Source organism: Camellia sinensis, chromosome 6, assembly GCF_055761805.1.
Source record: "Camellia sinensis isolate YWXY chromosome 6, ASM5576180v1, whole genome shotgun sequence".
Lineage (NCBI taxonomy): Eukaryota > Viridiplantae > Streptophyta > Magnoliopsida > Ericales > Theaceae > Camellia > Camellia sinensis.
In genome coordinates this window covers 203,815,588-203,959,766 of record NC_138966.1, presented here as the reverse complement: position 1 = coordinate 203,959,766, position 144,179 = coordinate 203,815,588, and the positions used below count along the sequence as shown (strand labels likewise).

The 144,179-nt window shown below is 36.2% G+C and overlaps 9 protein-coding genes, 1 long non-coding RNA gene and 1 pseudogene across 13 annotated transcripts in view; 7 read left to right on the top strand and 4 right to left on the bottom strand.

Annotated features, from left to right (window-relative positions):
- The first annotated feature begins 27,235 nt into the window (after positions 1-27,235).
- LOC114269807 (protein MAIN-LIKE 1) lies at positions 27,236-28,696 on the top strand. Its single transcript, XM_082876944.1, has 3 exons — positions 27,236-27,894; positions 27,989-28,376; positions 28,472-28,696. The coding sequence occupies exons 1-3, from the start codon at positions 27,236-27,238 to the stop codon at positions 28,694-28,696; spliced, it is 1,272 nt and encodes a 423-aa protein (XP_082733070.1).
- A 324-nt stretch (positions 28,697-29,020) lies between these two features.
- On the bottom strand, positions 29,021-30,666 carry LOC145794020 (uncharacterized). Its single transcript, XM_082876943.1, has 4 exons — positions 30,578-30,666; positions 29,515-30,327; positions 29,283-29,355; positions 29,021-29,185 (listed from the first exon to the last, which is right to left on the bottom strand). The coding sequence occupies exons 1-4, from the start codon at positions 30,664-30,666 to the stop codon at positions 29,021-29,023; spliced, it is 1,140 nt and encodes a 379-aa protein (XP_082733069.1).
- Positions 30,667-30,765: 99 nt separating this feature from the next.
- LOC145794019 (PKS-NRPS hybrid synthetase cheA-like) lies at positions 30,766-31,931 on the bottom strand. Its single transcript, XM_082876942.1, has 2 exons — positions 31,899-31,931; positions 30,766-31,764 (listed from the first exon to the last, which is right to left on the bottom strand). The coding sequence occupies exons 1-2, from the start codon at positions 31,929-31,931 to the stop codon at positions 30,766-30,768; spliced, it is 1,032 nt and encodes a 343-aa protein (XP_082733068.1).
- Positions 31,932-32,388: 457 nt separating this feature from the next.
- On the top strand, positions 32,389-83,170 carry LOC145794018 (intermembrane lipid transfer protein VPS13-like; annotated as a pseudogene). The gene is made up of 7 exons (XR_014333973.1): positions 32,389-32,397; positions 34,272-34,358; positions 56,115-56,218; positions 64,642-64,736; positions 64,870-64,917; positions 81,320-81,370; positions 82,128-83,170. The product of XR_014333973.1 is annotated as an intermembrane lipid transfer protein VPS13-like (transcript).
- On the bottom strand, positions 46,262-48,276 carry LOC145792211 (uncharacterized). The gene is made up of 3 exons (XM_082872982.1): positions 48,140-48,276; positions 46,984-48,014; positions 46,262-46,883 (listed from the first exon to the last, which is right to left on the bottom strand). Exons 2-3 carry the CDS (start codon positions 47,268-47,270, stop codon positions 46,442-46,444), a joined length of 729 nt encoding a protein of 242 aa, XP_082729108.1. The 5' UTR covers positions 47,271-48,014; positions 48,140-48,276; the 3' UTR covers positions 46,262-46,441.
- Positions 66,551-71,526, bottom strand: LOC114304615 (uncharacterized). 2 transcript variants are annotated; one of them, XR_014331599.1, is made up of 4 exons: positions 69,960-71,526; positions 67,626-67,677; positions 67,254-67,316; positions 66,551-66,908 (listed from the first exon to the last, which is right to left on the bottom strand). XR_014331599.1 is itself a non-coding variant. In XM_082872983.1 (3 exons), the coding sequence occupies exons 1-3, from the start codon at positions 70,182-70,184 to the stop codon at positions 66,660-66,662; spliced, it is 537 nt and encodes a 178-aa protein (XP_082729109.1). In that variant the 5' UTR covers positions 70,185-70,532; the 3' UTR covers positions 66,551-66,659. The 2 variants fall into 2 exon arrangements, 1 of the variants encoding a protein (XP_082729109.1); XM_082872983.1 differs by lacking the exon at positions 67,626-67,677 and having other exon boundaries at positions 69,960-70,532.
- A 2,791-nt stretch (positions 83,171-85,961) lies between the features above and the next one.
- On the top strand, positions 85,962-89,853 carry LOC145792510 (uncharacterized). 2 transcript variants are annotated; one of them, XM_082873186.1, is made up of 3 exons: positions 85,962-88,072; positions 88,172-89,202; positions 89,302-89,853. In XM_082873186.1, exons 2-3 carry the CDS (start codon positions 88,328-88,330, stop codon positions 89,741-89,743), a joined length of 1,317 nt encoding a protein of 438 aa, XP_082729312.1. In that variant the 5' UTR covers positions 85,962-88,072; positions 88,172-88,327; the 3' UTR covers positions 89,744-89,853. The 2 variants fall into 2 exon arrangements, with proteins under 2 accessions (XP_082729312.1, XP_082729313.1); XM_082873187.1 differs by having other exon boundaries at positions 86,688-88,072; positions 89,302-89,851.
- A 1,550-nt stretch (positions 89,854-91,403) lies between these two features.
- On the top strand, positions 91,404-93,098 carry LOC145792213 (uncharacterized). Its single transcript, XR_014331601.1, has 3 exons — positions 91,404-91,604; positions 91,698-92,112; positions 92,209-93,098. It is a non-coding gene; the product is annotated as an uncharacterized LOC145792213 (long non-coding RNA).
- Positions 93,099-105,667: 12,569 nt separating this feature from the next.
- Positions 105,668-121,631, top strand: LOC145794017 (uncharacterized). The gene is made up of 11 exons (XM_082876941.1): positions 105,668-105,715; positions 105,810-105,851; positions 105,950-106,068; positions 106,587-106,679; positions 106,851-106,935; positions 107,044-107,219; positions 107,433-107,447; positions 117,605-118,796; positions 118,922-119,032; positions 121,341-121,434; positions 121,561-121,631. The coding sequence occupies exons 1-11, from the start codon at positions 105,668-105,670 to the stop codon at positions 121,629-121,631; spliced, it is 2,046 nt and encodes a 681-aa protein (XP_082733067.1).
- Positions 121,632-122,305: 674 nt separating this feature from the next.
- LOC145792207 (uncharacterized) lies at positions 122,306-124,168 on the top strand. Its single transcript, XM_082872975.1, has 3 exons — positions 122,306-122,512; positions 122,600-123,031; positions 123,124-124,168. The coding sequence occupies exons 1-3, from the start codon at positions 122,393-122,395 to the stop codon at positions 124,030-124,032; spliced, it is 1,461 nt and encodes a 486-aa protein (XP_082729101.1). The 5' UTR covers positions 122,306-122,392; the 3' UTR covers positions 124,033-124,168.
- Positions 124,169-143,023: 18,855 nt separating this feature from the next.
- LOC145794016 (uncharacterized) overlaps positions 143,024-144,179 on the top strand; it is a 3,707-nt gene continuing 2,551 nt past the window's right edge. Inside the window, exon 1 of the mRNA XM_082876940.1 lies at positions 143,024-143,809. Within this exon, the coding sequence (XP_082733066.1) occupies positions 143,024-143,809 (786 nt within the window). The remainder of the gene's footprint in view (positions 143,810-144,179) is intronic.

Sequence of the window (144,179 nt, the reverse complement as noted above, 5' to 3'; positions counted from 1 at the left end):
TTGTGTTCGGGAGCCTAGTGTTGCTGCCCAGAATTTTGGACCTTCGCTCGAGCGAGGAGTTGGTCGCTCGAGCGAGAGTAGGGTTCGTGTTTGGTGGGTCGAGCCAGAGTGGCTCGCTCGAGCGAGAGGTTGCACCTGGTTCTGGACCTGAGAGCTGTCTTTCTTGGCTCGAGCGATCTTCCTTCGCTCGAGCGGTCTGGGTTTTTCTTCGCTCGATCGAGAACTTCTTGGCTCGAGCGAGAGTTTTCTGTGTCTGGTCGCTCGAGCGACCAAGCCTTCGCTCGAGCGAGCGTGTTTTATATCAGCGGACAGTAGCGTCTTAAACATCACTTTTTCAGTTCCTTTCTTTGAGCAAAACCTAAATCCGACACTCTCTCTCTCTAAACTTGCACTCTCTCTAAGATTTGATCTCCCTAGGGTGTGAATCTAGCCTAGAGCCTTTGTTAAAAAGATAGAGGGCATTGAGAGCTTTGATTTAATCTGAAAAAGTTTGGATTTGGAGCAAGTTGATCTTCGAGTCTTCATCTCCTTTTTGGCTCAAACTTCGAGGTAGGGATATCCTACTCCTCTCTATGGATTTTGTCTTTAAATTTTGGTATTTTGAGATGTTGGGCTTGGTTTGGTAATTTTGTGAAAGCTTGGGGCTTTTGTGTAATTTTACAAAAGTTGGGGTTTTATTCATAATAAACCTGGATGCATGTTTGGCATAGAGAAATTGAATGAATGTTAAATCATTGATGAAAATGGGACCTAAGGGTTGAAATGGTAATTATGGATAATGACCTAATTACATTATTGATTAATTGGGATAATTAACGGCGAGAAATGAGAAAATGAAATGTTGATTGAATATCCATTTGTGCATTTATTTTCTGTTTAGAAATAACTGCTTTGGGCTATCGGTGGAGGATAGTCGTGATTGTTGTAGACAATGCATGATGATTAGGCAAACTGAAACTAATCAATGAAGTATGTCATGGAACTTGACGGTTGATAGAATACATTAACTGTATGTATTGGGTGATTGTATATAGAACCAATGTGTTTATATACGTTATGTGTAGAGGAGGAGATAGGGGATGTACTATGCGGTTTAGGGGAAGATAGGGGATGTACCTCTAAATTGGATAGTGATGGGAGAAGATAGGGGATGAACTCCGTAGATACAGCTCATATGCTTGTCTAGAGAAGTGAAGATAGAGCTTATATGCTTATCTTTGTGATGTGTGGATATAGCTTTTATGCTTATTTGTGGATATTGTAGTTATACATATCTGTTGTAGAATGTAGATATAGCTTATTTGCTTATCTGAGAATGTGGATATTGTTGTTATACATATCTGTTGAGCATGTGAGTAGTGCTTATATGCCTATCTGTTGAAAAAGGGGAAAAGAAAAGTGATTGGGACTTGTAAGTCGTTTGACATAAATATATGATTTATGTGATTGTATCAGTGTTGGCCATCTATCAATTGCTAATCTTTTAGTCATTGTTCATGGTTGGTTTAGTATATTTCTACTGGGCTGTGGCTCACCCTATATGGGAATATCATTTTCAGGTGCAGGAAGCATGCCACCTCCAAGGACATAGCTGGAGGCTAGAGGCGGACATGTTTTGTCGTTTTACTTTTGATGTATTACATGTAACTTCAAGCCAAGGGCTTAATGTGTAAACGAGTTAGTACTCTTTTGTTGTAACCAAGTGTTAACTTGGAAAGCTGTAAGCCCGTAGGGCATTTTGTTTTGATGTTAACATGTAATACTTATGTAATGAGACTCTAATGAATAAAAGAATGTGGCTAGTTCATATGTCAATGCATGTCTTATTTGATGGGTTTAATGTTATTATTTTGAGGGCGTTACAATTTCCATCAAATAGTGGTGGCTTATTGGTGGCTTGTCCTTCAGCAATGCTAGCTAAGGTTGTCATAAATCAAAACTCTCAGATGGTTAAATCTCAAACAAGAGTCTAGGCTTTGATACTAATTGTTATCCAAAGGCCAACCTAAGAGGGGGGGTGAATTAGGTTTTTACAATTAAAAATTAATAATACCCTAATAAAAATTATGACTAGCACAATAGATAAATATTGTTAATGAAATAAAAATAATTAAAACAAGTGTTCTAACAACTATGTCAGTTAATGATTTTAGCACTGTGAAAATGTGAAATATAGTTACAGTAATTTAAATAAAATAAAGAGATAAGGGAGAGAGAGGCAAACAAATTTATAGTGGTTCGGTTTCAACTTGGCCTAGGTCCACTCCTCAAGCTTTACTTGAGATTTTCCACTTTACTCTAGCTTCACGGGGGTGCTAGCAACCTCTTTACAAATGGAGCAATCCTCCACGGATTTTACACAGACTTTCTAAGTCAACAACACTGAGTGTACTACACTCTTACAAGGTTGAAAAGAAGGTATTTTTACTTTCACAGAAAGTTACAAGAATTATCTCTCAAAGATAGATATAAAAATGAAGCTCAGGTTTTTCTATAAACCTCACACAAGAAAGATGGGCTTAAAGCTATATGTCTCAGTACATAATTTTTGAAAGAGGATGTAAAAAAAAATTGAAGAACACTTCTCAAAGAATTTTTTAGAGAATAGATGTGAGTGATTATAGATCAAAGAATAATTTCTGATTTTTTTTTTGTAACTAGTTTATATTAGAAGTTTTGGTATATATAATGAAACTTATAGCCGTTTATAACCGTTGTATTCATTTGAAACTTAAAACCGTCTATAACCGTTGTATTCATTTGAATATCTTCCATTCCATCATTACTGATTTGAATATCTTCCACTTGAACCTTCTGGCCTGCTGCTGCGCTAGGCTGTTTGAACCTTTGCTTTGGGCTGTTTGAACCTCTGATTTTTGGCTGTTTGAACCTCTGTTTTTGGACTGTTTGAACTCCTGATTTAAGCAAATATTAAATACATTCTAACAACCTGTAGGATAAAAATTTAGGTGATAAATAATGGGACAAAATAAATTTTGATTCTATTTTTCTCTTTCAAAAAAATTAAAACATAATTAAATAAATCATTAAAATAAATGTTGATTCTATTTTTCTCTAAATAAATCATCAAAATAAATTTTGATTCTATTTTTCTTTTTCAAATAAATTTGATTATAAATAAATTTTGATTATATTTTTCTCTTCCAAATAAATTAAAACATAATTAAATAAATCATCAATATAAATTTTGATTCTATTTTTTTCTTCCAAATAAATTAAAACATAAATAAATAAATCATCAATATAAATTTTGATTCTATTTTTCTCTTCCAAATAAATTAAAACATAATTAAATAAATCATCAAAATAAATAAGTCTAACAATGGTGTTGTAGAACAGATTTGGGCCAAGGAATTTTCGGGGTCGGGGAAACCCGATCCCCGTTAGGGGACGGGGAGGGAGACAGTGATAGGTTCCCCGTCGGGGATCGGGACCGAGGACGGGGAGTGTAATCCTCAGCCCCGCCCCACACCGTTACCATTTCTAGTGATGTGCCCCCTAAACGACGTAGTTTGATAGATATTTTTGAACTCCACGTTAGGTCTATGTTCGTAGGCCAAATCCGCTGCTTTTGGCTTATGCTTACTTCCATTTGTTGTCCATAATGCCAAATCCATTTTATGCCAAAAATTTTGTGATTATTATATGGAAAAAAGATATTAATACAAAATGTATTTACAAAATTTTTGATAGAAACAATGTAACTGTGACAATTTTGAAAATATAAACCATCGTAATGAATTTTTTGTTTTAAAATTACAAAATCGAAGTGTTATAAAACTGTGTATTCATTTTGGGTAATGCTATATATGTAAGTTAAGACATTTGTAATGTTACTTATTACAAATGTTATAACAAAATCTTATTAAGTTATGACTAAAAATAAAAAATAAAAAAAATAAAAGTTTATAACCAAACGCCACATAAGACGTAACTAAAGACCTTTTGGATCACCACTATAATAATGTCATCACTAACACACAATAGGTTATCACCAAAAATCACAAATGTCGTAACTAAGGCATATGATACATATATTTTTAAAGAGTGTGTACCATATAATTCTCCATTGGTTTTATATACAATGTTTATATTTCTATAGCATTGCTCTTATCATATATGTACATAATCAAATACAATTGTGCCACGTACCCAAAAACATTATCCAAAAATTAAATATGTAAAGAAAATTTATTTTACATATAACTCACAACACTTTAAATCTAAACCTTACGTTTTACTTTTAGGATAAATTTTGATTACGTTTTACTAACATTAGGATTGAGTTGAAAGGCACGTGGGGCTCAATAGTAATATCATTTCAATGATCTAAATCGTTAATTTTTTTAGACATTTTATGTATTTCATCTATAAAAAATTACATTTATCTAATAATCGTAGCATTTTTATTTTATGGTGTCTGTGTCCAAAAAAATAAATGGTTTGTTTTCAAAACATGCATGTTGTCCATTTTTTTTAAGAAAAAAACGCAATAAAATAAAATGGTTACGATTATTAAATCGACTTAATTTTTTTTCATGGATGATATATATTGAGAATTCTAAAAAATGAATAATTTGAGTTATCAAAATATGATCTATAATAAACCCCACAGACTCGTCAATTGAACTTGTTAAAAACTTAATCCATTGAGCTAATCTATACCCAACTACCTAATTACATTATTTGAAGAATTTAAAACATGAAATGGAGTTAGCATTGACAATTGACGGAAAATGGACGTTAGTATGTTGCCGTTTGACAAAAAAAAAAATTAATTGATTTTTTAGAGTTGAGATTTTTTTAACTTGGAACTAAAAAGTTTGTTTGACAATTTTTTTTTTTTTTTGGACTTTTGTGAAAAAAAATGAAATAATTATTGTTTAGATGTAACATTTTGTTTTATTAACTTATTTAGTCTATTTTATTTTATTTTTTATATTTTTTTAATCTCAACCAACTTAGGCGCTGTTTGGGAACATAGTTTTTAGGTTTTTTTTGTTTTTTTTGTTTTTTTCACTAAAAAACAAATTGGTTACAAACCTAAAAAAAAATAAATCCAAACAAAATATCACATCAAATCCCATAATTATTTCATTTTTTCTCTCACAAATATCACATCAAACCACAAAAAAATCTAACTATCTTCCCAAATACAAAAAGTTTTCTCTAATAATATCCTACAACTAAAAAAACCTACAAAAAAAACTTACTTCCCAAACTCCTACAAACGAAACCAATATTTGTTTAAATTGGGAGAAGCAACAAGTTGGCCTCACCTCAAGAGGTAGACTTGAGGGAAGAGTACGCAAATATTCGACAAATTGCGTCGTTTAGGGACACAACACCAATGCTGTCAATCGCCTCACAGCACCCACCCCTCTCCCGTGTTGACGAAGAAAGAAAAGACGTGGGGGCCAGTTTTGTTGCCACATCAGCTTTCGGTACTCGGTTCACAATCGGCTTTGTACATATACATATTCTTGGGTGAGTTCGGATCCTCGGCCGCACTATTCTGCCGCCCTCCCTGCCACTCTCCAAAACGACGTCGTTTTGGAATATTTTTTTTTTATTTTTCTTGTTTTTCTTTCCCCTTTGCTATTCCCTTTTCTAATTTTGAACCCTAGCCTCTGAGATAGAAGAGCCGACGAGAGAGAGAGAGGCGACGAAGGCAGAAGCAAGGCGAGGCGAGGGCAGCAGAGGCGACGAACGGAGAAGCAACGGAGGTACGGCGAGGCAAGGAGAGGCGACGGTGAGGCGACTGAGGCAGCGAGAGACAAAGAGAAGGCGAACAAATTTTGGTTCCTGCTGGGGTTTTTATTTCTTAATCTGGACAACGTAGATGTGGCCTGAACAATTAACTAATTTTTTTCTTTTTGAGGATTTTCTGGACTAAATTTTTAGTAAATTTAACCTGTACCTACATATTTAGAATATCAACTAGTGTATACAAACATTCTGAAATAGTGTGGTGCTTTATTTTGTTGAATACTTGACAGCTGAAATTATATTTGTAAGTCATTTAACATTTTGGATTTGGAGCATCACTGTTGTAGGTGAGATTATTTGAATCTTTGATCAATAGGATGTGTGGGTATGTGGGGATCAAAGTGAAAGAGGAAGATGAACATAACATATGAGCTGTAGATAGAGGAAGATGAAAGTGAAAGAATCAAATTTCGGGAAGAAGAAGAAGAAGGAAAAGAAAAAAGAAAACCAAAACGACATCGTTTTGGCCAAAACGACGTCGTTTTGGGGAGGATCGCAGGAAAGGGCGACCGAGGATCCTGATTCATTCTTGGGTTTGTGTTGATTTGTTTCTTTCGTGCCCCTCCGCTTCTTCAATTCAAGTAATGTCGATAAATTCCATATATGGGGTTTTGAACAACCAATAAATGATCCAACCAGCTGTCGATGGCCCTTCGTAGCCTACTCTGATCACAACACACAATGATCGCACTTCGATCCATCAATTCATCGTGTTCGAAGCTCACGTAAGGGATTTGAATTCCAATTATTTGATTCCATTTCTTGCTGCACTCTTCGAATGTTTCATTTATGATTTATAATTGCGTAAAAGAAATTTAATTTCATCAAATATTTTTTTGTGGGAGATCATGCATTATTATTGCATTGTTGCAAATTTAGTCTGGTGTGTTTGTTATGTTTTTTTATTTTGGAAATATATGCATATGTATAATTGACTTGTTAATCAGTTGGTTTTGTGTTCTGTTGGACACTGGTTTTAAATTTAGGTCAGTAACTATATTTGGTGAGGATGGTATTGTTAATGCGAATTCAGTCTGGTGTGTTTGTTATGTTTTGGAGGCTTTTCCCATATTAAGCCTATTTTGTATCTTAATTCTCAAACTAGGCCTAGTTTGGACGGAATTCCCAAACTAGGCTAAAACGCTATTACAAATCGCGCTTTCACTGTTTGGAGCCCAAAATGTGATGAATAGTAAAAGCGCTATTGCAAACCACGCTTTTAATTAAGAAAGCGTGGTTGCAAATCACGCTTTTAACATAAATTTTTTTTCTAAGGTGTGTATTCGTTTTCTGAAGAAAGCGTGGTTCCAAACAACGCTTTCACTGTGCATATAATTTTTTTTTTCCTGAAGAAAACGTGATTCACAATCACGCTTTCACTGTGCATTGTTTTTGTTCAGAAACTGTTGATAAATGAAAGCGTGGATTGAAACCACGCTTTTAAAACTTATATAAAACACCCAAGCCCCCTCATTTGCAATCACGTTTTTTACACTTTGGTTTTTTTGACTCTTGCTCAATCTCCCTCTGCTCTCAGACTCTCTAGCTCTCGCTCTCGATCTCCCTCTGTTCTCAAACTCTCTCGCTCGCGATCTCACTCTGCTCAACTCTCACTATCGCTCTCGCTCTCCCTCTATTCTCAGACTCTCTCTCTGCTCTCTCTCTCTGTCTCTGCTCTCTCTCTCCATGGTATGGCATCTAGCTCTGTCTGTATCATTTGAATTTTATGTATTTATTTATTGTGTTTGTGAAAATGTGAATGTGTGGTTGAAAATGTGAATGTGTGTATGTGAAAATGTGAATGTTAGGGTTTTAAATGTCAATTATTAAATGTGTTAGGGTTGTAATGTGTTAGGGTTTTATCAGTGTGGTTATGAAATTATGAAATCATAAAATGTTAGGGTTTTGAATTGTGAAATCAGAAATTATGCTTGTGGTTTCAGAAATTAGGGTTTGGAATTTTTTGAAATCAGAAATCATGGTTTGGAATTAGGGTTTGGAATTTTGCTTCTGAATCAGAAATAAGAAATTATGCTTGTGAATAAACTAACCTATATTTGTTGAATTGGAATTATGAAATGTCTATATTTTGAAATTTGAAATCAGAAATTAGAATTTTGAAATTATGCTTGTGAATCAAAATGTCTATATTTTTTGAAATTAGGGTTTGGAATTTTGAATTGTGAATAAATCAACCTATATTTGTTGAATTGGAAATTTTATTTTTTGCTTGTTAAGAGGAATTAAAAGGAAATTAGGATTTGAAATTAGGGTTTTAAAAGTAATTTTTGTAACTAAGAATAAAATAAAAAAAATTGAAATCCATATAATTGATAATTGTTAATGTCATATTATGAAATTCATATAATTGAGAATTGAGAATTGAGAATTGAAATTCATATTATGAAATTCATGAATTGAGAATTAAGGTGGATTGACAATTTCAATTCGAGGTCCACATGCTTACATATATGATCATTTTTGTTTCAGAAAATAAGACTGTAAACTGTATGATTGAATTCAAAATCTGAAAATTGAAATGAATCTAAAAAAAATCAAAAGTTCAGAGATTTGAAAAAAAACATGAATTTAGTGCATAACTGCCCATATAACTGATATAGGGGTATTTTTGAAAAATCCAAAATATGAGACGTAAACACCCAGAGAAGACTTCTCTTTATAATAGTACTACATATATATACACCTTTATTCAGTATTCCACTTGGTAATATCAAGGTGGGGTTGTATACTTGAGAAATGGTATTTGAATATGTCGCCTATTATACTATATGAGAAATGGTATTTGTCACCTGATTTATTTCACTATACTATTTGACCCTCTGGGCGTATTTATTCAATTCAAGACATTATGCATATTTAATAAAGGGAAAATTTCACTTCAATGTGCATGTGCAAACTACCCATATAATTTGGAAATAACTATAATGTTCTTGTGGTTTGTGGACTAAATGAAGTATACCGTCAGACATTCAATCCAAGTTAACGTCAAGTGTAAAACATATGCTAGGTCATAAGGGGGTTATGTTCTTATTTTCAAATATCAGAGGTAAATCACACATGGAGTAAAGTAAAGGGGGTTAAAGTCAATTTCATCTTTCAAAAAAATGACAAATATAATATGAATTTCAATTAAAAATACTAAGCGTATGGAAAGATTAACGTTTTTTCATAAGTTAAATTTCATGAAACTAATTTCTACTAAATGAAATTATTAAAAAAAATATATTTAATTTTGACTCTATTTTATTGAAATTTTTTTTATTGACTTCAAAATAATAAATGAAAAGATCATGTTCTCTCAAATATTTAATTTTGACTCTATTTTATTCAAAAAAAAATATTTTTATTGACTTCAAAATAATAAGTGAAAATATTATGTTCTCTCAAAATATTTAATTTTGACTCTATTTTATTCAAATAAAAATATTTTGGTTTAGTTTCGTTTGGTTTATTTTACTGTATTTGGGGTCAGGCACCTAGAATATGATTAAAAATTCTTAGGATTTATTTTCATTTGGGTTTCGCTAAAGGTTTCCACTTAGTTGTTAACTATCTAAATCCATACTTTAGGACATAGTTACTGCAGGTGTCTGCATATAAGCACATAAGCACTTGTAAATTGTATGTAAGATCGGATTGCACTCTGCCCCTCCAAGCTAACCAACCAAAAAATTTAATCTTGGGAGGTGCCACATTCTTCCACAACCATTTGAAAAATCAAACCAAACAATTTATTTTTGTCAAATTTATTTATATTTTTTCAAAAAAATCAAAAAATAATTAAAAAAATCAAACCAAACCGCTATATCATGTAATATTTTTAATATACATTCAATAAAATTAATATTTTATATAAAAAAATATTTACTTTGATATGAGAATAATTTGAAGACATTTCATCATAAAATACTAACATTTAATTTTATAATCTTGTCATAGAAATTTTAAAAAATTTAATGAGCTGAATTTGTAATACATATAATAGCATTATAGTAGAAATTAAAATTTCCTCACAAAATTTAAGAAAATTTGAAAAAGTTTTTGAAATGGGTATTGAACGAAGTGACTTATCGCCACTTCCGCTTTGTGATTGTCCACCACCATTCAAAAGGAAAATTTGAACATTATGTTTTAATAATTTTTATTTTGATTTATATAATTAGAAGTCATTATTACAGTAGTTCTAATATATGCATGAAAAGAGTCTTAAAATATTCTAATTAATAGTCCATAGCAATTTCGTATGTAAGAAGGACAAAAAAAAAAATGACACTTTGATGGGTAAGCCTGTGTTTCATAATACCAAATAATTGGTACGAATGGCCCGATAGATTCACATGGATAACTATCCAAAATGTATTACATAGATTTAACCACCAACTTAAATTTTCTCTCTAATTTTTTGCCATTATAAATTATCTCTCTAATTATTTTTTTGTTTTTCTATGTTTAAGAAAAAAAAAGAGTAAATAAATTAAATTTTTTTCTTACTTTTCAGAACGAGCCAAAATGAGTTTTTTGTTTGAATTTCATAGCAAAGCCTCTATAACCTCTAAAAAGTGGACGAGGGTTACTAGTTCACATAGGAAATAACTTTGTCATTAAGGTCCCTAATGACAAAAGTTTGAGCAAATCAAATTAACTTATATGTAATTGTCCATAAATCTGAAGAATTGGATCACCAGTTTTAAAAAATTAATAACAATGTTTGAAACCTCTATTTTATATTGTCCAAATCAATCGAGTTCTTTCAACTCAATGGAACAAATATTTAATTATCTACAAAACTTACACTATGATTTAAGATGTTTGTATGATTTGTCTAATTTTGTCCAGTCTTACTGAATAAAAAAAATACTTGATAGAATGAAGTGTTTTTTAAATGTGTGATATATCTGTCTACCTTATCAAAATACTAAAAAATAGATCAAGATTTATGAAAAGAAAACAAAATAAGTGTTTTTAAAATTGGTCATGCTTACATGCGTACGATTAAATCATTGCCTAAATTAACGGTTGTGTAGAGTCATTATTATTATTTATTTATTTATTTATTTTCAGTGAATGCCTTTTAAAAATTGATCATATTGAGAGAGGGAGGCCCTTGCCGCAACGGTAAGGTTGTTTTATTATGCTGATAATAATATAAAATAAAATAAATCTATTATAATTCGAGTGTTATGGATTCAAATCATAGAAATAATGGGCTTGTTTGGTTTGTTTTTCATATAAAATGTTGGGAAAATTTCTCTACAAATAAATTTTCAAGAGTAATCAAACCAAACAAATTTTTTCAAATAAAATCTCAATATTTTGTTTGGTTACCTACTTTCCAAAATAACTTTCTCTGTCATACACATCAAATCAATCACTTTTTGTAAAACTCTCTCCCCAAAACAAATTTCCACAACCATTTCTAAAAGAAGGCAAACCAAATAAGACCGCATACTTTTTATCTCAAAAACACTCTAGAAACACAAACCAAACACACCTCTTTAAATACTTAATAATACGCATGCATGTATCTGATCTTCCTCTAAGTCACAGAACCTGCTCAAGCTGATGTACTTGCCACTGTTGAGAGACATTAACGTGATCGGCCAGTACAGCTGGGGCGCCGCGACTTTGGCATGCTTGTATAGGATGCTATGTCGAGCAGCTCAGGTGGGTGCGAAGGAGATCGGAGGACCCCTTGTCTTGCTACAGGTTAGTAAGAATTTTATTACATGTCAATTCATATTGTATGGCATATATCAGTATTGTAATTGCGTTCAAACTATTGCAGATTTGGGCGTGGGAGATTGATTCGCATTACCCCGTCTAGGTGGTAACTGGTTGCTCCTGGTGAGGTTCCCATCGGCCAGGGAGACATGCAGCTGTCAGCCGGACCTCGAGGTAGCCGGTGGAGGGTTGACATGGGCCACGAGGTCATATCGACTCATGTAGTCGTCGTGTATAGAGACCAGCTTGACCGAATGATAGAGGGCGATGTATGAAATTTAAATACCTAAATTTTAATTGTCATATAGAGTGTATATGTTCATGAGCGATTTTTAATAGACTTTTCGTTATTGTAGTTTATCTGGCAGCCTTATGCTGGGGTCCTCGGTACGCTCCCAGACTATTGTCGACTAGGTGAGGAGATATGGATGACAAGAGTGCCACTCATTTGTTTTGACGTGGTTGAGTGGTATCTCCCTGATCGCGTCCTCTGACAATTTGGTCGGGTCCAGTTTGTGCCGGATCAGTGCGACACCGAGTAGCGGTTGCATGCGACTTATAGACGTGGCCGAGCCGGCACTGACTGGAGTGTGTATTATATGCTCTACATACAGCTGTGGGATGCCCGTCGCAACAGTATTGTACAGGCTAACTGGAGCGATGGAGTTCTCCCCTCTCCCGATCCTTACATGTTGTGGTATCGGCAACATACACACCTACTAGTCAGTAATACGAGCCACCTGTCTGAGCTTAGATATCAGGGAGTTGGGCCTTCTCTCGAGGCATTGGTGAGTATCATAGTATGTGTCAGATAATTGTTAATATCATAATTGATTTACTTTCAGTCAACTATAGCCTAATATATTTGATTTTTTGTTCAGGTGGTTCAAGTTGGGACGTCATATCACTTGGCTGAGGACGCCCTTTTCAGACGTGATGGACAGCTTGGTCTGCAGGCCCTTGCAGAAATCCGAGAGTTATTGTACGAGGGGATCCATCATGCCCATCGGGTAGATCATCTGCATTTTGGGGACTACGGTGTACACAGTGTAGCAGCTGCTCTAGACACATCAGTCCCGTCCACGTCAGTGCCTCCCACTTCAACACTAGCCACAGCAGCTCCTTGGACTTCAGTCACCCCACCGCATGATACCCCATACATTTCTCCAGATTCCCCACACGTACATCCTACCCAGCATGCTGACCCTGATTGGACACTGTCCCGGTACATGCGTGATGTTGTTACCCCACCCACCCAGTTACCACTTGTTTTTCTAGGGACTACTTCGACTGCACCCATGAGTACACATGATGCAGTTCTCACTGACATCTCCCACATTGACGATGAGGCACATATTGAGCCCCCCCTAGAGAGAGAGGGAGAGGCCGAGGTTATGGTCGTGGCGACGTCGCGGCCGAGGTCGGGGTGCAGGCAGAGGCAGAGGTCCAGCTGCAGATTGTGATACAGTTGCACCAGATGAGGGAGTTTCACAGCTCATAGCAGTATCCGATCTTCAGGCAGAGACAAGATCAGGGGTAGCAAACGCAGGAGAGGGGGGGTCACACTCACAGGCTCCACAGGCAGTCAGTGGAAGGCCATATGCAGGGGAGGGAGTGCCAGATATTCAAAGAGTCTACCGCAGGAGACCGAGGAGGGAGGTCCACGGCCGGGGTTGTGGGACTGGGGGCAGTTTAGGGCATTAGCGGTTGTGATATGGACTGTATAGTTTTTTTTTTTTTTTTTTTTGTAGTAATTGTTATAGTTTTTGTAAATCAAACTTGTACAGCTAATGTAAATGTGCCATACTTATTTATTCGAAATTATAATTTCACAATTTTTTATTCTTACTTATTTTGATGAATCACACAAATCTTTTTCACATCTCTATCTCTCTTTCATTCTCCGTAGTCTCTGCATTATTTATAGTAATTTACGGTTTTTCCTCAAATTTACAAATTGAGACAACCATTTATAAACCAAAAAAATTATCGAACAAATTGAGACATCAATTTATAAAATTGAAGTTCAAATAAATTTTAAAAATTAAACTATAAATCCTAAACCCTAAAATAAAAATAAATAAGGTAGCATTTGGTAACGTTTAAGTTTTTTGTTTTTGTTTACAAAAAAATTAAAAATTGGTTTTTGTTTATTTTTAGAAAAACATAAATTACAAACGCGTTTGGTTTGAACAAAATGTTTAAACAACCCATAAAAACATAAAATAAAAAATATGTTTGTTCAGGCCTAAAAACAATTGAAATATCTCCCTTCATTGATAAGTCGTGGATAAACATTATAAATCCATTACAACATAAATGGTTTGGTCATTCATCCAAACAATTTCATTCATTATCATTATCATCTGACATCTCAATATCAAATTCATACATAACATCCATGCTTCAGTACTGGTGTGCATCATCCATTAACCCATTTTCGGCACGCTCATTTGCAGTCTTCATTAGTGAGGACCTTTGCAAACGTTGGGTCATGCGATTAACTTCGTTGCGGATACGATGCAATGTCTTTTGCAACAACTGTGGAGTGTCAATTGGCATGCGCATGGCTAACTGGCGATGAAATTTAATATTAACTTCACAACATAACTCAACGAGAACGTTTGCTCGAGTTATGCGAAATTCCTACTCAGCTCTCATGGTATTGACGGTGGCATGTGAGTAACGCAAATTTGGATTTAATGGGTATTGAAATTCATCTCCATCTGCAACCCAATAGCGACCCATTGTTGAATATAGATCAACCACCATATATCTCATGATAATATCGCTCGAAATAGCTGTAAAACTTTTGTTGTGGTATGATGCGATATTTATACCATATATACATATGGTAGCTGTATGTATGAAATTATTGTAAATAACTATGACAACTATGCATCAGAGTTGTCACATCAACTTTGATAACCTGAACAACTATGCATCAACTTGATAGGAGTTGTCACTTCGACTTTTATGAATTGCATAATTTATTGATATTTCAAAACAAAAAGTAAAAAATTTGTGAAAAAATATTTCAAAAAATTAATAAATACATAAAAATACAAAAAATATACTGAATGCTTGTATTTTTTTTAAAAATATTTTTGGTATTTAGTGAATTTTTAAAAGATTTTTTTTATAATTTTTTTACTTTTTAAGTGTATTTATGTTAGGTGTGTCTGAAAAGTTAAAAAATTGCTTAAAATATTAAAAAAATTTAGTAAAAATAAAAAAAAACACGAAAATTAAGAAAGTAGAATTTTCTGAAAAATCTTTTCTAAAAAATGAAAACAAGCAAGCTAATCAGCCGACTAAACGTCTGAATTAGTCAAATTTCTCAGCCTGAATTTTTTTAAAAAAAATAAATGTGAAATTATAATTTAAAAATCCAAAACAAACACCACGCCCGTAAAATTGGGTAAAAATGTATTTGACAAATATAACTGAACACAGCCTCAATTTTGACTACAATATATTGCATTGAAATATACTTATTATTTCAAGTACTAAAATATTTTAATTGATTATAATATTTTGTCTCAACCAATTTATGAGCATTTCTTGTTCGATCACATGCATGCCACTGGCCTTATACAGTGCATTCGGTTTCCAGGACTCCACTTTTGTCAAGTCATGAACGAATCAAAGGCCTGTAGCATCGGCTGTTGTGCCGCAGATGGTGTCAACCTGGCTACTGTAAAAATGTAACTTTACCTTCTTTCAAAGGCAAGTTGAAAATTAAGAGGTTGTTTGGGATGATCTAAATAAGTGTATTTTTTGTCTTTTTACAATATTTTTCTACAATATATTTTTCTACCCATTGTTCAAACCACTTTTTCTACAATATTTTTTACTTTTATGTATTTATTAATTTGTTGAAATATTTTTTCACAATTTTTTTTACTTTTTAGGTGTATTGAAATATTTATTAATTTATTGTTATTTTGTTCTAACACCTCCTCAAAATTTGTATGAATTGCATAATTCACATGGGCACAGTAGGTATGATACAGTAAATTGTAGCTCGGCGCAGTAATACGTCCAACATTTCTCAGTAATGCTCGCCAGCGACTTGAACAGACGTAATAATTTGGATGCTTTGTTTTTTCCTCAGATGTTATGTGACTTTGTGCAGCGATGCAGTGATGCATCTGACTTTGTGCAGTGATACAGTGATACATGTGACTTTGTGCAGTGATGCATGTCACTTTATGCAGTGATGCAGTAATGCATGTGACTTTCTGACTTTGCCATACTTGTATACGTTGTGACTTTTTCCTCACATTACATGATGCATGTGACTCTGTGCAGCGCAACTTACATGCTTTGTTTTTCCTCACATTTCAGAATTCATCTAAGTCACATTAATACGACTGTGAAAAGAAGCAGAAAATGCATAACAATGAAAATGGGATGACTGTGAAGTTCATTAAGTGAAAATAAGGTAAAATATAGGCTGCAAAGTTCCAATCGTGTTTACATATTAGGTGACCATTTATTATTTTGGTGAAAAAAACAACGATAGTTTTGTAGGTCGAAGTGAGTTGGACGGTTGTGTATTTACTTACACTCTGTTTCATAGTTGTTTATGAACAATATTACTTTAAAACAAAGAAAATTAAATCAGTTGTTTTATTTTATGATTTCATTTATAATTTTTTTAAAACACTTATGTGTACTGAAATCGTCAATTCCAAGTGACTACTTACTGTATTACAAAAGTAAGCATGAAAAAATAGTTTCATGTGGCGATGTGACAACTCACTGCTCGAATATGAAAGGATTGCATTGTGATTCTCTAGCCTACAATTATGATTTTATCTGACAACCACGTCCGTGACTACATCACAGGTACACAAAGTCACGGGTACTCAAAATTGCATGAAACGAATAACATAAAATAATATCACGGGTATCACTTCTTCCATAGTGCCCCAACATGCATTATCGTCACCAGATCATCTCTAGTTAACCCCCACTATGATGTCTATAAATAACAATACCCTCGGTATGATGTTTGTTGAAGTCATAACAATAGTAATATATCTACAATTACTATTATTATTAATTTTCTTATTTTATGAACAATGTGTTCAAGAGGTACATGAAGTTCACGCCGGCAAAGAAATCCGAAAGTGTGGCTGCTACCTCCATTTACCTATGACTACAAGAGCAAAAAGTACTCGAGTCTGAAGGATTATTATGCTGGTATCCGAGCAGAATGGGCGTTCAGGGTAACGGAGCAAGAAGGATTGTTTAATGATCTATGTAACTTTGGAGCACCGGTACCTCATCGTCATTCATTGACCATGGCTAGACGAAATATGAGTGACTATGAAAAAGCAGTTAGCAGAATTAAGAAGGAGAACAACAGAATGTTGATGCGGAGATGTCGATATTTCATGCTTCAGTTAGCCACCGAAATGGCAGAAGCAAGCAACAGAGATTTGACAGTGACTGAGCGAAATAATGTCTTAAACAATGAAAAATATCTCTCTGACTACTACATGTCAGATGAGGAATGAGAAATCAAACACCGTTATCTTTCATATGTGTTTGTATGTATGTTGTGTCGTATCTTCGTTACTGGAGTGTAAGACAATGTTGTTGTTCATCTAACGTACGGATGTATTTCATGTATTTGTTTTATGAACCTGAAGTTTATGAAATAACTACATTTATAACTACACATTTATTAGTTCATGACTTTCTTTATTGAATTGCAATGAGTTAATGAATGTTCTGGATTAATGTATATTGAATTATGTGAATACTTAAAACACATAAAACAGAACAGGTAGCTCGGTGAAAAGCTTCCCTTAACTGGGTCTCGTGAAATAGGGATCAATTTACAAAGAATTTCAATCTCCATCAGGAAAGAAGAAAGAGTCACCTTCCAATTCCTGAAAGTCCAGTAAAAATGATGACTCTGGTAACGAATGAGGGGTTGACAGAAAACTAAACTCGGCGAAACGAACTACCGCCTTTAATAACACATAAAACAGAACAGGTAGGTCGGTGAAAAGCTTCCATTAACTGGGCCTTGTCAAATAGGGATCCTTTACGTAAAAAATTTCAATTTTCATCAGGAAAGAAGAAAGAGTTACATTCCATATCCTGGAAGTCCAATAAAAATAATGACTCTGGTAAGGAATGGGGGGTTGACAGAAAACTAAACTTCAGGGGCTGGACAAACAAGCTCAAAGCCAAGTGGTTGGTCCAGTTAGGGGACTAATAAAGTTCAGACAAGCGAACTACCGCCTTCAATAACACATAAAACATAACAGGTAGGTCGGTGAAAAGCTTCCCTTAATTGGGCCTCGTCAAATAGGGATCCTCTACGTAAAGAATTTCAATCTCCATCAGGAAAGAAGAAAGAGTCACCTTCCAATTCTTGGAAGTCCAATAAAAATGATGACTCTAGTAAGGAATGGGGGGGTTGATAGAAAACTAAACTTCGGGGGCTAGACAAACAAGCTCAAAGCCAAGTGGTTGGTCCAGTTGGGAGACTAATAAAGTTCAGACAAATGAACTACTGCCTTCAATAACACATAAAACAAAACAGGTAGCTCGGTGAAAAGCTTCCCTTAACTGGGCCTCGTTAAATAGGGATCCTCTACGTAAAGAATTTCAATCTCCATCAGGAAATAAGAAAGAGTCACCTTCCAATTCTCGTAAGTTCAGTACAAATGATAACTCTGGGAAGGAATGAGGGGTTGACAGAAAACTAAACTTCGGGGGCTAGACAAACAAGTTCAAAGCCAAGTGATTGGTCTAGTTGGGGGACTAAGTTTAAAACCCAATTGGTTTTACTTGATTTGGTTGGGATGAATCACTATTTATAATTAATTATACCCAAACAGATTGTTTTCTGTACCTTTTTAAAGAAATTGACGATTCTCTTAGTATAGAAACTAGAATTGTAACCAGTTCTAATGACGCTAATTTGTTATTTTTCGAATTTATACCCAAAGAGAACAACACTTCTGAAATTACTGTGTAACACCAGTTTTCTGGATAGATTTGAATGCACCAGTTTTTTGGACAGATTTGAATGCACCAGTTTTTTGGACAGATTTGAATGCACCATGATATTCACAAACAGTGGTGGCCAAGTACTCCTACCTAACCCACGTTTGACTCACAAGATCCACCATTATCTTAAAGTTGATTTCAAAAGTTGAGATTGTAAATGTTTTTCAAAATATTACAAATTGAATATTCAAAAGTTGATTTTAAAATAATTCCAAATGACAACAAAAATTTAAATAGTCATACTTTTCAATAAAATACAAATAGTAGGTCGTAACAACCAGTGATGCATAGCTAAGTGAAACACAACATTGCCTACATAAGCTTCATTTTTTCATACATTGAGTAGTCAAATCGTGGAAAGACTTGTCAGTATATGCAGATGGATTGTGAAGTCATATGACCTGGTGCACAGGCTTTGGCTTTCTCGATTTTTGCTCGATTTTTTGAGTACAGTGACAACTCATCTCTTATTGATATATGTGGGATTCTCAATTCAAAAAGTCACATGGCAACAGTGAATTCACTGATTTACCTTACAGTGAGCATGCCCTTATTTTGTCCGTATATGTAGATAGATTGTCAAGTCATGTGACTTGGTGCAGACTTGGTGCACAGGCTTTGATTTTCTTGATTTTTTGCTCGATTTTTTTATTACAGTGACAACTCATCTCTTATTGATATATGTGGGATTCTCAATTCAGAAAGTCACATGGCAACAGTGAATTCACTGATTTACCTTATAGTCAGCATGCCCTTATTTTGTCCGTATATGTAGATGGATTGTGAAGTCATGTGACTTGGTGCACAGGCTTTGGTTTTCTTGATTTTTTGCTCGATTTTTTTATTATAGTGACAACTCATCTCTTATTGATATATGTGGGATTCTTAATTCAGAAAGTCACATGGCAACAGTGAATTCACTGATTTACCTTACATTGAGCATGCCCTTATTTTGTCGGTATATGCAGATGGATTGTCAAGTCACGTGACTTGGTACACAGTATTTGCTTTTCTCTATTTTTTCAGTCTAGTGACAACTCATACCTTGTTCATATATGTGGGATTGTCATGCAGAGGCATCTTTCTAAAGCCGTTCATAACCAACTATATAAATGACTAAAAGTAAAGACACAACCTTACAACTCATTTCGCCCTACGAAATTATCAATCATTTGTTTTAAAAAATTAGCATGGCTACACGATTTATGGGAGGGAGTGGGAATCGCAGAGGTGGTAGGAACTTGCAAAGGGGTGACAGTTCACGACGAGGATGGAGAAGGGGCCGTGGCGATGTTGAAGACGATTCATGGGAGGGAGTGAGAATACCTGTTTTAGATTATGTTTGCGGTTATCGTGATAGGTTTGGGAAGCGACATTTTTTGATGCTCAAGTATTATCCAGTTCAAGGAGGTTCATGTATGGAGCCATCTGACAATCAAACATGATATGGTTTATCTGACGCTGCTCGTCTCAAGTGGCCCGCACTATTTATAGAGCGGGTACAGCTGGAAACCTTAAGTCGGGAAAATCAACTTAAGGTGCCAAAAGCACGTTCTATTGAGATCCAAAAGGAAGATCCTGATAATGTTGATCGACTATGTGAAAGACTACAACGTGAGATTTCTCAAATGCGTCATAGGTTAGCCTATGTAACGCCCTCAAAATTAACCCATTATATATCATCGACATGCATTATTTAAAGAAGACAATTTATTAATTCATTCATCAGAGTATTACTAAATAAAGCATTACATGTAACATCGAATAAAATGCCCTACAGGCTTACATCTTTCCAAGCCAGCACTTGGATTCAAAAATATGAGTTCTAATCTCAATACAAGAAAAGCCCTAGGCTTGAATGTTTACATGCAAAACTATTAACTAAAGGTAGTCTTCTTCAATCCAGAAGCCAAACCCTCCCAAGCTAAGTCCTTGGAGGTAGTTTATCACCTGAACCTGAAAATGATGTTCCCATAAAGGGTGAGCCACAGCCCAATAGAAATATACTAAACCACATATAAGCAATGAATAAAGCAATAGCATTCAACAGATGGTTAACCAAAATAATCAATTACTTCATTTTACAGTCTCATGACACTATTGCCAAAGATACGTTTTACTTTCCAATTTTATCAACATGGCTCAGAACCTGGCCAAACTTACAACAGCGAATCACATATATCATATTCACATCCTTCCAATATCAACAAACAAATGAGACTCAAGCTCAAATCAAACACTTCATACTTCCAAATTGATACACATTTTAGTGCTGTATCAATAAAACACTTCTATATAAATAAACACACACAAAAGTGATGCTAATGGAGTCCATCCCCCATCTCCTCCCAAACAAAATCCGGTTTAGAGGTCCATCCCCTATCTTCCCCTAAACCGTGGAGTACATCCCCTATCTCCTCCCACACAAAACAATATATGCAAATGCAATGCTCAATCAATACACGTATTTTCTGTATTAATGCAATAGTCAAAATTAATGACTTAACCAATGTGATTAGTTTCAGTTATTCCTAATCCACATGCAATGTCTACAACAATCACGACTATCCTCCACCGATAGCCCAAAACAGTTATTTCTAAACTGAAAATAACTATGTCAACAATTCAATAGACAAATGATTCCAATTACATAATTATGCTATTTAACCAATGATTTCCCCAATTCCATGAATTTAACCATCTTTTCCCAATTCCATGAATTACTTATACAAATTAATTCAATAATACAACTAGGGTTTTTTCCCAAAATTTACCAAAGTATCCCCAACATATCAAAATACCAAAACTTAGAACAAAACTTATAGAATGGAGTAGGAAATCCCTACCTTGAAGTGAAGAACTCGAATGGATAAGATGAAGATGAAGACCCAAATTCCAAAGTACTCCAAACCACCAAACGTTCAGATTAAATGGAAGCCCTCGACTCACTCTATCTTTTTAACAAAGGACTTAGGGTAGAAATACACTCTAAGTAGATCAAACCTAAGAGAGAAGGTGTGTAGGGAGAAGGAGAAGACGGTTCTAGGGTTTTAAAATCAAAAAGGAGATGAAAAATAATCCTGAAAGTCGGATCTCGGATTTTTATACCAGTCGCCCCGCTCGAGCGTGGAAACCCCCGCTCGAGCGCCACTCACAGACTTCCGCTCGAGCGGCCAAACTCCAGCTCGAGCGGCGAATGCACTCTCCCAGAAGTTTTTGCAGACAGGTCCCCGCTCGAGCGCCCAACTCCCCGCTCGAGCGTCACTCACGACTTCCCGCTCGAGCGTCCAATCCCCCGCTCGAGCGGCCAACACTACACAAGACATACTGGATGGGTGTATTCCCCGCTCGAGCGTCCAAACCCCCGCTCGAGCGGACAAGCCAAAATCTGGGCAACTAGACTTGGTTCCTAAGCTCAACCAACCTGCTCCAAAACTTCCCAACACAACCCAAGACTCAAAATAAGAAAATAATGAATGACAACAACAATTATACAATGACGGAATCTACGGAACCTAAGTCCGGATACAATAATCAAATGGGAAAAGACCGGGGTCGCTATAGCCTACGATATGTAGCTTTACATAGTTAAGAAGGATGCCCAGAAGAACAAAACAGAACCAAATGTTGCAGCTATCAAGGGTATCATGGAGGACCCTGAACTTGTCTCTAACGCTGAGCTTTTGGATTATTCAGACTCTGAGCCACCTGCCGATTTAAGCGCGAATTAGGTGTTAATGTCTACACTTCGGCAATATTAGGTCATGCATTAATATGTAATGTCTGTGTTAGACTAAGTGTTTCCGTAATGAGTTTGTCAGATTGTCTGCCTAATATTTGTCTGTCTAATTGTTATGTTTATGTATTGTGTATTCAGTTCAGGGTGTCCAGGATGTAAGTAATGTGTGTTCAGTTCATGGTGTCTAGAATGTATTTTTGTGGGAGACTTATGTTTGTACTACCTATGTAACTGAAAACTATTACATTTGCAACTTCAGTTATGTTGTTTTCATGCCTGTATGAGTATTTAGTAAGTTAGTGACTTCGTATATTATGTATTAAGTTTTATTACAAAAATGTTGACATAATTTATTTTAGGAGCTCTCGCGGTGGCCTTCGTCTTCTTGGCCTACTTTGCGGTGCTCTTCGCGTCTCACTCTTCGTCATTGCTCGTCGAACTGCACAGTGTGTGGGTGTGCTTCAGACTGTAGAGCATGCATATCACCTTCTAACCCAAAACAAAGACGAAAGAAATTTTTTTTATTTTTTTAATGAAAACGGGTACAAAACGGTTTTACTAAACTGGTTTTCTGAATTACATTCTCACTTTCTAACCCAAAACGAAAACAAAAGAATAAATATATATATATATATATATATATATTTAAATGAAAACGGCTTTAGTAAAGCCAAAATAATTTTCTAAATGACACCTTCTAACCCAAAACAAAGACAAAAGAATTTTTTTTTTTTACATGAAAATGGTTTTAGTAAAGTAAAAAAAAATTATTAATTACATTATCAACTTCTAACCCAAAACAAACACAAAACAATAAACAAAAAAAATTTACATGAAAACGGCTTTAGTAAAGACAAAAAAAAATTCTGAATTACACTTTCTAAACCAAAACAAAGACAAAAGGGAAAAAAAAAATTTAACATGAGAACGGCTTCAGTAAAGCCAAAAAAAATTTATGAATTACATTATCACCAAAATAATGACAACAGAAAAAAAATTTACAAAAAAAAATTAAATATAATTTAAATGAACAGTGAAAGCGTGGTTTCAATCCATACTTACTGTAGTGAACAGTGAAAGCATGAATTTTGTAAATGAACATGATTGGCTTAATAATATCTAAATGAACATGATTTTAAAATTATACATATGAAAAATATTATGTAAAATTAATAAATGAAAAGTGGCTTTTCCCATAAAAATTTAAATGATATATAAATTGGCTTAATTCCCAAATGTTTGGTAATTAGTTAAAAATATTATGTAAAGTTAATATATAAAGAAGAGGCTTTTCTCATATGATGTAACACAAATTAATATATGAAAAGAAGAGGTTTTTCCTATATCATGTAAAATTTCTGAATTACACCTTCTAAACCAAAACAAAGATAAAAGAAAAAAAAAAATTAACATGAGAATGGCTTTAGTAAAACCAAAAAAATTTTATGAATTACATTATCACCAAAACAATGAGAACAGAAAAAAACAAAATATTAAAAATAAATAAATAAATGAACAGTGAAAGCGTGGTTTCAATCCACGCTTTCATTTATCAACAGTGAAAGCATGATTCCAAATAGCTTTTCTGAACAAAAAACAATGCACAGTGAAAGCGTGATTGTGAATCACGTTTTCTTTAGGAAAAAAAAAAAATTATATGCACAGTGAAAGCGTGGTTTCAGAAAAAAAAAATTATATTAAAAACGTGATTTGCAACCACGCTTTCTTAATTAAAAGCGTGGTTTGTAATAGCGCTTTCACTATTCATCACATTTTTTACTCCAAACAGTGAAAGCGCGATTTGTAATAACGCTTTAGCCTAGTTTAGGAATTCCGTCCAAACTAGGCCTATTTTGAGAATTAAGATACAAAATAGGCTTAATATGGGAAAAGCCTCTATGTTTTGTTCTTTTGGAAATATATGCATATGAATAATTGACTTGTCAATCAGTTGGTTTTGTGTACTGTTGGACACTGGTTTTAAATTTAGGGTAGCAACTATATTTGGTGAGGATGGTATTGTTTCCTATAGTTCTTACGACAAATGTCATTGAAAGCAGAATGGCTGTTGAAAATTTTCCCATATTTTTGGTAAATGTTAACTTGAAGTGATGGAATTGGAATGCTATACTTTTCCTCATAGTCCATGTCTCATGTTGCTCAATGCTCATCTAGTGGGTTGAATAGGAATCTTTGGAGATTTACGTGTCCTATGGTGCGCACCTATAGAGGGGTATTAGAAAAAAGTTGGGATGATTTCTAGTGTCCTTTGAGGTTTGTGGAGGGTGATGGGTAGAACCAACTTCCTTCATGAGCTGCATGATTGGGAGGTGGAAGTGTTGGTGAATCTTCTTGGAAAGCTTGATGAGATGAATATTTCGGGGTAGGAGGAGGATGCCCTGTTTTGGGTGAGGTTGAACTCGGGAAGTTCGAGGTAAAATCTTACTATGGTGCTTTATTGGGCAATAGAGATGGTCCTTTCCTTTAGAGAGCCACAAAAGCTCCATCTAAGCTGGATAATTTTGTCCGGAAAGAGGCTAATGGCAAGACTTTCACAATCGATAATTGGGGTGTTTGGTGGGATTTTTTTGAGCCAACTTATGGCTTCTGGCTTTTGGCTTTTAAAAAGTTATTTCGGACTGTTTGGTTAAACTTATTTCAAACAGTTTCTCATTCTAACAACTTATTTTAAGTAAAAAAAAACTGATTTTGAGAAGCTGCTCACCTCTTGCTTCTGATTATCAACTTCTGCTGTGAACATGTTAATTTACGGTTTTACTCTTAAATTTTTTTATTTTTTATTTTTTTAAAAATAAAAAAAAAAGACTCAAATGGACTATAAAATATTATTATTATTTTTTATGAGAAATGTAGACAAATAGTGAATAATAAAAAATAAAAATTAATTAAAAAAGCTACTTTACAGCTTATTTAACAAACATTACTCAACAACTTATATCTATAATCTAACAGGTATACCAAACAGATTAACAATTTTTTATTAAAATCATAATCTATAACCTGTTAAATTGTAATTTATAATCTATTTTAATAGTTACACCAAACACATCTACTCCAGTGGAGGCAGGTCCATGTCAATTGATGTTTCATGTGAAAGCAAGATGGTGAATCGGTGGATTACCTTTTTAATTCACTGTTAAGTGGGCTAGGAATTTTGTTCTTTATTTTTGGGAGTGCTGCCAAAGGCCCCCCACTTTTTTTCTTAGGACACCCCACTTCGATTCCCCGCCACCAACGGGAGCTTCTATATACACACACCCTTTCCTCTCTATACAAATCCTTCTCAATACACACACTAGAAAAATAAATCCTAATATATTTGACTCACTACACACACCTATCATTCCACATATACCCCTAAATGTAAATCATACACACACACACCCCCTCACACACACACACACTCGTCTGTCACTCCTCTCACACACACACCCATCTGAGAACCCCTCTCACACACACACCCATCTCTCACACTCTCCACCGTTCCTTTCCAAAAGCTTCATCCATCCATCTGTGTCATTGAAGTATTGGCATTGAAGTGCATTGAAGAGCATTGAAATCTTCACATTTTAGGTTAGTTTACATAGATTAGAATCTTCTCATTCCTATTTTATTTGTAATGTAGGGTTAATTTTTACCATTTTTCGTCCACCATTGTAAGTGATTGCCGTGTTTCCTCATTCGGAACTGGTTATTCGAATTTTTTGTTTTTGTTCGGCAATCTAGTTTCGAAAACAAAAATAATATTTGGCATTAGAGTTCCGAATTTTCTACTTCTATTCGACACTATAGGTCCAAAAATATTTACTTGGTTCGGCTTTCAAGTGCCGAAAATAATTTTTTTTTTCGATTTTCAACTTCTGAATAGTAGCTTTAGTTTCGGACAACAACTTCCGAACATAATAGGTATTTTCGGTTGTGAACTTCCGAACAGGTTTTTTTTTTTCCTTGTTAATTAAAACACTTAATTATAACACTTATTATAATTTAAAACACTTATTATTTACACACACACTCATTACACACACTCTCATTAATTTTACACACACTCTCTCATTATAATTTAAAACACTTATTATTTACACACACACTCATTACACACTCTCATTAATTTTGCACACACACTCATTACACACACACTTATAATTTAAAACACTCTCATTAATTTTACACACACTCTGTTTATTTACACACACACTCATTACACACACTTAGTATTTTTTACAGATAATATGGATTATGAATATCAACAACGTGTCCCACCTACTGCTTCAAATAGACGACGTCGTGAATTGGATATAGACCATGAACGGGGACGAGGGCGTGGGTGAGGACGAGGTCAAGGTCGTGGTCGAGGTCGTGATCCAGTTTTGGAAGAATATGATATTCCCAGTGCCAGTCAAAGTGGGGGCCGAAGCCAAAGACGAGTTGAAGGTTGTGATATGCCTGACATTGCTGTGGAGGATACCTCTTTACCTGATTCTCCTCTTGTCCAGGAAGAGTACCTTACTCATGCTTTTCCAAGTGGACCGACTGATCCGTCAATACTGCGGAGTTTCAATAGTCATGTGGCTGCAACTATTTGGCACGGGGAGGTAAACATTCCTCAGTAAAACTGAAATTCATTTGTATATGATTTTTTTTTTGTGTGTGTATGTGTGTTGTATGGTAGTTTGTAATGAGATATCATTTGTGTTGTAGGAACGAGGGCCCCTAAAGTGTCATAATCACTCTTCCAAGATCCTTGTATGGCCATGGTGGTTAGTAGAGAACAACACCAGATTCAAAGCCATTATTGAGCAGTCTGGACTGTCATAGTTAGCTCGTTGCACTTATCGGTTCGTCAACAAGCTTCTAATCTCCAGTTTTGTTGAGAGATGGCAACCTGAGACGAACACATTTCACATGACAGTTGGTGAGATAACCTTGACCCTGGATGATGTTGGCACTATTCTTGGCCTTCCCATTGTAGGCAAATCAGTTAGCATACCAGATGTGACAGATCATCATGGAGTTACATTACTCGTTTATGGCTTGGGGATTACTGAACGTGCAGCACATGAAGAGGTTTCTTCTGCTGGTGGCAATTCAGTCAGGCTTGAATGGTTGCGAAGTCAGTTTGCTGGTGTCACATATTCAGACCTCGAGGAGGCTATACAGTGCGCTGCAAGAGCTTATTTGTTGTTTTTGTTGGGATGTACACTCTTCAGTGACAAAAGTGGCGGCAGGGTTCCCGTTGTTTACCTCGGCTTGTTGATGGATTTGGGATCCATACATACTTATGCCTGGGATGTTGCTGCATTAGCATTTTTATATAGACAGTTGAGGTTTGCTAGCCGGTCTGGGGTTAAGCAGATTGGTGGTTATATGACTCTTTTGGAGGCGTGGATTTATGAGCACTTCCGAGCATTCCGACCTCATCAGAACATGGGCTACAATGAAGACATGCCACACGTGTACCATTGGGCATCTAGGAGAGATGCGGGTTCCTCCATTGACCATTTGAAATCTTTTCGAGCCGAGCTTGACAGTTTAGTAGCTACTGATGCAAGTTTACTTATCCTGTGATAATTTTAACACTTCCATTTATCTTACCCTTTATGTACTTTAATGCAAAAACACTTTACGTTTACAGGTTATTTGGGATCCATGCCACAGCTGCAGAGACCGGCATCCATGTAACCCGGTTACGTTCTACCATGGATGCTTAAAGTGCTTAGATGTTGTCGAACCCTATCATCCAGATAGAGTTTTGAGGCAGTTTGGCAGGGTTCAAACCATCCCAGATGCACCGCTAGCTCCCAGTCGTGATGTGCGAGGCAACATATCTGCACGATATACAGTCATGTACAGATACTTGGATAGGATCTGGGAGGCTTGGGATAACCACGTGTTATTTGAGCAACGGAGGAGCACACCAGTTCGTCAGCCTTGGGAATGTGTACCGGGTTATATGGATTGGTATAAGAATATCACGCACCTATATGTTGAACACACTAATGAACTGCATGTCCATGACCATCAGGATTTCAGCGAACATGCGGATGTAATCTATTATCCTCTCTTATGCATAAGTAACTTACTCTTTTTTTTTTTTTTTCTGATATGTTCCCTAAAATGTGATATTCTTTTCAAATGCAGCGTATTGCACTTGCACTGCAGATTTCACATCCTATTATTGACGTTGGTTATGAGGAGGGAATTCGCCATCCTTATCGACTTTACCAGGTTATCGAGAGTATGACACATGTTCTTGAAGGTCAGCACATTGACGAAGCTGGACCTAGTTCTGCTGGAGGTCGCTTTCCATCTTCGATATTGACATACAGTCATAGGCCTAGGCGTAGGCATACAGCTGATTCGTGACATGTTATTTTGTTACATGTTATTTTGTTAGTTGATGAATATTTTTTGGTGTTTTTTGTAAGATGACATTGTTGTAATGGTAACAGTGGTTAATATTTTCTTATTAGAATGGAATGGCAACAATGGTATTGTAATGACATTTTATTATTAGAATGGAATGGTAACAATGGTCGCTAATTTTCTAAATGATATTTTCTTATTACAATGGAATGGTAACAATGGTCGATAACATTCAATCCACATTGCAAAACATAACACATCAACATCAAAAACACATCCATTAATTTCTTCCATAATTCTAACATTGTCAAATGCATACATGTGTCATGCGACATCAACAACATCAAAAGTCTCTCGAGTAGCTACATTATCATGAATAATGTCCTTGAAATGTTGAATGCGACGCACATATGCATCATCCCAGTCGACAGCGCAAGGATAACGGTATTTTCTCCAATTAGTGGCAATAGGAGGAACTGGATGGCCTGGCTGCAACAAAACTTGCACCAAATATCAATTGACTTAGTGGTCATACCTCATAACTTCTTGTACATGCACAAACCTAATTGATAAGTTTCTGTTATACCTGGACGAAATAATTTCCATTGACAAACCCAATGGCAATCTCACGTCTGGCAAGTTGAGGTACTGGCACTGTTCTAAAAGGTAAAAAGGTGAGACATTGCTATAAAGACAAGTGGTATAACACAAGATTGTAGCATGATGCAACAAGATGCCCCATGTCTGGCATAGTCATCCAATGTGAGTATCCAGGACTGTCTTTAAAGTATGACAATATGCTTGTCAATTCTTCAAACCTTTCATAGGACCCATAAAGTGTAATGTATTCCTCTTTGTGTGTGTGCAACTCACCCAATAGGTCACGCCTAACTTGAGCCCAATCATCTTCTGTATGACCAATTGAAGCAGCTATAGCCCTGAAACCACAATTCCCATCTGCAGCTACATCCTTGACAAACTTAATGTATGGTTTCAACCCAGCAGGGAAAGCATCAACATATGCACCAGGTTTCACTGTTCTAGTAATGTATGCCTTCCCTTTCGGATTCACCTTCTCCTTTCCCTTAACAGGTCGCTTATTCTTAGTTTGCAGAGTAGAAGCTAATGTAGTGATTTCAGTGTCCCTAGGTGAGAAGGAATCATGTCTAGATTGCACTAACTCAAATGCACACGGGTCACGACGGGTAGAAACATTGATCTTCTTATGATCCCGAGGACGTGTTTTGGGCTTCACCTCCGGCTCAACAAGAAAAGTGCTTCCCGGATATACAATCTCTTTCAACTTCTTCAAAAGCTCCAACCACATGGATCTATCACTTTCATTAAACTTGTTCACAAACAACTCTATTTCTGCATGACAAGTCACCTCCGTTTTCTCTTCTTTCTTGCATATGGAGATATGAAGTTGCCTCCACTGTGAGTGTATGGTAGCAAGTGGCATAGGACGATCTTGTCTGATGTAGTCAGCAATCTCATGGGCGCAAGGTAAACCACGAGTGTGGCGAAGGATGCATCCACAAGCTTCAACATCAATACCAATGGAATTGGCTCTCTTACTCTTGACAAGCAAATACTCTAATGCAGAGATAGACACATTACCCCGTAGCTCCCTGAATTGAGAAGGTTTAAATTGATGTTGCACGTTAGACTTTTCTCAAATGAAGCCTTGATATCAGTGTGTTGCAACTCAAGCAAACTGTGTATTTTCTCAAATGATGCCTGAAATGAGACTTGACATGAACCCAATTGTCTTTTAAGTTTTGCATGTGCACTCTCAGCCTTATTCAATTCAATGTAAGTCAAAGTTAAAATCAAGTACATGGCACTTATTAATAACATTTTAAAGAAAAGTAATCTTACCGATTCGTTGTAACATTGCCACAATGCATACACGTGTCTGTCCATGCCGCCACAAATTTGTCCTTGTAAGGAACCAACCAAGTATCCATGACGTATTTGACTGCATCAGGATAACTACTGAATTCCTTAAGTAATGATTTAAGACGCTTCTCGTATTGAATTTCAGAAGATGAATACACTACAAAGTTCTACTCATGGTTGAACTTCTCCCATTTTTGCTGTGTCTCAAACATTTTCTTGCATTTGGTCAACACATTCTTACTGATATGCCAACGACATAATAAATGTCTGGCACTCGGGAATATCTTCTGTATGGCATTCATCAAGGCTAGCTCTCCGTCAGTAACAATAACTGTTGGCACAACAAACCCATCCATGACATCACGCAATGTAGCTAACACCCACGCATAGTTATCGACCATCTCATACTGTAAGTATGCAAAAGCTACAGAGAATGTCATTTCAGTTGATGTCACTCCCACAATTTCAAGAAGAGGAAGCCGATATCTGTTGGTTTTATATGTGCAATCCATAATTAATATACGTGGGAAAGACCGAAATAAGTCCAAACTGGTAGGATGTGCCCAAAACAAGTCTGTCACAGTCATCGTGGACTCTTCAGACCGATGGCGCTCAATGTAATTATGCTTGGCCAATTCACCCAATAAGTGTTGCATCTGTGATCTTCCAGCTCTCTGTACCACCCTGTTTCGATGGCGTACATTGTAAATGGTTTTAAGTGTGCTTACATTGAGGGCATCTCGCTGTTTCAAGGTTACTAGGATTTCTTTTGGCCGAAACATGCTCTTTGACATATCCATTAACAATACTTTCTCACCCTTTGATAGCCTCCCCGCATATGAATGTCCTTCGAGGTGCTCCGCAGGTGGATGATTATGCAATCCGCATACTACGGTCATTGTCCATTCATCATGTGTGGTAAACCTGTGAGCCCTCATATCAAAAGGACAACCACACTTCTTCGTATCGGTTATTCTTGATGTATTGTTGCCATCATGTTTTAACTTCTTTGTTGCTCTATATTGGCCACTCCTCTCACAAGCAAGATACATCCTGGATCTTTTTTTCCCTCCACCATAGTTTGATGTTTTGATTACAATGGCCAAACCATTTCTCTTTCCAACTTCATGTACCCAGTTGAGCAATTCATCCTTACTTTTGAATACCTACAAAGTTAAATAAATATTATCAAACATTTACATTTGGTGAGCAATTCGAAACATAATCGTTATAATTTCGTAGACTGAACCTGTTCAGTTGTGAATTGAGTGGTGTAATCTAACACAAAATCCGCGCAAACCTGACTTCCTTGAGTTGACACATATTCCTGCATGTTTTGTATAACATTACAAATTTTTAATGGCATTATAAAGATTAATTTGCAATTTGAAACTGTAAATTTGGTATGCAGTTTGCAAATTTGGAATATAAAATGGAAAAAAAAAATTTACTTCATTCGGAAATAGTTGTCCGAATTTTTTTTAAAATTTCGGAAGTTGAATGTTGTAAAAGTTACCTTTGTTCGGATAACAACTTCCGAATTTAAATATGTTGTTCGGACAACAACTTCCGAAATTTATTACTTTGTTCGGACATCAACTTCCGAAAATACATAATTATTTCGGTAGTAGATTTTCGAACCAAATAATACAATTCTGCTCTGGTTATCCGAACGACGCTGGGAAAAAAAAAATTTTAAACTCACATTTCTTTCGCTCTGCTTCACATGAACACTTATTTGCTGATTTTCAGAAGGCAAATCCTCTACAATAATGATGTTTTCCCTACGAATGACGAAGGTTGATGAACTTGGAAATGCCAAAGCCCTTTGGTTTCACTTCTACCTCAATGAACATCATATACAGAAATTGATGGAAGAAGCTATGAATGAGCATCCACAAGCTACACACACGATGCAATAGATGTGAACTCTGAGGTGTGCATTGTGATGTTTTCAATTAACAATGGTGTCTAAAATAGTAATTTCACTTAAGGATAAAATTGTAATAAAATTAAATATCATTAAATGTGTGTATTGAGAGGATTAGGTGTGTGTATATAGAAGCTCCCGCCGCCAACATTTGCACCCACCTTCTTTTTCTCTGCATCCCCACCATAATCTCTGAAATGCCCTTTGGAACCCACCCGTTCAGCTTTCCTCCAGCAGACCCCACCACCACCTCTAGTGACCTTCCAATAGCCCCCCTTCCCCAACTCCTTTCTCCCTTTAACAACCCCTTCCCCCTCCAGCTACTCTCCTCTAACCCCTCCCATATCACACACCCTCTTCTCCACTTCAACCACCACCTCCGTTGGTGTCACCAACCTCGCTCTCCCTCTCTGTCCATCTTGTCACTATGCCTCTCGTTTTCAATCTCTCTCTATCCTAATTAGGGGTCGTGGGAATTGGATCCCAAGGGTTAGGCATTGCGGGTGCCAGCTTCTGGGTTGGGTTGGGTTGAGGGATGTTGGGGAAGGGACAGGGATGGCAGGTTTGGGCTAGGCTGGACTGGGGTAGGCAATGGTGGGGAGGAGGGTGCCAACCGGAGTTGGTGATGGTGGGGGAGGATGCCAGCCAAAGTGGGGGTGGGTTAAAGTTAGACTTTGGTGGCATAGGAATGGGGATGAAATTGGAATAAAAAAAAGGGGAAAGGGTGGGGTGGTTCTAAGAAAGAAGTGAGGAACATTTAGCATCACTCTATTTTTGGCCTTATTTAACATGAATTGGGTCTTCTCACCTATAGTTTTGGAGCTCTTGTTTACTTGGAAGGGAGCTAGAGTCAATGGGAGGAGGAGAAGGTCTTGGTGTTTGGCCCTTTCCCCATTGGTTCTGTCACTCTGATGTGGAGCATTTGGAGGGAGAGTGATGTAAGATGTTTTGATGGAGTTGAGACTCCAATTTTTTATTTGAAGAATTAAATTTTGGTCATTTTGTATGATTGGCTTTCGGGTGGGGTTGATCCATACTTGAAGTAAATTTTGGATTTTGTTGAGCTTTTGGATTAGGCTTTGTATAGAAGTCTTGTTGTTTGCTTTGTATATGGGTGGCACTCCCTTGTTGCTCCTTTTATTTTTTATTTTTTATATTATATTTTATACTCTTTACTGATAAAAAATCATTTGACATACTTTATGGGAACAAAAAATATAAATGCTCTTGCTATTCATGGACAAAATCAACAAAAAAAGAGTTGATACTAGTCAAACGTTTTCCTCGTAAGTTTTAATTTTCTTTTTGCTTAAAGCAGAAACAGAAGAAACAACCGTAGTATATTGGGGCCCTCATATTTAATTACGTTATTATTATAAGTTGATGCAAGTTGATGAGTACATTTTTGTTGGGCATTTCCTGTTTTGTATTAAATGCTGATGACAGCTACACATGTTGACAATTGATGCATTGTTATTTCGGATTGTGGTGGCTAGAGCTGATGCAATCATGTGAGACCTTCCTTCGGTTTTGATTAGATTGATTTTTTTTGGAACTAAGACAGTTGATTTTGGGTAAATGCTAAAATCTGCACTTATCTACTATGTTAAGAAATGTTCATCAAGTAGCTTGCCATTTGGAAACTTATGTATGAATGCTGGTTTTTTGTTGAATGGTATGTTTTGTAAAAATAATTCCTATATTATGAAAATCAAGCAGCTTTTGAGATTCAAATGATTGTAGGTTCTGCATTTGCTTCGAAGATATTTGGGTGAATATGTCCATGGACTTTCAGCTGAGCAGAGGCTTTAAGAATCAGTGTCTGGAAAGGTTTGCTTATTTGATGTTTGTTCCTTATTTTATGATCCTTTTATCCTATCAATTTGAGCTTTAGATAGGCACATTATTGAGAATGATTTACTATAGAAATGATCTGCAATTTGAAATCCACCATGAAAAAAGTACTGCATTTCAGATATGTGAATCTATGGGTAAAAGATGTTTGCTATTTGACTTGCTGAAATGATTTTGGTGAATGATCCTTTTTTCCTATCAGTTTGAGCTTAGATAGGCACATTATTGAGAATGATTTTGTATTGAAATGATCTGCATTTTGAAATCCACCATAAAAAAAGTACTGCATTTCAGAAATGTGAATTTATGGGTAAAAGATGTTTGCTATTTGACTTGCTGAAAGGTTTGCTTCCTTATTTTATGATCCTTTTATCCTTTCAATTTGTGCTCAGATAGGCACATCATTGAGATATAGAAATGATCTGCATTTTGAAATCCACCATAAAAAAAGTACTGCATCTCAGAAATGTGAATTTATGGGTAAAAGATGTTTGCTATTTGACTTGCTGAAATGATTTTGGTGAATTTCCAAAGCAGTTGTTCAAGCATTTGTTTTGTTTTGTTCTTTTAATTTTCCTGTTGATGGGGGTGCTCATATTTCACTTTGAATTATTTATGGGTTTCATAGATAATATGAATAGTAACTAGGGGTTTAGCTCTCTCTCTCTCTCTCTCACACACACACACTCACATCTCTTCACCATCAGTCCACTTGGGACCATATCTTCTTAAGAATAAAGAGAGGTTCAAATGGCATATGTTGGAAAATGGATGGGCTACTTTGTTTTTACTTTTTATGTAATGTGAAACATCACACCACCAAAACCACTGGTTTTGAAACACTGATGCATGAACATCTAGGAGTTCTTGAGAAAAGCATGAAGGCCCCTTGCTGCTTGATCTAGCCATGTTATCATTCATTTTTGTTGGTTTATTGCTATGTGTTGTTTTTTAAGTTCTAGTATTTATCTAGATCAAGAAAAAAGATCATGTCATGTGAATTTTTTTGGTTTGGTTGTATTTTTTTAAAAGTTTAATTAAGGTAACACAAAACTGATTATGGGAGGAGCCTGTTGTTATTCTTATGTGAAAAGCTCCACTAATAGACTTTCTTGGTTCTTGTTTAAACCATATAATTGTATATAATCTTGTTCCTATTATACTAATTTTTGGGATTTTGACTTGTTTCTAGATATTGTGACCCATTTTTTTAAGGGAAATTCTATGGCACACTATAGTACATACCATTCATGCCATTCGGATATAAAGTTTTGAACGAAAGTCAAATGTTCGAACATATACTTCTGAATGAAAAACAATTGTTCGAATATTAACTATTGAACGGAATGTATATTTGAACAATTCATTTTTGCATGTCCGAATCTTTGACTTTTGTTCGGAAGTTTATACCCGAACGTCACAAATCATGTGTATTGAGATTTTATGTGGTGTGCAAATATATTAACCTATTTTGTTTTGGCTTTTAGGTTTTTTGCTTATCGGTAGTCAAGTTTTCAATTTATAGTAGTTGTTGTAAAGACTTGTGGGATTACTTTTTTAAGATCAAACACCATTCAGTCTGGTTTGTTTTAATTTTCTGGATTCTTTTTTTGGAAATTGACTTTTTTATTTTTTGTGTTTTTTTGTTTTTAGTGAATATTTTTAAAATTTTAAGTATTTTTTTACTTTTTTAGATGCACCTTACTTAGATGTATCTAAAAAGTAAAATATTTGTGAAAAAAAATATTTTAAAAAAATCAATAAATACACAAGAATACAAAAAATGTACCGAATTCTCGTATTTATTATTATTATTTTTTTTTGTATTTTTGGTGTTTAGTGAATTTTTTAAATATTTTTTTTACAAATAGTGTACTTTTTAAGTGTATTTATGTTAGGTATATCTAAAAATTAAAAAAAAATTCTTAGAATATTAAAAAAATTTAGTGAAAACAAAAAAATACGGGAAACAGAAAAATTCAATTTTTTGAAAAATGAATCTTGAAAATAGGAATCAAACAAGCTTATTTTTATTACAAAATGCTGTAATTACTCAAATTATATTAAGTGGTTCTTCTAGGTAGTACGGATTGGGGTCAGGGATTAACTAGAGAGTGGAAACACACATTGCTGGCATCGAGGACAACAAGGATGTCCAGGTGAGAGATAGTAGCCTAGAAGAGAGAGAGGTAGTAGAGCATTGTGATGGAGGCTTTTTCCATTGTATTTTCAAAACTAGGCCAACTCTTGACGGAATTCCAAAACTAAGTTAAAGCGCCATTACTATTCGCGCTTTTACTGTTAGGAGCGTAAAATTAGATGAACAGGAAAATCGCTATTACAAATAGCGACTTTAATTAAGAAGTCGCTGTTACAAATAGCGCTTCTAGCTTTAGTTTTTGTCCCCATAAAAACGCTTTTCTTAACAGCGCTTTTTACAAATTTCCTAAAAAACGCTATTTCTAATAGCGATTTTAACAAAAAAATTTTCCCGAAAAAACGCTATCTCTAATAGCGATTTCAGTTCAGATTTAAAACGCTATTGCTAATAGCGATTTTAGCAGAAATTTTTTTTTTCGGCCAGCGTTTTTAACATAAACTTTGTTAGAATAAAACGCTATTTTCAAGATAAAACAAAAGAAAAAAACATAAAACATATTTTAAAAAATATATTTACACTGTATATTTTAGTACTTGGCTTTACTAAAGCAATTATCATGTTAAAATATGTTTTTTTTTTCTTTTGTTTTTGTTTAGAATGTGTAATTCATAAATTTTACATAATGTTACATACTATTTTTCATATATATAATTTCAAAATCATATTCATGTAGATATTATTAAGCCAATCATGTTCATTTATTTGGCTTTACTGAAGCCGTTGTCATGTTACATTTTTCATTTTTTCTTTTGTCTTTGTTTTGATTTAGAAAATGTAATTAAAATTTTTTTTTCGTCTTCACTAAAGTTGTTTTCATGTAAATATTTTTTTTGCTTATTGTTTTGTGTAATTAATTATTTTTTTTTTTCGCTTTACTAAAGTCGTTTTCATGTAATTTTTTTGTTCTTTTGTCTTTGTTTTGGGTTGGAAGGTGTTATGTAGAAAATTATTTTGGCTTTACGAAAGCCGTTTTTATTTAAACATAAATATATATATTTATTCTTTTGTTTTGGGTTAGAAGGTGAGAATGTAATTCAGAAAATCAGTTTAGTAAACCAGTTTAGTAAAACCGTTTTGTACCCGTTGTCATTTATAAAATTTATTTTTTTGTATCGTCTTTGTTATGGGTTAGAATGTGATATGCATGCTGTACAGTTCGAAGCACACCCACACACTGTGCAACTCGACGAGCAACGACGAAGGGTGAGACGCGAAGACCACCGCGGAGTAGGCCAAGAAGGCAAAGGCCACAGCGAGAGCTCCTAAAATAAATTTTCTCAACATTTTTGTAATAATACTTAATACATAATATACGAAGTCAGTACTTTACAAAATACTCATACAGGTATGAAAACAACATAACTGAAGTTGCAAATGTAATAGTTTTCAGTTACGTAGCTAGTACAGACATAATTCTCCCACAAAAATACATTATGGACACCATGAACTGAACACACATTACATACATCCTGGACACTCTTAACTGAACACACAATACATAAACATAACAATTAGATAAACAAACACCTAATTCATGACCTAATATTGCATATTAATAGCCGTAACATTTGACAGACACAATACATAAACATAAACTTAAACATAAACATAAACATAACATAACAGTTATACTTACTCTAACACAAACATTACATATTAATGGAAGTTGTTATATTGCCGAAGTGTAGACATTAACACCTAATTCGCGCTTAAATCGGCAGGTGGCTCAGAGTCTGAACAATCCGAAAGCTCAGCGTCAGAGACAAGTTCAGGATCCTCCATGATAGCCTTGACAGCCGCAACATTTGGTTCTGTTTTGTTCTTCTGGGCATCCTTCTTAAGTATGAGTAGCTGCATATCGCGGGCCAATCTACGACCCATTTGAGAAATCTCACGTTCTAGTGTTTGACATAGTCGATCAACATTATCAGGATCTTCCTTTTGGATCTCAACAGAACGTGCTTTTGGCACCTTCAGTCTTCTTTCCCGACATAATCTTTCGTTTTGCACTCGCTCTATAAATAGTGCGGGCCACTTAAGAAGTCTAGCCTTTGCATAACCATATCCTGTTTGATTTTCTGATGGATCCTCCACCAAACCACATGGATCTCGATAGTACTTGGGCATGACAAAATGTCGCTTCCCAAACCTATCATGATAAGCACAAGAGGCATCCAAGAAAGGAAATGGTGTTTCATCTTCAGCATCGCCACTTCCCCTTCCCCCTCCTCGTCGTGAACTTTCACCCCTTTGCAAGTTCCTACCACCTCTGCGACCCCCACTCCCTCCTATGAACCATGTAGCCATGCTAATTTTTTAAAACAAATGAATAATAATTTCGTAGGGCGAAATGAGTTGTAAGGTTGCGTCTTCACCTTTACTCGTTTATATAGTTGATTATGAACGGATAAATGAGAATCCCACATATATGCATGCTGACTGTAAGGTAAATGCATGCTGACTGTAAGGTAAATCAGTAGATTCACTGTTGCCATGTGACTTTCTGAATTGAGAATCCCACATATATCAATACGAGATGAGTTGTCACTGTAACAAAAAAGTCGAGCAAAAAATGGAGAAAACCAAAGCATGTGCACCAAGTCACATGACTTCACAATCCATCTGCATATACGAACAAAATAAGGGCATGCTGACTGTAAGGTAATTCAGTGAATTCACTGTTGCCATGTGACTTTCTAAGTTGAGAATCCCACATATATCAATAACAGATGAGTTGTCACTGTAATAAAAAAAATCGAGCAACAAATCGAGGAAACCAAAGCCTGTGCACCAATTCACATGACTTGACCATCCATCTGCATATAAGGACAAAATAAAGGCATGCTGTTTGTAAGGTAAATCAGTGAATTCACTGTTGCCATGTGACTTTCTGAGTTGAGAATCCCACATATATGAATAACAGATGAGTCGTCATTGTAATACAAAAAATCGAGCAAACAATCGAGAAAACCAAAGCATGTGCACCAAGTCACATGACTTGACAATCCATCTGCATATAAGGACAAAATAAAGGCATGCTGACTGTAAGGTAAATCAGTGAATTCACTGTTGCCATGTGACTTTCTAAGTTGAGAATCTCACATATATCAATAACAGATGAGTTGTCACTGTAATAAAAAAAAATCGACCAAAAAATCCAGAAAACCAAAGCCTCTGCACCAAGTCACACGACTTCACAATCCATCTGCATATACAGACAAAATAAAGGCATGCTGACAGTAAGGTAAATCAGTGAATTCACTGTTGCCATGTGACTTTCTGAGTTGAGAATCCCACATATGTAAATAAGAGATGAGTTGTCACTGTAATAAACAAATCAATAAAATCGAAGACTGTGACTATTTGAATTGTTCTTGTCATTTGGGAAGTATGACTATTTGAATTGTTCTTGTCATTTGGGAAGCTATTCACCGACCTACCTGTTATGTTTTATGTGTTGTTGAAGGTGGTAGTTCGATTCACCGAGTTTAGTTTTTTGTCAACCCCTCATTCATTACCGGAGTCATAATTTTTACTGAACTTTCAAGAATTGGAAGGTGACTCTTTCTTCTTTCCTGATGGAGATTGAAATTCGTTGTAATTTCATCCCTATTTCAGCAGCCCCAGTTAAGGGAACCTTTTCTCCGAGTTGCCTGATCTATTTTATGTGTTTTAAGTATTCACATAATTGAACATACATTAATCCATTCATTAATCCAGAACATTCATTAACAAATTGCAATTCAATAAAGAAAGTCATGAACTCATAAATGTGTACTTATAAATGTAGTTATTTCATAAACTTCAGGTTCATAACAAAAATACTTGAAATACATCCGTACGTTACACCAACAACAACATTGTCTTACACTCCACGAACGAACATATGAAAGATAACGGTGTTTGATTTCTTATTCGTCATCTGACATGTAGTAGTCAGAGAGATATTTTTCATTGTTGAAGACATTATTTCGCTCAACCATTGTCAAATCTCTGTTGCTTGCTTCTGCCATTTCAGTGGCTAGCTGAAGCATGAAATGTCGACATCTCTGCATCAACATCCTGTTGTTCTCCTTCTTAATTCTGCTAACTGCTTTTTCATAGTCACTCACATTTCGTCTAGCCATGGTCAATGAATGACGATGAGGTACCGGTGCCCCAAAGTTACGTAGATCATTATACAATCCTTCTTGCTCCGTTACCCTGAACGCCCATTCTGCTCGGATACCAGCATAATAATCCTTTGGACTTGAGTACTTTTCGCTCTTGTAGTCATACATAAATGGAGGTAGCAGCCACACTTTCGGATTTCTTTGCCGGCGTGAACTTCCTGCACCTCTTGAAGACATTGTTAATAAAATTAAAAAAAATAATAATAATAGTAATTGTATATCTATTACTATTGTTATGACTTCAACAAACATCATACTGGGGTATTTATACACATCATAGTGGTGGTAGGGCACTATGGAATAAGTGATACACGTGATATTATTTGATGTTATTCATTTCATGTAATTTTGATTACCCGTGACTTTGTGTACTTGTGATGTAGTCACGGACGTGGTTGTAAGATAAAATAATAATTGTAGGCCATAGAATCACAATGCAATCCCTTCATATTCGAGCAGTGCGTTGTCAAATAAAACAAAATGCAGTGAGTTGTCACATCGGCACATCAAACTATTTTGTCATGCTTACTTTTGTAATACAATAAGTACTCACTTGGAATTGACGATTTCAGTACGTATAAGTGTTTTCGAGAAATTATAAATGAAATCGAAAAATGAAATTTTCTTTGTATTAAAGTAATATTGTTCATAAACTATCATTGTTTTTCTCACCAACATAATAAAATGGTCACCTGCTAGGTAAACACGATTGCAACTTTGGTGCCTATATTTTATCTTATTTTCAGTTAATGAACTTCACAGTCATCCGATTTTTATTGTCATTACACAATCGTCCATCATATTTTTTTACCAACATAATAGCATTTTCTGCTTCTTTTCACAGTCGTAATAATGTGACTTAGATGAATTCTGAAATGTGCGGAAAAAACAAAGCATGTAAGTTGCACTGCAGAAGTCACATGCATCACGTAATGTCAAGAAAAAAGTCACAACGTATACAAGCATGGCAAAGTAAGAAAGTCACATGCATTACTGCATCACTGCATAAAGTGACATGCAGCATTGCATCACTGCACAAAGTCACATGCAGTGATGCAGTGATGCACAAAGTCACACGCATCACTGTATCATTGCACAAAGTCAGATGCATCCCTGCATCGCTGCACAAAGTCACATACCTCCTACGTACTGTGCCCATTGCCATTATGCACAAAGTCACAGGCATCGCTGCATCTGTGGCACAATAGCCGATGCTACAGGCCGTTGATTCGTTCATGACTGCACAAAGTCGAGTCCTGACAGCCGTATGCACTGGATAAGGTCAGTGGCATGCATGTGATCGAACAGGAAATTGCATACATACAGCTACCATGTGTATATATGGTATAAATATCGTAGCATACCACAACAAAAGTTTTACATCTATTTCTACCGATATGATCATGACATATACGGTGGTTGATCTATATTCAGCAATGGGTCGCTATTGGGTTGCAGATGGAGATGAATTTCAATACCCATTAAATCCAAATTTGCGTTACTCACGTGCCACCGTCAATACCATGAGAGCTGAGTGGGAATTTCGCAAAACTCGAGCAAACGTTCTCGTTGAGCTATGCCGTGAAGTTAATCTTAAATTTCCTCGCCGGTTAGCCATGTGTATGCCAACTGACACTCCACAGTTGTTGCAAAGGGCATTGCATCGTATCCGCGACGAGGTTAATCGCATGACCCAACGTTTGCAGAGGTCCGAGCTAATGAAGACCGCAAATGAGCGTGTCGAAGATGGGTTAATGGATGATGCACACCAGTATTACGCCTGGAGCATGGATGTTATGTATGAATCTGATATTGAGATGTCAGATGATGATGATAATGAATGAAATTGTTTGGATGAACGCCCAGGGCATTTCTGTAATGCATGCAATTTGTAATGCTTATCCATGACTTATCAATGAAGCGAGATATTTCAATTATTTTTAGCCTTGAACAAACATATTTTTTATAGCTTCTTTACACGTTTTGTTCAAACCAAACGCGTTTGTAATTTATGTTCTCCTAAATTACGGACAATGAGAGAGGGGTAGAGATGTGAAACAGATTTGTGTGATTCATCAATATAAATAAGAATAAAAAATTGTGAAATGATAATTGCGAATAAATAAGTATGACACTTACATCAGCTGTACAAGTTTGACACATACAAACAAAAAAAAGAAAAAAAAAAACCTATATAGTCCATATCGCAACCGCTAATGCCCTAACCTGCCCCCAGTCCCACAACCCCGACCGTGGATCTCCCTCCTCAGTCTCCTACGGTACACTCTTTGAATATTTGGCACTCTCTCCCCTGCATGCTGCCCTCCACTGACTGCCTGTGGAGCCTGTGAGTGTGTGTGTGACCCCCCCTCTCCTGCATCTGATGCCTCTGATCCTGCCTGTGCCTGTAGATCAGATACTGCTGTGAGCTGTGAAACTCCCACTCCCTCGTCTGGTGCAACTGTATCACGATCTGCAGCTGGACCACGACCTCTGCCTCTGCCCGCACCCCGACCTCGGCCGCGACGTCCCCCACGACCATAACCTCTCCCTCGCGCTCTGGGGGGGGGGCTCAATATGGCCCTCATCATCAATGTGTGAGATGTCAGTGAGAACTGCATCATGTGTACTCCTGGGCGCGATCGAAGTAGTCCCCATAAAAGCAGGTGGTAACTGGGTGGGTGGGGTAGCAACATCATGCATGAACCGGGGCGCGGTCGAAGTACTCCCCAGAAAAGTAGGATGTAACTGGGTGGGTGGGGTAATAACATCATGTATGAAGCGGGGCGGTGACCAATCAGGGTCAGGGTCAGCGTGCTGGGTAAGATGTACGTGTGGGGAATATGGAGAAATGTATGGGGTATCATGTGGTGGGGTGACTGAAGTCGAAGGACCTGCTGTGGCTGGCGCTGAACTGGAAGGCACTGACGTGGACGGGACTGATGTGTCTGGAGCAGCTGCTGCAGTGTGTATACCGTAGTCCCCAAAATGCAGACGATCTACCCGATGGGCATGCTGGATCCCCTCGTACAATAACTCTCTGATCTCTACAAGGGCCTGCAGACCAAGCTGTCCATCACGTCTGAAAATGGCGTCCTCAGCCAAGTGATATGACCTCCCAGCTCGAACCACCTGTAAAAAAAATAGATATATTAGGCTATAGTTGACTGAAAATAATCAGTTATGATATTAACAATAATCGGAGATATAGTACGCTACTCACCAATGACTCGAGAGAAGGCCCAACTCCCTGATATCCGGCCTCGGAGAGGTGGCTCGGATTACCGACAAGTAGGTGTGTATGTCGCCGATACCACAACATGTAAGGGTCGGGAGAGGGGAGGACCCCATCGCTCCAGTCAGCCTGTACAATAGTGTCGCGACGGGCATCCCACAACTGTATGTATCGCATATGATGCTGACTCCAGTCAGTGCTGGCTCGGCCACGTCTATCCGTCGCATGCAATCGCCACTCGGTGTCACACTGATCCGGCACGGCCTGGACCCGACCAAACTGTCGGAGGACACGATCAGGGAGATGCCACTCAACCACGTCAAAACAAATGAGTGGTACTCTCGCCATCCATATATCCTCACCTAGGCGGCAGTAGTCTGGGAGCGTGTGGAGGACATCAGCATAAGGCTGCCAGATAAACTACAATAACGACAAATCTATTAAAAATCGCTCATAAACATATACAGTCCATATGACAATTAAAATTTAGGTATTTAAATTTGATACCTCGCCGTCTATCATCCGGTCAAGCTGGCCTCTATACACGACCACTACGTGGGTCGATACGACCTCGTGGCTCATGTCAACCCTCCATCGGCTACCTCGAGGTCCGGCCGGCATCTGCATGTCTCCCTGCCCGATGGGAAGCTCACCAGGAGCAACTAGTTACCGCCTAGACGGGGCAATGCGAATCAATCTCTCCCACACCCAAATCTGCAATAGTTTGAACGCAATTACAATACTGATATATGCCATACAATATGAATTGACATGTAATAAAATTCTTACTAACCTGTAGCAAGACAAGGGGTCCTCCGATCTGAGTCATACCCACCTGAGTGGCTCGACATAACATCCTATACAAGCATGCCAAAGCCGTGGCGCCCCAGCTGTACTGGCCGATGACGTCAATGTCTCTCAACAGTGGCAAATACATCAGCTTGAGCAGGTTCTGTGACTTATCAGGGAGAAGTACCCCCCAATAAGCCACAGAATATATGCTCGCGCATGCTGCTGTACTAACTCATCTGCAGCATCATCTGGAAAATCGCCCTGAAAATGCTCCGACAGCCACCTCACCCTCACTCTACCTGCCTGTAAGTCTGCAGGTGTAGGTGCTACTCCCAATAGCTCAGCACATAGCGCTATCCACTGCTCCGTCGTCAATGATGGGTCAAGTCCAGTAACTGCTCGCCCATCAATCCGTAGACCGTATATGACAGATACGTCCTGCAATGTGACGGTGGCCTCACCGGTCGGGAAATGAAATGTATGAGTCTCTGTGCGCCATCTCTCGACGAGAGCAGTAATGAGTGGGTGGTCCAATCTGATATGGCCGATACGATATACACCATAGAATCCCGTGCGTAGTAGACACTGCAAGACTCTATGGTCCAATGGACGATCCCACAAGCCGGAATCTCCCCGTCGGCATGCCACCACGGTGCGTGACTGGTCCTGCATAACAGAATGAGTATTTTAAATTATAGCATTATCAAGGAAATGAAAAACAAAATGCAGTGTATTTTCATTGTACGCGTAAAGTCCAACAAACGTTATTGCATACCGGGTCCTCCCATATACTGTCAGCCCGATGTGGATGACTCAAAAGGGGGACCTCATCAGGTAGATGTGCCATGAAGCCTGTACAGTTGAAAAACAAATACATTTTGAAAAACAGTATTGGTGAGCATGTAATTTAACTATATCAATGAAGCTGAAATTATTATGTACATGACGACTTGGAAAATAAATGTGGTCGATTATTTTAAAAGTATAAATTTGTGTGCCATTAACATAGAAGCAATTAACTAAAATCAAAATTTTGCATATTATGTGCCATTAAATATGATAAGCAATTCAACATAACCTATCGTTATCTATGCTTCGGACTAATATAAAAATCTTTTACAAAGTCATTTTACGATCTCAGTTACATAAGCTTAATAATGACCAATAACATGTGGATAGTTTTTGTATGTCAATATTTACAAACAAAATGGAATGATCATTTTTTTTTCAAAACTTCATTATTGATTTTGACATATTTAACAAAATTCGTTACATTTATGGCATATTCGACAACTTCATTATTGATTTTGTAATTTTTGTTTTGCAATAAAGTAAAAAATTTGTAAATTACGTACATGTAATTCATAAATTCTAAATGTACAAAATGCTTGAATCAGTCGAAATATTAAAATCTTAAAATGAAACAAGAACTATGTGATTTTAAATAAAATTCTGTAATAAACATTTTGAATGAAGTAGAGAATAAAAACTATGATAGTTGTAAATTTTGTCAAGCAAATAAAACAATTACAATATATAAAGAATTAAACCACAGAAATGATCTATTACAAATAAAAAATGTTCTATTACATGTATGACCCCGTTTACAAATAATGAATTACAAAAGAAAAGAAAATGATCTATTACAAATAAAGAATTACAAAAAGATCTATTACAATATGTAAGTATTACATAGTCTTCATCGACCAAGTCGCGTCGGACATGTTCGCCTGTCATGACCTGTCTGCTGGCACTCACTGCAACGAGCGGTCAAACGCCTATCTGATATGTCCATCTCATTCGGAATACGAGACATAGATGCACGACCCCGTTTCACTTGTCGCAGACGCAGTACATTAGGCATTAAAGTCCACTGCGGATCAGCCCAATAATCTTGATGCGGTATTGGATTGAATTTAGTTTCCCAAACCCTCATGTATACAGGAAGCCTATATACTGGATCAACGTACTCGAATGGATTGTCACCGCATTCAGACATTACAGCGAGCATATGAGAACATGGATAGTGTCGTATCTCATATTTCCCACAACTGCACGTGGGTTGATTCATCCGCACAATTTGTGTATTGCGACCTCGTCCATGGCGAAAAGATGTTTGCACCTCAAACACGCGGCGTGGCCTATAAAAAAATTATAATAGAAACTAATGAAGTTCATGTTTTTAGGTGTAGTTAAATTGACAACATAATAACAATAATTTAATTTATATTACAAACTAACCTGTCATATGATATCAACTTGAAAGTATTTGCCCTTGCGATGCCATCCTCAATAGTTTTTTGCATCTGTCTAGGGTATTGGAACTCATTTCGTACATCTAGTTCAGCTTGGGCTCCCATCTCGTCAAAATATTTTACAAGCCGCCGAAATGTAAATTCAACCATAGCTGAGATAGGTAAGTTCCTTGCACCTTTCAAGACGTTATTGAAGCACTCTGCATCATTGCTAGTCAATACCCCCCAGCGATGTCCACCGTCATACGAAAGGGCCCACTCCTCAGGATTCATCTTGTAAACCCAAGTGATGGCTTCTTGGTCAATAGCCTGTATTTGTTGTAAGTAACCATTACACTTTCGTCATTGATGAGCACTTCCTGCTTTCCATAGAAGTTGTTTCAGCTCCTTATTTCTGAACGTAGTGTTAAAGTTACTACAAACATGTCGAAGGCAGTGCCGATGATATCCAACAAATTGGAGCGAGGGATTCAACCAATGCCGCCTCACAGCAGCTAAAATACTCTCAGCTCGATCGGATATCAAAGTCACTCCCTGTCGGTCCATGACAATATGTTCCTTGATATTTGACATGAAGAACGACCAAGACTCCAAACTCTCCTTGTCGACAACAGCAAATGCAAGTGGTAGTACTTTGCCATTGGCGGTGACAATCGTTGCTACAAGCAACACACCAGTGTATTTCCCGTATAAGAATGTACCATCTATGGTTATAACAGGCCTACAATGTCTGAATCCATCGATGACGGGTTTGAAAGACCAAAAAACAAAGTGGAAGACGGGCATAATGGTTGTATTTCCGGTATATCTATGCTTCCATTGCACGATGGTGCCAGGATTAGATGTTTGTAATGCATACATGAATTTAGGCAACATCATATATGATTCATCCCAATCTCCGAATACCATTCGAATTGCCTTTGCCCTTGCATGCCACGCCTTCTTGTAATGTATAGTATAGTTCATGGATTTTTTTATGTCTTCGATGACATTCTTAATGGGCATATCAGGTTCGTTCTGCATACAATAATACCTATGAGTCAAATTATTTTGGTGTGAACACTTTAAAGACACAATTTTGGTGTGAACACTTTAAATAAACAATGTGTATATAAATGTAAAAATTTATTTTGTATACTCACCGCAACTTGTCCCAAAAGATGAGAAGCAATGTAACTGGAGCTAATATTTGTGTGGTCCCTGTTCGTTCGTGGGTATAAACAATGGTGAGGACCCCTATACTGCTTTATTTCAAAAAGCCCATGTCTCTTACTAAGAGATGCACTCAACCACCATCTACAGTCGTGCTTGCAAGCACACACCCAAACGTCTCGCTTGGAGGTTACGACTTTGTACTCTCGATTATTTGTTGCATGGTATAATTTCACAGCATGTACGAGTTGCTTCTTATCAACGAAAACCATCCCTTTGTCCAACTCTGGATTTTCAGCATTCCAGATTCGGTTACGGGGAACGACATCGCGGTTACTAATGTCAAAATCACCACCCATGTGAATGTTTTCAAAGAAAGGGATTTCAGGTCTAGGTGGAATGGGGGCATTCTGAATATCAACGGGAGCGTCGACATCATCTTCTTCATCATCATCATCATCTGATCCGCCCAATAAATTTTCTTCATCACACATTTCATTGTCATCATTGTCTAGGGCGACATCAGGACCGTACATGTCACTGTCAGCAAACTGCACAAAATTAACCGTTTCAGCCATATTACCAGCAACTTCAACTGGAGTCGTATGATGGCTATAGGTGGGCACATCTTGGGTGTTATTGTGAAATTCAGTCTCGTATCCACCATGTGAACTTGATTCTCCACCATGGCCATGAAATGTCTGTTGTGTGTAGCCAGCTGCATAACATTCATTTGATTCATACATAGGAGACTGAAATGCTGTCGTGTCAACCCCATGTGTCAGCAATGTAGTGAACGGATGCGAATCCATCTGTGTTACATTCGGAAGATTCTGTACAACCTCTTTCTGAATGTACACTTCCAAACAATTTGGTGGTTCGAAATTTCCACCGATACTTAAAACGGTGTTCAACGCCTCATCGTCATTTATCGGTAATATTTTGTATTTGCTGGTTGCTTGCCACTGGCGATAAGGATATCTACATTTGAAGATCAATCGGACTGTTTCCCCGTAACTTGCGACCTTGGACATAAACATCTCCTCCAAATTGCCAAGTGTGGTGCCAAGTTGCACCATATATATCCCTTTCGGCTCAGCATCATATGACACACCTTCATCGGGATCGCGAATTATGTTTCCCCCCCAGTAAAAGATAATTGGAACAGTTGCCATATACTTGCTTCAATGAAACAATAAATATTAAAATATCAACAATATACATATATCGAATTGTACTTGTAAAATAAACATTAAAATTTGCAGAAGCCACAAATAAAAGCAACCCTCTAATTTTTTATCAATTTATATTTTCCAGGGTTGAAGGAACTGTAGAGGTGAAACATTAATTCAATTTGTATTTTGTGAACTATATATTTGTGTCTCAACTTGATTATTACTGTTTATTTTCTCATTTACTTCCTATGTGAAGACTCTTATCTTTTCAACGTGAATGTTCTTTGTTGTCATTGCTCTATTGTCTTAATCTAAAAAACACATAACAAGAAGTATACTTGTTGTCTTAATTCTTTCGAATTAGTGGCGAAAAATAAAATAGGTTGAGAGATATTTAGTAGAGGGTGACGCGATTGATTTGGACAATATAAAATACAGGGTGCAAACATTGAGAGAGATTTTTTTAACCTGGTGATGTAATTGTTCAGATTTATGGAAAATATAAGTTAATTTGATTTGCTCCAACTTGTGCCATTACGGACCTTAATGACAAAGTTATTTCCTATGTGAACTAGTAACCCTCGTCCATTTTGTAGAGGGCATAGAGGCTTTCTTATAAAATTAAAACAACAAACTGATTTTGGATCATTTTGGATTGTTCTGAAAAGTAAGAAAAAAATAAAATTTATTTACTCCTTTTTTTTCTTACACATACAAAAACAAAAAAATAATTACAGAGATAATTTATAATGGCCAAAAATTAGAGATAATTAAATTGAAGTTGGTGGTTAAATGTATGGACTACATTTTGGATAGTTATCCATGTGAATCTATCGGGCCATCCGTACCAATTATTTGGTATTACAAAACACATGCTTACCCATCAAAGTGCCAATTTTTTTTTTCCCTTCTTACATACGAAATTGCTATGGACTATTAATTAAAATAATTTATTACTCTTTTCATGCATATATGTCTGCACACCTCTATGGACAGAATAATTATGATATTTGCTTCCGCCAACACCTAATTTTGTAAATCTATTTAAGTGGCCTTCAGTAATCTTAGGATTACTGGCCGGTCATACCTATAGTAGCGGGTTTGGGTCGTGATAGAGTGGTATCAGAGCACGAGTTATACCGTACACATGAGTCCATATAAGCTACAAGATGTCCTAGAAAGAATTAGGGGCATTACATCAGCATGTGTTAGTGTATGTGAAATTATACGACATGTCTGAAACAATTAGACATGAAATGAAATTGAGCATTGTCAAAACTATAAACGAGCTATTTGCCTATGTTTATTACTGCTCTATTTACCTATAGCAAATGGAGAGAACAAGAAGTGATGATGTGATTGAATCCTTTGATGCCAGAATGGAAAGAATGTTAGAAGGTTTAACCGAGTCCATGAGATAACAACAGAGACAACAACTACCTCTTTCGCCTTCTTCAGTGCAAGTGGAACTGATAATTAACGACATTATCGGGTTGACTCAGAAATTTAACAAGATGAAACCTCTAACTTTTCTAGGTGTTATTGAGCCACTGAAAGTTGAAACCTGGATACTAGAAACTGAAAAATTATTTGAAGTGTTTCCATGTTGGATCATTTTGGATCGTTGTGAAAAGTAAGAAAACTTGATTTTGGATCATTTTGAATCGTTCTGAAAAGTAAGAAAAAAATTAAATTTATTTACTCCTTTTTTTTCTTACACATAGAAAAACAAAAAAATAATTACACAAATAATTTATAACGGCCAAAAATTACAGATAATTAAATTGAAGTTGGTGGTTAAATGTATGGACTACATTTTGGATAGTTATCCATGTGAATCTATCGGGCCATCCGTACCAATTATTTGGTATTACAAAACACATGCTTACCCATCAAAGTGCCAATTTTTTTTTTCCCCTTCTTACGTACGAAATTGCTATGGACTATTAATTAAAATAATTTATTACTCTTTTCATGCATATATTGTAACTACTCTAAATTTATTACAAAGTAGATTTTCCTTTTCAATGGTAGTGGACAATCACAAAGTGAAAAAGACGATAAGTCAGTTCGTTCAATACCCATTTCAAAAACTTTTTCAAATTTTCTTCAGTTTTCTCATAAAATTTTAATTTGTACTAGAATACTATTATATGTATTACAAATTCAGCTCATTAAATGTTTTAATCATATTTTGGCTGCCTGACCCCAAATATAGTGAAATAAACCAAACGAAATTAAACCAATTTTTTTTTTTTTAAAATCAAATGCAGTCAAATTTAAATATTTTCAGAAACCAATAAAAATATTTCTTTTCAATAAAATAGAGTCAAAATTAAATATTTTGATCAACCAATAAAAATATTTCTTTTTAATAAAATAGAGTCAAAATTAAATATTTTGAGAAACCAATAAAAATATTTCTTTTTAATCAAATAGAGTCAAAATTAAATATTTCAGAGAACATGATCTTTTATTTGAGAGAACATGATCTTTTCATGGAGAGAAAATTAAATATCTTTTTAATCAAAGACATTCAAAATTAAATATTTTTTTGTTTAATAATTATATTTTGTAGAAATTAGACATTAACAATTTCTGAACCATAATTTGATTCAAAAAATGTAGACATTTTGATTCACAAGCATAATTTCAAAATTCCAATTTCTGATTTCAAATTTCAACATATAGACATTTCATAATTCCAATTCAACAATTCTCAATTACATGAATTTCGTAATATGACATTAACAATTACGAATTAAATGAATTACAATTTTTACTATTTTTATTCTTAATTAAACAAAATTACTTTTAAAACCATAATTTGAAACCCTAATTTCCTTTTAATTCCTGTTAACAAGCAAAAAAAAAAAAAAAAAAAAACTCACAAGCATCATTTCAAAATTCCATTTTCTGATTTCAAATTTCAAATTTCAAAATATAGACATTTCATAATTTCAAATCAACAATTCTCAAATACATGAATTTCATAATATGACATTACAAATTATCAATTATATGAATTTCGGATTTTTTAATCGCAATTCTTAATTAAAAAAAGTTACTTTTAAAACCCTAATTTCCTTTTAATTCCTCTTCACAAGCAAAAAAAAATAATTTCCAATTCAACAAATGTACGTTGGTTTATTCAATATTCAAAATATAGACATTTTGATTCACAAGCATAATTTCAAAATTCTAATTCCTGATTTCAAATTTAAAAATATAAACATTTCGTCATTTCAATTCTCAATTATATGAATTTCATAATATCACATTAACAATTATCAATTATATGAATTGATGATTTATGAATTTCATCATTCCAAATTTCAATTCTCAATTCTCAATTCTCATATTTATGATTTATTTAACAAATTCAAAAAATTCCAAACCCGATTTATGATTCAAAAGCATAAAAATTCAAATGCATTACAACACTTAATAATGTGAACCCTAAAATGACATCCTAATTTGAACAATCCTAATAATGTGAACAATCTGATATCGAACCCTAATTTCATCACCACAACCACACGGACAAAGCATAAACATTCAATTCTCAATTCTCAATTCTCAATTATATGAATTTCATAATATCACATTAACAATTATCAATTATATGAATTGATGATTTATGAATTTCATCATTCCAAATTTCAATTCTCAATTCTCAATTCTCATATTTATGATTTATTTAACAAATTCAAAAAATTCCAAACCCGATTTATGATTCAAAAGCATAAAAATTCAAATGCATTACAACACTTAATAATGTGAACCCTAAAATGACATCCTAATTTGAACAATCCTAATAATGTGAACAATCTGATATCGAACCCTAATTTCATCACAACAACCACACGGACAAAGCATAAACATTCATAACCATATTCAATTTCATAACCACAATGATAAAAACCCTAACATTGACAAAAAAATACATTTAATAATTCCAAAAAATTCAAATACATTTAAAAACCCTAACATTGACAGAAAAACCCTAACCCGTATGCCAAAAAATTCCAAACCCTAATTTCATAACCACAATGATAAAAACCCTAACACATTTAAGAATTCACATGTAAAACCCTAACATTGACAGAAAAATAACACATTTACAAACACAAAAACTAAATACATAAAATTAGGGTTAATGTCATACCACGGAGAGAGAGAGAGAGCACAGACAGAGAGCGAGAGCGAGCTGAGATGGAGGAGCGAGAGCAGAGAGAGAGAGAGCGAGCGAGAGCAGAGAGCAGAGAGCAGAGAGCGAGAGTGAGAGCGAAAAACCTAAGTCTGAAAATCTGAAAAACGTATGCAAATGAGAGGGGGGGTTCGTTCGTATATATGAGGACTTTAAAAACGCTGATCGAAAAAGCGTTTTCATTTAACTGAAATCGCTATTAGCAATAGCGTTTTAAAATTTGAACTGAAATCGCTATTAGAGATAGCGTTTTTTCGGGAAATTTTTTTTGTTAAAATCGCTATTAGAAATAGCGTTTTTTAGGAAATTTGTAAAAAGCGTTGTTAAGAAAAGCGTTTTTATGTGGACAAAAACTAAAGCTAGAAGCGCTATTTGTAACAGTGACTTCTTAATTAAAGTCGCTATTTGTAATAGTGATTTTCCTGTTCATCTAATTTTACGCTCCTAATAGTAAAAGCGCGAATAGTAATGGCGCTTTAACTTAGTTTTGGAATTCCGTCAGGAGTTGGCCTAGTTTTGGAAATACAATGGAAAAAGGGCTTATATTGGGAAAAGCCTCCATTGTGATGTTAGTACATAGTCTACGGTGCTCATGAATGACCTTTCTAGGGTTCTGTGTTTAATCTTATCTGAATGTAAGGGAGGGGGTACTACCTCCTCTTTTATAAGAGGTAGGTCACGTGACCTGTAACAAAAATTTTAGATGTTCTAGAATTCTGTTAGAATATGTCATCAATGTGTTAGAGAATATCATTCATTTGGATTTTCCTCGATCTTTGAGCATCCATGAAAAGGTCCATAGGTGTAGTCTTTCTCTCAGTAAGGCTGGCTTGAGGTAGTAGCATTGGGCCAATGCCATGTCAAGTGATACTGTTGTCTCTATCCACCTCTGAAGCATGGGTACTCCAAAAATTATGTTGTATGAGTACCGGGTATGTATTCGGTATCGGTATGAGTATTGGTATGGTTGTATACATACCAAATATGTGAAATATGTGTCCAACACATACCAAATGTTGGGTATGACATGGGTACTTTTGTCGGTATGTTGAGGCATTAATGGAATGTTTTAACAAATATAGGGGTATTGGAACAAATATGTTGTGTCTATTTTGAAAACTCCAAAAATAAAGGATATTTTTTGCAAATATCACAGATTTGAGAGAACACTTCAGGTTCTTTTCAATCTTTATAGATTGAGCAATTGTATATTTTTCTATTGGTTGAGCTTCTCTCTCTTTCTCTCTCTCTCTCTCTATGTATATATGTTGGTTGTCATTAAACTCTAGTTTTTACCTTGCTTTAATTGCTTTTTGCATTTTATTTCTAAGTGTTACCTATCATGCACTACTACAAATTATAAAAAAATATATTTTCATGGCTGTATCATCGCCGTATCCATATCTTATTTTTAACGTTTTGGATAAACTACCAATAGGTCCTAATAGTTACACTTAATTCTCATCAAATCCTATTGAAAATAAGTCTTAATAAAATCATCGGTAAAAATAATTTTTTGTGATGATTTTTTTGCATATGCCGCTAAAAATTGACAATTAGTGACTTTTTTTTGTCACGGTTTTTATAAATTGTCACTAAAGCTTACAATTAGTGACGTTTTTCTATAACGAATTTTTTAAACTATCGCTGAAAGTTAAAATTTAGTGACGCTTTTTTGTGATGATTTTTTTAAACTGTCGCTGGCACTTATAATTAGTGACATTTTTTGTGACAATTTTCAAACTGTTGCTGAAAATTAACAATTAGTGACTTTTTTAATAGTGTTTGATGAAAAATGTTATTAATTATTATAGGACCTATTGGACAATAACTCCACCTATTAGGACCTACATGTAGGTCCCTCTAAAGTTTTTCCGTATCATCGTACTTGTAACATACTCGTACCAGCATTTGTGCTTCATAGCTAGCTGCTAAGCCACATGCTGTTGTTGAAAGACATTATCATACCTAGGTCTTGCCTCTTAAATTAGGCATTAGAGAAATGGTGTGGTGCAACTACTGTGGAAATAAAGGTTGTGTGGCATGACCACCCCAACAACTAAGATCGAGTGGACTACTTGAGTCGTGTGGTTTAACCACCATTGTATCTTATATGTATGTGACATGAACTTCTTTTGGGGATTTGGGCACATTTTCTCAAGTCTTCAACCATACCACTCTGGCATGTGTCCTCTTCAAAGGTTGACACAAGTAAGATCTTAATCCAATGTGTAGAGTACATGGCGCATCCATTTGTGCACAACACATGAAGGTGTCATAGTTTCATTCCTCTCTTTTTTAGGCAGACAATGAACTTTGACATAATTCATTTACAAATTTGCTTAAAAGATTTAATTTCATAAACTTTCTTTTATAAAAAAAATTAACTTATTTGAGGAATAGAAATGACGAAAAGTAGGTTATTGTAGTATTTCTTCTGTACATGTTAACAATGTTGGATGTAGTTGATGTAGTTCTCAAGGACTTAATCCAAAATACAAGGACCAGTTAGCAATATTCCTTGTATTTTGTTGTTAAAAGATGTTTAAACGATTTGCTAACTGGTCCTTTTTCTTGTAGGTGATGTAGTTCTCAAGGACTTGAAATTGAAGGCAGAGGCACTAAATTCATTAAAACTTCCTGTGACAGTCAAAGCTGGGTTTGTTGGTACCATAACATTAAAGGTATTTTTGAGCTACTCACATCCCGTGTTGGTCTCGACATCTTTCTGTAAGGGTGGGTAATGGGGAAATTGTTTGGTTTTGGGAGGATGTTTGGATGGGTCAATCTTCTTTTGCTGCGGATTTTCCGCATCTTTATCGAGTGGCTCGTTCTCATAATTCTTCAATTGCTTCCATGGCTTGCTCTCTCTTAGCTCCAATTGCTTGGAATTTTGATTTTTCTAGAAATCTTAATGATAGGGAGGTTTCACAGTTGGTTTCTTTATTATCTAGAATTGATCACTTTTCTTTATCTCCTCTTTTGGAGGAGAAGAGGGTTTGGGCACTTCATTCGTCCAGAATATTTTCTTCTAAGTCTTTTTTTGATCACATCATTGATAATCCTCAAATCCCTCAATTTCCTTTCTGTAAAAAAGTTTGGAAGGCTTGTGCTCCCTTAAAGGTAAAGGTGTTCATGTGGGCCTTGGTTCATGGGGGAATTTTGACAAATGATACATTGCAGAAAAGGAGACCCAATCGTTTTTTAAATCCTCAGTGGTGCATTCTGTGTTGTAAGAGCAGGGAATCCGTGGATCATTTATTCTTGCATTGTCCAATAGCTTTGAATTTATGGCATAGATTGTTTTGTGTTGGAAATGGTTTGTGGGTGGCCCCGAAAAGGAGTGTGCATATGCTCTTAATTGATTTTCATACATTTGGACGGTCGAAGAGAGCCAAAATTTTATGGACTTGTGCTGTCTTTGCCATTTTTTGGGTGCTATGGTGGGAGCGAAATCAGAGGTTGTTTGACGATAAGTTTCGGGAGGTGGACTGTTTATGGGATCATGTTTGTCACTTATCTTCTTTTTGGGCGTCGGGGAACTCTTTATTTAAAGGAGTTCCACTCTTTTTGTTAGCCAGAGATTGGTTGGCAGTGTGTGCTTTGTAAGCTTTTGCTTGTTTTTAGCCGGTTAAGGGCTTTTTCTGTTGTCTTTTCATTGCTTTGTATTGAGAGGATGCCTCATCCTCTTCCTCCTCTTTCATTTTTATCAATAAAGCTTTTGTTATTGATCAAAAAAAAAAAAGGTATTTTTGAGCTACAAATTCACATCCATTTGGTGTTTTACTACTGTTGGGGTGGTTTTTTTATTTTAAATTTTTGTGTGTATGTATGGAGGATTAAGTACTGAGGTTTCTTGTCCATTAGGGCTTCATGACATGCCTCAAGTATTAATTGTCCTTTCTATCCCATATTTGTTAATATATTCCCCTTTTAGGTAAAGGATCATTGAGATTAATATGGAAAAGCTAAATTATATGAGGAGTTGTCTTTGTGTTTCCTGACAGATTGATTTGGAAGTCATTTTAGGCTTGTTCATTGACTTCGCATGCTAACATATCAGCTCTTATTACATTCTTTGAGAAAGCCCCACTAACATGATGAAAATTACACAGATCTCCACTCTCAGAGTTTGTTTTAGTAAAACAAAGTTAACAAAAAAATATAAAATATTCCATTTATCATCACTCTTAAAACAATCATTTTGTAACAAAAATCTGAATTCACCTAATTACTGTTAAAGAGTCTAGCCATAATCCAGAAGCTTCTAGTCCTGGTCCAGCTTCCCCAGCTTCAGCTTCCCAGCTCCAGCTACTGAGTTGACAGACAGTTACAGATCAGTTAGATAGTTTACAGAATAGTTAGGCAGTTACAGAATAAACTAGAGTTAATTAGTTTGTTATGCATTAGTTAGTTTGAACCAGAGTTAGTTTGTGTAGATTATAAATACACTCATTCCTGTAACTTGTAAATTCATTCCTTCTACACAATAAAACAAATAGTTTTACTCACTGCAAAATATCTGCTATCTGTCATGGTATCAGAGCTCCTATCTCTTGCGAGCATTAGGTCTTGAGAATTCATCAATGGCATCTTCCCTGCCGTCTCTGCATCTGTCCTCTTCTGCTGTATCTTCTTCTTCATCTTCTATACCTTCAAATCTTGCACTACTCATTACAAATCTGAATGCCTTCGTCACTGTCAAACTTGATGCCACAAATTTCATTATCTGGAAGAATCAAGTTCACAATATTCTGAAAGCTACTCAGCTTCTCAGTTTTGTTGATGGTACACAGGAATGTCCATCATCTACTATTGTTGATGCACACAATCATGAGATTCAGAATCCAGATTATACAAATTGGATTTTGATAGACTCTCATCTTCTCAGTTGCTTAACTGCAACTCTCTCACCATCTATCTTCACATCTGTGTTACATTGTTCCACAAGTCATGAAGTATGGAGTGTTCTTCTCAAACGGTTCACCTCTTTGTCACGCTCACATATTCACCAGTTGAAGAATAAACTTAGTCAAATTGTGAAAAAAGGCCACACAATGGATACTTATCTGACTCAGATCAAGTCTATTGCTGATCAATTGGCTTTAGCTGCATCACCTGTTGATGATGAGGATCTGGTTCTCCTAATTCTTAATGGCTTGCCTGATGAATATAATGCATTCAAAACAGCCATCAGAACTAGAGTTGAAACTATTTCCATTGGAGAGCTCTGTTCCCTATTAAATTCTGAATCAATTCATGTTGAAGCTGCATCTAAGCAAGCTCTTGCTTCAGAACTACCTTTTGCATATCATGTTTCCAGCACTTCTTCTAGAGGCGGTTTTAGAGGTGGCTCTTACAGAGGTCGAGGAGGAGGAAGAACTGGTAGCAGATTTTTTAAAGGAGGAAATTCTAGTTCTAGCAATGCTTTACTTCGAGGAAAAGGCAGATCTTCTACTTCAGGTCATCCAGGCCAAGGTCACACAGGACCTCAGTTCTATCATTCAAGTTCTACTGGTTCTACTACACACTCTGCTACTTCCCATTCTCATCCTCATTCTTCTCAACTAATTTGTCAGATCTGTGGAAAATTGAATCACTCAGCATTAGAGTGTTGGTACAGATTGGACACATCTTCTTTCCACTCTTCAAGGCCTCAAACTCATCAAGCCTATATTACCAATACAAATCAGTTTGCTACTAGTTCTCCTGCTGACAGTGCTTCTACCAACTGGTTTCTTGATTCTGCAGCTACTAGTCATATCACAAATGACTTGAACAACCTATCTTCCTATCAACCATATCATGGACATGAGCAGGTTACTGTTGGTGATGGAACTGCATTACCTATTCATCACACTGGTCAAGGTCTTCTCCCCACTCCTTCTTTTCCTTTCCATCTCTCAAACATGCTTCATGTACCTGCCATATCTTCCAACTTAATTTCTGTTCATCAGCTTATTTCTGATAATCATTGCACTATCACTTTTGACAAAGATATGTTCATTATACAGGACAAGAGTACCAAGAAGGTGCTATGTAAAGGTCTTCATTCCCATGGTCTTTATCATCTCCCTAGTGCTGCTCCATCTTCTGCATCACCAGCTTGTTTCCAATCCATTGTTAACTCTTCTCATTGGCACTTTAGATTAGGCCATCCTTCTTCAAGGAAACTTCAGCACATTATGACACATCATTTGAACCCTTCTTCATCTGTAAATGTTTCATCCAGTATTGATAATAAAATGTGCTCTCATTGCTGTGTTTCCAAAAGTCATAGACTTCCTTTTAGCTTGTCTAATTCTACAGTCAATAAGCCATTAGCTCTTATTCACTCTGATGTATGGGGACCATTTACTTCCTCTGCTTCTTCCTACAAATATTATGTGTTGTTCATTGATGACTATAGCAAGTTTACATGGTTGTTTCTTCTCCATTATAAAAGTGAAGTTTTTCATAAATTTTTGGAATTTAAAGCATTTGTTGAAACACAATTCTCAACTCAATTACAAGTGTTAAGAAGTGACAATGGTGGTGAATATCTTAGCACCAAGTTTCATGATTTCCTAAAGCATCATGGTATTCAACATCAGTTAAGTTGTCCTCACACACCTGCTCAAAATGGAGTAGCAGAGAGGAAACATCGACATCTCATAGAGACTACTGTTGCTCTTATGCATCACTCTGCCTTGCCTCTTGCTTATTGGTTTGATGCCCTTGCCACATCTGTTTATCTCATTAATAGACTTCCTACAGCTAAGATCAATTTTCTTACTCCCTTTGAAATGTTGTACCACCATGCTCCTGATTATACATTGCTCAGAACTTTTGGTTGCAGATGTTATCCATGGCTTAAACCTTATGTTTCTAATAAACTTCAACCTAGGTCTGTGCCTTGTGTGTTTCTTGGTTACATTTCATCTACCAAGGGCTATAGATGTCTTGATCCTACTACTGGACAAATTCATATTTCCAGACATGTTGTTTTTGATGAAGATGTCTTTCCTTTTGCTTCTTCTCCATTAGTTAAGCCTGCTACTCCATCTTTGCCCCAGCTGACCTCATTTTTCTGGTCTGCTCCATCTGCAGATTTTTCTGTTTCAGCTCAGTCACAGTCCCACACTTCAGCACAGTCACAAACACCAAGTCCTGCTTCAACTCAATCCCCACAGTCACCAAATTCACCACAGTCTCAGATCTCACCACATTCACCAGCTCCAATTGTTTTTGGTCACTTTGATTCTGTTCCAGCCACTGCTGCTCTTCTTGGCAGTCTGCCTGCTGTTTCTGCTCCAACTGCTGGTTTGCCTCAGTCTGCTACTGGTTTGTCTAACTCTGCTGCTACTCTGTCTCAGTCTGCTGATTTGCTTCCTTCTTCTTCTATCTCTAAGCCTACTTCTAAGCCTACTTCTCAGCCTCCAATTCCCATCTCTTCCTTATCTGTTCTTTTACCTCCTATTTCTTCCTCTACTCCTATCCACTCCAATTCTCCTCCTAACATTCATCCCATGCTCACTCGGTCTAAGTCTTTGCACCAGTGTTTTCTCACCTCTTTTGAGTATACTGAGCCTCAATCCTATCAGGAGGCCTCTCAATCCAGTGCATGGACCACTGCCATGAAGGAGGAATACACTGCCTTGATTAAACAAGGTACTTGGACTTTGGTCCCTCTTCCTCCCAACAAAAAGGCTATTGGTTGTAAATGGGTTTTTCGCCTTAAGAAAAATTCTGATGGGACTATTGCTCGGCATAAAGCCCGATTGGTTGCAAAAGGGTTTCTTCAAACTGAGGGTATTGATTACTTTGAAACATTTAGTCCTGTTGCCAAGCAACCTACTATCAGAATTCTTCTCTGTTTGGCTCTTCATTTTTCATGGTCCATTAAACAGCTGGACATTTCAAATGCCTTTCTTCATGGGATTTTAGAGGAAGAAGTGTATATGCATCAACCTCTTGGTTTTGTTGATCCAAACAAACCTTCCCTAGTGTGCAAACTCAATAAAGCCTTGTATGGCCTCAAACAAGCACCTAGGGCCTGGTTCTCTACTTTTTCCTCTTTTCTTCTTACTCAAGGTTTTCAAGCTAGTCATTGTGATTCCTCTCTGTTTGTTAAAAAGACTTCTCATGCTATCACTATTCTTTTAATCTATGTTGATGATATTTTACTTACAGGCAGTGATTCTTCCTATATTTCCACTCTCATTACTCAGATGCATTCTACCTTTTCTATGAAGGAATTGGGGCTGATCAATTATTTTTTAGGCATCTCTGTTACTACTTCTTCCTCAGGATATTTTTTATCTCAACAAAAGTATGCTACTGAAATTTTGGTTAAAGCTGGTATGACAAACTGCAAATCTTCTCCTTCCCCTTTGCCTCTCAAAACTAGTACTGATTCAGTTGATGATTTACCCTTTTCTCAGCCTTCTCTCTATCGTAGTCTTGTTGGTGCCTTACAATATCTTACTATTACACGTCCAGACTTAGCTTTTGCTGTTAATCATGCATGTCAATTTCTTCAATCCCCTCTTACCAGTCATTTTGCTTTGGTAAAAAGAATTCTCAGATATCTGAAAGGCACTCTTCATCAAGGTCTCCAGTTTACTTCTGGTCCTCTTACCTTACATGCCTTTTCTGACTCAGATTGGGCAGGTTGTTCACTTGACCGCCGCTCAACCACTGGTTATTGTGTGTTTTTAGGTCCTAATTTGATTTCTTGGTCCGCCAAGAAGCAGCCTACCGTGTCTAGATCTTCTACTGAGGCTGAGTATAGAGCACTTGCTCAAACTGCTGCTGAATTAAGCTGGCTTGGCATGCTACTGTCAGATCTGCATATCAAAGTTCCAGCTCCCATTCTTTGGTGTGATAATCTATCTGCAATTTCCTTAGCCAGCAATCCTGTGTTTCATGCCAGATCTAAACATATCGAAGTTGATTATCATTATGTCCGAGAAAGAGTTGCAGCTAAGAAACTTCTTATTCATCATGTTTCTTCCATGGATCAGCTTGCTGATTTATTCACCAAACCTCTTCCCTCTTCTCGGTTTTTGTATCTGCAGCACAAGCTTCTGGGATCTGTCATCCCTCTCAGCTTGAGGGGGCCTGTTAAAGAGTCTAGCCATAATCCAGAAGCTTCTAGTCCTGGTCCAGCTTCCCCAGCTTCAGCTTCCCAGCTCCAGCTACTGAGTTGACAGACAGTTACAGATCAGTTAGATAGTTTACAGAATAGTTAGGCAGTTACAGAATAAACTAGAGTTAATTAGTTTGTTATGCATTAGTTAGTTTGAACCAGAGTTAGTTTGTGTAGATTATAAATACACTCATTCCTGTAACTTGTAAATTCATTCCTTCTACATAATAAAACAAATAGTTTTACTCACTGCAAAATATCTGCTATCTGTCAATTACCATCTCTCTTCTCTACCTCTCTTGCCTTTTTTTTTTCCTCCATCAGATTCTATTCTGTATGCCTCCTTTTTCCGTTCTCTTTAGTCTCCCTCTCTTTCTTGCATGGTCGTCACCCTCTCTCTTCCCTCAACCGCACAGTGTACAACTAGCCTTTCCACTACCATTCAACTAGATAATTGAAGATTTTTTGGTAGCTTTTGGTTTAGTTTTAGAATAATGATTTGAGAATGGAGTTGTATTTTGAGTCTGTGAGTTGTTGAATCATGATTTGAACAGAAAAAATTTGTTTGGTTATGAGTTTTGAAGCTAGTGTTTTAAAATTACTTTTGATTGTATATTTGATTGGGAATTTTTTTTTTAACTACTTTGTTTAAAAATGTTTTTTTTAAAAAAAAAAAATTATTGTGACAAATTAATTTTTATTTAATTTTTTTGTTAATTTATATAGATGGCCAAATAATTTGTCATTTTGGTCTAAAAAAATAATTTATATATTTAAAAAATATCAAAAACATATATAATTTTATTTTTCAAATAATAGGTGGCAATTGCAAAAAAAAAAAAAAGAATAAAAAAAAAAGAGCACTGTTCCGGTCAACTGGTTGGACATCCGTGAGGATGTCCAGGTAGACTACCAAGTAGACCAAAAAATTCAAAAATTGTTCGGAAAGATGTCCAAGCGGACAACCGGGTAGACCCAAGAATTTAAAAACTCTCTAGTTACCAAACATGCTTTCAAATGTGTTTTGAAATGTGATTTGAAATCATATTTTAAAAATTATAATCAAACAAAGGGTTAGAATATGAGGGTGGAATCATGATTCCAGAATGGAACCAAACAGAGCCTTTATTTTTATTTATGTTTTGAGTTCTAATTTAATTAGGTTTTTATTTCTTAGTATTTGTTTACTTATGGGATTTTATTAGTGCAGTGAGCCTATATATGTGCCTTTTTATTAGACTATGATTTTGGGTATTGATTATTGAGATACTGATTTGGGAATAGTTCCTGTGGCCCAGTGATGGTATCTATTAATAGGATTTATATATTCATTCAATGATCTGAACGCAGTACTTGAACTTATAAGCAATTTTAAGGCATGATCAATTTTGATATATGTTGATTGATCTTATGGATTAGTTTTCCCACGTTGATACATAATAAAACATGAAATAAACCTATTGCCTACTAAATCAGTCACCCATAGTTCAACGTATGTGCCTTTGCCACGATCCAGTTGCACCTTCATCTTATCCTCATCTTTGAAAATCTTACTACCCATATGAGAAACGGGTTTTTGGTCATTGGAACTTTAGAGGAAAGTAAAAGAAATCCCACTGCCTATAAAAGAAACCACCCATATTCATCCTGTTCCCATCTTTGAAATCTTACTAACGGTATGAGAAACTTGTACTGAGTTAGATTTAGATTTGGTCATTTTTGTTACCCTTTTTGGCATTTGCTTGACCTAAAATTTTGAACTGTCATGAACTTTAATTCACATGGAAGTTGAATTAAATAAATTTATGGAAGTTTCTTCAAGTTTAGAGAGATTGAATCCATATAGGATTTAGATCATTACTTTGCTAGAAAATACAAATATAAAAACAAATTTGTGGATTGTAGTTTCTAATTGCTGTCAATCATAAATTTTATGCACTAATTGTTTGATTTTCTGTCATTGATTCTAAACAATAGGTTCCTTGGAAAAGTCTGGGCAAGGAACCTGTGATTGTGCTTATTGATCGTGTTTTTGTTCTTGCTCAACCCCTCCTGATGGAAGGTCTCTTGAGGTAGGAAGTACACATTTTCCGTTTTTGGGAAGGGTTAATTTCTATTGGCTCTTGAGAAGTAATATTTGCATTTAATGTTATGGGATCTTGAAAGCAGCTCATTGTCATTATTGTCATTCATTTCTTGTTATAGGAGGAGGACCGGGAGAAATTTTTTGAAGCTAAACTTCAACAGATTGAGGTTCAATTTCTTACACTTATTTCTGATGCTTGTTGCAGTATCATGTACTTTGTGCTCTAGTTCACCATGAGATGCTGTCATATTTTTGATGAAAAATTGTGTTTATACGTGTTCACAATTTGGTATGTGAACTTTCAACAAGTTTAACTTGTTTACCAAAAAGTTCTATGATGTTGAAGCATGTTAATTTTAGTAATAATTCTATTATTGATGATCTTTCTATGTTTGTGTGTGTGCATTTTGTTTTTAAAACAGGAAAGAGTTGTGAATCCATTTCTTGTATATTCCTCATTTCATCTTGCTCACTTCTTTTGATAGCTTGCTTTGATAGTCCTGCGTGACTTTTTTTGGTTGTGTGCACCTTTGTAGCTCAATCTTAATTGCATTATTTATTAGCACTAGTTGTTATCAACAAGACAACAAGGGCTATCTATCTAGGGCCCCGGACGTCAAGGTGGACAAAAAACCTGTCCTAGATCTACAAGGCTAGTGGTTGCATTAATTTTATTACTATAATTACTGTTTCTTCAACTTTTTCAGTCACAGTGAGTTTGCTAAATAAATGATTAGGCAAGAGCAATGCCCACTACACTGCTTTTACTCATATTAACTTTAAGCCCCGAGATCAATATCAAAATCCATCAACAAGGATAACAAACAAGAAACCTTTTGCCTTTTGGGTTAGGACATATTACAAGATGCTTAATGCTTAAGCTGGGAAACAAATGATCAATGCTGTTGGTGCATGAACCCCTTGTAGATTACAAATCAGCCACAAATTGTTGAAATGTTTATGATTGTGATGATTTAAGGATCCTCTTGGAAATGATTTTTTTTATTTTTTTTTTATTTTGTATGAAATATGAATTGGAAAATGCATGTCCAAACTATAGGAGATCAAAAATAGGTATCTGGAATCTATAAACACTACAAAAAAATTGACTTTTTGCGACGGTAAAATACCGTCGCTAATACTCCTAATGCCGTCGCTAATACTTTTTGCGACGGCAAAACGACTTTTTGCGACGGCAAGAGGGGGGTCGCAACTGCAGGGGTTGCAAAAGAGTTTTTGCGACGGTAAGTGCCGTCGCTAATGTTTTGCGACGGCATTTTTGCCTTTTTGCGACGGCACCGTGCAGTCGCTAAAAACGTTTGAAATTTCTTGACTTTTTTGCGACGGCTCTATTTTACCGTCGCTAAAAATGTTATTTGAGACGGCAAAAAATACCGTCGCCAATAGTCTTTTTTTTAAAAAAAAAACACTACTTTTTGCGACGGTGTGGTGCCGTCGCAGAAAATATAAAAAATATGAAATTTTCTATTTTTTGCGACAGTGTAATGCCGTCGCAAAAAATATTAAAAAATAATAAAATTTCTATTTTAAATAATAAAATTTCTATTTTTTGCGACAGTATAATGTCGTCGCAAAAAGTAAAACCTGTAACAAAATTAATAAAAATATTAAAATTTTCTATTTTTTCCGACGGTCTCTCTCTAAGAGCTGATTATTTACATTCTATTCACCAAAACATCATAACAGAAAATAAAAATAAAAATTTAAATTGATCAAACCATCAAATTCAATATTTTACAAACACTACTAAAAAAAGTATTTTACAATCACTCAACTTTCGGAGCCAAACTCAGATATATAATCTTTAAAATTGCATTAGACAAATAGTTTCACTCAAATAAATAAATAGCTAGAGAAAAAAAATGAGCAAATGAAGAATCCACCTAAATCATAAATCGACATGGCTATAATTTTTCACCAACTTGTGAAGAATTCTAGATATACAAATCCAAAAGGTCTCTGGAATTTTTCGGCTAAAATGTATCAATAAGGCTGAAATGATGTCAAATGTAAATTTGTGAGCCTCGGGTTTCACTGTCATGCGGATTAGCATAGCAGTCCACACCTCCGGGACCAACTTCACTGCATGCCGGAAAGATTTAAGCCCATCAACCACTCTCATCAGCATTGCATGTCCCTGCAAAACAACATTAATTCTCATAGTTGATCTCATGACAATATTACCAACTGAAATATGTTCAGTTCTGATTTTGTTTTTGTTTTTTCATTTTCATGTTTTCAAAAACAAGATAATAAAAAGTTCGAAAACACCTAACATTTTCATATAACACTTTAATTTTTGCATGAAAATAGTTTTTCGAAAACAACTTTTTTGGGTTTCCTAATTCATGTTTTGGCTTTCCTACTTCTTTTAAACCACATCAAAATGATGTTCTATTATCTATAAGTTGTAGAGTTTAACTAAAACATGCACCAGCACATGAGGGGGGAGAGAGAGAGAGATGGAGGAATTGAAACGAACCTCAGATTCAGCTGTCTCTCTAGCTTGAACCTTCTCATCGAAAATGTTTGCAACTACTTCATCCTGAAGAAAAATATCAATTGCTTTAATTATGTCCCGGACCAGGAAAACACGTACCCTCAAACCCTTATCAGACAATATGAATTTAAAAAGATCTTCGGTGGCAGACACAACAGCACGCATATCAAAGGATTTCCATTCCAATGATCTATATAATATCTATAAACAAAAAAGTCATTTCCGGACACATCAAAAAAGTATGCAGATGACAAAAATAATTCAACAGTTTGAAACACTCCCATTTCTTAAAAGCAAACTGAGAGAAAGGCTCCTAGCTATATATTGAATATCACTTCCATTAAGAAATAACACCTGGATCACTGATCACACCCAAGAAATCATCCTTTATGGTGCCAATACAAAACTGCAAAAGGAGACAACACGTAGGATGAACAACGGTGACCAAAAAAAAACATAACCCCGAAAATGTAATAATAAATAAAATAAAATACAATGTATATTAAGAGCATACATATTTATGTGAACAATTATTAAATGCACTATTTAAGATTTAAAAGAATACTCTGAAGTTCTGAGAAACAGAATGCAACAGTGACCAAATTTGGTTACCAAATGTATCAATAATGGATTGCTATAACGTACAAGACATGAAAGAATTCAATTCAGTGATTTATCAAAATTGAACGTACACTTATTTAGATCATCTCAAGCAACCCCTTAGTTTACTTCTGTTTTTTAGGGAATATGTTAATTTGATAAAATTTGAAAAACCAGAGTACTAACTATGTACAAATTATTACAATTTGAATTTCATAATAGTTTGAATATGTGACATAGAGTGTTTATTCGTAGTTTTGTGATTAACTTGAATTACTAAGAAAATGTTCAACTAAACATGTTGGACACAAATACTGTACACCCCAAATGTCGACTGTTTGATCCATACACATTTCTTTGTTGCATTTGGTTCTATCCTGATTATTTTGAAATTCCATGCAGAACTGCAGTGAAGTATGAATACTAGGAGTGAAGGTGGAATTCAAAGACTGCTAGCTGCTGAACAAGAGGCTCAGCAAATTGTCAATGCTGCCAGAAGTGGTAAACTGCGATTTCCCTCACGTGATTCCTATTCAATTTTTATCTGAGACAGTTTATAATAATATATAAATTTAGATAAGAGTATACATCTATGGGATGATTCTAGGATATACACTTAATAGGACTCTTCAATACAAGGATTAACAGACTTCTTAAAAATCTTTTCCTTTTGTCTTATGGAAGTACGTTCTTGAAACAAAAAATACAGGGTGCTGATAGATTTAGCACATTTATGGTTTTCAAGCTTTGGGATCATACCTTACGGGGTGAAGTTGTTCAATGACTTCTATCTATTTTTCTTATCTTCAGTGTTTGTCATTCTCTTGAAATCAGTGGTTTCATGCATATAGTGCAAGTGTACAATTCCCAGTTTTAGATATATCGTACTAATAACAATACAATGACCCCCGGCAATTGCCCAAGTGGTCATGGAGAGGACACTTAGGTGCCAAGGAGTGTTAGATTTCAGGTTCGAATCTATAGAGAGGTATTGGCCTGCGCTGTAATCTGACTACTAAAACATGCTAACGGCTAAGCATACAAGAATCATTATAAATAGTAAACGTTCAATTTTTTTAAATCACTGAATTGAATTCTTTCAGACACACACACACACACACACACACACACAAAAGTGGATAGTCATTATAAGAATTTCCACCTATTTACCCATTTCAGAGTTCCTCTTTGCATAATCCAATTCAGTGATCAAGGATATTCAAGATAAATTGATATAAATTGATTTGAACAATGCTTTGATAATTATGGAAAAGAGCACTTGACCATAGAAATGAGTGTTTATAGTAAGAAAAAAAAATGATTACTTTAGATGGAAAACATTAATATATGTTAGCACTATGCAAGAATTCAATCTTCTATAACCTCTAATTCTATATTGAGATGTACTGTTGTATTGCGTGAACTATGGCAGATGGACCGGATCCGCTTAGATATGCTTTTGGATAGAGAATGATCCTCCAAATAATAAAATTCAACAAAACACCAAAATAAATAAACAATAAGGTTTCTTTAATAGGAATACATACTAATATTTTAAGATTAACAACTATACTAAAACTTGTAATAGATAAAGTTGTTGCAAGGTCAAACAAAGAATAGATAAACACCCCATATGTCCATATAGTCCAAACATTGTCATCTCATTTCAGCAATAAACTCATATACCTAAAATTCAAAGATTTCACATGGTTGTTCAGTCTTAAACAGTGAACTCAATCCACTTCACATAATGAACTGCATTATTACAATCCCCTGTTCCTCCACATCACAAAGAACAAGCATTCCATGTCACACTCAAATTACCATACCAAATCAAAAAAAATAAAAAAATAAAATTGATAATCTATACTATAGTATCTATACTATTAGCTTTTTATTTTTCCAATAATGCCTTTCCTGTATCGGTCAATTTCAATTACTGTTCTGCTAAATGATTTCTTTATTCATCAAATGGCCCCTCCATCATCAAAAATGTAAAATTACAAACAAATCGAGTTTGCACCCACTGCTAATAAGTAAAAAAGTAACACAAAAAATAAATAAATAAACAAAAATTACAAGACTTACCTTGCAACCTTCGATCCCGAATTGAAATAATTGAATCCCATTTGACTTGACAAACTCGGCATTTGCCTCCGGGTACGGTTCTGGACAAAGGCATCTGCAAAACCAAAGCCCTATAATCATCAAATCGTCGGTGGGGTCGAAGTCGTCGAGGCTCGGCGGCGAGAGCTTCGTGAGAGGGTTGAGTTGTGGTGGTTCTACGACGGCGACTTCGATGGTTTTGCACATATCGCCACAGCAGCGGCGGTAAGGGAGGAGGATCGACCGGAGGGAGGATCGGCGGTGACGGATGATCGGCGCCGTCGTTGTGTGAAAGAGAGAGAGAGGAAGGCGAAACCCTAGATGGAGAGAGAGAGAGAGAGAGAGAGAGAGAGAGCGAGCAGGAGGAGGGGGACGGCTCTGTTGTGTTTGGGTTGTGTTTGTGTTGTGTGTTCTCAAACAAAACCCTACACACACCCACACACCCACAAATGTTATAGTTAATGAATTTTTTATTAAAATAAAAAATTATTAAAATAATTTTTATAGTTGATAAATTTTTTTTTTCATTTGATAAAGTTAAAAATTTATTTATTTTATATTTATTTTAATGAATAAAAAATAATTATTATTTTTTTATTTGGTAAAAATAGGAATAATATTTTCCATTAAAATAAAGTTAATTTTTGTGGTCAATGAAAAAGAGAGAAGATAGATGAGAGAAGAAATAAATGAATGAGAGACACAGAGAGAGAGAGAGAGTCAAATAGACAGAGAGAGAAGAGTGATGAATAAGAGAGAGAAAGAAAAGAGAGAGAAGAAGATGAAAAAATGGGTGAAAAGATATAGACAAAGAGAGAGAGAGAAAAAAAGAGCGAAAATAGATAAATAAGAGAGAGAGAGAGACAGAAAGAGATGAGCGAGAGAGAAAAAAATAAGAGAGAGAGAAGAGAGACAGAGAGAGAAGATATATGAAAGAGATAGAGAGAAGAGAGATAGACGAGAGACATAGAGAAAAAGAGAGAGATAGACAGACAGATAGAGAAGAGTGATGAGTCAGAGTGAGAAAAAGAAGAGAGACAGAAACAGAGAGAAAAAGAGAGATGGACAGAAAGAGAAGAGTGATGAGAGAGAGAGAGAGAGAGAGAAAAGAGACAGAGACACATAGAGAAAGGGAGAGAGAGACAAACAGAGAATAGTGATGAATAAGAGAGAGAAAGAGAAGAGAGACAGAGAGATAGGAAGATGAAAAAATGAGTGAAAAGAGAAATGTTCAAAAGAGTAAGACGACATCGTTTGTAGTGGATCGATAAATCGAGAAGGAGCTCGATAAATAGAGAAGATGAGAGTAATAAAGTGAGTAAGGCGAACATAGTGAGGGGGAGATAGACAAATAGACAAGTAGACAGAGAGAGAGAGAAAGAGAAGAGTGATGAGTGAGAGAGAGATAGTGAAAGAGAGAGATAGACAAAAAAAAGAGATAGGGAGAGAGATGGAGAGAGGGAGAGATAGAAAAAAAGAGAGAAACAAGAGATGAACGAGAGATAGACAAAAAAAAGAGAGAAATAGAGCGAAAAGAGATAAGCGAGAGAGAGAGACACAGAAAAAGAGAGAGACAGCGAGAGAAGAGAAATGAGCGACAGAGAGAGAAGATTTTATTTTTTTTTGCAACGGAAGAATTGTTAAAAAAATTATTTTTTATTAAAATAATTTTTTTTTATAGTTGATGAATTTTATTTTTTTTTATATTTAGTAAGGTTGAGACGGTAAGAGAAAGAGAAAAGAGAAATGAAGATGAAAAAATGGATGAAAAGATATAGACAAAGAGAGAAAGAGCGAAAAGAGATAAATGAGAAAGAGACAGAGAGAGATGAGCGAGAGAGATAAAGAGAAGAGAGATGAGTGAGAGAGACAGAGAGAGAAGACAGATGAGAGAGATATGAGCGAGAGACAACGAGAGAAAGAGAGAGACAGAGACAGACAGATAGACAAACAGAGAAGAGTGATGAGTTAGAGAGAGAGAGAGAGAGACAAAGAGAGAAAAAGATAGAGAGTGAGAGACAGAAAAAGAGACAGAGAGAGAAAAGAGATGAACGAGAGAGATAGAGAGAAGAGAGATGAACGAAAGAGACAGAGAGAGAAAAGAGATGAGAGAAAAGATAGATAAATCGAGGAGAAGCTCGATAAATAGAGAATATGAGATGGAGAGAGTGAGCAAGACGAATATAATGAGGGAGAAATACACAAATGGACAAGCATACAGAGAGAGAGATGAGTGATGAGTGAGAGAGAGTGAGAGTGAGAGAGAGACAGAGAGAGAGATAAACAGAAAAAGAGACAGAGAGAGAGAGAGAATGAGAGATAGAAAAAGAGAGAGAAACAAGAGATGAGCAAAAGATAGACAAAAAGAGAGAAATAGAGCGAAAAGAGATGAGCGAGAGAGAGACACAGAAAAAGAGAAATGGGCGAGAGAGATAGAGAGAGATATAAATAAGAGAGAGAGAAAAAAAAAATAAATGAGAGAGATAGAGAGAAGAAAGATGAGCGAGAGAGATAAAGAGAGAAGACATAAGAGATAGAGAGAAGAAAGATATGCGAGAGACACAGAGAGAAAATGAGAGAGATACACAGACAGACAGAGAAAGAAGAGTGATGAGTGAAAGAGATAAAGAGAACATAGAGAGATAAATACAGAGAGACAGGAAGATGAAAAAATGAATGAAAAGAGATGTTATATTAAAAGAGTAAGACGACATCGTTTTTTTTATTTTTTTTGTGAGAGAAAAATACCATTGAATTTATTCAAACTATTTTGTGACTGTATATATATGAAGCTGTCTCAAAACCACAATCACTATGTTAGGTTAGAGTTTTCCAAAAACTCTTTTGAGAAAATTATACTTTCTTGTTTTCCGTGTTATATTATTTTTACTGAATTTTTTTAATATTTAATTTTTTTAATTTTTAGACACACCTAACATAAATACACCTAAAAAGTAAAAAAATCTTTTAAAAATTCACTAAATACCAAAAATACAAAAGAAATACAATAATTCAATACATTTTTTTTTATATTTGTATGTATTTATTAATTTTTAAAAATATTTTTTCATAAATTTTTTTTTAGATACATTTAAGTAAAGTGCATCTAAAAAAATATTTAAAAATTTAAAAATATTCACTTAAAAAAAAAAAACCACAAAAGTGACTTTTTGCGACGGTAAAAAATACCGTCTCAAAAAACAGAGTATTTGCGACGGTAAAAAATGCCGTCTCAAAAAACAGAGTATTTGCGACGGTAGAAAAATACCGTCGCAAATACTCTCCTTTTTTGCGACGGTATTTTTCTACCGTCGCAAATACTCTGTTTTTTGAGACGGCATTTTTTACCGTCGCAAATACTCTATTTTTTGAGACGGCATTTTTTACCGTCGCAAAAAGTCACTTTTTGCGACGGCAAGTGTACCGTCGCAAATAGTTCCGTCTTTTAAGCCCCATTTTCTTGTAGTGAAATATTCTAAAATTATAATGAGCATACGTTCGTTTGTTATTGTGGAAAACTGAAAGGAATCATAGAGTTTCATTTAATAATGCACACTCAACTGTTTTAAATTTTATGCACTTCCAGATCTTGAAACTATGGTGTAGGAAGAAAAAGATGCTAGAACTGAGGAAATGCTGCTAACTGTAAGTATTTTTGAATGATCTGTATATTCAACTTATGTAACACAAAGATTACAACCAATATTTATAACAATCCTAAACCTAATCTAGAATAGGAAATAACCCTATACAAGGAATCGAATATGCACAAAAATCAACCTACCTAATTGATATATAATATCATAATTACATAATACCATAATTACATAATATTCTCACACCCCTGCCTAAACTTAAGGTGTTTTAGCAGAAAACACTGAGAGTTTGTCAATAAAAAACTAAAAGCGAGCAGCAGTGTGAGTCTTTGTAAAGAAATCAGCAAGTTGCAAAGTCGAAGAGACGAAAGGAAGCAAGATGGAGCCAGACTGCAGATTGTGACGGAAAAAATGACAATCAATCTCAATGTGTTTCATCCGCTCATGAAAGACTGTGTTATGGGCAATCTGAATAGCACTGCGGTTGTCACAGTAAAGGGAGGTTGGAGAAGACTGAGGGACACCTAAATCAGTTAAGAGACAATGAAGCCAAACAAGCTCAGCAGTGGCATGAGCCATAGCACGGTACTCAGTCTCGGCAGTGGAATACGCAACAATAGTCTGTTTCTTGCTCTTTCAAGAAATCAAGGAATCACCAAGAAACATGCAGAAACCAGAAGTGGACTTGCGGTCAGTGACATCACCAGATCAATCAGAATCAATATAAGCTACCAAGTCCAAATTAGAAGTAGAAGATAATAGTAGACCCTGAAAGATAGTACCCCGGAGATAACGAAGAATCCAAACCAAAGCAGCCCAATGTGTAGAACGAGGAGCAGAAACGAACTGACTAATCACATGAACAACATATGCAAGATCAGGACGAGAACCGTCAGATAGACTAAGCAACCCACGAGCTCTCGATATAAAGTAGGATCATCTAGAAGAACACCATTAGTAAGGGTGAGCTTCACATTAAGCTCAATGGGGGTATTAGAAATCTTAGGGTATGTTTGGTTTGGCTTTGTAGAGTGATTTTGAGAAATTTTTTCTAAAAGACTTGTTTGGTTTGTAATTTTTCCAAAACAATTTCTAAAATCACTTTCTCTCTCTTACACATCAATCAATCACTTTTTCTCTCTCCTCTCTCCTCTCTCCTTCTCAATTACTTTTTCTGTCACACACATCTACTCAATTACAACAAAATATCAAATCATTCCAAACTCCCAAACTCCACAACTATCAAAATACACAACCAAACAAACCAAAAAAATTTCTAAACTCTCTCTCTAAAACAATTTTTAAAAACTACTCTCTCAAAACCAAACCAAACATACCCTTAGTGTCAGTAAGACCGACACGATGAATAACTTCATTGGCATACTTGGCCTGAGAGAGAAAGTAGCCATTGGGAGAAGAAGCTACCTCAATACCAAGAAAATACCGCAATGGGCCCAGATCCTTCATTTCAAAGGTGCGAAAAAGATGCTGCTTGACCTCAGATATAGCAGAAGAGTTAGAACTAGTGATGATCATATCATCCACAAACAGTAATAACGCAACAAATTCAGCAGAGGTGTGGAGAAGAAATAAAATAGAGTCCTGGGCACAAGGATGAAACCCAAGCTCAGTAACAGCAGTCTGAAAGCGATCATACCAAGCACGAGGAGACTGCTTCAGACCATACGGAGCACGCCGAAGGTGACAAACCTATCCAGAGGAATGGTAAAGGCCAGGGGGAGGACGCATGTAAACCTCCTCAGTGAGATAACCATTAAGAAAAGCATTTTTAATATCTATATGATAAAGAGGCCAAGAACGAACAATAGCGACAGAGATCAAAGTACGGACAATGGTCATCTTGGCAACAGGAGCAAAGGTCTTCTCATAATCAATACCATACTCCTATGAGAAACCTTTGGCAACCTGACGAGCTTTGTGGCGTTCAAGAGAACCATTAGAATGAGTCTTGACTTTATAGACCCATTTGCAACCAACCAGATTCTTACCAGCAGGCAAAGGAACCAACTCCTAAGTACTAATTTTTTGTAAAGCAGACAATTCATCTTCCATAGCTTGAATCCAATAGCGATCCTGACAGGTCTCCTTATAAGACTGAGGTCCTGAAAAACAATGAAGAGCAGACAAAAAAATACGATAGGAAGCAGAAAAACATGCATTAGACCAACCTAACTTGTTTGGAGGATGACGCGCTCGAGTAGGATAGTGGTGTGCAGCAGGATCAGAGTCGTCAGAAGCAAGAGGATCAACAGTAGGAGCAGAGACCATTGGTGGAGGGAGAGCCGGGCGATGCGAATAAACTAACAACGGAGGAGGAGACAGAGGAGAAGGAGTAGGTTGGGGAGACGGAGGAGAAACGGGAGTAAGGTCATGGGGAATAGTAGAGATGTACTCATCAAGAGGGACCTCAGAAGGAAATGGATCAATGTGAACCAAATCCTCTTTGGAAACTGGAGCAGTGATAGGAGAAAGCTGAAAGTAAGGTAGATGTTCAAGAACAGAAACAGGACGGGAGACATAAAGACGATGGGAAATAGGGTCGTAACATCGATAGCCTTTCTGATTAAGACTATAACCCAAAAAGACACATAGGACAGACGGGGCACTAAGTTTGGTCTGATCTTTACGGGGAAGAAGGACAAAACAAGCAGACCCAAACACACGAACGAGGGAGTAATTGCGAATTTGAGAGAACAGAGCCTCATAACGAGACTGACTAGAAAGAAGGGGAGTAGACATACGGTTAAGAAGAAAAGCAGCAGTAAGAACTGCCTTGCTCCAAAATGAAGCTGGAACTGAGGCAGAGAGAAGAAGAGACCTAGCTGTCCTGAGGAGATAATGGTGTTTACGCTCGGCTCGACCATTTTGGGCAAGTGTATCAGTACAAGAAGTTTGGTGAATGGTACCCAAATTGGCCAAATACTCACAGAATTCAGTTTTAAAAAATTCCCCACATAAGTCAGATCGTAACAATTTAATGGTGGCTCCAAACTATGTAGTGATCATAGACTAAAATGTACGATATATTTGGTAGAAGTCAAATTTATGAGTCATAAGATAAACCCAAGTATAACGGGTGCAATCATCAACAAAAGACACATAGTATGTGGAACCCCCTTTAGTGAGAACGAGAGAGGGTCTCCAGACATCAGTATGCACAAAAGAAAATGGAGAAACAGAAACTGAAGTACTTTTATTAAACGGTAAAGCTGACATTTTGGCAAGTTTACACCCCCAACATTCATCAATTTGACTAGAAGAAACTTTACCTAATAATCCTGACTGAGCTAAAGACCGTAAGCGGTCAACAGACAAATGACCTAGGCGAGAATGCCATAAGTAAAACTGACTCGACTGAGAATCTAACTGAAATGAAGAAAAAGCAACTGGAGAGGTGGACAGGGGTAGATGCAAGCTTTCTACTATATAGAGGTCTCCAACTCTATGGCCGGTCCCAATCTGCTTCTTGGACACCTGATCCTACATATAACAGACAGAAGAGGAAAAGATAACATCAAAACTAGAAGTATCAAGTTGGTTGATAGATAATAAATTGACAGATAGCTGAGGAATATAAAAAACAGAGAGAATAGTAACAACAGACATGGCAGAGGGTAAGACAGACCCGACAGGTAGAACAGGCATACCAGACCCATTAGCAGTATTAACAGTAATAGGAGAGGGAGGGGGGATACAGTTTTGAAGTAATGAAAGGTGAAGAGTCATACGATGGGAGGCAGCAGAGTTAAAAATCCAGACAAAAGAGATACCTGAACCTGAAGAGGACCCAAACAAACTTGCATGAAGAAAGGTGAGAGCAGAGGTAGATGAGGATGGTTGTGAGGTGGACAGCAGATGTTGAAGCTGAGCCATCTGGGTACGCAAGGAAGCCAAGTGAGGATCAGATGCCGGAGTAGATGTAGTATAAGCAGTAGGAGGGTGAAACTGTGTCTGAGGCGGTTGAGGAGACTGAGCAGACTGACGACCCTTCTTGGGACAATTGTACTTCCAATGGCTCTTCTGATGGCAAAAAGCACTCATCAGAGGCTAGTGACCCCTTCTTGGACTTCGCAGTGGCCTGAAGCTGATGATGTGATGGGGTCGACAATAGGGGAGGTTGAGTAGGAGCCAAGAAGACAGATGGAGACAGAGTCTGACTGGCTGTCTTAAGACGAGTTTCCTCAGAGAGGAGCTCACGAACAATAGCATCTACAGAGGGGAGAAAAGACCGATGAAGGATGCCACCACGGATAGCCTCATACTGAGGGAAGAGAGCCGTTAAGAAATGCACTGAACGACCTTGCTCCCGAAACTCAACATAAGCGTCTAGTGCCTTGAGACTAGATGGTTCCATGAGAGCCAACTGATCCCAGAGACATGTCATCTTAATGTAGAAGTCCTGAATAGATTGATCCCGCTGACAAGCACTCTGAATCGCTGTTTCCAACTCATACTGTTTGGCAAAGTTGGATTACTGATACACACCCAATAAATAGTCCCACATCTCCTTAGTAGTATTGTATTTGGAAAATATCATTCCAATATGGTCATTCACAGAATTATGAAACCAGGTCAGAACTTGGGTATTATCACAATCCCAAGTGTCATAGGAAGTCAGAAATCCTTCTTGTTTCGAGTCCAATGGACGAGGAATAGAACCAGAAACATAGCCCTATTTTTTCTGACTAATAAGGAAATTTTTCATAATTGGCACCAGTGAGTTTACATCTGATGGCTTGGATTTTGGTGTCCGTCATTGTAATAAACTAAAGATTAATGGGTCAAAGTATAATAATAACTTTAAAAGTGGGCCAAACAGGAAATAAGAGTTTTAACAATGTTGATAACAAATCATAGAGAGAGAGACAGAGAGAACCAGAGTCGCAAGAGAGAGTCATAATGATGAGAGAGCCACAGAGAGAGAGAAAGAACTAGAGTCAAGAGAGTTGCGAGAGGGAGTTGCGATGATGAACTGAGATGAAGTTGACAAGGATTGAGAGAGACACGATGAAGCAGGCGTGATGATTGATCGCGATTCACAGCAGATGGGTTATGACTGAACACAGAGGCTATGGCTACTAGGGGTTCGACTCTGCAAGCTAGGGTTTCGAACCAAGCTCTGATACCATGTAAGTATTTCTGAATGATCTGTATATTCAACTTGTGTAACACAAAGATTACAACCAATAATTATAGCAATCCTAAACCTAATCAAGAATAGGAAATAACCCTATACAAGGAATCGAATATGCACAAAAATCAATCTATCTAATTGATACATAATATCATAATTACATAATACCATAATTACATAATATTCTCACAAACACTATGTGGAACATAATGGCCAATTGTATGAGGAGAATCTCAAGAGAAGTTCTTAGAGAGTCGAAAGGAAAGGGACCTAACTCTAAGAAAACTTGGTGGTGGAGGGGGAAGGTTCAAGCATAGTAAAGACCAAAAAAGAGTGCTTTAAAAAGTGACAGAATGATAGAACTGAGGAAAACCTTAAGACCTACAGATTGGCTAATAAAGAGGTCAAAAAAGTAATGAGAGAGACTAAGTTGAAAGCCTATGATGACCTATACACTAGACTAGATAGTAAGGAGGGAGAGAAGAGGATATACAAACTTGTTAAGATAAGAGAGGAAAACAAGAGACTTTAATCAGGTTAAGTGCATCAATTGTGAGGACTCGGTGTTGGTGAAGGATGAAGAGATTAAAGAGAGGTGGAAGAATTATTTTGAGGAGTTGTTAAACGAGGAACATGTAGGTAGGTCAAAAGGGGATGAAGTAGGTAGTGATAAGGAAAACCGAGACTATAAGTTCTATTGTAGGATTAGGAACTTTGAAGTGGAGATTGCACTTAAGAAAATGAAATCGAATAAGGCTTTAAGACCCGATGATATCCCTATTGAAGTTTGGACATGTTTGAGTAAGAAAGAAGTGGCTTGGTTGACTAGGTTATTTAACAAAATTTTGTTGACTAGGAAAATGCCAGATGAATGGAGGAAGAGTATTTTAGTGCCAATCTATAAGAATAAAGGAGATGCCTAGAACTGCAACAACTATAGAGGGATCAAACTAATGTGTCATCTAATTAAAGTATGGAAGAGAGTGATGGAAGGTCGATTGCGAGATATAACAGAGGTGTCAGAGAATTATTTTGGATTTATGCCTGGTAGGTGAACAATGAAAGCGATTTATCTTTTGAGGAGAGTAATAGAAAAGTATAGAGAAAAGAAAAGAGACATTCATATGGTTTTTATTGATCTTGAAAAAGCATATGATAGAGTGTCTCAGGATATAATATGGTGGGTGTTAGAGAAGAAAGGGGTGACAAAATGTTACATCGATGTGATTAGGGATATGTATGAAGGTGTGGTGACCACTATTAGATTGTCAGCTGGAGAGACAAGTGAATTTTCAATTACTGTAGGGTTACACCAAGGATCAACCTTAAGTCCTTATCTTTTTGCTTTAGTTATGAATAAGTTGACGAGAAATATTTAGTATGATGTGCCATGGTATATGCTTTTTGTAGATAATATCGTGTTAGTAGATGAGACTACAGAATGAGGTAAAACTAAGTTGGAGACTTGGTGAGAAACTCTTGAATATAAAGGATTTAGGATAAGCAGAACTAAGACAGAGTACATAGAGTGTAATTTTAGTAACAGTAATAATGGAAATAGAGGAGAAGTGAAGATTGAGGACCAAGCACTACCTAAGAGTGAATATTTTTGTTATTTAGGATCGATTATCACAACGGCTGGGGAGCTTGGAGCGGATTAAGGCGGGGTGACTTAAGTAGAAGAGTGCGTCTGGAGTACTGTGCGATGAACGAGTACCCGCTAGACTAAAGGGGAAGTTCTATAGAACGGTTATTAGACTAGCGATGTTGTATGAGACGGAATGTTGGACAACTAAAAAACAACAGGTAGATAAGATGAGTGTTACTGAGATGAGGATGCTTAGGTGGATGTGTAGCAAGACTAGAAAGGACAAAGTTAGGAATGAGTATATTCGAGAATGGGTAGGAGTAGTATCTATAGAAGATAAATTGAGAGAGAATAGATTGAGATGGTTTGGTCATATACAACGGAGACCAACAGAAGTAATAGTGAAGAGATGCGATATAGTGATAGTAGATGGAAGTGTTAGGAGAAGGGGCAGACCTAGATTGACATGGGCTAGTGTAGTAAATAAATATATGAATCTCTTTAATTTGACTAACGATAGGGCCTTGGATAGGATTGAATGGAGAAAAAGGATTCATCTAGCCGACCCCATTTGATGGGACTTAAAGCTTGGTTTGGTTTGGTATGGTAAGAAAAATATAATTAATTTAAACAGTGAAATTATCCTGGCGCGAAAATAATAGAAGAACCAGACAATAGGGTTATTTTACACTTCAAAACAGAAAACTGAGTGCTAGGTTTTATAGGAGCAGTGCTAATAGGGTCTGTAAGTTGATATACTGTAAGTTGCAAATAGGGTCTCTCTCATAGAGCACGTACGATTTGATATCTTACAAACTGTTGTTAATTTTGTTAAGTTTTTTATTTTTTATTATTGCATCATTTCGTTCTTTTATATTTACAGTGCTATTTGATTTGTTTAGATGTTACATATAAAAGATGCCTCAACATGCTTAGGCTTGCGCCTTGCACCTCAAGGAAATTCCTTTTTGAAAAAATAACTTTCACTGTCTATTGCTTGCAGGAAGCAGAATCTGCAACCCTTGAAGCAATATCAAGATCAAAGCTGGGAAGTGTATGCCTTTGAATTTTACTTTTAATTTTAATTTTAGTACTCTATTAAGTCTACATAATAATCATTTGTCATTTGAAGTTAATATTCTTTGGTTAAACGTATCTTTGTCTTTATAATCATCCGTATTTTGTGTGTTATTTTATTACTATGTGCATGCCAATAAATCATAATAATTAATACAAAAGGTGCTTAAGAAATACACAAATAAATCAATGAAAGTAACACAAAACATGATGATTACAAAACAAAAGTCAATGGTGGGTTTTACTATTTTATATTTGATAAGGCAAACTCTCAAGTGTATTAATGACTTGAATTTGGTGATTTTGAGAAGGGTGTTTGTGATTTTCATTGTGAAATTTTGTGTGTTATTTTATTGCTATGTACATGTCAATAAATCATAATAATTAATGCTAAAGGTGGTTGAGAAATACACAAATAAATCAATGAAAGTAACACAAAACACGATGATTACAAAACAAAAGTCGATGGTGGGTCTTACTATTTCATATTTTGATAAGGCAAACTCTTAAGTGTATTAATGACTTGAATTTGGTGATTTTGAGAAGGGTGTTTGTGATTTTTCATTGTGAAAATTTACTCAGCAAGCAAAATGTTATTGTCTAGTAAATTAATGAGTTGCCTTGAGCTTTTGTGTATGTGTGTGTGCGTTTTTTTTTTTTTTTTTTTTGCGTGAATCTGGGGAAACTTGTTGATAGTTGCTTGGTGATTTAAGTGATGCTTGATTCTTTTGCAGCCACCAGCTGGAAATTCTTGGCTGGGTTCATTAATTGGTACAATCATTGGTAACCTTAAGATCTCAATTAGCAATGTTCGTGTCAGATATGAGGATTCAGTCAGGTTGGTTGATGTATGCTTCGTTGGATGGAGCTCTTTATTTATGTTTTTTGACCTCTGAATGCAAGAGAACTTCTTTGGTCATACTGTTGCATCTTCCCTGCCGGTTTGCTTTCTCATAATTTCGAGTACAACTGTCGGGGCATTTTCCTAAATAAGCTAAAATAGTAAATCAATTCCCAAACTAAGCCTAGTTTTCAAAGAATTCCCAAAATAAGCTAACTCGCGGTTCATAATCGCGATTTCAACATATTTCCTCCTGTCCCGCGTGAAAGTTGGGAAATCTTAAATTCGTGGTTACAAAAAGCGCTTTCGATTAATAAATCGTGGTTACAAAACGCGATTTTAATTAACTTTTCTTTCCTTTGAACTCGCTGTTACAAACCACGAGTTCATCGAAAAAAATTATGTTCTGAATTCGCTGTTCGCAACCCTGCTTTTGTGAAAAAAAAAATTTGTTCTGAACTCGCTAGTTGTAACCACGATTTTATCAATAACCGTTTTCTTTTGAACTTGCTTTTCCAAACCACGATTTTAGCAAAAATTTTTTGTTCTGAACTTGCTTTTTCTAACCACGAGTTTTGGCCAAATTTTTTTTCCATTAAGTGAACTCGTGGTTCACAACCACGATTTTAAAACTTGTATATAATCTCCCCCAGCCCCGTGTTTTGCATTCACGCTTACTCCTCTCTTTGTCGAACTCCTTCTGCTGTCTCTCTCGCGCTCTTACTCCTTTCTCTGTCACTGTGCTCCCTGTTCTCTCTCTGTCGAGCTCTCTCTGCTTCAATACCGTCTCTCTCTCGTTGGTATGGCTTCTATCATCTCCTTTACATATTTGTGAATATATTTGTGTTTATGAAAATGTGAATAAATTAGGATTAGGGTTCATGAATGTGGGATTAGGGTTAGGCTTAGGGTTTATATTTGTGAATAAAATGTGAATAAATTAGGGTTAGGGTTTATGAATGTGGGGTTAGGGTTAGGGTTAGGGTTAGGGTTAGGGTTTATGTTTGTGAATAAAATGTGAATAAATTAGGGTTAGGGTTCATGAATGTGGGGTTTGGGTTAGGATTTATATTTGTGAATAAAATGTTGCGAAATCAGAAATAATAAATTAGGGTTAAGGTTTATATTTGTGAAATTTTAACTATAGATAATTTGTTGAATGTGAATGTTGAATGTGTTGAATTTTAATTATAGAGAATTTGTTGAATGTGTTTAATTATAGATAATTTGTTGAATTTTAATTATGGATAATCTGTTGAATGTGAAATCTTTTGCTATAGATAATTTGTTGAATTTGTTGAATGTGTTTAATTATAGATCATTTGTTGAATTTTAATGCTGTTAATTAATTACATAAGAAAGAGAAACGTTAATTTGGCTGTAAAAATTATTATTAATTAGGTGACGTGGAGTAGTAATAACTTAAAATTAATAGAGTAACAAAAATATTTTTTGTTCTAAATTTCAATTTTTTAAGTAAGAACAAGAAATTGAAAAGTAAGGAACAAAATTTGTGATAAGAAATTGCTATGGAAGTTTTCTCGTCATTTTTGCCAGGAACAAATATATATATATATATATATATATTTTGGAGATAGGGATATGGCAAAATAGAAAAGTCAGATAATTGAATTTTATGTCGGTATAGGCCTTCTTTCGTTTTCTTGTTAAATTTTTTTAAAGAGTGATTGTGATTGTTAATATTTTGTATGGGTGTCCCTTTAAGTAGTACACTAAAAAATTTTTTAAAGAAAGAAAGCTTTAAAATATGCCATTGATGCCACATGCCCTTACGATAAGAAAAATTGGTTTGACTAAATTTATGCACTAAATTCAAATCTAATCGTGGTTAAATATAAAAAGTATAGTTTACTTGAATTTCATGCCCCATTTAGGGTTGAATTTCATTTTCGAGTTTTTCCTCCTTAAATTTCATGACATTCCCTTCTATAAATTTGATATAAATAAATGACTTTTTAGAAGTGATCCACAAAAAAATTGATATAAACATTTGAGGTCGAATAATTTGATCCACAAAAAATTAGAAGTCAAAAAATTACTTTTACCTCTTTGCCAAAAGAGGCTTTTCAAGTCGTCATGGAAAATGCTATTATGAAAACATTTGATATAAAAAATAAAAAATAAAAATTTGTTTAGGAATTATGTTTGAAAAAATTAAAATATTTGATTTATAAAATGAGTCATTCTCGATAATTTTTACCCATTTGAATTATCCAATTGACTTATTCTCTATGCGCCTGTATTATGTTTATTCAATCAAGTTTTAACTTTTTACGATAGTCGAATGTCTGAATTAGTTTACGTATTTATCGACTAATCTTACAATCCGCACCAAACGTTCCTTCCGCGTAGATTCGACAAATCTCAATTAATACCTATAAACATGACACATACTGAGAGTTCAACTTGAGATCTGAAAGGAGCATACCTAATTTTTAACACATAATGAGAGCTCTTTAATATTAATGAAACTCAAGTTTGACTCGATTCAGGTTGATAATTTTTTTGTTATGTTTTTTATATTGCTTAAAATTATGAGAGCTCATTAATTTTTTATTTATGTTATTTCGTACGTTATTTTCCTAAGTTATTTCCTACGTTATTTCGGATGAGGTTATTTCCCTAAGTTAAGGAATAATGTCATAGGAAATAACCTACCAAATAACTTTGTCACTAAGGTCCTTATTGACAGAAGCTTGAGCAAATAAAATTAACTTCTCTTTAATTGTCCATAAATCTCACTAATTGGACCACCAGTTATAAAAAATGACGTGAACAATGTTTGAAATAAAAATTAAGAACAAGTCATACAAAATCAGTCGAGTTATTTGAACTCAATGAAAAAAATAATAATTTCATAGTTACACTATGATTTAAGATTTTTGTATGACTTGTTACAAAATTATATGAACAGAAAAAATAAATACAATACTTGATACAAATTATACTATAAAATTATATGAACAGAAAAATAAAAGAAGAATCTTCGTAATGTCTTCATATTCAAAATTATTGATATATCTGTCTAGGTTACAAATCACGTTTTTAAGGAAATTTTATTTATACATAAATTTTGAAGTAATTATTTTTTTAAAGTAAATCTGATTAAGGAAATTTGATTTATACATAACCATGCTTTTGTTAAGTAATTTTTTCTATCTTCAGAAAACGTGGTTGCAAACCACGGTTTTACTGTTGACTCGTGGATAATAATCACTTCTAATCAAAATGTAAAAATTCAACAAAGAATTCAAAACTAGCACTCATTCTTGTTTGTCACAGACACTCACAAACACTCTCTCTATCCCTCTCTCTAACACACACACCCACAACACTCACACTCACATCAAACATATACAATTTTTAATATATATAAATTTTATTTTGTAAAATTCAGACCAATATTAAATATATATAATAATAATTGATAATAGCAAATAATAATCAACTATATAAAATGATTATTTTTTTACTTTAATTCTTAAAATGTAATTTTTTTTGGGTAAATTACGCTGACACCCCTAAGGTTTATATTTATGACAGTTATTCCCCCACCTTTGAAAAAAAAAAATTCATTGGAAAAAAAATAAAAATAATTGGAAAAATAATTTATTTCAAAAGAAAAATTAAATTAAAAAAATTAATTATTCTGAATTTTATAAAATAAAATTTATATATATTAAAAATTATATATGTCTCATGTGAGTGTAAGTGTTATGGGTGTATGTGTCAGAGAGAGAGATAGAGAGAGTGAGTGTCAGTGTCTGTGACAAAGAAGAGTGAGTGCTGGTTTTAAATTTTTGTTCAAAATGTGTTTTGAAAACACGTTTTTACATATTTTACTTACAAGCGTGGTCACGAATATGTATAAATAAGTTTTCTTTATGTATAAATCAAGTTTACCAACACTTTATAATTTATATAAAGTCACAACCTACACTCATAATTTATGTCATGATGTGAAATTTAGGTAAATTAGAAATATTGTTACTTTGATGTAAAGTTAGGTTTACCTACACTCATAAGTTTACCTACCTCATAAGATTGTTGGATTTTCCTACATTCATAAGTTTACCTACACTCAAAGTAACAAGATTAACAATTTATACTTATAAGTTTATGTAAATTACTTAGATTTATAATTTATCAATTACCTAAATCAACTTACATCAATTATATTTATTTAATGATTACAAATGTTGTTACTTTATAATTTATAATCATTTTTTTATAATTTATACAAAATTAATCCAAAATTAATAAAAGATTTTTAGACCTAAAACTTAGTTGAATTACATTTAATGTGCACAAGAGCATGATCTTAATCATAATAAGTAATGTAAAAAGCATAACAGAAGAGCATGATGTTAATTTTGTATGTGTTGTAAGATGTTTTTCTTAAAAAGCTAAAAAATCTAAAGCATTATCATTATTTTAACTCATATTTTAATTAAAAAATCAATAATGATTGTTGGATTATAATTGATGATTACTTAAATACAGTTTTTGCGTCACAAGTAATTGTACTTGAATGAGTTAAAATTCATATAATTCTTTTACGAGTACAAGGAGATATAAGTATATTGTTGCTATTTTAATGTTTTTTGTCTTAATTGAAGCAAGTATATGGACACTGTTCCAATTATTTTCTACTGAGGGGGAAACATAATTCGAGATCCCGATGAAGGCGTATCATATGATGCTGAGCCGAAAGGGATATATGCGGTGCAAATTGGCACCACGCTTAGCAATTTGGAGGAGATGTTTACGTCAAAGGTGGCAAGTTACGAGGAAAGTGTCCGATTGACCTTCAAATGTAGATATCCTTATCGCCAGTGGCAAGCACACAGCAAATACAAGATATTACCAATCAATGACGATGAGGCGTTGAACACCGTATTAAGTCTCGGTATAACTTTTCAAGCACCAAATTGTTTGGAAGTCTACATTGATAAAGAGATTGTACACAATATCCCGAACATGGCACAAATGGATTCTCGTCCGTTCACTACATTGCTGACGCATGGGATTGACACAACAGTGTTTCAGTCTCCTATGTATGAATCGGATCAATGTTATCCACTAGGCTACACACAACAGTCATTTCAAGGCCATGGTGTAAAATCAAGTTCACGTGATGGATATAGGTATGAATTTGACAGTAACACACAAGATGTGCCCACATGTAGCCATCATACCACTCCGGTTGAAGTTGCTGGTAATATGGCTGAAATAGTGAACGAGGTGCAGTTTGCTGACAGTGACATGTACGATCCTGATGTCGCCCTAAATGATGATGACAATGACATGTGTGATGAAGAAAATTTATTAGGCGGATCAGATGATGATGATGATGATGATGAAGAATATGATGCCCAGGCTCCCGTTGACCCTGAAAATGCCCCCATTCCACCTAGAGTTGAAATCCCTTTCTATGACAACATTCACATGGGTGGTGATTTTGACATTAGTACCCGTGATGTCGTTTCCCGTAACCGGATCTGGAGCGCTGAAAATCCCGAGTTGGACAGAGGAATGGTTTTTGTTGATAAGAAGCAACTTCTACATACTGTGAAATTGTACCATGCAACAAATAATCGAGAGTATAAGGTCGTAACCTCCAAGCGAGACCTTTGGGTGTCTGCTTGCAAGCACGACTGCAGTTGGTGGTTGTGTGCATCTCTTAGTAGGAAACATGGTCTTTTTGAAATAAAGCAGTACAGGGGTCCTCACCATTGTTTATACCCACGAATGAACAGGGACCACACTAATATTAGCTCCAGTTACATTGCTTCTCATATTTTGGGACAAGTTGCGGTTAGTATAAAAAATAAATGTTTACATATATATACATATTTGTTTGTTTATAGTGTTCACATCCAGATAATCCAACTCATATTTGATTGTCGTATGCAGAATGAACCTGATATGCCGATTAAGAATGTCATCGAAGATATAAAAAAGACCATGAACTATAGTATATCATACAAGAAGGCGTGGCATGCAAGGGCAAAAGCAATTAAAATGGTATTCGGTGATTGAGATGAATCATATAGGCAGTTGCCTAAATTCATGCATGCATTACAGACATCGAATCCTGGCACCATCGTGACATGGAAGCACAGATATACCGGGCATACAACCATTATGCCCGTCTTCCACTTTGTTTTCTGGTCTTTCAAACCCGTCATCGATGGCTTTAGATATTGTAGGCCTATTATAACTATAGATGGTATATTCTTATACAGTAAATACACTGGTGTGTTGCTTGTAGCAACGATTGTCACTGCCAATGGCAAAATATTACCGCTTGCATTCGCTGTTGTCGACAGGGAGAGTTTGGAGTCTTGGTCGTTCTTCATTCAAAATATCAAGGAACATATTGTCATGGACCGACAGGGAGTGACTTTGATATCTGATCGAGCTGAGAGTATTTTAGCTGCTGTGAGGCGGCATTGGCTGAATCCGTCGCTCCAATTTGTTGGATATCATCGGCACTGCCTTCGACATGTTTGTAGTAACTTTAACACACATTTCAGAAATAAGGAGCTCAAACAACTTCTGTGGAAAGCAGGGAGTGCTGATCAACGACGAAAGTGTAATGGTTACTTAGATCAGATACAGGCTATAAACCAAGAAGCCATCAATTGGGTCTACAAGATGAATCATGAGGACTGGGCCCTTGCATATCACGGTGGATATCGCTGGGGGGTATTGACCAGTAATGATGCAAAGTGCTTCAACAGCGTCTTAAAAGGTGCAAGGAACTTACCTATTTCAGCTATGGTTGAATTTACATTTCGACGACTTGTCAAATATTTTGACGAGATGGGAGCCCAAGCTGAAACAGATGTACGCAATGAGTTCCAATACCCTAGAGAGATGCAAAGAACTATGGAGGAGGGTATCGCAAGGGGAAATACTTTCAAGTTGATATCGTATGACAGGTTAGTTTGTAATGTGAAAAAATTGTTATTATTATGTTGTTAAGTTAATTACACCTAAAAACATGAACTTGATTAGTTTGTATCAATATTGTCTTATAGGCCCCGCTGTGTATTTGAGGTGCAAACATCTTTTCGCCGTGGACGAGGTCGCAATAGACAGATTGTGCGGATGAATCAATCCACGTGCAGTTGTGGGAAATATGAGATAAGACACTATCCATGTTCCCATATGCTCGTTGTAATGTCTGAATGCGGTGACAATCCATTCCAGTACGTTGATCCAATATATAGGTTTCCTGTATACATGAGGGTTTGGGAAACTAAATTCAATCCAATACCGCATCAAGATTATTGGGATGATCCGCAGTGGACCTTCTTGCCTAATGAAGTTCGTGTGCGAGAAGTAAAACGGGGTCGTACATCTATGGCTCGTATTCCGAATGAGATGGATATATCAGACAGGCGTTTGACAGCTCGTTGCAGTGAGTGCCACCAGACAGGTCATGACAGGCGAACATGTCTGGCGCGACTTGGTCGATGAAGACTATGTAATACTTACATGTTGTAATATATCATTTTGAAATTCTTCATTTGTAATAAATCATTTAATTATGTATTTTTAAATTCTGTATTTGTAAACGGGGTCGTATATTTAAAATGTGTATTACAAAATGTGTACTTGATTCAAAAATGTGTAATGCAAAATTGAAAATATGTATAATTTATTCAAACTTGTACAATTTATTGAAAATGTGTACTAGTTTTTCACCGTGTACTTGATTGAAAATGTGTATTACATGATTCTATACTTAATCACGTAGTTCTTCTACCATTTCAAAATTTCATATTTTTGAATAAATTAAATATCGAATGCTTCAATCATTGTTCACATTTTATAATTTAAAAAATTTACAAATTTTAAAAAAATTAACCTATTATAAATTAAAATTTTAAAAATTGGAATGCTGCAGTCATTGTTCACAATTACAAAATTGTATATGTATTTTGCAAAATTTATAATTTATTCAAACTTTTAGCATTACAAAATCAATATTTAAGTTTTGTCAAATATGCCATAAATGTAATCATTAATTTCGAATTGCTTCCGTGTAAGTGGCACATAAATTTGTCTTTTCTCGAACCCATAACATTTACTTCATTGTATTTTACATCGTTAAGTACAAAATCAATAATTACAATTTTCTCTGTTATTATGTTATGATTAAATGAGATTTTGATATGGATGATCTAATATTTCAGTTGTACAAGCTTCATGGCACATGTACCTGAGGAGGTTCCACTGTTCAGACAGGCACATCGGGCTGACAGGATGTGGGACCGTCCGGTATGCAATAACGTTTGTTGGACTTTACGCCTACAATTAAAATACATTGCATTCTGTTGTATATTTCGTGATAATGTTATTATTTAAATTGGTCATTCTGTTATACAGGATGAGGCACGCATCGTGTTGACATGCCGTCGGGCAGATTCTGGATTGTGGGAGCATCCGTTGGACCATAGAGTCTTGCAGTATCTATTACGCGCAGGATTCTATGGTGTGTATCGTATCGGGCATATTCGACTGGACCACGCACTCATCACTGCTCTCGTCGAGAGGTGGCGCACAGAGACTCATATATTCCATTTCCCGATCGGGGAGGCCACCGTCACGTTGCAGGATGTATCCGTCCTATATGGTCTTCGGATTGATGGCCGAGCAGTTACTGGAGTTGACCCATCTGTCGCGACGGAGCAGTGGGTAGCCCTATGTGCTGAGCTATTGGGAGTAGCACCTACACCAGCAGATTTACAGGTAGGTAGAGTAAGGGTGAGGTGGCTAGCCGAGCACTTTGCTTATCTTCCAAATCACGCTCCAGATGAGTTGGTACAGCAGCATACCCGAGCATATATTCTGTGACATATTAGGGGGGTACTTCTCCCTGATAAGTCACAGAACCTGGTCAAGCTGATGTACTTGCCATTGCTGAGAGACATTGAGGAGATTGGGCAGTACAGCTGGGGTAGCGCGGCTCTGTCATGGTTGTATAGGATTCTATGTCGAGCAGCTCAGGTGGGTACGAGGGAGATTGGAGGACCACTTGTGTTGCTACAGGTTAGTAACAATTTTATTACATGTCAATTCATATTGTATGCCATATATCAGTATTGTAATTGTGTTCAAACTATTGCAGATTCGGGCATGGGAGAGATTGATTCGCATTGCCCCGTCTAGGCGGCAACTGGTTGGTCCTGGTGAGCTGCCTATGGGTGAGGGGGACATGCAGTTGCCCACCGGATCACGAGGTAGCCGGTGGAGGGTTGACATGGGCCACGAGGTCGTCTCGACCCACGTAGTGGTAGTTTATAGAGACCAGCTGGACCGGATGATCGAGGGCGAGGTATGAAATTTTTTGATTGCATTTTAGTTGTCTTCTTCATTGTATATGTTTTGAGTTCACGAGCAAAATTTAATTTATTTGTCGTCATTGTAGTTTATCTGGCAGCTTTACGCTGGGGTCCTCGGTACGCTCCCCGACTACTGCCGACTGGGTCAGGAGATATGGATGGCGAGAGTGCCACTTATTTGTTTTGACGTGGTTGAGTGGCATCTCCCCCATCGTGTCCTCCGACAGTTTGGTCGGGTGTAGTCCATGCCGGATCGGTTCGACACTGAGTGGCAGTTGCACGTCACTGATAGGCGTGGCCGAGCTGGCATTGACTGGCATCTATTTTATATGCGATATATACAGTTATGGGATGCCCGCCGGGATAGTATTGTACAGGCTGACTACAGCGATGAGGTATTACATGTTGTGGTATCGGCGACATACACACCTACTAGTCGGGAATCCGAGCCACGTGTCTGAGTCTGGATATCAGGGAGTTGGCCCTTATCTTGAGGCATTGGTGAGTATCATATTATGTGTCAGATAATTATTAAAATCATACTTTATTTACTTTCAGTCAACTGTAGCCTAATAATACGTCTGAATGTTTGTTCAGGTGGCTGGAGTTGGGAGGTCATTTCACTTGGCTGAGGACGCCCATTTGAGACGTGATGGGCAGCATGCCTTGCAGGCCGTTGCAGAGATCCGGGAGTTATTGTACCAGGCATTCTAGCTTGCCCATCGGGGAGATCGTTTGCATTATGGCCACTACGATGTACACACTTCAGCAGCTGCTCCAGACACATCAGCGCCGTCTACGTCAGGGCCTTCCACTTCAGCGCCTGCCACATCAGTTCCTTTGACATAAGTCACCCCACCACATACTACCCCATACATATCTGTAGATTCCCTCGACGTACTTCCTACACAGCATACTGGCATACCTTATGTGCCTGACCCTGATTGGACACCGCCCCGATACATGCATGACGTTGTTACCCCACCCACCCAGTTACCACCACCAGACAGTTCGACGGCGACCATGAGTACACATGATGCAGTTCTCACTGACATCTTCCACGTTGACGCTGAGGCCCATATTGAGCCCCCACCCAGAGCGCGCGGGAGAGGCCGAGGTTTTGGTTGTGGCAGACGTCGCGGCCGAGGTCGGGGTGCGGGTAGAGGCAGAGGTCGAGCTCCAGTTGCAGATCGTGATATAGTTGCACCAGATGATGGAGTTTCACAGCTCACAGCAGTATCCGATCTTCCGCCATAGACAGGATCAGGGGCAGCACATGCAGTAGAGGGGGGGTCACACTCATAGGCTCCACAGGATACGCATTTACGATTGGGGGAGCCAGATATTCAGAGAGTCTACCGCAGGAGACCGAGGAGGGAGGTCCACGGTCGGGATTGTGGAACTGGGGGCAGGTTAGGGCATTAGCGGGTGTGATGTGGAGTGTATAGTTTATTTTATTTATAGTTTTTGTTATAGTTTTTGTAAATCAAACTTGTACAGATGATGTAAATGCGTCATACTTATTTATTCGAAAAATATAATTTTACAATTTTTTATTCTTACTTGTTTTGATGATTTCCATAAAAATGAAAAGGAAAACAGGAAAAAAAGGATAAGAATTGATAGGATTTTATTATTGAGCGAGATTGGAGGACCACTTGTGTTGCTACAGGTTACTAAAAATTTTATACAAAAAAAATATGGGAAAAAAATGTAAACATTGCATAATGGATAGTTGTGGGGAAAAATATGAGTAAACAGGAAACAAAACAAATATCTAAACAAACACATAATTTTGTTTTCCCTTTTCTTTCACTTTTCTGAATGATTGCATTCACTGTCTTCTTTTCATGTACAAACCAATGATAACCAAACAAAATGTAGACATATATATTTGTTGTTCATACATCTTAAACGTGTATTTCAACTATTTGTTATATGAACATGTATTCCATTAAGTATCATTATTATATTCCACATCAATAATGCATGAAATCATGAAAGTTTAGTTGAAGTAGCGTTCTTCCAAATAACAATAACGGAGAGAAAGTAAAGGTAGAATTACAAGAACTATTCGAAAGCAATTGAAATATCTCCCTTCATTGATAAGTCGTGGATAAGCATTAAAAATTGCATGCATTACAGAAATGGTTTGGGCGTTCATCCAAACAATTTCATTCATTATCATCATCATCTGACATCTCAATATCAGATTCATACATAACATCCATGCTCTAGGCATAGTACTGGTGTGCATCGTCCATTAACCCATCTTCGGCACGCTCATTTGCGGTCTTCATTAGTCTGGACCTTTGCAAACATTGGGTCATGCGATTAACCTCGTCGCGGATACGATGCAATGTCCTTTGCAACAACTGTGGAGTGTCAGTTAGCATACGCATGGCTAACCGACGAGGAAATTTAAGATTAACTTCATGACATAGCTCAACGAGAACATTTGCTCGAGTTTTGCGAAATTCCCACTCAACTCTCATGGTATTGACGGTGGCACGTGAGTAACGCAAATTTAGATTTATTGGGTATTCAAATTCATCTCCATCTGCAACCCAATACCGACCCATTGCTGAATACAGATCAACCACCGTATATCTCATGATGATATTGCTCGAAATAGCTGTAAAACTTTTGTTGTGATATGATGCGATATTTATACCATATATACACATGGTAGCTGTATGTATGAAATTATTGTCAACAACTATGCATCAGAGTTGTCATGTCAACTTTTATGACCTGAACAACTATGCATCAACTTGATAGGAGTTGTCACTTCGACTTTTATGAATTGCATAATTTACTGTTATTCCAAAACAAAAAGTAAAAACATAAAAAAATAATAATAAAATAAAAACCAAGCTGATCAACCGACTAAACGTCTGAATTAGTCAAATTTCTTTGCCTGAATTTTTTTTAAAAAAATAAATGTGAACTCACAATTTAAAAATCTTTAAAATATTTTTAAATTTTTGGAAATATTTATTCACAAATTTGTTTTACTTTTTAGGTGTATTGACATATTTATTAATTTAATGTTATTTTGTTATGACACCCCCTCAAAATTTTAATGGATTGCATAATTCACAAGGGCACAGTAGGTATGGTACGATAATAAATTGTAGCTCGGCGCAGTGATACGTCCAACATTTGTCAGTGATGCTCGCCAATGATTTGAACAGATGTAATAATTTGGATGCTTTGTTTTTTCCTCAGATGCTATGTGACTTTGTGCAGCGATGCAGTGCTGCATCTGATTTTGTGCAGCGATGCAGTGATGCATGTGACTTTGTGCAGTAATGCAGTGATGCATGTCACTTTGTGCAGTGATGCAGTAATGCATGTCACTTTCTGACTTTGCGACCACATGGCAATAGTGTTGATAAACAATTATGTGATGGACTAAAGGAGTAAAGTTGTAACAACCCTCGCTACTGTTTACCGATAAACTACTGATTACCGTTAAAATGAACTAATTATGACTGATAAGTGAACTGAATAAACTACTGAACGGACTGACTGAAATTGAACCTGAATTGACTGAGTATATCTGTTCAATTGTATGTCTATCTGTTTGATTGTTTGATTATCTGTTTGTGTTTTTATGTTTGAACTGCTAATTGAAGGCCTTATTGGCGGCCGAATCGGAAATCGATTAGTGTTTTATGATCATCGTAATTTATGTGATTTTATAGCATAATTACCTGAAAACTGATTAGGTATGATTAAATTAGATTAAAATGAGCTTAATTGCATAGTTGGCCTTATTCACCATTTTGCCACCACTAGTGGACCACTAGCTTAGCACTCTTGAGACTCATTCCTTTGTATCAAAACATACCTCATCAGCTTTTTTGTTGCCTTCAACCGACCAAGGAAGAGAGTGAGGGAGAGTTGAGTTGTTCTTAAGAGTTTGGCTAGAGAACTTGAAGTATTGAAGTGTAAATTGGCGAATTGAACCTCAAGACTAGTAATTAAGGAACCTAGGTATGAATTTCATCCTCTTGATTGTATCTTTAAGTTGATTCATGCATGGTTCATGTCTAATTGAGGAGCTAAGTCATAATTTAGTTCTAACATGTTGAATTATAGCTTAATTCATGCATGCATGTTTGAATTGTTGAGTTGTGAGTTGATTTCATGGTAAAATGTTACATGCATGTTCATATTGTGTTTAAGTCCATGATTTCATCTTGTCCTTGGAAGAATTGGCTCACTAGAGCATGAAATGAAGCTTTGAAATGATTTAAACTCATGCATGTCATGTTTGAAATATTGTTCATGAAAATTGGTTTCAAATTGAGTTTATTTGAAACACCCTTGGGCTTTGATTTTGCAAATTGAGCTTTGAATCATGTTAAAGTATGAGTTTCGATGTGTTTTGCTGGAAAATTGGCCCAAGAGGATCGAATTTATGGTTTGAAAACTTGGTTTTGAGCTTGAGGTGCAAATCTGGAATTTCCAGAATTTGGACTCACGCTCGAGCGGGGTGATTGGTGCTCAAGCGTGGAAATCGTGCTCCCAGTATTTTTGTTCTGTTTTGAAGTCCGCTCGAGCGGATTAATTGACGCTCGAGCGGGACATTATGTCTCGTGCTCGAGCGGGTGTCGAGCGCCCAATCGAGCGTGATTTTCACCTTTCCAGCACTTTTGACTGTTTTGCATAACGCTCGAGCGGGTAAGTCTACGCTCGAGCGGAAACCTTTGTCTGCATATCCGCTCGAGCGGAGTAACCTACGCTCGAGCGTGACCCCTGTTTTCTGAAAATTTTGAAAATGCTTTTAAAGTGCATCTTTGCATCCTCATCTCATCCTAGGCATTATTAGACCTAGTTTAAGACATCTTTTTGAGGATGTAGATGTAGAACACACCGTGGAATTAGGGGTTAAGTTATTATCTTTCCTAACTGTGTAGCTTAGCGTGTGTTCAATCTGTTAACTGTATAGGGTTGGCGACTGGGGAGACGCGCTCTAGTTTACTGTAGCCCAGAACTCTGTGAGTAACGATTGTGTAAAGATATGTTCAAAAATGATTATTTTCTGAACAACCGAACTGTACTATTTCTGAATTGAATACTGTTAATTGAATGAATGTATGTCCTGTATATTGAACTGTATTGTGGCATCCTTGGCACCTACTGTTTACTATTACTGTTACAAAGATCTCTGTCGGTTCCTTTGTTGGAACCACTACTGTTTACTGACTGATGGCCATCACTACTGTTCGGTCTTTTAAGACCTACTGTTTACTGTACTGTTGTGCTAATGGATATACCACATACGACTGTACTGACTGAACGACTGAAATACTGAAACAATGAACTGTTTTCATTACTGTAAGGACATTCATTCCTAACCCCTTTACGCATTATGTTATTCACTGGGCTTTAGCTCACTGCTCATATATATATGTAGGTGTACAGGCACCAGACCGCGGCTAGAAGCGTCGAGATAGACTCCAGTTTTGTCAAGCCAACCTACGTGCCTCACCGCGAGGTTTCGAACCTGCCATGCTTTGGCTTAGGGGTCTTTTTATTCTCCCCTTCTGTACTGTTTTGAGAACTGAATAGAATGTACTGTACTGTACTGTTAACAGGGATTGGGTCCCTGATCGGAAAGATTGTATATTTGTACATACTGTTTTGTCTGACTGTATATCTTTGAATAAAAGTCTTTTTGCATACAGACTGTCACAGCTCATTGGGCATTGTTTATTTACTATATTGGCTTCCGCCAGCCCCTGTACTCTGTATTACTGTACTACTATTAAGCAGGCCTTCGGTAATCTCGGATTACTGGCCGGTTACGGTGCTAAACCCATAGGGGCGGGTTTGGGTCGTGACAAAAGTGTAATTTACTGAATATAAAAAGAAGCAAAAAATGCAAAGATGAGAAAATGGGATGACTGTGAAGTTCACTAAGTGAAAATAAGATAAAATATAGGCTGTTTACGAATAATATTACTTTAAAACAAAGAAAATTTAAGCATTTAATTTCATTTATAATTTGTTGAAAACACCAATTTGTACTGAAATCGTCAATTCCAAGTGACTACTTATGTATTAAAAAAGTAAGCATGAAAAAATAGTTTCATGTGGCGATGTGACAACTCACTGCATGTTGTTTTATTTGACAACTCACTGCTTTGTTTTATTTGACAACTCACTGCTCCAATATGAAGGGATTGCATTGTCATCCTCTGGCCTACAATTATGATTTTATCTGACAACCACGTCCGTGACTACATCACAGGTACACAAAGTCACGGGTACTCAGGATTGCATGAAATGAAAAGCTAAAAAATAGTATCACGGGTATCACTTATTCCATAGTGCCCCAGCATGCATTATCGTCACTAGATCATCTCTAGTTAACCCTCAGTATGATGTCTATAAATAGCGACACCCCCAGTATGATGTTTGTTCAAGGCATAACAATAGTCATATATCTACAATTACTATTATTATTTGTTTGTTTATTTTATGAACAATGTCTTCAAGAGGTGCAGGAAGTTCATGCCAGCAAAGAAATCCGAAAGTGTGACTGCTACCTCCATTTACTTATGACTACAAGAGCGAAAAGTACTCGAGTCCGAAGGATTATTATGCTGGTATCCGAGCAGAATAAGCGTTCAGGGTAACGGAGCAAGAAGGATTGTTTAATGATCTACGTAACTTTGGGGCACCGGTACCTCATCATCGTTCATTGACCATGGCTAGATGAAATGTGAGTGACTATGAAAAAGCAGTTAGCAGAATTAAGAAGGAGAACAATAGAATGTTGATGCGGAGATGTCGACATTTCATGCTTTAGCTAGCCACCGAAATGGCAGAAGCAAGCAACAGAGATTTGACAGTGATTGAGCGAAATAATGTCTTAAACAATGAAAAATATCTCTCTGACTACTACATGTCAGATGAGGAATGAGAAATCAAACACCTTTATCTGTCATATATGTTTGTATGTTGTCTCATATCTTCGCTACTGGAGTGTAAGACAATGTTGTTGTTCATCTAACGTACGGATGTATTTCAAGTATTTGTTTTATGAACTTGAAGTTTATGAAATAACTACATTTATAACTACACATTTATTAGTTCATGACTTTCTTTATTGAATTGCAATGAGTTAATGAATGTTCTGGATTAATGTATGTTGAATGATGTAAATACTTAAAACACATAAAACAGAACAGGTAGCTCGGTGAAAAGCTTCCCCTAACTGGGGCTCGTGAAATAGGGATTCTATACGTAAAGAATTTCAATCTCCATCGGAAAAGAAGAAAGAGTCGCCTTCCAATTCCTGGAAGTCCAGTCTAAATGATGACTGTAATAAGGAATGGGGGGTTGACAGATAACTAAACTTGGGGGGCTGGACAAACAAGCTCAAAGCCAAGTGGTTGGTCCAATTAGGGAACTAAATAAAGTTCATACAAACGAACTACCGCCTTGAACAACACATAAAACAGAATAGGTAGCTCGGTGAAAAGCTTCCCTTAACTGGGGCTCGTGAAATAGGGATCCTGTACGTAAAGAATTTCAATCTCCATAGGGAAAGAAGAAAGAGTCGCCTTCCAATTCCTGGAAGTCCAGTCAAAATGATGACTGTGGTAAGGAATGGGGGGTTGACAGATAACTAAACTTGGGGGGTTGGACAAACAAGCTCAAAGCCAAGTGGTTGGTCCAGTTGGGGAACTAAATAAAGTTCATACAAACGAACTACCGCCTTGAACAACACATAAAACAGAACAGGTAGCTCGGTGAAAAGCTTCCCTTAACTGGGGCTCGTGAAATAGGGATCCTGTACGTAACAAATTTCAATCTCCATCGGGAAAGAAGAAAGAGTCGCCTTCCAATTCCTGGAAGTCCAGTCTAAATGATGACTGTGGTAAGGAATTGGGGGTTAACAGATAACTAAACTTGGGGGGCTGGACAAACAAGCTCAAAGCCAAGTGGTTGGTCCAGTTGGGGAACTAAATAAAGTTCATACAAACGAACTACCGCCTTGAACAACACATAAAACAGAACAGGTAGCTCGGTGAAAAGCTTTCCTTAATTGGGGCTCGTGAAATAGTTATCCTGTACGTAAAGAATTTCAATCTCCATCGGGAAAGAAGAAAGAGTCGCTTTCCAATTCCTGGAAGTCCAGTCAAAATGATGACTGTGGTAAGGAATGGGGGGTTGACAGATAACTAAACTTGGGGGGCTGGACAAACAAGCTCAAAGCCAAGTGGTTGGTCCAGTTGGGGAACTAAATAAAGTTCATACAAACGAACTACCGCCTTGAACAACACATAAAACAGAACAGGTAGCTCGGTGAAAAGCTCCCCTTAACTGGGGCTCGTGAAATAGGGATCCTGTACGTAAAGAATTTCAATCTCCATCGGGAAAGAAGAAAGAGTCGCCTTCCAATTCCTGGAAGTCCAGTCAAAATGATGACTGTGGTAAGGAATGGGGGGTTGACAGATAACTAAACTTAGGGGGCTAGACAAACAAGCTCAAAGCCAAGTGGTTGGTCCAGTTGGGGAACTAAATAAAGTTCATACAAACGAACTACTGCCTTGAACAACACATAAAACAGAACAGGTAGCTCGGTGAAAAGCTTCCCTTAACTGGGGCTCGTGAAATAGGGATCCTGTACGTAACGAATTTCAATCTCCATCGGGAAAGAAGAAAGAGTTGCCTTCTAATTCCTGGAAGTCCAGTCAAAATGATGACTGTGGTAAGGAATTGGGGGTTGACAGATAACTAAACTTGGGGGGCTGGACAAACAAGCTCAAAGCCAAGTGGTTGGTCCAGTTGGGGAACTAAATTTAAAACCCAATTGGTTTTACTTGATTTGCTTGTCAAAATCACTATTTACAATTAATTATATACAAACAGATTTACCTCAACACCAATTTGATATATATGGGATTCTCAATTCAGAAAGTCACATGGCAACAGTGAATTCACTGATTTACCTTACAGTGAGCATGCCCTTATTTTGTCCGTATATACAGATGGATTGTCAAGTCATGTGACTTGGTGCATAGGCTTTGGTTTTCTGGATTTTTTGCTCGATTTTTTTATTACAGTGACAACTCATTTGTAATTAATATATGTGGGATTCTCAATGCAGAAAGTCACACGGGAATAGTGAATTCACTGATTTACCTTACAGTGAGCATGCCCTTATTTTGTCCGTATATGCAGATGGATTGTCAAGTCATGTGACTTGGTGCACATGCTTTGGTTTTCTCAATTTTTTGCTCGATTTTTTTATTATAGTGACAACTCATTTGTAATTAATATATGTGGGATTCTCAATGCAGAAAGTCACATGGCAACAGTGGATTCACTGATTTACCTTACAGTGAGCATGCCCTTATTTTGTCCGTATATGCAGATGGATTGTCAAGTCATGTGACTTGGTGCACATGCTTTGGTTTTCTCAATTTTTTGCTCAATTTTTTTATTACAGTGACAACTCATTTGTAATTAATATATGTGGGATTCTCAATGCAGAAAGTCACATGGCAACAGTGAATTCACTGATTTACCTTACAGTGAGCATGCCCTTATTTTGTCCGTATATGCAGATGGATTGTCAAGTCATGTGACTTGGTGCACATGCTTTGGTTTTCTCAATTTTTTGCTCTATTTTTTTATTACAGTGACAACTCATTTGTAATTAATATATGTGGGATTCTTAATGTAGAAAGTCACATGGCAACAGTGAATTCACTGATTTACCTTATAGTGAGCATGCCCTTATTTTGTCCGTATATGCAGATGGATTGTCAAGTCATGTGACTTGGTGCACATGCTTTGGTTTTCTCAATTTTTTGCTCGATTTTTTTTATTACAGTGATAACTCATCTCTTATTGATATATGTGGGATTCTCAATTCAGAAAGTCACATGCCAACACTGAATTCACTGATTTACCTTACAGTGAGCATGCCCTTACTCTGTCGGTATATGCAGATGGATTGTCAAGTCACGTGACATGGTACACAGTATTTGCTTTACTCTGTTTTTTCATTCTAGTGACAACTCATACCTTGTTCATATATGTGGGATTGTCATGCAGAGGCATCTTTCTAAAGCCATTCATAACCAACTATATAAACAACTAAAGGTGAAGACACAACCTTACAACTTATTTCGCCCTACGAAATTATCATTCATTTGTTTTAAAAAATTAGCATGGCTACATGGTTCATGGGAGGGAGTGGGAATCGCAGAGGTGGTAGGAACTTGCAAAGGGGTGACAGTTCACGACGCGGAGGGGGAAGACGAAATTGCAATGCTGAAGATGAAACACCATTTCCTTTGTTAGATGCCTCTTGTGCTTATCATGATAGGTTTGGGAAACGACATTTTGTCATGCCCAAGTACTATCGAGATCCATGTGGTTTGGTGGAGGATCTATCAGATAATCAAACAGGATATGGTTTAGTAAACGCTAGACTTCTGAAGTGGCCCGCTCTATTTATAGAGCGAGTGCAAATGGAAAGATTATGTCGGGAAAATCGACTGAATGTGCCAAAAGCACATTTTGTTGAGATCCAAAAGGAAGATCCTGATAATGTTGATCGACTATGTGAAAGACTACAACGTGAGATTTCTCAAATGGGCCGTAGGTTAGCCCGCGATATGCAGCTACACATAGTTAAGAAGGATGCCCAGAAGAACATAATAGAACCAAACGTTGCGGCTATCAAGGGTATCATGGAGGATCCTGAACTTGTCTCTGACGCTGAGCTTTCGGATTATTCAGACTCTGAGCCACCTGCCAATTTAAGCGCGAATTAGGTGTTAATGTCTACACTTCGGCAATATTAGGTCATGCATTAATATGTAATGTCTGTGTTAGAGTAAGTGTTTCCGTAATGAGTTTGTCAGATTGTCTGGCTAATATTTGTCTATCCTAACTGTTATGTTTATCTATGTATTGTGTGTTCAGTTTATGGTGTCCACAATGTATTGTTGTTCGAGACTTATGTCTGTACTACCTATGTATTTTTGTGGGAGACTTATGTGTTTTTTCCTCAAGGTTTTATGAATTACATTATTACCTTCTAACCCAAAACAAAGACAACAGAAAAAAAAATTATTTAAATGAAAACGGCTTTAGTAAAGCCAAAACAAATTTCTGAATAACACATTCTAACCCAAAACAAAGACAAGAGAAAAAAAATAAAAAATAAAAAACTTTACATGAAAACGGCTTTAGTAAAGCGAAAAGAAATTTATGAATTACATTATCACTTTCTAACCCAAAACAAAGACAACAGGAAAAAAAAAAATTTATTTACATGAAAACGGCTTTAGTAAAGTCAAAACAAATTTCTGAATAACACATTCTAGCCCAAAACAAAGACAAGAGAAAAAAAAATAATAAAAAACTTCACATGAAAATGGCTTTAGTAAAGCGAAAAGAAATTTATGAATTACCTTATCACCTTCTAACCCAAAACAAACACAAAAGAAAAAATATATATATTTAAATGAAAACGGGTTTATTAAAGCCCAAACAAATTACTGAATAACACCTTCTCACCCAAAACAAAGAAAAAAAAAAGAAAAATTTACATCAAAACGGCTTTACTAAAGCTCAAAAAATTTATGAATTATATTATTACCTTCTAACCCAAAACAAACACAAGAAAAAACAAAATAAATTTACTTTAGTCAAGCCAAAAAAAAATGCTGAATTACACATTCTAATCCAAAATGAAGACAAAAGAAAAGAAAAAAAAATTAACATGAGAACGGTTTTAGTAAAACAATTGTAACCCAAAAAATTATTCTGAAATACATTATCACCAAAACAATGACAACAGAAACAAAAAAAAAAAACCAAAAAAAAAAAAATTTACGCTAAAAGCGTGGTTCATAATCACGATTTCAGAAGAAAAAAATTTTGGCCAAAAAAGCGTGGTTCGAAAGAGCGAGTTCAGAAGAAAAATGTTTTTTAATAAAATTGTGGTTAGGAAAAGCGAGTTCAGAAGAAATTTTTTTTGATAAAATCGTGGTTAGGAAAAGCGAGTTCAGAAGAAAAATGTTTTTTAATAAAATCGTGGTTAGAAACAACGAATTCAAGACAAATTTTTTTTTGGATAAAATCGTGGTTTGTAACAGCGAGTTCAAAGGGAAAAAAAATTAATTAACAATGCGTTTTGTAACCGCGATTTATTAATCAAAAGCGTGTTTTGTAACCACGATTTTAAGATTTCCCCACTTCCAAGCGAGAGAGGCCTATATGTGTTGAAATCGTGGTTCACGACCGCGATTTAGCCTATTTTAGAAATTCTTTCAAAACTAGGCTTAGTTTGGGAATTGACTTACTATTTTGGCTTATTTAGGGAAATGCCCCTACAACTGTCTGTTATTCAGTAATCCAGGACATCCATTTTCTTGTGGTGTTACTCTGGCAAAGCTTGCTGCTGTTACAATGGATGAGCAGGGGAATGAAGCCTTTGATACCAGTGGTGCTTTAGATAGATTACGGAAGGTACGAGTAGTCACTAAACAGTTGTGCCAAGAGTGTAGAAGATTTTCACAGAATGGAACACAGATCTGAGATAAAGGATGGACCCTTCATGTGGGTTTCATTGATACAAGTATTCACTAAACAGCTGTGCTAGGAGCACAAAAGATTTTCACAAAATGGGACACAAATGTGATACAAAGGATGGCACATGTGGGCCCCACACCTTTGTCTCACATCTGTGTCCCATTTTGTGAAAATCTTTTGCGCACTTAGATTTATTTATTTTTTGGTGGGTGTCTTACTGTCTGTTGTTAATCATGGTAGCATGACACTCCAAGATATTTGGACTGAATTGTTTAAGTTGTTATTGTAGTCATTGCAACTTGAGCGGCATGCCATGTACCATGATTCTAACTGCCTCCCATGGAAGTTGGATAAAAAATGGGAAGATCTTAGTCCAAAGGAGTGGGTTGAGGCATGTTTTCACATTGTTACATTAGCTACCACTGGGTAATTTTATGCATTTGCATATGATACTTTGATAGATTAGCTTCTGTTATTTTCTTAATTTTTATGAAACCATCTTGTTAGATATTAATTGTTTATGTATTTCATTTTACCTCCTTGACTACTCCAGATTTTTGAGGTTGGCATTAATGAGTCAGCAAGTGATAATGATGCAGTGTCTGTATGGGCTCAAAATCGCAACTATTTGGTTTCACCAATCAATGGAGTCCTTAAATATCATCGTTTGGGAAATCAGGAAAGAAATGATCCTGGAATTCCTTTTGAGAAGGCTTCTCTTGTCCTCACTGACGTTTCTTTGACAATTACAGAGGTGCTAAATCTTGACTTTCTTAGATAACTGCAATGTGATTGTCCTTTTGGTGCTTTCCCATCTGCTTTTTGCCTGTGGCCTTGTTCTGGTTATTCTTTTCTTTCTTTCTTATAACTTATTTTTGGGTTGAGAGAAAATTTTAAAGAGAAAGGTAATTGGTTTACATTTTCTCCATGAACAAAACTATTTTAATGCATTTTCTGTTGCTGCCATTGTCCACCTGAAAGCTTTTGAAAGGAAATTGTTGTTGCCCCTGTCATTGCGACCAACTTTAAAATCTCTTTTGGACAGCTTCACTTCCTCTGACATATGGCCGCTAGTTTCACCTCCTGAACCTTTGGCCATCTGGACATGGTTCCTCATTTACATGGTTTGGTCCCACTAACCTTTGGCCGCCTTTCTCTCTCTCTCTCTCTGTCTCTCTCTCTCTCTCTCTCTCTCTCTCTCTCTCTCACACACACACACACACACACACATACACACACATACACACACAGGTAAACAGAAGAAAAAGAATTGGAGGTGTTAATTTGTTTCTTTTGATTTTATTCTCTGACCTTTGTTGGGAATCAAATGGAGGGCTAGATGTGATTCATCACTTGTATTCTTTTCACAGGCCCAATACCATGATTGGATAAGACTTTTGGAAGCTATTTCAAGATACAAAACTTATGTTGAGGTTTCCCATTTAAGACCTGTGGTTTCAGTTTCAGAAGCTCCACGTTTATGGTGGCGTTATGCCGCTCAAGCCACCCTGCAGCAGAAGAAAGTGTGGTAATATATATCAATTCAGTTGGATATATATTATTTATAATTGAAGAGAAGACAAAGTTGGAAATTTTTTTTATACCTTATTTTAAAATTTAAGTTCACTGCGCTAATTGGAACTTTCTTTGATCAACAAATAATGGTCAGTATATTTACTTGTCTGTTGTTTTAACTAACTTCTCACATTCTTTCCTTTTCAGCTATCGATTCTCATGGGATCAAATACACCATTTGTGTCAGCTTCGTCGACGAAACATCCAATTATATGCGGGCTCATTGCAACAATTATCAAATGTTAATATCTCAGAAATTAGAGATATTGAGAAAGATCTGGATCCTAAAGTAACTCTCTTATGGAGGTATGAAGTTCTAGTTTATCAAGGGGTGTTCTCTTATAATATTTTGTTGTTACTGCAGCGAAGTGTGACTATTGCTTTTGCAACACCATGGTTGACTACTGCATTGAACATGGCAAAATGAATTCTCTTTCTTGTTTAGTTTGCATCAAAGTAAAAGATGAGATATTCAGTTTGGATCCAGTTGCTAATTTATGCAGCATCAGTTTAGTTCTGGTTTAAACTTTGACAAAGTTTGAACTAGAATGATCTGTTATCAATTATCTTACTAAGGTGTGAATACGAAATGTTTTGGGGACTGCAGCAAAAATTATAACATGCAAATCTTCACAGATACTGGATATTTACACACCCAATAAGTCCCCCTTTCCAGTTCCTTTCTTCTCTTCTTCCCCCAGATAACCTTATACATTGCTATGTGTCCTCATATTGAACTTTGTAGATATCATGGAGTGTTGAGGATACAAATATTTGAACTGCTGGCTTTTCCTTTTCTGACTGATGGTATATTTACCTTTCAGGTTTCTTGCACATGCCAAGGTTGAATCTGTAATATCTAAGGAAGCAGCTGAACAGCAGATGCTTAAAAAGAAAGGCTGGTTTCCTTTTAGATGGTCTGTGAGAATGTTATGGTCTTTATCAATATCCTTCAATTGAATTACCTCCTTTTGTTTTTTCTGTTTTTCTTGTGTGCTTAGATCCTTCTTATCTGTGCTTAAGTGATTATTCTTCTTGTTGTCGTCCATTTGCTGCTGTCACCTTATTGTAGTTTCTTTTCTTCTCAGGTATACTCCTGGAGATGCCGCTGTCATGGATGCTTCCGGGGGAGCAGAATCTGTGCAGGAAAGATTGACCAAAGAAGAATGGCAGGCAATCAATAACCTATTAACCTGCCAGCCAGATGACGACTTGACATTACATTTTGGAAAGGACTCGCAAAATATGATACATTTTTTAGTAAATATATCTATTGGTCAGGCTGCTGCCAGGATAGTCAATATCAATCAGACTGAGATTGTTTGTGGTAGATTTGAGAAACTCCTTGTATCCACTAAATTTAAACATCGGAGTACCCACTGTGATGTGACATTGAGGTTTTACGGATTGTCTGCCCCTGAAGGTTCACTTGTACAGGTTCATTTTTTCATTGTGCTGTGATTGTTATGTTCTCCATGGCAAGGTTTTGATTCACTTATGACATATACGTTTTAAAATGTGATGGAATTTGGAACTTAGGTGCGTGTAAATTTCACAAACTCAACTAGCTTGACTGCTTTTAGTTTTAATGAGAATGTTGATGCTTTCATAATCGTCTAGTTGTATTGGAAACTTCTACATGTACTTTTAATTGTGGTATATTTCTGTAGGTATAATAGATTCTGGTAATTTTCTCAAAAAAGTTTTGTTGGACAATCTTCACTGTATTTAAAAGATTTAATTCTATTGTGTACACAACAACAAATAGAATTTAAAGAAATAAAGAAAAGGAGAGAATTTGTTTGATTACAAAAATCAAACTCGAAATAAAAATAAATAAATAAAAACAGATTTTATTTTGTTACAAAAACAAAATTAAAATCTGAATAAATAACCAAATAAAACAACACTGAAAGTAATTAAATAACTTACTTGATTTAATTTCTTCGAATTATTTTTCTGATCAAGTCCAGTGTTTAACACTGTGTCCTTAAGACAGATTCGTCCTCTCCACGGTGCTTTCAGAATTTGGACGTCTATCTCCCAAGATGAAATGATCTACCACAAACAATAGCAGCACTACAAATTGTTTGCCTTACGAACACACTAAGTGTTTACACTCTTTCTTTCGGAAATAAAATGCAGCAAGATGAAGAATATAAATAGCAGAAGTGAAATACGAAATTTCTGAATTAACCAAAACATCAAATGAGGGTGGTCCTATTTATAGATGTGAAGGTGGCTCTTGGATTTGAATTGAGCAGGTATGTGGCTCTTGGTTTTGAATTGAACAGGTATGATACCTGTTGGGTTTTGAATTCAAACAGATTCAACAATTCAAACAGATAGCAATTACGGGAAGGGCCCTGTTTGGGTGTGCACTAATTTCAAAACAGTTTATGGGAAGGGCCCTGTTTGGATGAACAAAAAATCCAAACCAATTTAATTTGAATTCTGGATTTTATTTTAATAAAAAATAAAATTAAATTCAAATGTTTTTGGCCCAAAAAGATTAGAAGCCCAACCCAACCACACACCCCGCACCCGCGCCCAAGCCCAGCCCGCCCGACCGGCCGGACGGACGGCGGCGGCGGCGCGCGTGTGGTGATTTTTGGGTCCAATGGGTCTAGCCCATTTTGCCCATAACCTCTCCCTCTAAAACACTTGGGTACCCCTTGGGGCACACCCCAAGTATCTCACCCTAAGCCTTATAAACCCTTTCAAACCTTCCCACCAAATCAATGTGGGACAAGCCAATTTACAACCTTAAGAAATTTCCACCAAAACTCCATTTCCATGGAGCACACTTTGGCTTCAATTTCCCATTCACTCGGTAATGGTTTTGAGCAACCAAATATACCACGTGAATCACAACGCGGCATAGAACGCGTTACCACTTTGACCCGAGTAAATCGACACTCGGGGCCCACCTAAAAAATAGACCAAACTTGAGGAAAAATTAAATCCCCCACATGAATGGAATTTGATGACAACGGAAATTCAACAATATGCAGACTTTAACGAAAGAGTATAAGTCGAAAATATCTTGCATCAGGATAGGTAGTTTTCGGCTTTGAACCTTCCCTAGTGATAACCTATCGGACTTACTGGCTAACCAATAGACGCGATGCCTTGAATTGTTCAGCCGTTTGTGTAAGCCAAGACAATAGATTTCACACAAAATATCTTCTAACACATCGTGGTTCTCACTGTTGTGTTCATTTTGGCCTTGAACGCACCTGGTTTTCATAAGTGTTTCTAGAGAATTTAGCCTCTTCATTCTCATAGAACCGGCCCCAGTTCAACACTCATATAGGTGATTCTTATTGTGAGTATCTCTTTATACTCGTCTTGATTTTATGCCTTAATCAAGATATAAGTAATCATTAAAAACAAAGCTTATCCTTACACCCCTGCAGACAACATATGTTGCAGATATCACTCTCACCATAGGAATGGGTAGGAATTTTAATCCCTTGGTGATTTCTGGTGAGCCATACATAACTTAGTTGTCCCTTTGAACTTAGTTCTTGGGATCTCCAGTCATATAAGTAGGGTTACCATTATGACGACTCTTATGTAATAGGCTTTAATCCCATCCCCTTCGATGAACTATACACTAGCTCTTTTGTCAAACCTTTTGTTAACGGATCCGCAATATTCTCTTTAGATTTTATATAATCTATTGAGATTATTCCGTTTGACAACAATTGCCTTACGGTATTATGTCGACGACGAATATGTCGTGACTTACCATTATACATATGATTCTGTGCCCTGCCTATTGCAGATTGACTATCACAATGAATGCAAATAGCTAGCACAGGTTTTGGCCACATTGGAATGTCTTCTAAGAAGTGACGAAGCCATTCTGCTTCTTCACCTGCTTTGTCTAAAGCAATGAACTCGGATTCCATTGTGGATCGTGCGATGCAAGTTTGTTTTGTGGACTTCCAAGAAACAGCAGCGCCTCCAAGAGTAAAGACATATCCACTAGTGGATTTTGAATCTTTAGTATCCGATATCCAATTGGCATCACAATAACCTTCGAGTACTGCTGGATATCGAGTAAAGTTCAAACCATGATCACGAGTAAATCTTAGATATCTAAGAACTCGAATGATCGCTTTCCAATGGTCTTCTCCAGGGTTACTAGTGTACCTACTCAATTTACTTATAGCATAAGCTATATCAGGACGAGTACAATTCATTAGGTACATTAGGCTTCCAATGATTTGGGAGTATTTTAACTGAGACACTGCATCACCTTTATTTTTTGATAAATAAAGATTGATGTCTACAGGTGTTCTAGCTAAATTCAAATCATCCTTGATAAATTTATCAAGAATTTTCTCAATATAATGAGATTGAGATAATCCATATCCGTCAGATGTTTTAGTAATTTTTATTCCTAATATAACATCTGCGACCCCCATATCTTTCATATCAAATCTTTTGTTAAGCATCTTCTTAGTTGATTTGATCATGTTTTGACTGCTTCCGATGATAAGCATGTCATCCACATAAAGACAAACTATGACATATCCTTGGTCAGTGTTTTTAACATAGACGCATTTGTCATATTCGTTTATCTTAAACCCATTAGTAAGCATTGCATGATCAAATTTTTCATGCCATTGCTTAGGTGCTTGTTTTAATCCATAAAGGGATTTTACAAGTTGACAAACTTTCTTTTCTTGCCCTGATACTACAAACCCTTCGGGTTGTTCCATATAGATCTCTTCATTTAGATCACCGTTTAAGAAAGCTGTCTTAACATCCATTTGATGTATTTCTAAATTCAACAACGCTGCTATAGAAATAAGCATGCGAATGGATGTTATTCTTGTCACAGGGGAATATGTGTCAAAATAATCCAGACCTTCCTTTTGTCTGTAACCTTTAACAACAAGTCTTGCTTTATACTTGTCAATTGAACCATCTGCTTTCATTTTTCTCTTGAATATCCATTTATATCCAAGAGGTTTAGAACCTGGTGGAAGATCCACCAATTCCCAAGTATGATTTTGCATAATGGATTCAATTTCATTATTAACAGCCTCTTTCCACAAAGGTGCTTCAGGACCTGTCATTGCTGCCTTAAAGCTTTGAGGTTCATTTTCTAACAAGTATGTCAGAAAATCTGGACCAAAGGATTTTGATGTTCTTGCTCTCTTACTTCGTCTAGGTTCATCATTAGTTAAATCCTGTTGGTCAAGACTATTACTAGTCTCTTGTGTTTGATTGTCATTAGTCTCTTGACTTTGTGTACAATCATAAGTTCTTTTCTGTGAACTTAATTCCTGTCCTTTCTTGTAAGGAAAGACATGTTCAAAAAATACAGCATTCCTTGACTCTATAATAGTGTTCACATTTATATCAGGTATATCTGATTTATAAGTCAGAAACCGATATGCACTACTATTCTGAGCATAACCAATAAACACACAATCTACTGTTTTTGGTCCAATCTTAGTCTTTTTAGGAACAGGTACTTCAACTTTTGCCAAACACCCCCACACTTTTAAGTATTTGTAGGAAGGTGATCGACCTTTCCACAATTCATAAGGAGTGCTGTTGGTTTTCTTGTGGGGTATTCTATTAAGAACATAATTAGCAGACAATATTGCTTCCCCCCACAAGTTCTGTGGTAAGCCTGAACTTAGGCCAAGTTTGGCATGATTGAAAAAAGACAAAAAGTTAAAAAGTCACTATCCTATTTAAGTCACATCATCTTATTTAAGTCACATCACCTCTCTAACACATCACTTCAAACCCAACCCAAACCCAACCCATATTTCATAAAAAGTCAAAAAGTACACTTATTTAGTCTTCCCAAACTAGGCCTTAGTAACATGGCATTCATCATTTCTTTGAGAGTTCTATTCTTCCTTTCAGCAATTCCATTTTGCTGTGGAGAATAAGGGGCTGTAGTTTGGTGAATAATGCCATGTTGTGCACAAAATTCATTTAATGGTGCATCATATTCACCACCCCTATCACTTCTAATATAAATCAATGAATTTTAAAACAAATTCAAGAAAAAACCAAAATAATTATGACTACTCAAGTCAGAATTAATGTTTTGACAAAATCATATCCTCATAAAAATTTTTGCCTAAGAATCAAACAATTCAAAAACCCATTTGATTGTATACATTCTTGCAACTCAATAACAAATAAATGTCACTGTCATAAAAAAAATATTTGTGACAGAAGAAAATTAAATTATCTCAACTAATGCAAGAGATACACCCCCATATTAATAAAATGGTTCATGGTTTAACAAATTCTACTACGCAAGTAAAATAATTATTAATGACATCTCATGTCACATAATTCAATAATCAACATAAAAGATTTCTTAAATTACTTCCCAATTAAACGGACCGATATAATTACATATATCTTCATGTTTAAATTTTTTTGGTGTTTAAACACCCATTCATACTGTAATTTGAACTTGGAATTCCTAGTTAACATTTTTATTTTGCAAGTTGGTTTATATGTTTTAAAACATATGTTTTGACAGAGTGTCTCAAGTGAGCAGAAGGTGAATGCATTATCTGCTAATTTTGTACATTCACCAGTTGGGGAAAATGTAGACTGGAGGCTTTCGGCGACAATTTCTCCCTGTCATGTCACGGTAATTTGTTGATCTTTTTATTTAATTTGTAGATATATTAAATCAATTTTTGAAATATTTTATATGTTCTAACCACTGTACTTCTAATATACCCTTGCTGTGTCACTTATCGTGCTCTACTTTTTTCCTTCATTTTCTTTTGGATTTTCTTGTGTGCGCAAATCCTGTGCCTTGGTTTGTGTGCTAGGAGCTCTTACTGAATTGTCTTGATTAAACAAAATTAAACAAATTTAATTGCATAAATTGTTGCCTTGGTAACTCTTTTCGGGTACTGAGTTGACTGACAGGACTACCAAGATTTATGAAAATGACCAGTTGAAATTAGCGGAAGTGGTTATCTTCTTAAGTACTTGTTTTATTGAGGAAGGAATAATGAGATAGTTGATAATTAATTTCTTGGGTCTCGGGTTATTGAATTACTTCTTCTGGATCTTGGACAGTAAAGGTGCATACACCCTTTGACAACACCTTTTTTATTTATTTATTTTTTTTTATTTTTAAGGATTTAGGTTAAGAAGCTTTGAATACAGACACATGACTCTAATAAAACACAATATGGACGGGTCTTTTCCCAATATAAGCCTTTTTTACATTGCATTTCCAAAACTAGGCCAACTTCTGACGGAATTCCAAAACTAAGCTAAAGCGCCATTACTATTCGCGCTTTTACTGTTAGGAGCGCAAAAGTAGATGAACAGGAAAATCGCTATTACAAATAGCGACTTTGATTAAGAAGTTGCTGTTACTAATAGCGCTTCTAGGCTTAACTTTTTTCCCAAGAAAAACGTTGTTAAGAACAGCGCTTTTTACACAAAATTTTGTTGCGAAAAAAACGCTATTGCTAATAGCGATTTTAACAAAAATTGTTTGCAGAAAAAACGCTATTTCTAATCGCGATTTCACTTAAATGAAAACGCTTTTTCAATCAACGTTTTTAACGTGCTCATATATACGAACCCCCCCTCATTTGCATACGTTTCAGACTTAGGTTTTTCGGCCATCTCGCTCTCAGCTCACTCTCCATCTCTCAGCCTCTCCATCTCTCACCCTCCTCCATCTCAGCTCGCTCTCAGCTCACTCTCCATCTCTCAGCCTCTCCATCTGTCACCCTCCTCCATCTCAGCTCGCTCTCGCTCTCTGCTCTCGGTCTACTCTCTGTCTCTACTCTCTCTCTCTCTCCGTGGTATGACATTAACCCTAATTTTATGTATTTAGTTTTTGTGTTTGTAAATGTGTTGTATTTTTCTGTCAATGTTAGGGTTTTACATGTGAATTATTAAATGTGTTAGGGTTTTTATCATTGTGGTTATGAAATTAGGGTTTGGAATTTTTGGAAATTAGAAATGCGAATGGTTTTGAATTTGTGGAATTTTTTTGCTTTTGAATTTTTGGATGTTGCTTGTGAATTGAATATGGTTATGAATGTTTATGCTTTGTCAGTGTGGTTGTGGTGATGAAATTAGGGTGTCATTTTATTAGGATGAAATTAGGATGAAATTGTGGTGATGAAATTCAAATTGTTCACATTATTAGGATTGTTCAAATTAGGATGTCATTTTAGGGTTCACATTATTAAGGGTTGTAATGCTTTTGAATTTGTATGCTTTTGAATCATAAATCGGGTTTGGAATTTTTTTAATTTTTTGAATTTTTTAAATAAATCATAAATATGAGAATTGAGAATTGAGAATTGAGAATTGAAATATGGAATGATGAAATTCGTAAATCATCAATTCATATAATTGATAATTGTTAATGTCATATTATGAAATTCATATAATTGAGAATTGAGAATTGAGAATTGAGAATTGAGAATTGAAATGACGAAATGTTTATATTTTTAAATTTGAAATCAGGAATTAGAATTTTGAAATTATGCTTGTGAATCAAAATGTCTATATTTTGAATATTGAATAAACCAACGTACATTTGTTGAATTGAAAATTGTTTTTTTTTTTTGCTTGTGAAGAGGAATTAAAAGGAAATTAGGGTTTTAAAAGTAATTTTTTTTAATTAAGAATTGCAACTAAAAAATTCGAAATTCATATAATTGATAATTGTTAATGTCATATTATGAAATTCATGTATTTGAGAATTGTTGATTTGAAATTATGAAATGTGTATATTTTGAAATTTGAAATTTGAAATCAGAAAATGGAATTTTGAAATGATGCTTGTGAGTTTTTTTTTTTTTTTTTTTTTTTTGCTTGTTAACAGGAATTAAAAGGAAATTAGGGTTTCAAATTATGGTTTTAAAAGTAATTTTGTTTAATTAAGAATAAAAATAGTAAAAATTGTAATTCATATAATTCGTAATTGTTAATGTCATATTACGAAATTCATGTAATTGAGAATTGTTGAATTGGAATTATGAAATGTCTATATTTTGAAATTTGAAATCAGAAATTGGAATTTTGAAATTATGCTTGTGAATCAAAATGTCTACATTTTTTGAATCAAATTATGGTTCAGAAATTGTTAATGTCTAATTTCTACAAAATATAATTATTAAACAAAAAAATATTTAATTTTGAATGTATTTGATTAAAAAAATATTTAGTTTTCTCTCCATGAAAAGATCATGTTCTTTCAAATAAAAGATCATGTTCTCTGAAATATTTAATTTTGACTCTATTTGATTAAAAAGAAATATTTTTATTGGTTTCTCAAAATATTTAATTTTGACTCTATTTTATTAAAAAGAAATATTTTTATTGGTTTATCAAAATATTTAATTTTGACTCTATTTTATTGAAAAGAAATATTTTTATTGGTTTCTCAAAATATTTAAATTTGACTCTATTTGATTTTTAAAAAAAAAAATTGGTTTAATTTCGTTTGGTTTATTTCACTATATTTGGGGTCAGGCAGCCAAAATATGATTAAAAAATTTAATGAGCTGAATTTGTAATACATATAATAGTATTCTAGTACAAATTAAAATTTTCTGAGAAAACTGAAGAAAATTTGAAAAAGTTTTTGAAATGGGTATTGAACGAAGTGACTTATCGCCTTTTTTACTTTGTGATTGTCCACTACCATTGAAAAGGAAAATCTAAACATTATGTTTTAATAATGTTTATTCATGTTTGTATAATTAGAAGTCATTATTAGAGTAGTTACAATATATGCATGAAAAGAGTAATAAATTATTTTAATTAATAGTCCATAGCAATTTCATACGTAAGAAGGGGAAAAAAAAATTGGCACTTTGATGGGTAAGCATGTGTTTTGTAATACCAAATAATTGGTACGGATGGCCCGATAGATTCACATGGATAACTATCCAAAATGTAGTCCATACATTTAACCACCAACTTCAATTTAATTATCTCTAATTTTTGGCCATTATAAATTATCTCTGTAATTATTTTTTTGTTTTTGTATGTGTAAGAAAAAAAAGGAGTAAATAAATTTAATTTTTTTCTTACTTTTCAGAACGATCCAAAATGATCCAAAATCAGGTTTTCTTACTTTTCAGAACGATCCAAAATGATCCAAAATGATCCAAAATGATCCAACATGGAAACACTTCAAATAATTTTTCAGTTTCTAGTATCCAGGTTTCAACTTTCAGTGGCTCAATAACACCTAGAAAAGTCAGAGGTTTCATCTTGTTAAATTTCTGAGTCAACCCGATAATGTCATTAATTATCGGTTCCACTTGCACTGAAGAAGGCGAAAGAGGTAGTTGTTGTCTCTGTTGTTATCTCATGGACTCGGTTAAAGCTTCTAACATTCTTTCCATTCTGGCATCAAAGGATTCAATCACATCATCACTTCTTGTTCTCTCCATTTGCTATAGGTAAATAGAGCACTAATAAACATAGGCAAATAGCTCGTTTATAGTTTTGACAATGCTCAATTTCATTTCATGTCTAATTGTTTCTGACATGTCGTATAATTTCACATACACTAACACATGCTGATGTAATGCCCCTAATTCTTTCTAGGACATCTTGTAGCTTATATGGACTCATGTGTACGGTATAACTCGTGCTCTGATACCACTCTATCACGACCCAAACCCGCTACTATAGGTATGACCGGCCAGTAATCCTAAGATTACCGAAGGCCACTTAAATAGATTTACAAAATTAGGGGTTGGCGGAAGCAAATATCATAATTATTCTGTCCATAGAGGTGTGCAGACATATATGCATGAAAAGAGTAATAAATTATTTTAATTAATAGTCCATAGCAATTTCGTACGTAAGAAGGGAAAAAAAAAATTGGCACTTTGATGGGTAAGCATGTGTTTTGTAATACCAAATAATTGGTACGGATGGCCCGATAGATGCACATGGATAACTATCCAAAATGTAGTCCATACATTTAACCACCAACTTCAATTTAATTATCTCTAATTTTTGGCCATTATAAATTATCTCTGTAATTATTTTTTTATTTTTGTATGTGTAAGAAAAAAAAGGAGTAAATAAATTTAATTTTTTTCTTACTTTTCAGAACGATCCAAAATGATCCAAAATCAGTTTGTTGTTTTAATTTTATAAGAAAGCCTCTATGCCCTCTACAAAATGGACGAGGGTTACTAGTTCACATAGGAAATAACTTTGTCATTAAGGTCCGTAATGGCACAAGTTGGAGCAAATCAAATTAACTTATATTTTCCATAAATCTGAACAATTACATCACCAGGTTAAAAAAATCTCTCTCAATGTTTGCACCCTGTATTTTATATTGTCCAACTCAATCGCGTCACCCTCTACTAAATATCTCTCAACCTATTTTTTTTTCGCCACTAATTCGAAAGAATTAAGACAACAAGTATACTTCTTGCTATGTGTTTTTTAGATTAAGACAATAGAGCAATGACAACAAAGAACATTCACGTTGAAAAGATAAGAGTCTTCACATAGGAAGTAAATGAGACACAATCTATAACTCCACGTATAGATGAAATCTCAGCTGTTCTGTTATACGAATAAAAAAAAGTGAAAAAAATGAGAAAATAAACAGTAATAATCAAGTTGAGACACAAATATATAGTTGACAAAATACAAATTGAATTAATGTTTCACCTCTACAGTTCCTTCAACCCTGGAAAATATAAATTGATAAAAAATTAGAGGGTTGCTTTTATTTGTGGCTTATGCAAATTTTAATGTTTATTTTACAAGTACAATTCGATATATGTATATTGTTGATATTTTAATATTTATTGTTTCATTGAAGCAAGTATATGGCAACTGTTCCAATTATCTTTTACTGGGGGGGAAACATAATTCGGGATCCCGATGAAGGTGTGTCATATGATGCTGAGCCGAAAGGGATATATATGGTGCAACTTGGCACCACACTTGGCAATTTGGAGGAGATGTTTATGTCCAAGGTCGCAAGTTACGGGGAAACAGTCCGATTGATCTTCAAATGTAGATATCCTTATCGCCAGTGGCAAGTAACCAGCAAATACAAAATATTACCGATAAATGACGATGAGGCGTTGAACACCGTTTTAAGTATCGGTGGAAATTTCGAACCATCAAATTGTTTGGAAGTGTACATTCAAAAAGAGGTTGTACAGAATCTTCCGAATATAACACAGATGGATTCGCATCTGTTCACTACATTGCTGACACATGGGGTTGACACGACAGCATTTCAGTCTCCTATGTATGAATCAAATGAATGTTATGCAGCTGGCTACACACAACAGACATTTCATGGCCATGGTGGAGAATCAAGTTCACATGGTGGATACGAGACTGAATTTCACAATAACACCCAAGATGTGCCCACCTATAGCCATCATATGACTCCAGTTGAAGTTGCTGGTAATATGGCTGAAACGGTTAATTTTGTGCAGTTTGCTGACAGTGACATGTACGGTCCTGATGTCGCCCTAGACAATGATGAGAATGAAATGTGTGATGAAGAAAATTTATTGGGCGGATCAGATGATGATGATGATGATGAAGATGATGTCGACGCTCCCGTTGATATTCAGAATGCCCCCATTCCACCTAGACCTGAAATCCCTTTCTTTGAAAACATTCACATGGGTGGTGATTTTGACATTAGTAACCGCGATGTCGTTCCCCGTAACCGAATCTGGAATGCTGAAAATCCAGAGTTGGACAAAGGGATGGTTTTCGTTGATAAGAAGCAACTCGTACATGCTGTGAAATTGTACCATGCAACAAATAATCGAGAGTATAAAGTCGTAACCTCCAAGCGAGACGTTTGGGTGTGTGCTTGCAAGCACGACTGTAGATGGTGGTTGCGTGCATCTCTTAGTAAGAGACATGGGCTTTTTGAAATAAAGCAGTATAGGGGTCCTCACCATTGTTTATACCCACGAACGAACAGGGACCACACAAATATTAGCTCCAGTTACATTGCTTCTCATCTTTTGGGACAAGTTGCGGTGAGTATACAAAATAAATGTTTACATTTATATACACATTGTTTATTTAAAGTGTTCACACCAAAATTGTGTCTTTAAAGTGTTCACACCAAAATAATCTGACTCATAAGTATTGTTGTATGCAGAACGAACCTGATATGCCCATTAAGAATGTCATCGAAGACATAAAAAAGTCCATGAACTATACTATACATTACAAGAAGGCGTGGCATGCAAGGGCAAAGGCAATTAGAATGGTATTCAAAGATTGGGATGAATCATATATGATGTTGCCTAAATTCATGTATGCATTACAAACATCTAATCCTGGCACCATCGTGCAATGGAAGCATAGATATACCGGAAATACAACCATTATGCCCGTCTTCCACTTTGTTTTTTGGTCTTTCAAACCCGTCATCGATGGATTCAGACATTGTAGGCCTGTTATAACCATAGATGGTACATTCTTATACGGGAAATACACTGGTGTGTTGCTTGTAGCAACGATTGTCACCGCCAATGGCAAAGTACTACCGCTTGCATTTGTTGTTGTCGACAAGGAGAGTTTGGAGTCTTGGTCGTTCTTCATTTCAAATATCAAGGAACATATTGTCATGGACCGACAGGGAGTGACTTTGATATCCGATCGAGCTGAGAGTATTTTAGCTGCTGTGAGGCGGCATTGGTTGAATCCCTCGCTCCAATTTGTTGGATATCATCGGCACTGCTTTCGACATGTTTGTAGTAACTTTAACACTACGTTCAGAAATAAGGAGCTGAAACAACTTCTATGGAAAGCAGGAAGTGCTCATCAACGACGAAAGTGTAATGGTTACTTACAACAAATACAGGCTATTGACCAAGAAGCCATCACTTGGGTTTACAAGATGAATCCTGAGGAGTGGGCCCTTTCGTATGACGGTGGACATCGCTGGGGGGTATTGACTAGCAATGATGCAGAGTGCTTCAATAACGTCTTGAAAGGTGCAAGGAATTACCTATCTCAGCTATGGTTGAATTTACATTTCGGCGGCTTGTAAAATATTTTGACGAGATGGGAGCCCAAGCTGAACTAGATGTACGAAATGAGTTCCAATACCCTAGACAGATGCAAAAAACTATTGAGGATGGCATCGCAAGGGCAAATACTTTCAAGTTGATATCATATGACAGGTTAGTTTTTAATATAAATTAAATTATTGTTATTATGTTGTCAATTTAACTACACCTAAAAACATGAACTTCATTAGTTTCTATTACAATTTTTTTATAGGCCACGCCGCTTGTTTGAGGTGCAAACATCTTTTCGCCATGGATGAGGTCGCAATACACAAATTGTGCGGATGAATCAACCCACGTGCAGTTGTGGGAAATATGAGATACGACACTATCCATGTTCTCATATGCTCGCTGTAATGTCTGAATGCGGTGACAATCCATTCGAGTACGTTGATCTAGTATATAGGCTTCCTGTATACATGAGGGTTTGGGAAACTAAATTCAATCCAATACCGCATCAAGATTATTGGGCTGATCCGCAGTGGACTTTAATGCCTAATGTACTGCGTCTGCGACAAGTGAAACGGGGTCATGCATCTATGTCTCGTATTCCGAATGAGATGGACATATCAGATAGGCGTTTGACCGCTCGTTGCAGTGAGTGCCAGCAGACAGGTCATGACAGGCGAACATGTCCGGCGCGACTTGGTCGATGAAGACTATGTAATACTTACATATTGTAATAGATCTTTTTGTAATTCTTTATTTGTAATAGATCATTTTCTTTTCTTTTGTAATTCATTATTTGTAAACGGGGTCATACATTTAATAGAACATTTTTTATTTGTAATAGATCATTTCTGTTGTTTAATTCTTTATATATTGTAATTGTTTTATTTGCTTGACAAAATTTACAACTATCATAGTTTTTATTCTCTACTTCATTGAAAATGTTTATTACAGAATTTTTTTTAAAATCACATAGTTCTTCTTTCATTTTAAGATTTTAATATTTCGACTGATTTAAGCATTTTGTACATTTAGAATTTATGAATTACATGTACGTAATTTACAATTTTTTTTGCTTTATTGCAAAACAAAAATTACAAAATCAATAATGAAGTTGTCGAATATGCCATAAATGTAACGAATTTTGTCAAATATGTCAAAATCAATAATGAGGTTATGTCAAATATGCCAAAATCAATAATGAAGTTTTGAAAAAAAAAATGATCATTCCATTTTGTTTGTAAATATTGACATACAAAAACTATCCACATGTTATTGGTCATTATTAAGCTTATGTAACTGAGATCGTAAAATGACTTTGTAAAAGATTTTTATATTAGTCCGAAGCATAGATAACGATAGATTATGTTGAATTGCTTATCATATTTAATGACACATAATATGTAAAATTCTGATTTTAGTTAATTGCTTCCATGTTAATGGCACACAAATTTATACTTTTAAAATAATCGACCACATTTATTTTCCAAGTCGTTATGTACATAATAATTTGAGCTTAATTGATATAGTTAAATTACATGCTCACCAATACAGTTTTTCAAAATGTATTTGTTTTTCAACTGTACAAGCTTCATGGCACATCTACCTGATGAGGTCCCCCTTTTGAGTCATCCACATCGGGCTGACAGTATATGGGAGGACCCGGTATGCAATAACGTTTGTTGGACTTTACGCGTACAATGAAAATACACTGCATTTTGTTTTTGATTTCCTTAATAATGCTATAATTTAAAATACTCATTCTGTTATGCAGGACCAGTCACGCACCGTGGTGGCATGCCGACGGGGAGATTCTGGCCTGTGGGATCGTCCATTGGACCATAGAGTCTTGCAGTGTCTACTACGCGCGGGATTCTATGGTGTATATCGTATAGGCCATATCAGACTGGACCACCCACTCATTACTGCTCTCGTCGAGAGATGGCGCACAGAGACTCATACATTTCATTTCCCGACCGGTGAGGCCACCGTCACATTGCAGGACGTATCTGTCCTATACGGTCTACGGATTGATGGGCGAGCAGTTACTGGACTTGACCCATCATTGACGACGGAGCAGTGGATAGCGCTATGTGCTGAGCTATTGGGAGTAGCACCTACACCTGCAGACTTACAGGCAGGTAGAGTGAGGGTGAGATGGCTGTCGGAGCATTTTCAGGGCGATTTTCCAGATGATGCTGCAGATGAGTTAGTACAGCAGCATGCGCGAGCATATATTCTGTGGCTTATTGGGGGGGTACTTCTCCCTGATAAGTCACAGAACCTGCTCAAGCTGATGTATTTGCCACTGTTGAGAGACATTGACGTCATCGGCCAGTACAGCTGGGGCGCCGCGGCTTTGGCATGCTTGTATAGGATGTTATGTCGAGCCACTCAGGTGGGTGTGACTCAGATCGGAGGACCCCTTGTCTTGCTACAGGCTAGTAAGAATTTTATTACATGTCAATTCATATTGTATGGCATATATCAGTATTGTAATTGCGTTCAAACTATTGCAGATTTGGGCGTGGGAGAGATTGATTCGCATTGCCCCGTCTAGGCGGTAACTAGTTGCTCCTGGTGAGCTTCCCATCGGGCAGGGAGACATGCAGATGCCGGCCGGACCTCGAGGTAGCCGATGGAGGGTTGACATGAGCCACGAGGTCGTATCGACCCACGTAGTGGTCGTGTATAGAGACCAGCTTGACCGGATGATAGACGGCGAGGTATCAAATTTAAATACCTAAATTTTAATTGTCATATGGACTGTATATATTTATGAGCGATTTTTAATAGACTTGTCGTTATTGTAGTTTATCTGGCAGCCTTATGCTGATGTCCTCCAGACGCTCCCAGACTACTGCCGCCTAGGTGAGGATATATGGATGGCGAGAGTACCACTCATTTGTTTTGACGTGGTTGAGTGGCATCTCCCTGATCGTGTCCTCCGACAGTTTGGTCGGGTCCAGGCCGTGCCGGATCGGTGTGACACCGAGTGGCGATTGCATGCGACGGATAGACGTGGCCGAGCCAGCACTGACTGGAGTCAGCATCATATGCGATACATGCAGTTGTGGGATGCCCGTCGCGACGCTATTGTACAGGCTGACTGGAGCGATGGGGTCCTCCCCTCTCCCGACCCTTACATGTTGTGGTATCGGCGACATACACACCTACTTGTCGGTAATCCGAGCCACCTGTCCGAGGCCGGATATCAGGGAGTTGGGCCTTCTCTCGAGGCATTGGTGAGTATCGTACTATATCTCCGATAATTGTTAATATCATAATTGATTATTTTCAGTCAACTATAGCCTAATATATCTGATTTTTTTTCCAGGTGGTTCGAGCTGGGAGGTCATATCACTTGGCTGAGGACGCCATTTTCAGACGTGATGGACAGCTTGGTCTGCAGGCCCTTGTAGAGATCAGAGAGTTATTGTACGAGGGGATCCAGCATGCCCATCGGGTAAATCGTCTGAATTTTGGGGACTACGGTGTACACAGTGCAGCAGCTGCTCCAGACACATCAGTCCCGTCCACGTCAGTGCCTCCCAGTTCAGTGCCAGCCACAGCAGGTCTTTCGACTTCAGTCACCCCACCACATGATACCCCATACATTTCTCCATATTCCCCACACGTACATCTTACCCAGCATGCTGACCCTGACCCTGATTGGTCACCGCCCCGCTTCATGCATGATGTTATTACCCCACCCACCCAGTTACAACCTACTTTTCTAGGGAGTACTTCGACCGCGCCCCGGTTCATGCATGATGTTGCTACCCCACCCACCCAGTTACCACCTGCTTTTATGGGGACTACTTCGACCGCGCCCAGGAGTACACATGATGCAGTTCTCACTGACATCTCCCACATTGATGATGAGGCCCATATTGAGCCCCCCCCAGAGCGCGAGGGAGAGGTTATGGTCGTGGGGGACGTCGCGGCCGAGGTCGGGGTGCGGGCAGAGGCAGAGGTCGGGGTCCGGCTGCAGATCGTGATACAGTTGCACCAGACGAGGGAGTGGGAGTTTCACAGCTCACAGCAGTATCTGATCTACAGGCACAGGCAGGATCAGAGGCATCAGATGCAGGAGAGGGGGGGTCACACTCACACTCACAGGCTCCACAGGCAGTCAGTGGAGGGCCGCATGCAGGGGAGAGAGTGCCAGATATTCAGAGAGTCTACCGTAGGAGACCGAGGAGGGAGATCCACGGCCGGGGTTGTGGGACTGGGGGCAGGTTAGGGCATTAGCGGTTGCGATATGGACTATATAGGTTTTTTTTTTCTTTTTTTTGTTTGTATGTGTCAAACTTGTACAGCTGATGTAAGTGTCATACTTATTTATTCGCAATTATAATTTCACAATTTTTTATTCTTATATATATTGATGAATCACACAAATCTGTTTCACATCTCTACCCCTCTCTCATTATTCGTAATTTAGGAGAACATAAATTACAAACGCGTTTAGTTTGAACAAAACGTGTAAAGAAGCAATAAAAAATATGTTTGTTCAAGGCTAAAAATAATTGAAATATCTCACTTCATTGATAAGTCATGGATAAGCATTACAAATTGCATGCATTACAGAAATGCCCTGGGCGTTCATCCAAACAATTTCATTCATTATCATCATCATCTGACATCTCAATATCAGATTCATACATAACATCCATGCTCCAGGCGTAGTACTGGTGTGCATCATCCATTAACCCATCTTCGGCACGCTCATTTGCGGTCTTCATTAGTCCGGACCTTTGCAAACGTTGGGTCATGCGATTAACCTCGTCGCGGATACGATGCAATGCCCTTTGCAACAACTGTGGAGTGTCAGTTGGCATACGCATGGCTAACCGGCGAGGAAATTTAAGATTAACTTCACGGCATAGCTCAACGAGAACGTTTGCTCGAGTTTTGCGAAATTCCCACTCAGCTCTCATGGTATTGACAGTGGCACGTGAGTAACGCAAATTTGGATTTAATGGGTATTGAAATTCATCTCCATCTGCAACCCAATAGCGACCCATTGCTGAATATAGATCAGCCACCGTATATGTCATGATGATATCGCTAGAAATAGCTGTAAAACTTTTGTTGTGGTATGCTACGATATTTATACCATATATACACATGGTAACTGTATGTATGCAATTTCCTGTTCGATCACATGCATGCCACTGACCTTATCCAGTGCATTCGGCTGTCAGGACTCGACTTTGTGCAGTCATGAACGAATCAACAGCCTGTAGCATCGGCTATTGTGCCGCAGATGCAGTGATGCCTGTGACTTTGTGCATAATTCCAATGGGCACAGTAGGTAGGAGGTATGTGACTTTGTGCAGTGATGCAGGGATGCATCTGACTTTGTGCAGTGCTACAGTGATGCGTGTGACTTTGTGCATCACTGCATCACTGCATGTGACTTTGTGCAGTGATGCAATGCTGCATGTCACTTTATGCAGTGATGCAGTAATGCATGTGACTTTCTGACTTTGCCATGCTTGTATACGTTGTGACTTTTTTCTTGACATTACGTGATGCATGTGACTTCTGCAGTGCAACTTACATGCTTTGTTTTTTCCGCACATTTCAGAATTCATCTAAGTCACATTATTACGACTGTGAAAAGAAGCAGAAAATGCTATTATGTTGGTAAACAAATATGATGGACGGTTGTGTAATGACAATAAAAATCGGATGACTATGAAGTTCATTAACTGAAAATAAGATAAAATATAGGCACCAAAGTTCCAATCGTGTTTACCTAGCAGGTGACCATTTTATTATGTTGGTGAGAAAAACAATGATAGTTTATGAACAATATTACTTTAATACGAAGAAAATTTCATTTCTCGATTTCATTTATAATTTCTCGAAAACACCTATACGTACTGAAATCGTCAATTCCAAGTGAGTACTTATTGTATTACAAAAGTAAGCATGACAAAATAGTTTCATGTGCCGATGTGACAACTCACTGCATTTTGTTTTATTTGACAACGCACTGCTCGAATATGAAGGGATTGCATTGTGATTCTATGGCCTACAATTATTATTTTATCTTACAACCACGTCCGTGACTACATCACAGGTACACAAAGTCACGGGTAATCAAAATTACATGAAATGAATAACATCAAATAATATCACGTGTATCACTTATTCCATAGTGCCCTAGCACCACTATGATGTCTATAAATACCCTAGTATGATGTTTGTTGAAGTCATAACAATAGTAATATATATACAATTACTATTATTATTATTTTTTTTAATTTTATTAACAATGTCTTCAAAAGGTGCAAGAAGTTCGCGCCGGCAAAGAAATCCGAAAGTGTGGCTGCTACCTCCATTTATGTATGACTACAAGAGCAAAAAGTACTCGAGTCCGAAGGATTATTATGCTGGTATCCGAGCAGAATGGGAGTTCAGGGTAACGGAGCAGGAAGGATTGTATAATGATCTACGTAATTTTGGGGCACCGGTACCTCATCGTCGTTCATTGACCATGGCTAGACGAAATGTGAGTGACTATGAAAAAGCAGTTAGCAGAATTAAGAAGGAGAACAACAGGATGTTGATGCAGAGATGTCGACATTTCATGCTTCAGCTAGCCACTGAAATGGCAGAAGCAAGCAACAGAGATTTGACAATGGTTGAGCGAAATAATGTCTTCAACAATGAAAAATATCTCTCTGACTACTACATGTCAGATGAGGAATAAGAAATCAAACACCGTTATCTTTCATATGTTCGTTCCTGGAGTGTAAGACAATGTTGTTGGTGGTGTAACGTACGAATGTATTTCAAGTATTTTTGTTATGAACCTGAAGTTTATGAAATAACTACATTTATAAGTACACATTTATGAGTTCATGACTTTCTTTATTGAATTGCAATTTGTTAATGAATGTTCTGCATTAATGAATGGATTAATGTATGTTCAATTATGTGAATACTTAAAACACATAAAATAGATCAGGCAACACGGAGAAAAGGTTCCCTTAACTGGGGCTGCTGAAATAGGGATGAAATTACGACGAATTTCAATCTCCATCAGGAAAGAAGAAAGAGTCACCTTCAAATTCTTGAAAGTCCAGTAAAAATTATGACTCCGGTAATGAATAAGGGGTTGACAAAAAACTAAACTCGGTGAATCTAACTACCGCCTTCAACAACACATAAAACATAACAGGTAGGTCGGTGAATAGCTTCCCAAATGACAAGAACAATTCAAATAGTCATACTTTTCAATGAAATACAAATAGCGGGTCGTAAGCTTCATAAGCTTCATTTTTTCACACATTGAGTAGTCAAATCGTGGAGAGACTTGTCAGTATATGCAGATAGATTGTGAAGTTATGTGACCTGGTGCACAGTCTTTGGTTTTATTGATTTGTTTATTACAGTGACAACTCATCTCTTTTTTACATATGTGGGATTCTCAACTCAGAAAGTCACATGGCAACAGTGAATTCACTGATTTATCTTACTATCAGCATGCCTTTATTTTGTCTGTATATGCAGATGGATTGTGAAGTCATGTGACTTGGTGCAGAGGCTTTGGTTTTCTCGATTTTTTGCTCGATTTTTTTTATTACAGTGACAACTCATCTGTTATTGATATATGTGGGATTCTCAACTTAGAAAGTCACATGGCAACAGTGAATTCACTGATTTACCTTACAGTCAGCATGCCTTTATTTTGTCCTTATATGCAGATGGATTGTCAAGTCATGTGACTTGGTGCACATGCTTTGGTTTTCTCGATTTTTTGCTCGATTTTTTGTATTACAATGACGACTCATCTTTTAGTGATATATGTGGGATTCTCAACTCAGAAAGTCACATGGCAATAGTGAATTCACTGATTTACCTTACAAACAGCATGCATTTATTTTGTCCTTATATGCAGATGAATGGTCAAGTCATGTGAATTGGTGCACAGGCTTTGGTTTCCTCGATTTGTTGCTCAATTTTTTTTATTACAGTGACAACTCATCTGTTATTGATATATGTGGGATTCTCAACTTAGAAAGTCACATGGCAACAGTGAATTCACTGATTTACCTTACAGTCAGCATGCCTTTATTTTGTCCTTATATGCAGATGGATTGTCAAGTCATGTGACTTGGTGCACATGCTTTGGTTTTCTCGGTTTTTTGCTCGATTTTTTGTATTACAATGACGACTCATCTGTTATTGATATATGTGGGATTCTCAACTCAGAAAGTCACATGGCAACAGTGAATTCACTGATTTACCTTACAAACAGCATGCCTTTATTTTGTCCTTATATGCAGATGGATGGTCAAGTCATGTGAATTGGTGCACAGGCTTTGGTTTCCTCGATTTGTTGCTCGATTTTTTTTTATTATAGTGACAACTCATCTGTTATTGATATATGTGGGATTCTTAACTTAGAAAGTCACATGGCAACAGTGAATTCACTGAATTACTTTACAGTCAGCATGCCCTTATTTTGTTCGTATATGTAGATGGATTGTGAAGTCATGTGACTTGGTGCACATGCTTTGGTTTTCTCCATTTTTTGCTCGACTTTTTTGTTACAGTGACAACTCATCTCGTATTGATATATGTGGGATTCTCAATTCAGAAAGTCACATGGCAACAGTGAATCTACTGATTTACGTTACAGTCAGCATGCATTTACCTTACAGGCAGCATGCATATATGTGGGATTCTCATTTATCCGTTCATAATCAACTATATAAACGAGTAAAGGTGAAGACACAACCTTACAACTCATTTCGCCCTACGAAATTATCATTCATTTGTTTTAAAAAATTAGCATGGCTACATGGTTCATAGGAGGGAGTGGGGGTCGCAGCGGTGGTAGGAACTTGCAAAGGGGTGAAAGTTCACGACGAGGAGGGGGAAGGGGAAGTGGCGATGTCGAAGATGAAACACCATTTCCTTTCTTGGATGCCTCTTGTGCTTATCATGATAGGTTTGGGAAGCGACATTTTGTCATGCCCAAGTACTATCGAGATCCATGTGGTTTGGTGGAGGATCCATCAGAAAATCAAACAGGATATGGTTATGCAAAGGCTAGACTTCTTAAGTGGCCCGCACTATTTATAGAGCGAGTGCAAAACGAAAGATTATGTCGGGAAAGACGACTGAAGGTGCCAAAAGCACGTTCTGTTGAGATCCAAAAGGAAGATCCTGATAATGTTGATCGACTATGTCAAACACTACAACGTGAGATTTCTCAAATAGGTCGTAGATTGGCCCGCGATATGCAGCTACTCATACTTAAGAAGGATGCCCAGAAGAACAAAACAGAACCATATGTTGCGGCTATCAAGGCTATCATGGAGGATCCTGAACTTGTCTCTGACGCTGAGCTTTCGGATTGTTCAGACTCTGAGCCACCTGCCGATTTAAGCGCGAATTAGGTGTTAATGTCTACACTTCGGCAATATAACAACTTGCATTAATATGTAATGTCTGTGTTAGAGTAAGTATAACTGTTATGTTATGTTATGTTTATGTTTAAGTTTATGTTTATGTATTGTGTCTGTCAAATGTTACGGCTATTAATATGCAATATTAGGTCATGAATTAGGTGTTTGTCTATCTAACTGTTATGTTTATGTATTGTGTGTTCAGTTAAGAGTGTCCAGGATGTATGTAATGTGTGTTCAGTTCATGGTGTCCATAATGTATTTTTGTGGGAGAATTATGTCTCTACTACCTACGTAACTGAAAACTATTACATTTGCAACTTCAGTTATGTTGTTTTCATGCCCGTATGAGTATTTTGTAAAGTACTGACTTCATATATTATGTATTAAGTACTATTACAAAAATGTTGAGAAAATTTATTTTAGGAGCTCTCGCTGTGGCCTTTGTCTTCTTGGCCTACTCCGCGGTGGTTTTCGCGTCTCACCCTTCGTCGTTGCTCGTCGAGTTGCACAGTGTGTGGGTGTACTTCGAACTGTACAGCATGCATATCACATTCTAACCCATAACAAAGACGATACAAAAAAATAAATTTTATAAATGAAAACGGGTACAAAACGGTTTTACTAAACTGGTTTACTAAACTGATTTTCTGAATTACATTCTCACCTTCTAACCCAAAACAAAAGAATAAATATATATGTATGTTTAAATGAAAACGGCTTTCGTAAAGCCAAAATAATTTTCTAAATAACACCTTCCAACCCAAAACAAAGACAAAAGAAAAAAAAAAATTACATGAAAACGACTTTAGTAAAGCGAAAAAAAAAATTATTAATTACACAAAACAATAAGCAAAAAAAATATTTACATGAAAATAACTTTAGTGAAGACGAAAAAAAAATTTTAATTACATTTTATAAATCAAAACAAAGACAAAAGAAAAAATAAAAAATGTAACATGACAACAGCTTCAGTAAAGCCAAATAAATGAACATGATTGGCTTAATAATATTTACATGAATATGATTTTGAAATTATATATATGAAAAATAGTATGTAAAATTAATATATGAAAAGAGGTTTTTTTTCATATTATGTAAAATTTATGAATTACACATTCTAAACAAAAACAAAAGAAAAAAAAAAACATATTTTAACATGATAATGGCTTTAGTAAAGCCAAGTACTAAAATATATAGTGTAAATATATTTTTTAAAATATGTTTTATGTTTTTTTCTTTTGTTTTATCTTGAAAATAGTGTTTTATTCTAACAAAGTTTATGTTAAAAACGCTGGGCGAAAAAAAAAAATTTCTGTTAAAATCGCTATTTGTAATAGCATTTATTCATGTTAAAATCGCTATTCCTAATAGCGTTTTTATGGCAAAAAAATTTTGTGTAAAATCGCTATTATAAATAGCGTTTTCTGGCAAAACGATTTTGTGTAAAAAGCGCTGTTCTTAACAGCGTTTTTCTTGGGAAAAAAGTTAAGCTTAGAAGCGCTATTAGTAACAGCGATTTCTTAATCAAAGTCGCTATTTGTAATAGCGATTTTCCTGTTCATCTACTTTTGCGCTCCTAACAGTAAAAGCGCGAATAGTAATGACGCTTTAGCTTAGTTTTGGAATTCCGTCAGAAGTTGACCTAGTTTTAGAAATGCAATGTAAAAAAGGCTTATATTGGGAAAAGACCCCAATATGGACATGCCAACAATACGGCCTACAAAAAATCAGGACATGAACATAGCATGGATGAGGTGTTGAAAAAATATTTACATATTTTTGTTATTTACTTGTAACCTTAACGTTCAAAATTGTAACAAATAATATTGCATAGAACTATATATGATAGACAGAAGGCAAAATAAATTGACCCCTAAAAGGAAGACAATAACTCCCCCCCCAAAAAAAAAAAAAAATTCCAAATTATAAATTATATGTACACCTAAATTATCAAAAAAAATATATATATATATATATATGTACACCTGATTATTTATTATTGGTTCACACGTGTGACACTTAAATTTATGTACACAAAGTGTGATAAATTTGTGATGTATCAATTGCACTTGATAAAGTGTTAGACCTGTAGAGATTGGTAAAGAGAGGGGATTATATTTTAAAAGAATGTAAACCCCAACAGGTTGGTCTGGTGGCAAGGCTTGGGTTCTGGGGTGTGCTTCCTCACAAGGTTCAAGGATCGAAATTTCTTAGATGCTAACTATTCTTTGGGCCATTAGACTACGGCAGAATCCTTAAATTACCTGTAGTGCACTTGTGAAAACTCCTTTGAAATTTCTTAGATGCTAACTATTCTTTGGGCCATTAGACTACGGCAGAATCCTTAAATTACCTGTAGTGCACTTGTGAAAACTCCTTGCGGAGGGTCTGTGCACCCGTGAAGATTAGTTAGGTTTTGATCCGGACACCCAGTGCCAATCAAGAAAAAAAAAACGATTCAAAAGAATGTATAAGAGCTCTTTGTCTTTCTTCTCCGATCTCATCACAACACTACTCTGTGAATATCGTCAGTCCTTTCCCGCCCCACCCCCCTCTTCTCCTTGCTGTTCTTGTTCTCTACTTTTTTTCTTTCTTCCTTTCTTCTTTTCCACTGAGTGTGACCTGAACTTTGATAATTTTGTGAATATTGTCTCTTAATAAAATGGTATTGCAGGTTTTGATGGAAAGTTACAATCGCTTTTTGGAATTTGTAAAGAGAAGTAATGCAGTTAGCCCTACTGTTGCATTGGAAACTGCAACTGTTTTGCTGGTAATGATGTGGTTGCTTTAGATTTTGCTTCTTACAATTAGAAATAAATATTTTAATATTTGATGTTAAGTACAAATTAAGATTGAGAAAGTAATCACGTGGTTACTTTGGATATTGCCTTTTACTTACATCTGGTATTTCATGCCAAGTGCAGAATAAGATTGGCATGGTTACTCGTAGATCTCAAGAGCAATTCCAAATGGTATTAGAAGAACAAAGCAGGTCCACCTTTTAACATATTTTTCCCATTTCGGATTTACTTTCTTGCTTTGATTATCCATTTAGTTGTTTGGATTTTGACCAAACAAAATTTCATTCTTATCACCTGTGTATTAAAATTTTTGTTGTGTCTTATGTTATAGAATGACCATTATGACCATTCATTAGTAGAAATTGGAGTGTAAATATCTGTATATTTTGCCTTATGAGGTCATAAAGTTATGACTCAAATTGTTTGGTTTGATGTGTTTGCGGTCAAGGATGACATGTCTTAACTGCTCTCTTCATCTCAATTGTTATCCATATGGATTCCTTAGATGCCTTTATATTATACTTGTGAATTCAAACTTGTTTTGTGCTGGATGGATAAGAAGTCTAGTCTGTAGATTTCACTGTTCCAATGTTTAGGCACTGTCGATTCTTGAACAAAAAGAGGGAAGTGCCCATAAAATACAAGCATTTCATACATTGGATGTTGAGATGGATGCGTGATGGGACAAAGAAGTGTAGAATAATCTTGTTGCATTTATGATGAGTCGAAGGTTGTACTATTGAGAGAAAATGGCTTAGGTGGATTATTCACTTGCAATACATGCCAGATGTAGATAGTATGCTATTAAAGAGCTGTGGTTCGGATCAGTTTTGTGTACGGATTGTACTGCATGAGGTTCTTCATGCCCCCAAGCAAGTCTAGGTTTTGAGTTAATAACATGTCTATTAATTTAGGAGAGCAACAGGGAAACTGAGAATTATGCTCCTTGAAAGTGTGTTTATGGTGGAATTACCATAAGCTTGTGGATCTAGGTTTCAACAAGGTAGAAGGAATGGCCTAGACATCAAAATAACAGGTTACACGATTTTTAGTGTTTGTATTGCTAGTTCTGGGTACCAGATATTTTAGGATTTTGGTGCCAACTTAGAGACCATAAGCTCATAGAAAGAGTAGGGTTAATTGGGGCTTTTGGGGTTATAAAAGGAGCTAATATAAGGTCATGAATTATAACTTGTGAGCAATTACTTAAGCAAAGAAGAAGTAGAATCAATAAATTATACTTAGAACCTATGAAGCACGGACACCTTTTTGGAGTTTGCATATCTTTGTCTGATACGTGTTGGACATATTAGAGGGATCAGACATGTTGGGTATATGTTGGGACACTTTGAAGACACGGTGGGGACTGTAAGTTTCTGAATATTTCTGTATATTCAACTGAGTAATTGATAAAAAGATTACATCGCTTATATAGAACTCTAATCCCTAAGTCTAAAAAGGAAATACGAATTACACAGAATATTTACATAATCACAATCATTCCAAATTCCTAAAATATGAATAATTCCTAAAATTATAGACAATATAGACAAATATATTCTCACACCCCCGCTCAAACTCAAGGTGTTTTAGCAGAAAACACTAAGAGTTTGTCAAGAAGAAACCGAAACCGAAACCGAAACCGAGCAGTGGTGTGAGTCTTGGTAAAGAAGTCAGCAAGTTGCAAAGTCGAAAGGAAAAACGGAAGCAAGATAGAGCCAGAGTGTAGATGCTGGTAGATGAAATGGCAATCAATCTCAATGTGCTCCGTCTGTTCATGAAAGGCAGTGTTATGGGCAATCTGAATAGCACTTCGGTTATCATAATAGAGAGAGGTTGGAGAAGACTAAGGGATGCCCCAGTCAGATAAAAGACTACGAAGCTAGATAATTTCAGTAGTAGAGCCATAGCACGATACTCAGCTTCGGCAGTAGAACTGACAACAACAGTTTGTTTCTTACTTTTCTAAGAAATCAAGAAATTGCCAAGAAACATAGAGAAACCAGAAGTGGACTTGCGATCATTAACATCACCAGCCCAATTAGTATAGCATAGGTCACCAAGTCCAAGGAAGAAGTAGAAGATAAGAGCAAGCCTTGAAAGATAGTACCGCGAAGATAGTGAAGAATCTGAATTAAAGCAGCTCACTGTGTAGAACGAGGAGCAGAAACAAATTGACTAACCAGATGGACAACATAGGCAAGATCAGGGCTAGTAACTATCAGATAGACTAAGCAATCTACAAGCTCTCGATATTGTGGGTACTTGTATCAAGCTCAATATGTGGTAAGCCCTACAGGTGCCACATCACCAAAACCCCCCCACGTGGCAGACCAATAAGGCACCACGTCGGGCATGTCGTATGTTTACTACATGGCGAGCCCTACGGGCGTCATGTGCCAAGGCAGCCAAGACTATATGCTTAGCCTAAGCGGGAGCATACATATAAGCCCAAATATATCTAGATATGAAGAGCCCTGCAACAGGCAGCACCATGGCCCCAGGGCCCATGGTCCTTCATACCTCGCTCCAAGGCCAAACAATAATACAATCAGCTCCCGGCTCACTTGGACTTGGATTGATAAACAATGGCTCTCCTAAACATTGAACAGGCCTGCGGCCTAACCTCCTACTTGGTCGCTTGGAGGCGAGCCCCTGGCTCTCTTAAACACTAAGGTGGGCCCCGGCCCATTTATCTACTTGGATGCCTAGGTTGGGAGCAGGACCCAGGCACTACTGCTCGGGATCATCAGAGGATACTGGACTGGCGGCTGAGGTCATGGGATCGTCGAGATGTTTGTCTTCTTGCTAAGACAATTCCATCTCGACCAGGCTTGGAGAAGAGGCAACAATGACCTTACGTTCATGTCATCCGATGCATATACGAAACGTTACTTTCTGCCTGCCATGAAACGTTGCTCTCCGCCTGCCGTCAAGCCACAGACGGCAGAAGGGCTTATATCACTTCTGGCAGAGTTGAGGAGAACGAGCCACCTGTCCAACAGTTTGCTTGGGCTCCAATACTCCTGCGGCCTATATAACGTATCGTATATGCAGCGGGACACAACAACAACAATACAACCAAGTTTCATACTTAAACACCCTTTATCATACTAGTGTTCAAAAGGTCTATCACTGCCAACCTCTCCCTCTCCAAGCTTGCCTTGACTTCCTCCTCTCCACCTCCGGTGATCTCAGGCCATTGAAGTGCCCGCCATCTTCCCGGACTACCTCTAGCCACACCTCTCACCCACATTATACTCTGCTGGGGAAGAGTGGTGCTCGCTTCACATGGCGCCCAAAAAGAACACTGGAACTGGAATAGCGACATCCCAAGGTGGCGGTAGGGAGACCCCGGCGGAGACCTCGGAACACAATTCCGGCGGTTCTCCAGAAGAACAATCCTCCCAACCGGTCATAGCGGACCAACTACGTGCGTTGACTGAGAGCGTCACTTCTCTTCAACAGAACCAACAACTCTTAATGGACGCCCTACTAGCCTTGCAAAGGGCACCTACAGTTCCATCGTCGTCCAACCCTCTTTCAGCATCACAAAATGGTGCTCCGCCATTAGCCCAGAATGGCTCGGAGGCTAACCTCGCTACGCAAAACAACTTGCAAACCCAAACGGGACGACAAACGGTCATCCCGCTCCCTCCATCAGCCCCTAGCCAAATACCCCCACCGCAAGTTGGATCCGTTAGCGGAGCTCCCGCCGCGGTGACTTCCACTAGCTCTCTTGCTCTCCCGGTGGATCAGAATCCTTCCCAGCCATTAACATTGGAAGTAGTAAAAGAACACATACACAGTCTACTTCAGACAAACAAAGGCCACATCCCTGCTTCCCCAGAATTGGACCTCCGTCCCCCTTACCCTGTGTTTGGTTTGTGTTTTGAGATAAATTTTCAAAAAAAATTTTGGGGAGAGTTTAGAATTTTTTTTGGTTTGTTTGGTTGTATATTTTGAAAATTGTTTGAGTTCGGGAGTTTGGGATCACTACAAGAAAAAGCATTTTTGCCGACCACTTTTAGCTACCAAAACTAATTTAGTCGCCAAAAGTCACGGAATTGGCTACCAAAAATAATATTAGTCGGCAAAAGTCAGATTTTTAGCTACTAATTTTTTTTAGTAGGGGAATGTTGATTATTGGCTACTAAAAAAAATTTAGTAGCTAAAGATATTACAATTGGTGACTAAAACAAATTTTAGTAGCTAAACATATGACAATTGGCGACTAAACAAAAATTTAGTAGCTGTAGAGGTACCTTTAGCTACTAAATTGTTTGGTAGCCGAATGAAAATAAAAAAATTGATTTTTAATCTTTCCCGACCAAACTTTTGGTCGCCAAATGTCAACTTTCCGCGACAAAATTTATTTTAGTCGCTGTACCTCTACTTTCGGCTACTAAATTGTTTGGTAGCCGAATGAAAATAAAAAAATTGATTTTTAATCTTTCCCGACCAAACTTTTGGTCGCCAAATGTCAACTTTCCGCGACAAAATTTATTTTAGTCGCTGTACCTCTACTTTCGGCTACTAAATTGTTTGGTAGCCGAATGAAAATAAGAAAATTAATTATTTTTTTTATTTTTATTAAGAGGTTGTACACCCACCATCCAAAAATATTAATATCTTTTTTTTTATTATCTCAAAATATAAATTTTTTTAAAAAATTAATTATTAAAATAATATGAATTTCTTATTTTGTCCTTTTTTTAAATCTATATAATAAAGTAGAACAGATTTTGAATTTATCCTAGAGACATTTGTCCTACTAGGACATTTTAAGGGTCATGATTCATTTGTATATTCACATGGACGGCTCAAATAACCCCCTTAAGTTTATATCAATCCCCTTCCCGCCCAAACACTAAAGTACCTGCTCACCCACGTCTCATCTCCTTCTATCTTTAAGATAACTCTATTAATCTTTATCTATTCCCCTCTTTGTTCTCACCCACCCCATTCCCTCTTTTATCTCTCTGCTCTCCAGGCCTGTTCTTCTTCTTCTGCTCTCCAGGTAAGATCACTTTTCAATTGTTCTTGCGATCATAAATAAATGTGGTCTCTATCACTCTGTTGTTTGATTTTTCAAATTTTTTAATTATTATTTTCTCTCCGTACCCATTGCTTCAATTGCTCTGTTGTTTGATTATCACTTTTCAATTGTTCTTGCGATCTTCAATTATCACTTCTGATTAATTCTTGCTATCTGTTCTTGCTTTCAGATTTCCTGATTATCATTTTGCTTCTCTTTCTCTTATTGTAACCCTCTTTTTCAGTCCAGGGCTTCACACCCAATAAGTGTTTGTTTGAATGGGTTTGAGAGGTTGTTCCATTTTTTAACTGAATCGACAGTTGGGTTTTCTTGAGCTGTCCATTTCATGGGTTAGTTCTGATTAATTCTTGCTATCTCTTCTTGCTTTCAGATTTTCTTTTTATCATTTTGATTCTAATCTTCTTTTTCAGTCCAGGGCTTCACACCCATTAAGTGTTTGTTTGAATGGGTCTGAGAGGTTGTTCCATTTTTTTACTGAATCGACAGTTGGGTTTTCTTGAGCTGTCCATTTCATGGGTTTATGCTGCTGGGTTTTCTGGGTTTTCTGGTATTGCCATTGTTCTCTTTGTTCTTTGTTCTCATTGTTGATTGCTTATGCAGATAAAGGTGGTGATAAGTAATATTTGAATCTGTTTTTGAATCTTTATAAAATATTACTAATCCCAAATCATCTTTATAATGAGCATCAATCCATAAGAAGTAATATTACGGAATGTAATATCTCTATAATGAGCCGATTTTTTCGAACAAAAATACTCCATTTTATAAGAAGTAAAAAACATCTGTTTATAAGAAGTAAAAAACATTTGTTTATAAAAAACATGCTTAAAGAAGTAAAAATGGAGTGCAGAATCCATTTTTAAGAAGTAAAACATGCTTTGGGAATTTTGAATTTTTATAATGACAAACATATGTTATAAAAAGATTTGGGTATTTGAATTTGGCTTAAGTAATATATGTGTTAAGCAAGCATCTGTAATTTTTGTGTGTCCAAATTCAAAACCCAAATCTGTACTGATATTGATTTTTTTACAGATGTATGCTTCAGTAAAATTACAGATGTATGCTTATTTTTTAAACTTATGTGTGTCCAAATTCAACTACCAGATGGGATTCTTTCCAAAATCATTTCTATGCTGCCATTGAAAGAGGCTGTGAGAACTAGCGTCCTATCAGAACGATGGCAGTTCATTTGGATTGATCATGCTGACCTCTATTTTGATTCTGCTAATATACTTGGGAGCATTGTTTACTCCAATAGCATATCTAATTGTCAATCCGAGTTGGATAGGAAACTGCAGAGGTGTAAGTTTATAAAGCGGGTCAATCATTTAATATAGAAATCTAATTGTTTACTCCAATAGCATATCTAATTGTTTACTCTTCTTTTTTTAAATTTTTTTAAATTGTTGAAACAAATTGCAACAGACTAAAACAAAATGACAAATAATTTAATATAGAAAAATTATTACTGTTATGGTTTACCAACAAAAAAATTATTGAAAGGTGTGCATTATTTGATATTTAATTTTTTTAATATTTGATTTGTTTGGAATTGTAGAGTATAGTCTATTAAATATATTTTTATAATTGTATTTTAATCTTAAATTTAAATAGTGTTGCGATTATAATTATATTATAGTCCTAACATTATTTATACCGTGCCTTGAGGCACGGGCATACGCTAGTCCATTAATAATACAAAAAGTACAATTATGACAATTGATATGTCTAAAAAAATACACTATCAAAAGGTAATTTTGAAAAATTAATATTTTTAAAATGTAATAATTGTATTATAAAAAGAAATTAAATTATGAAAATAGATTATTATTTTTAGATGGAAGAAGTAGACAGCTTTCATTTGATGGTTGAACACATCTTTTAATAATTGGGCCCTCACGCGAAAGGTATGCTAAAATGGGCAACTTGTTATTGGCTGTTTGTCGATAGTTTTACATTGCAAAAATTTAAAGGCATAGTTACAGGTCAGTCTGATGAATTTAATTTATCGAGCTCCTTCTCGATTTATCAATCCACTATAAGAAAATACACTTTTAGCAGCCCAAACTGTCTATCTCTCTCTCTCGCTCATCACTCTATCTCTGTCTCTCTCTCTCTATCTCTCTTCTTTATCTGACTTTTATCATCACATCACCACCACCACCACAACTACTACTACCGTGAGGCCTTAGTAGATTAAAAATAAAGAGAATGATGCGACCGAAAATAGATTAAAAACTGAATTTTTGATTTTTTTAGTCTTCACAAAAGAGGCCTTAGTAGATGAAGATTCACTATCATTCCCAATGCTACCACCGTCTAGGTCACCACTATCCTATCACCATCACCGCATCACATCATCAAACCACCTCATAACTATCATCACATCACCACCACCACAACTACTACTACTGTGGTTGCACCACACCATTTCTACAAATATTTTCAAAGTTGGGAAAATAGTTATATAACAACACTACAAGAAAACACATTTTTGGCGACCAGTTTTGACTACCAAAACAAATTTAGTCTATAGCAACACTGCATGCCTGATCCACTTTTATAGACTAGAGGCAATCCTGATGATAATATTATGACAGTTAATTGACCTTAATTTTGATGATGACAGCTTGAATTAAAGAAGATAATAAGTCAATTTTCTTTAATCTCAAATATTCTTATATTTGAATTCACTCCGTCCGTTGCACCACCACATAACTTAGGCACAATGCAGTGTACTGATTACATAAAATATTCAAAATCTGTAAAATTAGTGTCTCCCTTCATCAGTAGAAAGAGTTCATGCAGCATTTCATAAAGCCTCTCAGAACAAGGGTGGATTTTATCAGCAACATAACAGTTGTGAGTTTCACTATTAATATATCTCTGCAAATGTGTGTGTATATATATGAGGAATTTGGGGATCCTGGAGAAGAGAAAAAAGAAGAAACATGAAAATCATGTGTCTCTGGAAATGTGTATATATACATATATATATATATATATGTATATATGTATATATATCAATCGACCTATATATGTATTGGAAAGAAGTGAATTACAGAGTTGGAAAGACAAAAGCAGACAAAATCTTGATCACAGTTGACCATTTCAAATCTGGGACCAATTTGAAGGCTTCCCTGTGTTTGAGTTTGTGTTTGATTTCTTTTATTTTTTTATTAGTCCTGTGGAAGAAAAAAAACTTCTCAATCTCATCTCTATTCTAATTCATACCACCCAAAAAAAAATTTAAAATTAATAAATAAATTTTGACAATAATGCGATAATATGATTATTATAAATAAATTTGTTTTTTATATTAATTTATTTTAAAATAAGAAATTCACAATAAATTTTTCTATTTGTATAGTATTAGTCTTTTAAAAAAATATTTACAATATTGAATTATAGGGAAAATTTTTAAATTATGTATTTGAAAAAAATTTTAAATTTTGTATTTTGAAAAAAATATTAGGACAAATATTTTAGATAATTTAATATTTATAATTTAAAATTTTATTACTTATATTTTTATTTAAATATAATTTTAATATATTTGTTATGTTACGGTTCGATTTTACTATTTTTATTTACTATTTGTTGTTGTTATTTTTTATCTTTACCGAATTTTTTTTGAAATTTTAGAACAAAGTTATAATTTTTCGATTTGTTTTATCGAATGAAAAGAAAAAAAAAAAAAAAAATTCACTTTTATACCTTTCGCGACCAAAATTTTGGTCGCCAAAAGGTTGCTTTAGAATTAATTAGTTTCGGCGACTAATTTCATTTTCGTCGCCAAACGTCCCACGAAATTGTGGAGGGAATATTACTTCTTCTATTTGCATTGCAAAAGGATCCCAGTTCCCTCCCTCTCGCACTCCTGCCTCTATCACTGCTCTGTCTCCATCGCAAGAGTTGCTGTACAGGTATCTCCCTCTCTCTCTCTGTATCTCCCTCTCCATTTCTTAAACATCTCACACGGCCTTTCGGTTTCCCTCTTTCTCTCTCTCTCTCTGTTTACACACACACACGAATCATATATTCACAACATTGATTCCATATATACTGGATTATTTTCCCAAATCATATGTACACTCACGCCTCTGCCCTTTTCTGTACAGGAATAGTCTCCATCGCCCGAACTCCCCCGAACTGGATCATCCCCCGAACTCCCTCCCAGGTATGTTTGAATTTCGCATCTGTCTCTCCCTCTCTCTGTATCTCCCTCTCGATTTGCCTCAGTTTCTATCTGTCTCTGTTTACACACACACACATACATACATATATATATATATATATATATGCATATATACATATATATATATCTACATATATATATATATATATGTGTGTGTGTGTGTGTGTGTGTGTGTCAAAACACACAGAATATTTGTTTTACGAAATGCCCTCAATTAGGGCATTGTTATTGAAATGTGTTTCAAATGAAAAATTAGGGCAATGCTTGGGGTGAATCAACCCATTTGCTACATAAACTAGGGCAAAGAGTACTTTTCGCATCTTCATTCTAGTATTACCCATTTTTTAACATATGGCATTTTTTAACATATGTTAGCTCAAGTGAAAGAGTACTTTTGGCATATTATGTAATCCATGTGAATTTGTATAATTAATCAAGTATACAAACATTGATAGAGTAGAATAGTGAAAAATGATTTATGTATTCTATCTCACTTGAATAGGATACAAGCCTTAATTTTAATTTATGTAGTCTATCTCACTTGTTTGCTAGTGAAGATCCAGTCATCCTCTGATCAGTTGCTATTATGTAGCTTGGGTATTTTTTATGTTAACACTAACAGTTAGGGGTGAACCGCTGATATGTACCATGGGTAGTTTTTTATATTAATACCAACAGTTAGGTGTGAAGAATGGAACATTTCATTTTGCATGACAACGTGGTAATTTGAAATATACTTATATAATCATATTACTGTACAAGGGATGCTTATCTTGGACTTATGAATAGGGATTTTCTGCACCAAACAACTCTTTGGCTCAATTGATTTGTACCCGAAGTTGACATCCTCTTACTTTTGTTTCACATCCAAGTCTTTCCTACAAACCTGTACTGTCCAACAAGATGAGGGATTTTAACTTTGTTAATTAAAAATTTCTTTTCTATGGTGTTTGCACTCGCTTTTCTCATTGTCGGTAAATACATCATTGCCAACTACCCAAAACCAGGCTGCTTGCTAGAGCTTGCTGGTCTACTCTGTGGAGTTACCCGTAATGGTAATACTGTAGCACAGGATTGTCATTCAGGTTGGTTTTTTTTTTTTTTTAATGGATATTAATTATTAGCTGCTTTAGGTCACATATTATAATATATGTTTGTGGCCACTGTTAGTGCAGGACTAGTAGTACTTAAACTTGCATGTATAGGATTTTGGAGTTTTAACTTCCCACGGTAAGTATGCTATTTGTAAAATGCTCCGTCACCTTTATAGCCTTGTCGTCAACCATTGCAGCCTCCTGCGTCCATCATCTTCTCCAATTGGCCCTCCCTCGCTATTCTGATTTGTGAGCGTCAAAAAGCCTATGGCTTTGACATTCTTCTCTTGTTAAGAAAACAAATCTGAGTTTAAGTGGTATAAAAGTCATGCTTAACTCTTAACCTGTTTCATTGTAATAAGAGGATGACATGGTTTTCATTATTTTGATATATCATTCTATCATTGACCATATAGTTTCACTAGTACTACTGCTCTACTAGTTATGCTATGTAGTGGTCTAAAATTACGGGTCATTTATTAAATTAACTTGTTTTAGAACTAATCGTGTCATAAAGTTCCACCCTAAAAGAGATTTATGTGACAAGCCAAACAGTGAATGAAAAACAACCTAATCTATCTCAACTTGAAATGTGTGTTCTCATGGCTTCCTCGGTTAATGTTTGTGTGAGTTGTAGGTGACAAAATGGACAAGAGTTGGATGATGATAAATAATCGGTTGACAAGTAAAGAGTATCAACAAGGGGTGAAGTCATTCCTTGATTTTGCTACGGCAAATTTAGGCGTAGAGGATGAAATTAGGTGTCCGTGTGTCGATTGCATTAATGGCACAAAATATAGCAGACAAGTTGTGTGGATGCACTTGATCCGAAGAGGCATGGCATCTTCGTATCTAACTTGGGTGCATCACGGGGAACATGTTCCCGTGTCTCGTCCTAGTGTATCAAATGACCAATATGGAGGTAGTGGCGAATGTATGACAGATATCGATGATCCGCCCATGGATGAATTGCCTATTATGTTGGAAGAAATTTATGTGAGTGGTCTTATGGATGATCATACCGACGAGGAACCTAATGGTTTGGAGAGGGAGGATTTGCATAAGTTCACTAGGTTATTCGAAGATGCACAACGCAAAGTTCACCCGACATGTGAAAAGTTTTCTGTGTTATCATTCGTCATTAAGATGCTTCATGTGAAGGTGTACAACAAATGGAGCAACAAGTCATTCGATATGGTTATGCAGGTATTCAAGGACATTCTACCAGAATGTGATCCAACAGTTCCATGGACACTCTATGATGTTAAGAAGTTCTTACGTGACTTGGGGTTGGGATATGAAACAATTCATTCGTGCAAGAATGATTGTGCACTATTTTGGAAGGAGAGTGCTAATTTGGAGAAATGCCCTACATGTGACGCGTGTAGATACAAGTTGAACGATGATGGTGGTAAAAAGATTCCACACAAGGTATTGCGGTACTTTCCTTTGACACCGAGGTTGAAAAGACTGTATATGTCCAAAAAAACAGCCGCAGATATGAGATGGCACAATGAGAAGCGTGTGGATGATGACATATTAAGGCACCCGGCCGATGGTGAAGCATGGAAGGACTTTGATAAGCAACATCCGACGTTTTCTGATGACTGTCGAAATGTAAGGCTAGGGCTGGCAACAGATGGTTTCAATCCATTTGGGAATATGAGCACATCGTATAGCATGTGGCCCGTAATCTTAATGCCTTACAATCTCCCACCGTGGAAGTGCATGAAAGAGCCATATTGCATGATGCCATTGCTTATTCCCGGACGATCGGCTCCTGGAAGAGACATTGATGTTT

Coding starts and splice junctions, on each gene's coding strand:
- LOC114269807 (XM_082876944.1), top strand. CDS start 27,236: ATGACAGTTGGTGAGATAACCTTGACCCTGGATGATGTTGGCACTATT. Junction 27,895..27,988: donor GATGCAAGTTTACTTATCCT/GTGATAATTTTA, acceptor TCCATGCCACAG/CTGCAGAGACCGGCATCCAT. Junction 28,377..28,471: donor ATTTCAGCGAACATGCGGAT/GTAATCTATTAT, acceptor TTTCAAATGCAG/CGTATTGCACTTGCACTGCA.
- LOC145794020 (XM_082876943.1), bottom strand. CDS start 30,666: ATGGATACTTGGTTGGTTCCTTACAAGGACAAATTTGTGGCGGCATGG. Junction 30,328..30,577: donor GGCAATGTTACAACGAATCG/GTAAGATTACTT, acceptor TTCTCAATTCAG/GGAGCTACGGGGTAATGTGT. Junction 29,186..29,282: donor ATGGAAATTATTTCGTCCAG/GTATAACAGAAA, acceptor GTTTTGTTGCAG/CCAGGCCATCCAGTTCCTCC.
- LOC145794019 (XM_082876942.1), bottom strand. CDS start 31,931: ATGCAGGAATATGTGTCAACTCAAGGAAGTCAG. Junction 31,765..31,898: donor TGTCAACTCAAGGAAGTCAG/GTTTGCGCGGAT, acceptor TTAACTTTGTAG/GTATTCAAAAGTAAGGATGA.
- LOC145792211 (XM_082872982.1), bottom strand. CDS start 47,270: ATGAATCCTGAGGAGTGGGCCCTTTCGTATGACGGTGGACATCGCTGG. Junction 46,884..46,983: donor AAGTTGATATCATATGACAG/GTTAGTTTGTAA, acceptor ATTTTTTTATAG/GCCACGCCGCGTGTTTGAGG.
- LOC114304615 (XM_082872983.1), bottom strand. CDS start 70,184: ATGTGCAAAACCATCGAAGTCGCCGTCGTAGAACCACCACAACTCAAC. Junction 67,317..69,959: donor TCGGGATCGAAGGTTGCAAG/GTAAGTCTTGTA, acceptor ATTTTTCTTCAG/GATGAAGTAGTTGCAAACAT. Junction 66,909..67,253: donor GAGAGACAGCTGAATCTGAG/GTTCGTTTCAAT, acceptor GTTGTTTTGCAG/GGACATGCAATGCTGATGAG.
- LOC145792510 (XM_082873186.1), top strand. CDS start 88,328: ATGCATGCATTACAGACATCGAATCCTGGCACCATCGTGACATGGAAG. Junction 89,203..89,301: donor AAGTTGATATCGTATGACAG/GTTAGTTTGTAA, acceptor ATTGTCTTATAG/GCCCCGCTGTGTATTTGAGG.
- LOC145794017 (XM_082876941.1), top strand. CDS start 105,668: ATGGTGGCGTTATGCCGCTCAAGCCACCCTGCAGCAGAAGAAAGTGTG. Junction 105,852..105,949: donor TCTTTGATCAACAAATAATG/GTCAGTATATTT, acceptor CATTTGTGTCAG/CTTCGTCGACGAAACATCCA. Junction 106,069..106,586: donor AAAGTAACTCTCTTATGGAG/GTATGAAGTTCT, acceptor TTTACCTTTCAG/GTTTCTTGCACATGCCAAGG.
- LOC145792207 (XM_082872975.1), top strand. CDS start 122,393: ATGCAGATGCCGGCCGGACCTCGAGGTAGCCGATGGAGGGTTGACATG. Junction 122,513..122,599: donor ACCGGATGATAGACGGCGAG/GTATCAAATTTA, acceptor TCGTTATTGTAG/TTTATCTGGCAGCCTTATGC. Junction 123,032..123,123: donor GGCCTTCTCTCGAGGCATTG/GTGAGTATCGTA, acceptor TTTTTTTTCCAG/GTGGTTCGAGCTGGGAGGTC.